At 32.5% G+C, this 144,179-nt stretch overlaps 2 protein-coding genes across 2 annotated transcripts; one reads left to right on the top strand and one right to left on the bottom strand.

Annotated features, from left to right (window-relative positions):
* Positions 1 to 55,283: 55,283 nt before the first annotated feature.
* LOC127712181 (universal stress protein in QAH/OAS sulfhydrylase 3'region-like) lies at positions 55,284 to 90,246 on the top strand. Its single transcript, XM_052218485.1, has 4 exons — positions 55,284 to 55,472; positions 82,246 to 82,326; positions 82,975 to 83,081; positions 88,330 to 90,246. Exons 1-4 carry the CDS (start codon positions 55,385 to 55,387, stop codon positions 88,612 to 88,614), a joined length of 561 nt encoding a protein of 186 aa, XP_052074445.1. The 5' UTR covers positions 55,284 to 55,384; the 3' UTR covers positions 88,615 to 90,246.
* LOC127712163 (beta-1,3-glucan-binding protein-like) lies at positions 89,646 to 142,362 on the bottom strand. Its single transcript, XM_052218456.1, has 11 exons — positions 141,378 to 142,362; positions 132,653 to 132,691; positions 130,008 to 130,108; positions 106,432 to 106,506; positions 106,139 to 106,199; positions 102,364 to 102,534; positions 101,562 to 101,639; positions 100,513 to 100,630; positions 95,280 to 95,351; positions 94,317 to 94,464; positions 89,646 to 90,309 (listed from the first exon to the last, which is right to left on the bottom strand). Exons 1-11 carry the CDS (start codon positions 141,898 to 141,900, stop codon positions 90,076 to 90,078), a joined length of 1,620 nt encoding a protein of 539 aa, XP_052074416.1. The 5' UTR covers positions 141,901 to 142,362; the 3' UTR covers positions 89,646 to 90,075.
* Between the last annotated feature and the right edge of the window lie 1,817 nt (positions 142,363 to 144,179).

Raw genomic sequence — 144,179 nt, 5'->3', positions numbered from 1 at the left:
ATGATGAAAAGGGCAGTCCGAGACCAGAAAATGATAAAAGTAAGTCTGAAACAGTTAAGATTTGTGATAAAGTGTGTCTGGAAGGAAGAATCACAAGAAAGCCAACCTGACCAGAGAAAGTTCTGGCTCCAAGAAAAAGAGAAGTTACTTGAACTGTTGAAAGAGTCATCAAACAAGCAAGAAATAGAGGGGAAAATCCACAGTCCAGATTTATTCAGTGATAAAAAATCCGAAAATAAAAGTGAAACTGAGCAGAAAGAACATTCAGAGGATTCAGAGTCTGAGTCGCAGGTGACCAGTGAAAATCAAAAGAAAAAGAGACAGAGAGAAAGAGACAGTACGCTTCAAGATAAGGCTTTACAGGTCGAAGGATTAAAATACAGAAAATATATCAAGACCGTTACCAGATATGTTGAAAACAACAGAGAGGTTGAACAGACAGTATTGGAGGAATTTCTTTCTTATGATTAAACTTTGATCTGTTATTGCAGGCAGCAAAAGCAGTAATAAATATTCTTATTTCGTGTTGAGTTTTGTATAAGTCCGTCGGATGGGGACGTTAAATCCGAGGTCCCATGTGCAGGGAAATGTCACGCTCTGTGCATGTAAAAGAACCCTCATGTAAGCCATAAGTGCTTCTTGTCGAGGCAAAATTACTTCAGAACCTATTTTTAGCTATTTTCGTTTACAGTGGCAATCGCATTATTCAAGTTTTGGAGAAGCTAAAAACTAATCATTTATAAAAAAAAAACAGTAAGCAGTTGCTTTGAGTTGATACAAATAGAAAAAAAAGTATGTTAGTCATGCGAGGACGCATGAAATCGGAGGCGTGGGTAGTGTGACAGAAATGCAGTAAAGCATAAGACAATATTTGTAATTCAATGTTTAATTGTAATCCATGATAAATTACCCGTTTGAACAATGCCTTAACGAAAACTACATGGAAAATCATCCTTTTATCCTTGGTTGCTATGAAACTCGTTGTTGTTAGGGTGCTCTCCTTGAGGTCCGCGCTCTTGGTATATAAAGACACCGATACATTGTGCGAGTTTGTCATTTGTATTTGGCTGTTGATGAGGAAAGCATCGATAAATTATATACAAATTAACTCAAAGATCTTTTAGAAGAATTTGGAGCTGAAAAGTAAGTTGATAAACCACTAGGATTAAGTTGAAAACTTGTGGTTTGAAGCAAGCGGTCTAGAAGTCTTTACGATTGTTGCAAGCTACCGGGTTGTTCTGAAACTGTAATTTCCCACGGGAATGGTCGCAGTCCCTCGAACAGGTAGTTTGTAAAAGTCTGGTGACTTCGGTGCTTCGGAGACTAGGTGTCTCAGAAACTAGGTGTCTGGGAGACTAGGTGTCTCAGAACTAGGTGTTTTAGGAACCTATGGTTTTGAAGCTTGTCCTCTTATAGTTTTTGAAAGGTTATAATTGTTGAGCAAATCGGTTGGGACCTCGGAGTCAGTGAAAGGATTAAGGATAAATTGAGGTAATAGTTTTTAGACTACTTTTTGATACAAAGTTAATTGTGTAAATATTGTTGTTTCTTTATTAAGTTTAAAGGTTGGTCTCGTAGTTTTAAGTAAAGCCTCCAAGTTGTAGTTAGATTTTGAGTTAATTAAAAGATTGATATTGGAGTATCTCAGATTCTGTGAAAACGGATACGAACAGATAGTTTATAAGCCAAACACGTTACATAACGTTAACAGAGTTCTAAATTTTTAACTTGCTCTGGCAAGGTTGCATCGCAGATCACAAGTCCCAATCGGTAAGCTAAATTAAATAATAAGAATTGAGTCTGGGTTTCAATGCAAATTGAATATGCGTTACATCCTAAATACAAAGCTCGATTAAGAAATTTTGTAAGTTAACATTCAGTGTTTTGCTTTTTTAATTAAAGAGTGTTTGAGTGTTGCTGGCTTAGGGCATACGATACAGTTACAGGGGAAATAACATTTGACAATGCTAACGTAAAATGATATTTTTCGCGACTTCAAACTGCGACATATCGGGGAAAGATACAATTTTCGAATGATTTTAATCATGAGCATGAAAACGAGTACAAGGACCCCTGTTTATTTTAAATGTCTTTTGACTTGATACTTATGAAGATTATTTAATAATTATCCAATTTTTATGAAGAAATCATCGATGAATTTTTTTTAAATTAGATAAATATACAACAAAAAATGACGTTTTTTTTTAAATCATAAAAATTTAAGAATTATTTTCAAAGAATTGTTAAACAATTTAAGAAAATTCTTTTGTAAAAGAAGATATACCGAATCTTTTTCTTAGAATCAGCATGTTTTTTTCTTTTGAAACAAAAAAGTTAAGTATGCCTGTCCAAAGGATAGAAATGTCCAGAAAACCGACATTTTAAGTAAATGTCTAAAATTTTGACTACATTTATCTCTAAATTTAGCACATGGAGGTATACTTTTTATCACATATTTAAATTGACTAGGTGAAAAATAGCTTGTATGCAAAAGTTAGTAAAAAAATCACCGTGGGATCAAAACTGTATCGTATGCCCGTAACGTCCAGTGGCGATTATGTCATGCATAGTTCAGGTCGAGAATAGATTAACGATTAATACAATAGGTAGGTTGACCAGGATGAAGGGTGGTAAATTTTGACTGTCACTGGAAAATGAAGGCACGATTAGCGCAAATGACATGCGCCGGTCCATATTTCAGAAAACAAATGAAGTTAAAATCCAATTACAAGTGGGAATATTGGATTCAAGTTTAGAACTTAAATATAGTTTTTCGTAACACTAGTTTACATACACATGTATTTCATTTAACATCCAAAACACTACTTCATTTGTTTCTTTCTTTTTCGAATTGGAGAAAGACACTTAAAATAAAAGTCCCCCCATATCTAATCTAGAAAAATTAAGAAATATTCCATGTTTACACTGATGTAGGAGTACGAACTCCATAATTTATACAGATGTTTTCATCTTTTTGTCATTTGACCGAAAACATTGTCTTTGTTCCGAAATCTAATATTTTCTGTTTTTCTTTTCTTCGTAAAACAGAGTCGCCTATTTCACAAAACAACTTTATCCGTAATTCGATCTTCCTTAAGATTAAACAATATCATATACAATTAAAAATAAACCTATCCTACTAAACACTAGAATTTGAAGTGTTGCAAGTTTACAAGTAATTCTATGCGAGAAGATGACAATTATACATAGTATCAATTATATCATAAAACTAACTAAATTGTGTCAAACTGGGGATGGTTTTGTGGTTGTAAAAGAATAGTTGATAAACTATCAAAATTACATCAAATTTGTGAATTTAGTGTAAACAATATTTTATTATGAAATTGAATACATCTTATATGATATAAATTCGCATTGTGGCAAATAGGATTCAAGAACAAGCAACAAGTGTTTATATATTAATCTGTCTCCTTGTTGAATTGGATACAAAAATCAATCAAAACTTCATGCTCTTTTACATAATGTAAATAGTTGAAAATGTCAAATGAGTTTCATGATGAACTGAAAAAAAGAAAAATGCAACTAGTAAGATGAAATGCTTACAGGTATATTGTGTGAATTATTAGTTTCTAAACATTTTAGATTTAATAATGAACCTTTACACTATAAGAAATAAGCTCATGTTTTCTTCATTTGAAATCAGATTTGAACCGTTTAATAGTAATTAAGATGTCCTAAAATTACTAATTATGATTTTCCAAATATATTTATAAGGGAGAGGTCGTTGAATTTGATTTTTTAAGTTCATAATATTGAATTTCTGATTTGATCGATATAAATACAATCACTATATTAGTAGACGACCTCTGTAGCATTTTCATTAAATCTGATGAGACAACTTTTGAAACAAATAAAGTCAAAGTATAAAATAGTAAAATTGCGACTAAAATTAAAGATAAATCATGGTTTCACCACTGGGTTTATCCCATGTCGGATGTTGACTGCAGGGTAGTTGGAAAAGAATATATGAAAGAAAAAAGAAAACATAGGCAAAGAGTTCACATGAGAGATGTGCGAACATGAAAAATACTGAAAATTTTTATAGAAATATCTTCGATTAACATTTCAAATTATGTGATTATTTTTAAAAATCTTATTTTCCTTCTGTTGAAAATGAGGAAGATTTACAAAATCGTGTGTAAAATGAGGTCATATAATTAACAGCAATATATAAACATGACGAAGCAACTATGCTGGATCAATAATATACAAACATGTAGAAATAACAAAATATGATATTTAAATATGTGTTTCAACATTTTATCTTTATTCATGCACTTATGAAGAAGAAAACAAAACTTTACGACAAAAGAGATTATTTCAGCTTCCCAATTGTGAACTTTTCATTTCTATGTAGCAACATTCCAGCAGTGCCTGCATATGGAGTATATATCCCCCAGTTGATACAATATTCCAGGGCTTGCGTTTCATATCATGACTCTTTTCTTTGATAGGGGGTTTCTGCTCACAAGGAAGCTATTAAACCAAGAGTTCCCAGTGGTGTAGTTGAAATCATCCTTTCGAAAATTTTATGGACGCCATCACGAGTTGATTGACCGTTAAGGAATACCTTTTTCACAGATGACGAAGAATATGTTCCAACCGTCGTAACCACAATCCCATCCGCCTTTTCCCCGAATGTGACCTACCGAATTAGACTTATCACCGAGTTTGTACTTACATGAGCAACACGACAGGTGCCACATGTGGAACAGGATCTGCTTACCCTTCCGGAGCACCTGAGATCACCCCTGGTATTTGGTGGGGCTCGTGTTGCCCAGTCTTTAGTTTTTTATGTTGTGTTTTGTATACTGTTGGTTGTCTTTTGGTGTTTATCTTTTTTAGCCATAGCGTTGTCAGATTATTTTCGACTTGTTAGTTTGAATGTCCCTTTAGTATCTTTCGTCTCTCTTTAAGGAAAATCAAAATGAATGGTAATAAAATGCCACTATCGATACTTTATCATGTTAATTACAAACAAAATCTAGTAAAATACATAAAATTTCGTGATATTTTAATGAGAAATCAGTTATGGCTTTACAACATGAATAATACATTAAGTGCTTAAATCAATAAGATCATTTCACTATGTGAAAAAAAGAAAGTCATTAAAACTTGGTGGAATTTAACATTCAAGTGACACTCTATATAATATGCAATATATACGAAGAACAATACTACATATTTCCTCAGAATCAAAATGTCTTTCAAGGTATATATTGTTGTTGAAGGGAGAAAAAAGTAATTTTACATCTTTTTTTGTAAAATTGTGCATCGAAGGACATCAATAACATATATTAATTCATTTGTATCTGAAAGAGTTTAGACAATAAATAGCAATACTTCAAATACAATTTGGTTTTGATTAAGAATATCCTTCTTATTCACACAAAATTTCATTACATGTATTTGATCACACAATTTTGCCAATATTGTTATAACGTTGTGAAATTTGGTATTACTTGAATCCCTTTACGACAAGATTAAAAAAATACTGATTTGTCCATTGATGAAATTTATAAAAGACTTAAAGGTGAAGCTTTGCATGTGAAATTATGTAAATTTGTTTTGGGGTGTGGGAAAAGAGTTCTAATTTTGCCTCATTGTCAGAGGTTGGCTGATTACCCACACATTTTAATGTTGTCAATGCAATGCTTAAATATTGGCACCGCTTAGAAAATCTAGATAATCAATTTCCTATTTTAAAAGATGCCTATTTAACTTCCATAAGGTTGTACGAAAAACGAAGAACCTTCTTGGTATGGCTCAGTGAATATACAGAAAAAAATAATTTTTGACTACCAAATTGACTTAAAGTCAATGAAAACAAATAGTTGTAAGAAGACATGTAAAAAATTAACGAAAACTCATTATATTATTCTTTGGCAAAAGCAAAAAACATCATTATCAGATGTTAAACTGAATATACTTCAAGTTTAAACAAAACTTTGGATTTGAAAATTATTTGACTATTATAAAAGATTTTGAAAAGGCATTTGACCCAATTTCTTGGAGTTTTATTAAAAGCGTATTGGACTTTTTTAATTTCGGACCATCTATTAAACATTGGATCACTACTTTTTATACTAAAATTCAATCTGCAGTAACTCAAAATTGCCATCTCTCAGATTTTTTTGAGATTCAGAGAGGCTGTCGACAAGGGGATCCCCTGTCACCATATATATTTTTACTGTGTGCAGAGATACTTGGTATACTTGTACGAAATAATGAAAAAATTAAAGGAATCACTATAGATGACTCAGAGTATCTCATTTCACAATATGCAGATGATACTTCTCTTATACTTGATGGATCGCCAGAATCTTTGGATGCATCTCTCCGTACTCTAGATAAATATGCAGATTTATCAGGTTTTAATATAAACTTAGACAAGACCAAGGTTGTTTGGATTGGAAAGAAAATGTTAAGCCAAGAAACTATGTGTGTTAAGTGGTGATTGGAGTGGGGTTCCAGCAGATTTACACTTCTTGGGATAAATTTCTCAGTGGATCTTAATGAAATTGAAAATTTAAAATATGACCCCCGGATGAAAGAAATCGAAAATATTATAAAAACTTGGACAAACCAAATACTCTCCCCAATTGGAAAAATAACAGTGATAAAAACACTTATAATATCAAAATCAAACCATTTATTCTTGTCCAAATAGTACAAAGCTTAAACATTTTACTGACAAAATATTTTCCTTTATCTGGGATAACAAACCAGATAAAGTTAAAAGAGACACTTTATCCAAACCACACAGTTCAGGAGGTCTAAAATTGCTAAATATTGAAAACTACATAAAAGGTTTAAAATTAACCTGGATAAGAAGAATTAATAGAAATAATTCAAAACTTGTGAAACTATTCCTCTTTTCAGAAAATTTGAATTTTTTGGAAATGCAATTTCTTGGCCCCTATAAAAAGCTGAAAGTCCATTTTGGAAAGAAGTATTTGATGCTTGGCAAGATCTTCAAAATATACAAAATAACTCCCAAATTAACACATGCCACATATGGAAGAATGATGAAATAAAGATTGGTAACCAATAGTTTTATATAAAGATTGGACTAAAAAAGGGGTTTGGCTGATTAATGACTTGTTAGATGAATGTGGAAATTTCATGACTTTTGATAACTTTAAAAATGTATACAATATCAAAACTAATTTCCTTACATACATATCAAGGCCAAATTTCTGCAATAAAAAAGTATTTAAAAGAATATAATATATGTCCCAATGACTTAGTGAGAGAAAACGGTCAAGTTTTGCCCTCAGTTATAAAAGTTTTTTTTAAATCCCAGAGAGGTTCAAAAGACATGTATAATATTTTAAATAGAAAAAAGTCAAATCCTAAACAAAAATGTGAACAAAAATGGTCCTTAATTCTCAATACAAACTACAATTGGAAAAATATCCATATATTGCCCTTTTATATTACCAAGAATTCAAAATTGCAGTGGTTTCAATACAGAATAATACATCGAATTTTAGGCACGAATGAACTTCTCTTTAAAATAAAAATTGAAGATACAACAAAGTGTAGTTTTGGTTGCGGAGGGGTCGAAACAATAGAACATATATTCTAGACTTGTCCGTATATATCAAAACTATGGGAAGACCTTAACTCCTGGATATTTGAGAAGATAGAAATAAAACTAACTTTAAATATTGATTTGGTTTTATTTGGTCTTCTAACAAAAACCGATAAAAATGACATAAGAAACTTAATAATTCTGTTAACAAAATTCTACATTTATAAAAGCAAATTATCATTGGAACAAACCAATATGATAGCACTAAAAAGTTATTTACAAGAAAACTTATTAATAGAAAAAAATATATTTTATAAAAATAAAATACTCAGTAGGGCAGAGAACTGCTGGAACCCCTGGACTCCTTTATTGTCATAAAAACAAAGATAAACAACAGACACCATATATATTGTATGTATTCTCTATCCAAGCAGCCTTTGTCTTGCAATCATATTCTGCAATGTACCAAACTATTTCAGCTGTGTCTATTTAATATGTTGTATATCTTCTGTTTATATATTATAATTATTGTGCATAAAATGTGTATAACTTACTATAATGTTCATGTGCAAAATAAAAAAAAAATCGTTATAAAAAAAAAAAAGATTTTGGGCAAAGGAGAATGTTCACCCGATTCAGAATATCAGCTCATAGACTTCAAATAGAGTTAGGAAGATATCAAGGTATTATCAGGCAAAATAGATTATATATTCATTGCTAATCTGGCGAGGTAGAAGATGAGAACCATTTTTTACTGACTTGTACAAAGTATAAAATTGAGCATTGTAATCTCATGAATGCTATCAGTTTACAATTCCCTAATTTTACCCAATTACAAAATCCTGAAAAATTTATTTGGATGCTGAGTAATTAAGATAATGAAATTTTATGTAAAATTTGCTGCCTTATAGCCAAACATGAACATCCTAATTAGGGAGCATTTGGACATCACTTGCACCTGCTACTGCTATGCTAGAATGTTGAATATATATATATTCAAGAGTCTATCCTAAATTTAGGTAAATTATATGGCCTTCCAAATACCGTTTCGATCCCTAACATCACTGAAGAGACATTAATTGTCGAAATCCGGATATGGTGTATAAAAAATTTTGCACCTCATGTTTGTGGTAAACCATCTTTTCCACAAGTTTATTGTTTTCTGTTTGGTATTAAATTAATATTAAGATCCATTTTGTACTGGTGATCAATTTATTTGGCAATCGCCAATGGCAGTCAGCAGGGTTTAAGAACATCCGTTGTTCGACCTGTTAGTCAAATGCGTTTTGTTAAAATATACTTTTTCACTATTTTGGTCTTTTGGAAAATGTTGTTTGTGCTGTATTTAGACCCCTCTACCTAGAAATTTGTTTTACATGCACACGTATAAAAATTGCGGTTTTTATCCAACGCAATCATAGGTTTGAACGTTGTTTTCAATTTAGACTTGTTTATATATATATATATACATAATAGAATAGCATCCTGTAATTATACTGAAGAGATGAGTAGATGATCATTCCTGGACACTTAAAAATACTTTGTGTATTGTGTTAGATGACCTTGTTTAATTCCTACGAGAAGGTAACACCCGAAACGAAAGCTGATTTTTATCACCTATAGTTAGAGTAGGGCATAAGGCGTCTGCGCAATGCTGGGCGGTGTTGTCGTAGAAGTGAGAAGTGAAAAGAACAGGTTCCAGTCCCGCTTGGGGAGGAAGTAAAGAATAAGATCTCTAACATTGTTAGGTTGATTTTCTAGGCACTTTATAAATATTCTAACGCCTGGTATTTCTTAATCATAAGAAATCCGATGGACAAGGTATAATTTGCAGTTGTCACTACACATAGGCAGACATATATATATATATAAGAAAATTAATAAAAGATGATAACGGTTTCAATTCATCACTTTTACTAGCGCTTTTATATATATATATATATTATAAGTACGTCTGAACCAGTGACAACTCTACGACAGATGTTATCCAGTGATGGTGATACAAGGCTGAAAACACATTCTGTATACTAGTATATAATTCGTCTGAATAACAGCCCAACAATGTTAGATCTGTTTGTTCGTCCCTGACCGGGATTCGAACTCATGCTACTGAGATATCGTGGCACCAAATCGCCTTGCACTATGCCCGTCGCGCTAGACCACTCGACCACCTAGGCTCGACAAAAATCAAGCTTTCGGTGGCAGGGTGTTACCTTTCCTCGTCAGTATTTATCTAGCGTCGTATATATTATATATATACAAGTGTGGACACAGATGAATGTGGATAGTATGTTTGGATGTTTGACAGTGTTTTATATGACAAAAGGAGATCTATGTTTTTCCTATATGGTGTTATTAACTGTGTTGCACGATGACAACCAACCTGAGCATTAGGAGTGTTGTTTATTTAATATTTAGATTTTATGTTCAAGACAGGCATGGATGAGACACTAATTGCATTAAATACCTAATGATTATGATAGAATATTTTCCACATCTTTGATTTTGGATACATTTTGTAACTAGGAGAGCAACACATAATAGATTAATTTTTTCATGTGATTTCTTTTTAAATGGGAGATGATATCTGAGAACATGATATCAGGAGGCTGTAATTCAGTGGTTGTCGTTTGTCTATGTGTTACATAATATTTGTTTTTCGTTTATTTTGTATACATAAATAACATAAATGACTATGCATTATGGGCTTTGATCATTGTTTAAGGCTGTATGGTGACCTGTAGTTGTTAATTTCTGTGTCATTTTGGTCTGTTGTGGAGAATTGTCTCATTGGCAATCATACCACATCTTTTTTATATGTATTTGCTCACTATTTGTATGGTTCTATTTATATTACTTTGTGGTGGATTGTCAGTATCATTAGTAAAATATTTTGTTAAAATGTCGAAATTGTTTCTCAGATTAGAAGACATTTATTGGTTTTTAGTAATGACAATGCCTGACATGATGCTTGGAAATAGATGAGCTAGAAAGTAAACTTATGTGTTGTTTCTTATCAATTCTTTGATAACATCTCCTCCAAAGCTGGCCGAAGCAAAAAAAAGTTTTGACCAATATGAAAATGATATCAACAAAAAAACCTTTGTGAGCATGCTTCAAAGACTCATAACTGCTCCAAAAGTAATCTGATAGAATTTCAAGCATCATGAAGCATGTCAAGTGGGTATTATGAAAATCTACTTAATATGTCTAAATATCAAAAGAGTTATAGTATTCAATATGAAAAAGGTATTGCAAAATTATTCTCTTTTCAATTTTTGTTGTTATATGGATACAAATATAAGTGATACCAATACAGTATTTGTTGTGGTATGAAAGTGTAGTAATTAACATTTACTGTAACAATGTTAATTCACACAAATTAAGAAATAAACAAATGAATGAAAAATGTTGAACATGTACAATGAAATATAGTTTTAGAAATCAATTAGGCCAGATAGGCCTTATAAATTTTGGTCTTTTTTTTTAATACTGAATGACCATTTACACTCAGGACCGAGTCATCAGTAGGCAGTACAGATGTATTAAAACAACCTAGCATCATATTGCTAGTAGTGAGTGTAGCATTGTTGGGTAAATTTGTTCTTTTTTTTAAATTTGGTTAATGGACAAAAAATGTTTGGTTCGAATCATAACAAAATGCTTTTATCTCCTTATTACTTTCATTGTACATAGAATGGATACTACCCTGACAAATCCTTGTACATAAGAGTTGTCTGTCAAATCTTTATTTCACAAAGAATGAATTGCATAACAATGAACTGAGCTCAAAGCAAAGCACTTTAATAATACACTTAGACAAAGAGCTCAATCTAGTGATATACTCTGTACTACAGGTCCTTCATGAACATCCTATCCACCAAAACCATATCTCACAAACATGCCATACTACATGGTTGGATCAGAAGTCCAGAAAAAGACATGAATTTTATTATCGTATTTTAAATTATATATACACAGGTTAAAACTTTCACAAATTTGTGGTGAAATCATTCAGTATCTAGCAACTATCAATCTCTTCATGTACAAATTGATATAGGTTGATTGCCTCTCTGTCGAAATAAGAACATACCTCCACCTAATTTTAGTCAACTGATGAAGAAACATTCAAAACTATAAAATGTTATCTAAGACTTGTCAGTGTCTTTTTACCATCACCACTGAATCAATAATATAAGTATACATATATACATGTTAGACTAAAATTAAAGTACATATACAATACAAAACTGAAATTCGGTCTTTACTACATCTTCATTCCCCAAGTCGTGTTCAAATCTGACTTCATGATAAAATAAGATTCCATAACTACAACCAATGAAATACCACTCTAATAGACCAGCATTGAAATCCCAGTTTTCTATATAAACAATATATTCCAAATAATTCAAATGCATGTATATGTAATAATATAAATTCTCCAAAGTTCACTATATTTTTCCTTTTTTTGTCTTTTGTTCGCGACTGTATATTGACCTCTACATGTCTTTCAAATACATCCAGTTTGGTTTGGGTTGATGTTTGATTGTTGTACATGTTATATATCGACGTGAGATTTGTTTATATAAATAACAACTATTTCCTTAAATTCAAATAAAATAGATGCAAGAAATTATAGGCAACCATATGCATGTAAATTAAAAAAAGTATTTGCATTTGTTCTGTTGATTGATAGTGGTACATATATATGTATGAGGACTGGGTGAAAATCACTTATATATAGTTCTGATCAACAGTTTCATGGTAAACATATGGTAAATAAGTAGTAGTTTGTTTGAAGTTTGCAGCATATTCAACTTTGAACATCTTTTTCAGGTCTGCAATCCATATAAAAATCTGTATATACATGTATGTGGTATAATTGCCAATGAGACAACTTTCCACAGAGGTTTAAATAACAAAGTAATTATAGGCAGCCATACAGCCTTAAAAAATGAGAAGAAACATTCCAGACATGTTAAGTATGCAACAATTAAATTAGGTAAAGTAATGGCCTGATTTACAACTTATAAACAACAGGTTTGGACCCCCCCCCCCAAAAAAAAAAAAAATATGTTCTAATGAAGATAAAAAGATGAAGCCTTTTTAACTTATAAAGGGGGATCTGGACAGGACTCATTACATTCGGAACAACTTTTCTAAATGATGGATACATATAAAAATTTAAATATGTAATATGATTGACAATGAGACAATCCACAGAGGTTCAAATGACAAAGCAATAAAAGGCAACCATACAGCCTTCAAAAATGAGAAAAACTGTCCTGACCTGAAAAGTATGCATCAATACAATTGAGAAGAGTTAAGGCCTGATTCACTATTCCACTAATAAACAGGTTGGGAACTCCCCCCACCCCCTCAAATAAAAAATAAGGGGGAGGGAAATGTAGCCTTTTTAACTTATAATAGGGGGGATTCATTACCATAGAAAATTTTTTTTCTGAAAGATGATTCCACTTATTTTCAATAAATAATAAATATTGATTACTATCTCAGGCATCTGGGTACAGACTCAACATTAATTCTATACATATATAATATATTCCAAAATATGGACAAACCTACATCAAATATTCTACTTGAATGACTTTAGTGGATGAGATAAAGTTACAAAGTCGCAGTGGTTATATACTCCAATGGCAGTCTTTCCTGCTAAAATGTCATGTGTAGAATGTGATATACCATTTTTGGGTCTATATACTGTCCTTTATATTTATTAGGTCATTTTGACACAGCAAAATATATAGAAAATGTTAACTATGATCTGGAAATTGAGTTCTTTTTCGCAAAATAAACCCACTAAAACTAAACTTTGAATGCAAAAGACCCCTAAATGGCTAACAGATATTGCTATAAAGAATAGTCCATGATGATTCTTGTTATTAAAGAGTTCATGAAATGTACACCGATTCTGTCAGTTGAATGGACTAGAATGAGATAAGTTATATAAACATAAAGGTGTTTTCAACAGTTGTGGTGTAAATTAAATCAGTTTTATTTTATGGTTGGCATATTTAAGTATATATGTAGATCATTGGCTTTTCAACACATTGATATTTTACAATATCGATTATCTATTTATTGTTATATTGTTGGTATTTTTCACCTTCCTAAAACAGTTTTAACGCAACATGAATGCAAGCTTGATAGATCTTGATAGGGTGTCCTCACATATTTTGACGTTGCTGAAAAATTTTGGTTGACATATGTATCCTCTTCTCATCGTTTTTTGTGCTATTAAGAATGCATACTGTCGTCACAATTTCCATTGAAAAGGCATGCATAGTACAAATTCATATGACGTACGAAAACATATGATCTGACCATATACATGTACATGTATGTATAGGTTATTAGCTTTTCTACACATATTAGTCAGTAAGCCGCAATGAACCTATTATGGCGAGTGAGCGCAGCTAATGAGCTAAAATGAATCAAATTGTGTCCTCAGTGGGGGATATTTTAAGGGATCTATATGAAGAAAACCTGATCATCTGTTTATCGTTCTATTTCTGGCTTTTTCACCTCCCTAACTAAGTTATTAGCATATGTAATAAATGGAACATAGAAGTAAACATGGAGAAGAGAAAAGTTGTTGTTTTTCAAACTGGATGGAGGCCTGTTGTAAACCATTTTCATTTCAACAATATTGAATTAGAAATTGGAAACTATGTTATATACCTCTGTGTGTTACTTCAATATAATGAAAACTTTTCGCAAACTCAAAAACGTTTTTATCAACTAGGATTAAGAGCGATGTCTACTTAAAACAGAGGTGGCTGATACCAAAGGGATATGGAAACTCGTTCTTCGATGACAAAGTGACAACGCCTTGGATAAAAAACGAAAACGATCAGAAGATAAACAACAGTATACAAAATACAACATATGTGTTTGACAACTGATCAACAGATATTTTATTTGAAAGGATGGTTAGGTTTTGGGTTTTCATTGTGCTGGTGACAAAGAGCTAAAACATTATCGTTTTTGTAAGAATGAAATTATAAATTCTTCTAAATTCAGGTCCATGAGCCTCACAAATTGTCAAAAAGTAAACTATCATATCATTACAACATACATCTCTGCTGTAGGCTTCCTCTGAACAGTTGAAGGCTCCTACTATGCATTGTCTGCATTAACTTAACAAAACACCGGTCATATATCGTCTAATCTCTTCCTCCGTTAAGTGTTAAACAGTAGCTTATAACTTAGTCTAGCTCCTTTACTACTATCAAAACAATATTCATCAACCTTTATAAGGATATGAAAATACGACATGACAGTTACAGTATTTTCCTTATGTTTAAGACTATTGACCACAATGCAAAGAGATAGAGACATGTCATGATAAGTGATAGGATAAAACACTTTGAAAAAATCCTTACAGCTAAATAGACCGCATTTTCATGTCAAAAGTGTAAAAATAAAGAGATTGGGAGATAGACATGTGTCGCCGACTTTATCTCTAATGATACGCGCTCGTATGGTGTTCTTTCTTTAAAGTAATGATGTTTTTTTTTTAAATCTAATTTATATTTTATCGATAAAAGTTCTTTCTTTGATGTGCCTCTATCCCAATGTATGGTGCCCATTAGACATTGAATACAAATATTTTCTATAAATCCATTTCAATAGCTTAATATTATATCAACTTGAATGAAATTACCTGTTGATTCTTCACCTAGAGAGAAAAAAAGACAACATATTCCTACAGCTGTCAGACATCCAACAACGAGAGCAGCAGAAATAAACAGTCGCCTACCATACCGTCTTAGAAATGTATGAATTCGACCCCGTCTTGGTCGGTCCTCTTTATCTCCCATTATCGCAACGGTTATACACCTCAAAGAAATTCTTGTCCTTTTATAAGATATCCTACATGTATTACAACAATTAAATGAAGTGTCAAATGCTTTATAACCTTTCGACTCAAGAGTATGGTAAATTTCAAGGACCATAATATCTTAACAGTTAAGTGTCTGTCTAGAAACGTTTAGTGTCGGGATTTCCCTTAGATGATTGACAGAAAATGTTTTTAAAGATGACTATAACTGAAATGGTATTTTGGGCTCTCACCGGTGACTTTGATATGCACAGCATACATGTAAATTAAAGGGTTGTTCATTTACTTTTGGTTTTGTCAATTGAGTGTTGGAACTTTGAGTCATGAATTAATGCAACATATCCTTTCCTTTCCATGCCATGGTTGTCCAACTTCAATTAACCTCAGATTAGGCATTTTCTGGTTCCAAATCATTTATACATTTTTTTTCATTTTAAACTTTTTTTTCAACTTTTTCTTAGTTCTTCTACACATGTCTTGATGACGTTCTGCATACAACTGTCTGTTTGTTTAACTTGTTAATATTATAAATACTTCATTTTCATTTATATGTTTTGGAGTTTAGTGTGACGTCCATTTTCATTGAACTAGTACACATTTTTGCTTAGGGGCCAGCTGAAGCCCGCCTCCGGATGCGGGATTTTCTCGCTGTGTTGAAGACCCATTGATGGCCTTCGGCTGTTGTCTGCTCTTTGGTCGGGTTGTTGTCTCTTTGACACATTCCCATTTCTATTCTCAATTTTATTCAGTAGTTGTGTATGGAATTTATTTACTACTTCCACAAATGGCAGTTTTACTTCTTTGCGGGCATCTAAACAGATTTCTAAATAATAACATGTTCAATTTAATGCGGATTTAAAGGGAAATATCTTTCAGAGGTTGGGTAAACGTGATAACGTGCCGGTAAGCTTTTGTGTCTGTTAATTATAAGACTTGGTAAGCACTCAAAAGTCAGTAGAAAATTATTTGATTGGTTAACTTTCGATTCTTCATTTTTTTTTTTTTAGAATCTTGTTTAGATTTCATACATTATTCTGTAAACTTGTAAAATTGATTTTCTGTCAATCAACATTTGTTAATACTTTTTTGATTTTGAAACTATATTATGGAATAACTGTGACAGAAATGCAGTAAAGCATAAGACAATATTTGTAATTCAATGTTTAATTGTAATCCATGATAAATTACTCGTTTGAACAATGCCTTAACGAAAACTACATGGAAAATCATCCTTTTATTCTTGGTTGCTATGACACTCGTTGTTGCTAGGGTGCTCTCCTTGAGGTCCGCGCTCTTGGTATATAAAGACACCGATACATTGTGCGAGTTTGTCATTTGTATTTGGCTGTTGATGAGGAAAGCATCGATAAATTATATACAAATTAACTCAAAGATCTTTTAGAAGAATTTGGAGCTGAAAAGTAAGTTGATAAACCACTAGGATTAAGTTGAAAGCTTGTGGTTTGAAGCAAGCGGTCTAGAAGTCTTTACGATTGTTGCAAGCTACCGGGTTGTTCTGAAACTGTAATTTCCCACGGGAATGGTCGCAGTCCCTCGAACAGGTAGTTTGTAAAAGTCTGGTGACTTCGGTGCTTCGGAGACTAGGTGTCTCAGAAACTAGGTGTCTCGGAGACTAGGTGTCTCAGAACTAGGTGTTTTTGAAGCTTGTCCTCTTATAGTTTTTGAAAGGTTATAATTGTTGATCAAATCGGTTGGGACCTCGGAGTCAGTGAAAGGATTAAGGATAAATTGAGGTAATAGTTTTTAGACTATTTTTTGATACAAAGTTAATTGTGTAAATATTGTTGTTTCTTTATTAAGTTTAAAGGTTGGTCTCGTAGTTTTTAGTAAAGCCTCCAAGTTGTAGTTAGATTTTGAGTTAATTAAAAGATTGATATTGGAGTATCTCAGATTCTGTGAAAACGGATACGAACAGATAGTTTATAAGCCAAACACGTTACAAAATTGGTTAGCAGCGGTGGGATCTGAGAGACTTCAGTATTATATGTAATTACATTGTTTGATTGTGAGTTCATTTTCTATTTGTCCTTGCAAGAAGCAATACATTGTTTTGTAAATACATTGATTGTCAAGTTGTGTAATAAAATATTTTTGAAAAACTTGTTTAATTTATTCTTCAAAATATGTCGCGAACATACAGAGAAGATGATATGTTGTATGACCCTGATAGTTATGAAACAAGAAAATTGACAAGGGAGATAGATAGATTGAACAGGGAAATAGGGCGCATACGAATTAAAAGTTTTGAAAATGCCCCAGACTTTGCTCAGTCAACTCCCATCAGTCAAACAACACATCCAAGACAATCTGACTCTGGAATTGCTACTGCCAGAATTCCGAACCCTGACTTTGGTACAGGCAGCAACATATTCCAAAGTACAAACATTGGGATAGGGGCTAAGTCAAAAGTTATGCCAAAGCCTGCAATACCCGATAAACATATCCCAGCTTCAGTAAAATTAACACCAGAGATGAGAACTTATTCAGACTCTGTTCTTGAGACAAACTTTGTAACTGAAAGGCGAAACAAAAATTTGCCAAAACCACAAGACAAATTAGGTACATATAGGGGAGACAACAAAAACAAAAATATCATAAAGCCCGCTACGTTTGACGGACAAGGCTCATGGATAGATTACAAGTCTCATTTCGATGCCTGTTCAAGTATTAATGGTTGGACAGATGCAGAAAAGGGTTTGTATTTGGCAGTCTCATTGAGAGGACAAGCTCAGGGGGTACTAGGAAATTTACCTACAGATAAAAGACAAACTTTTAAGGAACTTGTGAGGTCTCTCGAAGAGAGATTTTCGCCTGCCAATCAAACGGAATTGTACCGAACACAACTACGGGAGCGTCGTCAAAAAGCTTCGGAAAGCCTTCCTGAATTAGGTCAGGACATAAGACGCTTGGCAAACCTTTCATATCCGACTGCCTCGAATGACGTAAGAGAAACTCTCGCTAAAGAGCAATTTATCGACGGACTCATGAGTGTGGACATGAGACTTAGAATTAAACAAGCTAGACCTGCTGACCTGAATGACGCGGTTCGGCACGCCGTTGAACTAGAAGCTTTAAATAAGGCTGAAATAAAGCGAGAGGAGGGGAAAGGTTATTTAAGAGCTACAAATACAGATGCGGACATCAGTGACACTAGCGACAAAACAGTAGAGCTACTTAAAAACATGCAGACAGCTTTGACTGATCTGCAACAAGAAGTAAAAGCCTTGCAACAAACTCAGGGAAAAAGGTGGTTTCCTTTTAAAGGGAATTCACAATTCCAGAATCGCAAGAAACGTGGATGTTTCAATTGTGGGAAATTTGGACATTTCAAGAAAGATTGTCCCGAAAGTAGTGTAAAGAGAGCACATTCGAACACCCCATTTTGAAGGTCAGATAGGCTGCTATCGAGTATCAGTAGCAAGAACTGTACAACTGCCTCCTCGTAGTGAAGTTTTGGTAACTGGAACTATCAGAGGACCAGTTCTACCAGACCAACAAGTTGGTATTGTTGAACCAACACAAGAGTTTGTAGACACAAATAAGGGTCTTTTAGGTAGAATATTGGTAAAAAATCAAGAGAAAGTTCCACTCAGGTTTATGAATTTGTCTGATGAAACTCAAACAATTCATGAAGGTACAATAGTGGGGCAGTTGAGTCCGGTCGAGGAGATATTAGTATCAGAACCCAGTGAAACAATAATTGATCGCTCATTACCCGCACATATGCATCAATTGTATAAAGACACAGTTGAAAATATGTCGGAGGATAAAAACAAGCTAGTTAAAAATTTTCTTTCGAAATATTCAGATGTGTTTTCAGAATCAAATTCTGACTTAGGCCGGACAACTGTTGTTAAACACAGCATTAAAACACATGAAAACATGCCACATAAAGAACCCCCAAGACCGTATCCCTTTTCATTTACAGCCTGAGGTTGATAAAACAATTGATGACATGTTAGAAAAGGGCATCATTGAGCATTCAAGCAGCCCTTGGGCTTTAGGGGTAGTTTTAGTAAGAAAGAAAGATGGTTCTACGCGTTTTTGTGTGGACTATCGCATGCTCAACAGCTCGACAGTTAAGGACGCATATCCTCTACCTAGAATTGATGATTCCCTGGAGCAGCTCTCAGGTGCAAAGTTGTTTTCAACGCTAGACCTTTGTTCTGGATACTGGCAGGTAGAGGTTGAAGCTTCAGATCGGTTCAAAACTGCATTTGCAACAAGAAAAGGGTTGTTTCAGTTCAGAGTACTCCCCTTTGGATTATGTAACGCACCAGCCACTTTTGAACGGTTGATGGAGACGGTATTAGCAGGGTTACAATGGGAGTTATGCTTGATATACCTAGACGATATAATTGTTTTTGCAAAAAGCTTTGAAGACATGTTGAAAAATTTAGCTACCGTTTTCGACAGATTGAGATCTGCCAAGTTGAAACTTAAACCCCGAAAATGTACTTTGTTTGCTACAGAGGTAGAATACTTAGGCCATATTATTTCCAAAGATGGGGTTGCTACAGATAAAAAAAAACTTGAAATTGTTCAAAACTGGCCAACGCCATCAAATGTTACTGATGTTAGATCATTTTTAGGATTCTGTAGTTACTACAGACGATTTGTAGAAGGTTTTGCAGCTATTGCTTAACCTTTACACAAACTTACAGAGAAAAATAAAGAGTACGATTGGTCGCATGAATGCAATGAAGCTTTCTTAAAACTTAAAATGTGTCTGACCACAGCGCCTGTCCTTGCTCATCCCGATTTTACAAAACCGTTCATACTTGACACAGATGCCAGTGGAACCGCAATTGGTGCTGTACTTTCGCAGATTCAAGACAATACCGAAAAAGTCATTGCCTATGCTAGCAGAAGTTTGACGAAATCAGAGCGCAAGTACTGCGTTACAAGAAAAGAACTTCTTGCAGTGGTTCACTTCTCCAAATATTACAAAAACTATCTGTACGGTAAAAAGTTCAAAATTCGTACAGACCACAGTTCGCTTCGCTGGCTTCTAAATTTCAAAAATCCTGAAGGACAGATGGCGAGGTGGTTGGAGTTGTTGTTTTCTTACGACATGGAAATTGAACATCGGCCGGGTGCCAAGCACAAGAATGCTGACTTTTTAAGTCGGCTGCCATGCAAACAATGCAATCATTGTAATATAGAGAAAGAAACAGCGGTTGGTTATTCACAGAACATTCAAACTAAAAATAGCAATGAATCGAACCAAGTCAGTGTTGTTACCGAGCTCCAAGAAGCTCAGAATGCTGATAGAAATATAAGTAAGGTCAAAGAATGGCTAGAAAAAGGTGAAAGACCATCAAGGGGAAGAGGTTTGTGGCAGCTATTTTATGCGAAGTCTTTGGAGTCAGTTCAACAAACTCTGTATCGAGAATGAACTGGTATGTAGGACTTGGGAAATTGGAAGTACAAATATCACATATTGTCAGGCTGTTGTACCTTTATGTGAAAGACGAAAAATTCTCGAATATTGTCATGATGTCCGAACATCGGGACATTTGGGAGTCATAAAAACGTTAAGTAAGATAAGACAGAGATTTTATTGGCCTGGGCTACAAGATGATGTACGGAGATATGTTGCAGGCTGTGACAAATGTACCAGACGTAAACGGCCTTTGCAAAAGAAACGTGCTCCCATGCAGGTAGTTCAGGCAGGGGTTCCCATGGAGAGAATTGCAACTGACATTCTGGGTGAACTTTCTGAAACAGAAAATAATAACAAATACATAGTAGTTATATCAGACTACTTTACTAAGTGGACAGAGGCATTTCCTATGCCAAATATGGAGGCACGAACTGTTGCAAAGATACTTGTTGAAGAAGTTGTGGCTCGATTTGGAATACCATATACGATTCATTCAGATCAAGGAGCACAGTATGAGAGCAAGTTGTTTTCGGAGATGTGTAACCTCTTAGAAATTGACAAAACAAGAACTACTCCATACCATCCTAAATCAGATGGTATGGTAGAGAGATTCAACCAAACACTAGAAGTTATGCTCAGCTCGTACGTTCAGGAGCATCATAGAGATTGGGATGTGCATTTGCCATATGTAATGATGGCTTATCGAGCCGCTGAGCATGAAACAACGGGTACAACTCCGAACTTACTCATGCTTGGTCGTGAGACAACAATGCCCCTTGACTTAATTTATTGCATGCCTACGAGTGTGAAACCAGTTCCTACTAATCAGTGGGTATGGGAACGCAAGAGCGCATAGAAGATGCTCACACATTTGTAAGGGCATATATGAAACAAGCAATACTAAGACAGAAAACATATCATGACAAGAAATTGTCCTGGCGAAAATTTGAAAAGGGGGATGAAGTATATATATTTTTCCCACAGAAAAAGATAGGGTGTTCCCCTAAGCTAACATCATTTTGGAGGGGCCCTTTTAAAATTTTGAGGAAAATGTCTGATGTGTTATATGAGGTTAATTGTGGCAGGAGTGGCAAGCCACAAGTTATCCATTGTGATAGGATTAAGGAAAAACAATCACAAATATTAAGAGAGGAAGACGTTGATTTAATTGTTAATGAACCAGTCATAGAAAACGAGAATGAATCATATACTGATGAGTTTACTGATGTTTCTTCAAGAGACAACATTCGCCCAAGACGCGAAGTAAGGCGTCCCGAGCGATACCAGGACTTTATTTGTGAATTTAGATAAAATAAAGTTGTATTCTACAGTATGTTGTATATATTTGAATGAAAACAAAAAAAAAATGTTTCGAAGAGGATCGAGAAATATAATGTATATCTAAATGTTTTGTAGGTGATGGTAAAAACAAAGGTCACACCAAGGCTGACAAAGGAAGTGAAGTTAATTATGAAAGAAACTTGTCCATTATGCAAGAAGGAGTACAGCGACAGTAATAAGCTGAAAAATCATGTATTAACATGTGCACAGGACAAGAGCAGATTGACCTGCTACCAGTGCAACCAAATGTTCAAGAAGGCGGCATATTATACACGTCATATGAAAAGGTATCACCAGCACGAAGATTTTAAAATAGTTGAGGTACCTCACGATAAAAAGGAGGAAAAGAAAGAACCGGACGTTCCATTAAAGGACAAAGATGACAATTCAGATGAGTCAGATTCATTTTCCGATGACAGTGAATCCTCCTCAGATAGTGGAAAAGAGTTTTCCGATCCCGGGGAGTTAAAAAACCTGATGGGAGACATCTCATGTGGAGAAAGCTTCGATGATGAAAAGGACAGTCCGAGACCAGAAAATGATAAAAGTAAGTCTGAAACAGTTAAGATTTGTGATAAAGTGTGTCTGGAAGGAAGAATCACAAGAAAGCCAACCTGACCAGAGAAAGTTCTGGCTCCAAGAAAAAGAGAAGTTACTTGAACTGTTGAAAGAGTCATCAAACAAGCAAGAAATAGAGGGGAAAATCCACAGTCCAGATTTATTCAGTGATAAAAAATCCGAAAATAAAAGTGAAACTGAGCAGAAAGAACATTCAGAGGATTCAGAGTCTGAGTCGCAGGTGACCAGTGAAAATCAAAAGAAAAAGAGACAGAGAGAAAGAGACAGTACGCTTCAAGATAAGGCTTTACAGGTCGAAGGATTAAAATACAGAAAATATATCAAGACCGTTACCAGATATGTTGAAAACAACAGAGAGGTTGAACAGACAGTATTGGAGGAATTTCTTTCTTATGATTAAACTTTGATCTGTTATTGCAGGCAGCAAAAACAGTAATAAATATTCTTATTTCGTGTTGAGTTTTGTATAAGTCCGTCGGATGGGGACGTTAAATCCGAGGTCCCATGTGCAGGGAAATGTCACGCTCTGTGCATGTAAAAGAACCCTCATGTAAGCCATAAGTGCTTCTTGTCGAGGCAAAATTACTTCAGAACCTATTTTTAGCTATTTTCGTTTACAGTGGCAATCGCATTATTCAAGTTTTGGAGAAGCTAAAAACTAATCATTTATAAAAAAAACAGTAAGCAGTTGCTTTGAGTTGATACAAATAGAAAAAAAAGTATGTTAGTCATGCGAGGACGCATGAAATCGGAGGCGTGGGTAGTGTGACAGAAATGCAGTAAAGCATAAGACAATATTTGTAATTCAATGTTTAATTGTAATCCATGATAAATTACCCGTTTGAACAATGCCTTAACGAAAACTACATGGAAAATCATCCTTTTATCCTTGGTTGCTATGAAACTCGTTGTTGCTAGGGTGCTCTCCTTGAGGTCCGCGCTCTTGGTATATAAAGACACCGATACATTGTGCGAGTTTGTCATTTGTATTTGGCTGTTGATGAGGAAAGCATCGATAAATTATATACAAATTAACTCAAAGATCTTTTAGAAGAATTTGGAGCTGAAAAGTAAGTTGATAAACCACTAGGATTAAGTTGAAAACTTGTGGTTTGAAGCAAGCGGTCTAGAAGTCTTTACGATTGTTGCAAGCTACCGGGTTGTTCTGAAACTGTAATTTCCCACGGGAATGGTCGCAGTCCCTCGAACAGGTAGTTTGTAAAAGTCTGGTGACTTCGGTGCTTCGGAGACTAGGTGTCTCAGAAACTAGGTGTCTCGGAGACTAGGTGTCTCAGAACTAGGTGTTTTAGGAACCTATGGTTTTGAAGCTTGTCCTCTTATAGTTTTTGAAAGGTTATAATTGTTGATCAAATCGGTTGGGACCTCGGAGTCAGTGAAAGGATTAAGGATAAATTGAGGTAATAGTTTTTAGACTACTTTTTGATACAAAGTTAATTGTGTAAATATTGTTGTTTCTTTATTAAGTTTAAAGGTTGGTCTCGTAGTTTTTAGTAAAGCCTCCAAGTTGTAGTTAGATTTTGAGTTAATTAAAAGATTGATATTGGAGTATCTCAGATTCTGTGAAAACGGATACGAACAGATAGTTTATAAGCCAAACACGTTACATAACGTTAACAGAGTTCTAAATTTTTAACTTGCTCTGGCAAGGTTGCATCGCAGATCACAAGTCCCAATCGGTAAGCTAAATTAAATACTAAGAATTGAGTCTGGGTTTCAATGCAAATTGAATATGCGTTACATCCTAAATACAAAGCTCGATTAAGAAATTTTGTAAGTTAACATTCAGTGTTTTGCTTTTTTAATTAAAGAGTGTTTGAGTGTTGCTGGCTTGGGGCATACGATACAGTTACAGGGGAAATAACATTTGACAATGCTAACGTAAAATGATATTTTTCGCGACTTCAAACTGCGACATATCGGGGAAAGATACATTTTTCGAATGATTTTAATCATGAGCATGAAAACGAGTACAAGGACCCCTGTTTTTTTTAAATGTCTTTTGACTTGATACTTATGAAGATTATTTAATAATTATCCAATTTTTATGAAGAAATCATCGATGAATTTTTTTTAAATTAGATAAATATACAACAAAAAATGACGTTTTTTTTTAAATCAGGAAAATTTAAGAATTATTTTCAAAGAATTGTTAAACAATTTAAGAAAATTCTTTTGTAAAAGAAGATATACCGAATCTTTTTCTTAGAATCAGCATGTTTTTTTCTTTTGAAACAAAAAAGTTAAGTATGCCTGTCCAAAGGATAGAAATGTCCAGAAAACCGACATTTTAAGTAAATGTCTAAAATTTTGACTACATTTATCTCTAAATTTAGCACATGGAGGTATACTTTTTATCACATATTTAAATTGACTAGGTGAAAAATAGCTTGTATGCAAAAGTTAGTAAAAAAATCACCGTGGGATCAAAACTGTATCGTATGCCCGTAACGTCCAGTGGCGATTATGTCATGCATAGTTCAGGTCGAGAATAGATTAACGATTAATACAATAGGTAGGTTGACCAGGATGAAGGGTGGTAAATTTTGACTGTCACTGGAAAATGAAGGCACGATTAGCGCAAATGACATGCGCCGGTCCATATTTCAGAAAACAAATGAAGTTAAAATCCAATTACAAGTGGGAATATTGGATTCAAGTTTAGAACTTAAATATAGTTTTTCGTAACACTAGTTTACATACACATGTATTTCATTTAACATCCAAAACACTACTTCATTTGTTTCTTTCTTTTTCGAATTGGAGATAGACACTTAAAATAAAAGTCCCCCATATCTAATCTAGAAAAATTAAGAAATATTCCATGTTTACACTGATGTAGGAGTACGAACTCCATAATTTATACAGATGTTTTCATCTTTTTGTCATTTGACCGAAAACATTGTCTTTGTTCCGAAATCTAATATTTTCTGTTTTTCTTTTCTTCGTAAAACAGAGTCGCCTATTTCACAAAACAACTTTATCCGTAATTCGATCTTCCTTAAGATTAAACAATATCATATACAATTAAAAATAAACCTATCCTACTAAACACTAGAATTTGAAGTGTTGCAAGTTTACAAGTAATTCTATGCGAGAAGATGACAATTATACATAGTATCAATTATATCATAAAACTAACTAAATTGTGTCAAACTGGGGATGGTTTTGTGGTTGTAAAAGAATAGTTGATAAACTATCAAAATTACATCAAATTTGTGAATTTAGTGTAAACAATATTTTATTATGAAATTGAATACATCTTATATGATATAAATTCGCATTGTGGCAAATAGGATTCAAGAACAAGCAACAAGTGTTTATATATTAATCTGTCTCCTTGTTGAATTGGATACAAAAATCAATCAAAACTTCATGCTCTTTTACATAATGTAAATAGTTGAAAATGTCAAATGAGTTTCATGATGAACTGAAAAAAAGAAAAATGCAACTAGTAAGATGAAATGCTTACAGGTATATTGTGTGAATTATTAGTTTCTAAACATTTTAGATTTAATAATGAACCTTTACACTATAAGAAATAAGCTCATGTTTTCTTCATTTGAAATCAGATTTGAACCGTTTAATAGTAATTAAGATGTCCTAAAATTACTAATTATGATTTTCCAAATATATTTATAAGGGAGAGGTCGTTGAATTTGATTTTTTAAGTTCATAATATTGAATTTCTGATTTGATCGATATAAATACAATCACTATATTAGTAGACGACCTCTGTAGCATTTTCATTAAATCTGATGAGACAACTTTTGAAACAAATAAAGTCAAAGTATAAAATAGTAAAATTGCGACTAAAATTAAAGATAAATCATGGTTTCACCACTGGGTTTATCCCATGTCGGATGTTGACTGCAGGGTAGTTGGAAAAGAATATATGAAAGAAAAAAGAAAACATAGGCAAAGAGTTCACATGAGAGATGTGCGAACATGAAAAATACTGAAAATTTTTATAGAAATATCTTCGATTAACATTTCAAATTATGTGATTATTTTTAAAAATCTTATTTTCCTTCTGTTGAAAATGAGGAAGATTTACAAAATCGTGTGTAAAATGAGGTCATATAATTAACAGCAATATATAAACATGACGAAGCAACTATGCTGGATCAATAATATACAAACATGTAGAAATAACAAAATATGATATTTAAATATGTGTTTCAACATTTTATCTTTATTCATGCACTTATGAAGAAGAATACAAAACTTTACGACAAAAGAGATTATTTCAGCTTCCCAATTGTGAACTTTTCATTTCTATGTAGCAACATTCCAGCAGTGCCTGCATATGGAGTATATATCCCCCAGTTGATACAATATTCCAGGGCTTGCGTTTCATATCATGACTCTTTTCTTTGATAGGGGGTTTCTGCTCACAAGGAAGCTATTAAACCAAGAGTTCCCAGTGGTGTAGTTGAAATCATCCTTTCGAAAATTTTATGGACGCCATCACGAGTTGATTGACCGTTAAGGAATACCTTTTTCACAGATGACGAAGAATATGTTCCAACCGTCGTAACCACAATCCCATCCGCCTTTTCCCCGAATGTGACCTACCGAATTAGACTTATCACCGAGTTTGTACTTACATGAGCAACACGACAGGTGCCACATGTGGAACAGGATCTGCTTACCCTTCCGGAGCACCTGAGATCACCCCCGGTATTTGGTGGGGCTCGTGTTGCCCAGTCTTTAGTTTTTTATGTTGTGTTTTGTATACTGTTGGTTGTCTTTTGGTGTTTATCTTTTTTAGCCATAGCGTTGTCAGATTATTTTCGACTTGTTAGTTTGAATGTCCCTTTAGTATCTTTCGTCTCTCTTTAAGGAAAATCAAAATGAATGGTAATAAAATGCCACTATCGATACTTTATCATGTTAATTACAAACAAAATCTAGTAAAATACATAAAATTTCGTGATATTTTAATGAGAAATCAGTTATGGCTTTACAACATGAATAATACATTAAGTGCTTAAATCAATAAGATCATTTCACTATGTGAAAAAAAGAAAGTCATTAAAACTTGGTGGAATTTAACATTAAAGTGACACTCTATATAATATGCAATATATACGAAGAACAATACTACATATTTCCTCAGAATCAAAATGTCTTTTAAGGTATATATTGTTGTTGAAGGGAGAAAAAAGTAATTTTACATCTTTTTTTGTAAAATTGTGCATCGAAGGACATCAATAACATATATTAATTCATTTGTATCTGAAAGAGTTTAGACAATAAATAGCAATACTTCAAATACAATTTGGTTTTGATTAAGAATATCCTTCTTATTCACACAAAATTTCATTACATGTATTTGATCACACAATTTTGCCAATATTGTTATAACGTTGTGAAATTTGGTATTACTTGAATCCCTTTACGACAAGATTAAAAAAATACTGATTTGTCCATTGATGAAATTTATAAAAGACTTAAAGGTGATGCTTTGCATGTGAAATTATGTAAATTTGTTTTGGGGTGTGGGAAAAGAGTTCTAATTTTGCCTCATTGTCAGAGGTTGGCTGATTACCCACACATTTTAATGTTGTCAATGCAATGCTTAAATATTGGCACCGCTTAGAAAATCTAGATAATCAATTTCCTATTTTAAAAGATGCCTATTTAACTTCCATAAGGTTGTACGAAAAACGAAGAACCTTCTTGGTATGGCTCAGTGAATATACAGAAAAAAAATAATTTTTGACTACCAAATTGACTTAAAGTCAATGAAAACAAATAGTTGTAAGAAGACATGTAAAAAATTAACGAAAACTCATTATATTATTCTTTGGCAAAAGCAAAAAACATCATTATCAGATGTTAAACTGTGAATATACTTCAAGTTTAAACAAAACTTTGGATTTGAAAATTATTTGACTATTATAAAAGATTTTGAAAAGGCATTTGACCCAATTTCTTGGAGTTTTATTAAAAGCGTATTGGACTTTTTTAATTTCTGACCATCTATTAAACATTGGATCACTACTTTTTATACTAAAATTCAATCTGCAGTAACTCAAAATTGCCATCTCTCAGATTTTTTTGAGATTCAGAGAGGCTGTCGACAAGGGGATCCCCTGTCACCATATATATTTTTACTGTGTGCAGAGATACTTGGTATACTTGTACGAAATAATGAAAAAATTAAAGGAATCACTATAGATGACTCAGAGTATCTCATTTCACAATATGCAGATGATACTTCTCTTATACTTGATGGATCGCCAGAATCTTTGGATGCATCTCTCCGTACTCTAGATAAATATGCAGATTTATCAGGTTTTAATATAAACTTAGACAAGACCAAGGTTGTTTGGATTGGAAAGAAAATGTTAAGCCAAGAAACTATGTGTGTTAAGTGGGGATTGGAGTGGGGTTCCAGCAGATTTACACTTCTTGGGATAAATTTCTCAGTGGATCTTAATGAAATTGAAAATTTAAAATATGACCCCCGGATGAAAGAAATCGAAAATATTATAAAAACTTGGACAAACCAAATACTCTCCCCAATTGGAAAAATAACAGTGATAAAAACACTTATAATATCAAAATCAAACCATTTATTCTTGTCCATACCTAGTCCAAATAGTACAAAGCTTAAACATTTTACTGACAAAATATTTTCCTTTATCTGGGATAACAAACCAGATAAAGTTAAAAGAGACACTTTATCCAAACCACACAGTTCAGGAGGTCTAAAATTGCTAAATATTGAAAACTACATAAAAGGTTTAAAATTAACCTGGATAAGAAGAATTAATAGAAATAATTCAAAACTTGTGAAACTATTCCTCTTTTCAGAAAATTTGAATTTTTTGGAAATGCAATTTCTTGGCCCCTATAAAAAGCTGAAAGTCCATTTTGGAAAGAAGTATTTGATGCTTGGCAAGATCTTCAAAATATACAAAATAACTCCCAAATTAACACATGCCATATATGGAAGAATGATGAAATAAAGATTGGTAACCAATAGTTTTATATAAAGATTGGACTAAAAAAGGGGTTTGGCTGATTAATGACTTGTTAGATGAATGTGGAAATTTCATGACTTTTGATAACTTTAAAAATGTATACAATATCAAAACTAATTTCCTTACATACATATCAAGGCCAAATTTCTGCAATAAAAAAGTATTTAAAAGAATATAATATATGTCCCAATGACTTAGTGAAAGAAAACGGTCAAGTTTTGCCCTCAGTTATAAAAGTTTTTTTTAAATCCCAGAGAGGTTCAAAAGACATGTATAATATTTTAAATAGAAAAAAGTCAAATCCTAAACAAAAATGTGAACAAAAATGGTCCTTAATTCTCGATACAAACTACAATTGGAAAAATATCCATATATTGCCCTTTTATATTACCAAGAATTCAAAATTGCAGTGGTTTCAATACAGAATAATACATCGAATTTTAGGCACGAATGAACTTCTCTTTAAAATAAAAATTGAAGATACAACAAAGTGTAGTTTTGGTTGCGGAGGGGTCGAAACAATAGAACATATATTCTAGACTTGTCCGTATATATCAAAACTATGGGAAGACCTTAACTCCTGGATATTTGAGAAGATAGAAATAAAACTAACTTTAAATATTGATTTGGTTTTATTTGGTCTTCTAACAAAAACCGATAAAAATGACATAAGAAACTTAATAATTCTGTTAACAAAATTCTACATTTATAAAAGCAAATTATCATTGGAACAAACCAATATGATAGCACTAAAAAGTTATTTACAAGAAAACTTATTAATAGAAAAAAATATATTTTATAAAAATAAAATACTCAGTAGGGCAGAGAACTGCTGGAACCCCTGGACTCCTTTATTGTCATAAAAACAAAGATAAACAACAGACACCATATATATTGTATGTATTCTCTATCCAAGCAGCCTTTGTCTTGCAATCATATTCTGCAATGTACCAAACTATTTCAGCTGTGTCTATTTAATATGTTGTATATCTTCTGTTTATATATTATAATTATTGTGCATAAAATGTGTATAACTTACTATAATGTTCATGTGCAAAATAAAAAAAAAATCGTTATAAAAAAAAAAAAGATTTTGGGCAAAGGAGAATGTTCACCCGATTCAGAATATCAGCTCATAGACTTCAAATAGAGTTAGGAAGATATCAAGGTATTATCAGGCAAAATAGATTATATATTCATTGCTAATCTGGCGAGGTAGAAGATGAGAACCATTTTTTACTGACTTGTACAAAGTATAAAATTGAGCATTGTAATCTCATGAATGCTATCAGTTTACAATTCCCTAATTTTACCCAATTACAAAATCCTGAAAAATTTATTTGGATGCTGAGTAATTAAGATAATGAAATTTTATGTAAAGTTTGCTGCCTTATAGCCAAACATGAACATCCTAATTAGGGAGCATTTGGACATCACTTGCACCTGCTACTGCTATGCTAGAATGTTGAATATATATATATTCAAGAGTCTATCCTAAATTTAGGTAAATTATATGGCCTTCCAAATACCGTTTCGATCCCTAACATCACTGAAGAGACATTAATTGTCGAAATCCGGATATGGTGTATAAAAAATTTTGCACCTCATGTTTGTGGTAAACCATCTTTTCCACAAGTTTATTGTTTTCTGTTTGGTATTAAATTAATATTAAGATCCATTTTGTACTGGTGATCAATTTATTTGGCAATCGCCAATGGCAGTCAGCAGGGTTTAAGAACATCCGTTGTTCGACCTGTTAGTCAAATGCGTTTTGTTAAAATATACTTTTTCACTATTTTGGTCTTTTGGAAAATGTTGTTTGTGCTGTATTTAGACCCCTCTACCTAGAAATTTGTTTTACATGCACACGTATAAAAATTGCGGTTTTTATCCAACGCAATCATAGGTTTGAACGTTGTTTTCAATTTAGACTTGTTTATATATATATATATACATAATAGAATAGCATCCTGTAATTATACTGAAGAGATGAGTAGATGATCATTCCTGGACACTTAAAAATACTTTGTGTATTGTGTTAGATGACCTTGTTTAATTCCTACGAGAAGGTAACACCCGAAACGAAAGCTGATTTTTATCACCTATAGTTAGAGTAGGGCATAAGGCGTCTGCGCAATGCTGGGCGGTGTTGTCGTAGAAGTGAGAAGTGAAAAGAACAGGTTCCAGTCCCGCTTGGGGAGGAAGTAAAGAATAAGATCTCTAACATTGTTAGGTTGATTTTCTAGGCACTTTATAAATATTCTAACGCCTGGTATTTCTTAATCATAAGAAATCCGATGGACAAGGTATAATTTGCAGTTGTCACTACACATAGGCAGACATATATATATATAAGACAATTAATAAAAGATGATAACGGTTTCAATTCATCACTTTTACTAGCGCTTTTATATATATATATATATTATAAGTACGTCTGAACCAGTGACAACTCTACGACAGATGTTATCCAGTGATGGTGATACAAGGCTGAAAACACATTCTGTATACTAGTATATAATTCGTCTGAATAACAGCCCAACAATGTTAGATCTGTTTGTTCGTCCCTGACCGGGATTCGAACTCATGCTACTGAGATATCGTGGCACCAAATCGCCTTGCACTATGCCCGTCGCGCTAGACCACTCGACCACCTAGGCTCGACAAAAATCAAGCTTTCGGTGGCAGGGTGTTACCTTTCCTCGTCAGTATTTATCTAGCGTCGTATATATTATATATATACAAGTGTGGACACAGATGAATGTGGATAGTATGTTTGGATGTTTGACAGTGTTTTATATGACAAAAGGAGATCTATGTTTTTCCTATATGGTGTTTTTAACTGTGTTGCACGATGACAACCAACCTGAGCATTAGGAGTGTTGTTTATTTAATATTTAGATTTTATGTTCAAGACAGGCATGGATGAGACACTAATTGCATTAAATACCTAATGATTATGATAGAATATTTTCCACATCTTTGATTTTGGATACATTTTGTAACTAGGAGAGCAACACATAATAGATTAATTTTTTCATGTGATTTCTTTTTAAATGGGAGATGATATCTGAGAACATGATATCAGGAGGCTGTAATTCAGTGGTTGTCGTTTGTCTATGTGTTACATAATATTTGTTTTTCGTTTATTTTGTATACATAAATAACATAAATGACTATGCATTATGGGCTTTGATCATTGTTTAAGGCTGTATGATGACCTGTAGTTGTTAATTTCTGTGTCATTTTGGTCTGTTGTGGAGAATTGTCTCATTGGCAATCATACCACATCTTTTTTATATGTATTTGCTCACTATTTGTATGGTTCTATTTATATTACTTTGTGGTGGATTGTCAGTATCATTAGTAAAATATTTTGTTAAAATGTCGAAATTGTTTCTCAGATTAGAAGACATTTATTGGTTTTTAGTAATGACAATGCCTGACATGATGCTTGGAAATAGATGAGCTAGAAAGTAAACTTATGTGTTGTTTCTTATCAATTCTTTGATAACATCTCCTCCAAAGCTGGCCGAAGCAAAAAAAAGTTTTGACCAATATGAAAATGATATCAACAAAAAAACCTTTGTGAGCATGCTTCAAAGACTCATAACTGCTCCAAAAGTAATCTGATAGAATTTCAAGCATCATGAAGCATGTCAAGTGGGTATTATGAAAATCTACTTAATATGTCTAAATATCAAAAAAGTTATAGTATTCAATATGAAAAAGGTATTGCAAAATTATTCTCTTTTCAATTTTTGTTGTTATATGGATACAAATATAAGTGATACCAATACAGTATTTGTTGTGGTATGAAAGTGTAGTAATTAACATTTACTGTAACAATGTTAATTCACACAAATTAAGAAATAAACAAATGAATGAAAAATGTTGAACATGTACAATGAAATATAGTTTTAGAAATCAATTAGGCCAGATAGGCCTTATAAATTTTGGTCTTTTTTTTTAATACTGAATGACCATTTACACTCAGGACCGAGTCATCAGTAGGCAGTACAGATGTATTAAAACAACCTAGCATCATATTGCTAGTAGCGAGTGTAGCATTGTTGGGTAAATTTGTTCTTTTTTTTAAATTTGGTTAATGGACAAAAAATGTTTGGTTCGAATCATAACAAAATGCTTTTATCTCCTTATTACTTTCATTGTACATAGAATGGATACTACCCTGACAAATCCTTGTACATAAGAGTTGTCTGTCAAATCTTTATTTCACAAAGAATGAATTGCATAACAATGAACTGAGCTCAAAGCAAAGCACTTTAATAATACACTTAGACAAAGAGCTCAATCCAGTGATATACTCTGTACTACAGGTCCTTCATGAACATCCTATCCACCAAAACCATATCTCACAAACATGCCATACTACATGGCTGGATCAGAAGTCCAGAAAAAGACATGAATTTTATTATCGTATTTTAAATTATATATACACAGGTTAAAACTTTCACAAATTTGTGGTGAAATCATTCAGTATCTAGCAACTATCAATCTCTTCATGTACAAATTGATATAGGTTGATTGCCTCTCTGTCGAAATAAGAACATACCTCCACCTAATTTTAGTCAACTGATGAAGAAACATTCAAAACTATAAAATGTTATCTAAGACTTGTCAGTGTCTTTTTACCATCACCACTGAATCAATAATATAAGTATACATATATACATGTTAGACTAAAATTAAAGTACATATACAATACAAAACTGAAATTCGGTCTTTACTACATCTTCATTCCCCAAGTCGTGTTCAAATCTGACTTCATGATAAAATAAGATTCCATAACTACAACCAATGAAATACCACTCTAATAGACCAGCATTGAAATCCCAGTTTTCTATATAAACAATATATTCCAAATAATTCAAATGCATGTATATGTAATAATATAAATTCTCCAAAGTTCACTATATTTTTCCTTTTTTTGTCTTTTGTTCGAGACTGTATATTGACCTCTACATGTCTTTCAAATACATCCAGTTTGGTTTGGGTTGATGTTTGATTGTTGTACATGTTATATATCGACGTGAGATTTGTTTATATAAATAACAACTATTTCCTTAAATTCAAATAAAATAGATGCAAGAAATTATAGGCAACCATATGCATGTAAATTAAAAAAAGTATTTGCATTTGTTCTGTTGATTGATAGTGGTACATATATATGTATGAGGACTGGGTGAAAATCACTTATATATAGTTCTGATCAACAGTTTCATGGTAAACATATGGTAAATAAGTAGTAGCTTGTTTGAAGTTTGCAGCATATTCAACTTTGAACATCTTTTTCAGGTCTGCAATCCATATAAAAATCTGTATATACATGTATGTGGTATAATTGCCAATGAGACAACTTTCCACAGAGGTTTAAATAACAAAGTAATTATAGGCAGCCATACAGCCTTAAAAAATGAGAAAAAACATTCCAGACATGTTAAGTATGCAACAATTAAATTAGGTAAAGTAATGGCCTGATTTACAACTTATAAACAACAGGTTTGGACCCCCCCCCCCCCCCAAAAAAAAATATGTTCTAATGAAGATAAAAAGATGAAGCCTTTTTAACTTATAAAGGGGGATCTGGACAGGACTCATTACATTCGGAACAACTTTTCTAAATGATGGATACATATAAAAATTTAAATATGTAATATGATTGACAATGAGACAATCCACAGAGGTTCAAATGACAAAGCAATAAAAGGCAACCATACAGCCTTCAAAAATGAGAAAAACTGTCCTGACCTGAAAAGTATGCATCAATACAATTGAGAAGAGTTAAGGCCTGATTCACTATTCCACTAATAAACAGGTTGGGAACTCCCCCCACCCCCTCAAATAAAAAATAAGGGGGAGGGAAATGTAGCCTTTTTAACTTATAATAGGGGGGATTCATTACCATAGAAAAAAAATTTTTCTGAAAGATGATTCCACTTATTTTTAATAAATAATAAATATTGATTACTATCTCAGGCATCTGGGTACAGACTCAACATTAATTCTATACATATATAATATATTCCAAAATATGGACAAACCTACATCAAATATTCTACTTGAATGACTTTAGTGGATGAGATAAAGTTACAAAGTCGCAGTGGTTATATACTCCAATGGCAGTCTTTCCTGCTAAAATGTCATGTGTAGAATGTGATATACCATTTTTGGGTCTATATACTGTCCTTTATATTTATTAGGTCATTTTGACACAGCAAAATATATAGAAAATGTTAACTATGATCTGGAAATTGAGTTCTTTTTCGCAAAATAAACCCACTAAAACTAAACTTTGAATGCAAAAGACCCCTAAATGGCTAACAGATATTGCTATAAAGAATAGTCCATGATGATTCTTGTTATTAAAGAGTTCATGAAATGTACACCGATTCTGTCAGTTGAATGGACTAGAATGAGATAAGTTATATAAACATAAAGGTGTTTTCAACAGTTGTGGTGTAAATTAAATCAGTTTTATTTTATGGTTGGCATATTTAAGTATATATGTAGATCATTGGCTTTTCAACACATTGATATTTTACAATATCGATTATCTATTTATTGTTATATTGTTGGTATTTTTCACCTTCCTAAAACAGTTTTAACGCAACATGAATGCAAGCTTGATAGATCTTGATAGGGTGTCCTCACATATTTTGACGTTGCTGAAAAATTTTGGTTGACATATGTATCCTCTTCTCATCGTTTTTTGTGCTATTAAGAATGCATACTGTCGTCACAATTTCCATTGAAAAGGCATGCATAGTACAAATTCATATGACGTACGAAAACATATGATCTGACCATATACATGTACATGTATGTATAGGTTATCAGCTTTTCTACACATATTAGTCAGTAAGCCGCAATGAACCTATTATGGCGAGTGAGCGCAGCTAATGAGCTAAAATGAATCAAATTGTGTCCTCAGTGGGGGATATTTTAAGGGATCTATATGAAGAAAACCTGATCATCTGTTTATCGTTCTATTTCTGGCTTTTTCACCTCCCTAACTTGGCCTAAGACAGTTTTTACAGACGAAAGCAAGCTTGATAACTACTCCTCACACACATGTATAGATTATCGGCTTTTCTACACGAGTCATGAATATCGTAAAATGTTACTGTTAACCAGTGAGCAGGCCCGCAATGAACCTTTTTAGCAAGTGAGCCCAGCTAATGAGCTAATATGAATCAAATTGTGTACTCAGTCACAGTTGGTGATATTTTAAGGTATCTACACAAAGAAAACCTGCTTTTATAAATCTCAGTGGCGGATCCACAACTTTTCATAAAAAGGGGGGGGGGGGGGGGGTGGCCGCTGACTGACCTAAGGGTTGCCCACTCCTGTCATGCTTCCCCAGTGGCGGATCCGGGGGTAGGGTTCCGAGGGTTGGAACACCCCTTCTTTTGGACGATCAATGCATTTGAATGGGGACACATAGTTGGAACACACCCCACCCACCCTTTGTCCTGAGTTTGGAACGTCCGAACCACCCTTTTATAAAATGGCTGGATCCGCCCCTGCTTCCCTATAAAATCAACCAAATTTTCCCCACCCCCTGGATCCGTCTATGTAACTGTTTATCGTTCTGCGTAATACTGGCTTTTTCACCTCCCTTACTTGGCCCTAGTCAGTTGCTTATCTGTTTATCGTTCTGTCACTGGCTTTTTTTAGACTAGAGACTTCATGTGTACAAACCTGACGTCAAACTCGTGTACTATATAGGAGAAGAGACAAATATTTTCACATTAAATCCTGTAACATTACATCTAAAGATAATTATTATAATCCAAAGTAAATTATATTACGATGTCAATGGACTAAATTCCCGCGCAAATGTCATCACTGGGATACTGACTGGGATAAACCAATACGAATGTTAGGTTTATGTATCATTCACATTCCGATCAATTTACTCAGTTAAATAATGTGTTAACTATTTTTGTATTGGTTTTGAATTTAGTTAATCTATCAGAAAAAAGGATTTATTTCTCGCAGACAGCCCTCAATACTATACACCAACTCGACACTGAAGCTAAAAACCCTAAAACATAATAGTATATGGAATCGTCCAAACGGATTACCTAATATTGATATAGGTGAAATATGTAGATTCAGAATTGTGTACACAGAAATAAGATCAGAAATAAAGCCCTATGTTAGGTGAAAACAATAACACAACTGTATAAAATCATTGTTTATTAAATTTGCTTGCATAAGAACTATGAAATTAAAATTTATAACGATTACGTTTACCTGTCAACCCCTTTTCTCCATTGCATCAAGGCTTCCGTTGCTTTACATCGAGGCCACAGTAGTTCGACCAATCGGGGAATGTTTATTTGGGGCATGTGACCTATTGAACTGCAGGTTTTATAATATTTTAATCGAAATTGTAGAAAAATGAAATGTTGTTAGTACATACAAAACAGAAAATGATGAATACTTTTAGTAAAAGATAATTTGGATCCGGGTTCTGTGTATTCGCATCATTTGTACAACTCTCCTTACTGATGCCATTTTTTGGAATTTCTGTGACCTAAATGGTTCGCGAAAATTATATTTTATTATATAGTATAGTAATAATGTCTATAGATACTAGTCAACGATCTTTCTCACGAGAGCGCAGGATCGTTACAAGTAACGATACATGTACACAATAAATAAATTATATAAGCGCCTAAAAAGTGTACAAAACAACACCAATATTAAAAAAAAAGGAAACATTAAATGTAATTATCTTAGATGCTCATTTAAAAATAACAAGATTAGAGTTGGCAGGAAATGGCCACAGCATTTATAAACAGATATTATATATGTACTATTATATGAAATGCAATTTGTGATATGAACTAAAATTCACTGATAGAAATGCATATTTGTCTTTGAAAATGTTATATGATGATCGCCGAATATGTTCGAGGTGGCAGACCATATATGAAAAGGGAAAGTTCAAGATAAGCTATTAACCCTGGAAATCAGAGGCTAATGCTATCATACGATTTAAATAAGTCTATAAACTGCAAATATATTATCTAAGCGCAGCGAAATCTGCCATAAATCAAGCGACTAACCCTGGATATCAGAAGTTAGCGCTACCAACGATAAATACAAAACTTCAACTAATTATACATGTTTAAATGTTATAAAATCCCTTATAAATCACATCCAAGTTATCCATTCAATTTCTGTATATGTCCACTCCTTGTCCAGGATTCATCTATTTTTCCTGGAATGACAGTCTCGGCATTAGCACTTTTGTACAGCTTTCAACATGGAGTGATAATTTAATCTATGAGGACAATACAAATCTGAAATAAACAAACAAAACCAAACAGCAGTATCTTCCGTAGGAATTGCATTCTAACAAATTAAGGGAGGGTGGGCGGGTTTGATGAAGATATTTTCTGTGGCTAAAAAAGCGTCTGTTTTTTCCCAAATGTCGACGTCAAAAAGAGGATTATGGGTAAATCAATCACTTGCGAAGATCGACAATCCAACTAAAAACCAAATATTATTAACTGACGAAGTAGTATAACGGACACGGTGGCATTAGCACAACCGATAACTGATTTAAAATTTAAATTTAGATTTTTAAATCCTATTATCTTAGATTCTCATTAAAAAATAACAAGATAAGAGTTGGCAGGAAATGGCCACAGCATTTATTAACAGATATGATATATGTACTATTATATGAAATGCAATTTGTGATATGAACTAAAATTCACTGATAGAAATGCATATGTGTCTTTGAAAATGTTATATGATGATCGCCGAATATGTTCGAGTTGGCAGACCATATATGAAAAGGGAAAGTTCAAGATAAGCTATTAACCCTGGAAATCAGAGGCTAATGCTATCATACGTTTTAAAAAATCTGTAAACTGCAAATATGTTATCTTAGCGCAGCGAAATCTGCCATAAGGACGGTGCTGCGACAATTTTAGCCTTCAGTTAAAATTTTCGTAAAACTGTCAACCGCCAATAAAATTGGGGGAGCTGCGCGTAGCTGTGCCATTTCAAGCAAAATTTGATTGAAAAATTCTGATAAATGAACAAAGTATAAATGGTTAAGTAACAAGCAATTATTTACATTATTTATAAAACAGCCTCAATAACGCTGATGTTTCATTTAAACTATTCACAAAGATCATAATATGAGCAGTTATAATATTTACAACGAGTCAACTGTAAAAATTGAAAGTGTAGAATAGTCGTCTGGAAAAGTAATGCCACCCGTCTTACTAGAAATAATTGTTTCTAGGGCTCCCTGGATTATGTTCAGAAAAATTTCATTTCCTATCTTTGTTAAATGCACCCCCATCTTCTGCTATGAACTCATGTGTAGCTTTTATGTCAGGATCTCGAATGTAACAGCCTCCATGCTTTGTCATGTGGACACCAATGGAGCTGTTTAACCGACGCCTGCACGTGTTCATACAATTCCCATTGTTTGAATACCGCCACTGCAATCTTGGCAATACTTGAGACCAAATTAAAGTCGTTTCAGGCATTTTATTTGATAACCATGACATAAATTTAACAAGCTGGTAATGTAAGTAACCTAGTTTGATATTACCTATATCATTTCCCCCAATGTGCACTATAATATAGCTGGGAGGATCTTCAAATCTCAGCATTATTCTAATGCGACTCTTCATCTTAGAGAGAGTTAGTCCACCGGTACCCTGCCACCAAATATTCACTCCCAACCTATTCAAAGCCAAATTAGCTCCTCCCGGGCGTTGCCTTGCTTCCACAAACACATTCTTAATAATTGACGACCCAACAATCCAAACCCTTATAGGAGAATCTGAAACTAACAGCAATATACATAAACAATTAAACAGGAATTCGTATGTAACGCAAATATGCACCCGATTTCCAACGACCTAAACTTTTAATCTTTTCGTCGGATAATCCTTCAATGGCACAAGCTGTAGCCATACCTATTCTGAATAAGCGAGACGACCAACGAGAATGCTCAATACCTAAAGCATGTAGTGACTTTTTGAGTATTGCAGAAAATTGGTATTTAGTCAAAGGTTTACCGCCAAAATGACAAAATAGCGGTCCACCTTACTACAGGTCTATCTCGCAAATAGCAAGGCAATAAAACCACTGGACAAATACATTTGTCTAATTGCTCCGGAATGTGTATAGTTAACCCTCTACCAAACTGCTCGATTTTAGATGAAACCAAATGAATTTCTAAATATTTTTTGTAAATTTTGACATCATTCATGTTTAAAGCATGATTTGAAGAACATGTATTGCTCATATTTTGATCTGTCAACTCCCCAACCCTAAAAACACCATGAAAGGCCAAGGAAAAAAACGCCCTGAATAGCCAAGACTCGTATGCAGAACTGCAGATACAAGATAATATTGACAAAATACGACGCAATAACTCTCTTGAAATAGGCAGCCTAGTGTCCATCTGAGGCGATCTTGAACGCTTAACACCATCGATCATTTTCCTTACGATAAACTTTTGAGTATAGTCTTCATAATCATTTAGCTTGTTGTAGAAACTTAGGCCTGATGTGTACGATTTAATTGTTCAATGAGCGAACCTCGATTTATACATATATGCAATAAAGGCAACAATGCCATGCAAGGACGCAGGCCATTCATTTGCAAGACCGATATCTTTCCTGAAACTGTTAAACAAATTTAAAGCCCTGGTATACAACTTTGCTGTACTAGGAGCTACCGAATTGTTTATTAGAAAGACTACTTCAGTTTCGAAATGACCATATGAAACTCCACAGGAATATCTGATGGAGTTTGATATGCTTCCGGGGCCAATGTACGGAAACGAATCACCTGAAAACGAGACAAAGAATCTGCAATTGCATTACATGCGCCTGGAATATGCACGCTCGTACCTGAATATTTTTACTCATTAATAACAATACTAGAGGACGAATTAACTTCATTACGTACTTCGATTTTGATGTTCGCTTGTTAATGATCAAAACTAGTGCTTGGTTATCTATTCTTAATAAAATTTTATTGTTGCCAATGGCACACATAAATCCTTACAAGCTTGCATAAAAGTCTCCATTAACACCTCACAATTATAATTTGACTCGCGTCTAGCAAATACAAAATCATTTAAATAATGATCCAATGTGTCCAGACCAGAATTTGACTGAACAGCCAGTGTAAAAAGGTTGAAAATCGTTCAAAAAGATGACATGAGCTACTTAATCCTAAGGGTAAGCATTTATTTATGTAAAACTTATCCTGAAATTTGATACCCATAAGATCAAAATCTTCAGGATTTATGATTAAAAGCCTGAATGCTTGGCGAATATCGATTTTTCCGATTTTCGCAAGCTTTCCGAGAGCAGAAATCTTATTCAAAACATTGTCAAATGAAGAGTACTTCACACTACAATAATCTTCGGATATAAAATCATTAATACTACCACCATCAGGATAAGACAAATGGGATATGAGACGCCAACCATTATCTGGTTTCTGAACAAGCCCAATTGGAGAAATTCGCAGTGTCGATATAGGTTTGTTTGAAAATGGACCCAAAATCCTACCAAGTCTGACCTCGTCCTGCAACTATGTTAATGTTTCGGACTTGTAAATTTCTGCAGACGCCAATTTTTTTGCGGTAGTTAAAATACGTGGACCTTTATATTTTAACCTAAATCCAAAAGTAAACCCCTCAAGCAGGAGCTTGGCATCCACCCTATTTGCATAATCCCCAAGATACTTTTTTAATTCAATTGTGTTTATTGGAGTCCACCCTTTATTCCATAGGTGACGTATCAGTTTGGACTCTGAAAGTAATACATTCTAAATTCTATACAAAATTAACAATGTGAACAATGTCATAAAAATTTAACTTGATATCTCTTTAAGATACAAACAAAAAAATTTGTCACAACTGTAATTGCATTCTGCTAAAGAATCACTTCATATATTGACCTGTATACGATTTCGTATTGATGGGATACTGCACCGAGTTGCTGCCACGTGCCTGAAATCTCGGTCTAAACAGAGGCCTAGGTTGCTGAAATCTTTCATTTCCGCCTGCTCTATTATGAAAAACGTTTTATCTGGGGCACTGAATAAGTGGGTGCTGATCAAAACATCTTAAACAAGAATGAGTATAAGAACATGATTGATTCACGCATTTACCGTGGTAATTGCATGCGTAACATTTAAAGCGCCCCGTGCTTATTGGCGCATTACTAATAGCAGACGGAGGATACATATAGAGCAGCCATAGTTCAGGGTCAACAACAGCCCAAGAACCAGCTGGATCCTGCGACATTCTGAGGTGAAATTGTTCATCGTACGATTTCCATCCTAGTGCGCACCGCTTAGCGCCTAGCCGAATACTATGCATGTACTTGAGTAATTCTTGAAAAACATGCGGTTGTGAAGTACAATATATACTAATATACACTAAAAATGCATCTGTCCAGTTACCTAAGGTGTCTTTGTTTTGCTGTCGTGGTTGTATTAAAAGTTCTCTCTGTGAAATAACGACTTTCTGTTTATCCCCAGCAGAGGCTTGTGAATTAACTAATAGTAAGGCCAGGTCAATATATTCTCCTGCAATTATTTTTTGTCGCAAGCTTACAGTGATATTTCTTACCAGGTCATCACTGGCCTTACTGCACGGAGATGGGGTTTGAAAAACTGGAAAATTACCTGATTGCGTAATGGGTTCAGTAGAACTACAAGTAGCGGTTGTGGTGACCGGAGCCATAGACATAACCTCTAAACTGAGTGAAGTGGTTGCTACTGGACTCTCTGTAGATATGTTCACACCCGCATCTCCATCAATTTTTAGACGCAAAACAGTTCTCTTAGTCGCTGGAGCAACATTGTCGCCTCTTCCCTTAGGCGCCACCCTCTTCCTACCAGATGCCCTAAGCATTTTAAACTGAAAAAGACAGGCTATGATAAATTATGTAAATATATATATGATCATATATGATTTAAAACAATGCAAAAGAAACACAAAAAATTTGCTGATTCTGTTGTGGCCGATCGAGTCTCAAAGCACGAGAAAAAAAAATAAAAATAAGATTTGCCATCCACCTTTAACCTGGGACTATTATACTAACACAAATACAAATACAAATACAATCAGTGTAATAATATCAACATCACGGTCGTTAGAACGACACTTTACCTGCGCTATTTATCCATATTGTTTTGACAGTGACAGCGTGCCTTGATCTTATAATTTCGGTAATTTGTTTTTTTATTTTATAGTTATTCGAAATGATAATCCTTAATATAAACATGATTACTATAATGATAAAAGCTATCTCGATCTTTGACAGTTGTTATTAATCACCAAATCCTGTCTTAAGTGTGAAAAATGACACATAAAGATTGCAATTTTCAGGATGAAAATAGCGTGGGGACGATGTGGAAAAAAGTATATGATTCATAAAATTTCTTATAACTGTTGATTGAAAAGAGATACGCAAGTTCAGTTTGTTGTAAAATCATATTTATAGGTTATAGTTTGGATTTGCCTATTTTTATTGTCACTTTTTAAAATAAAAAGTGGAATATAAATCTCTTTCTCGTTACAACCGGAACCCATATGCACGGCTCAAATAAATTATACTGTTCCTATAAAATTACCTACTCCTTTTTATATGTACAATATTTTTATTATAAACAGGGTTAGTTTTGCTAAGTAATGGTCTTCTGGTGGCATTAGCATATGACTTCGTGAAAATATGTACACTAGGTTCCATAATTAGAACTATAAAAGTAGGCCCGTTCACAGCCATATTGAATTTTTGGTGTAAACACGAAGTTCACAACAATGTGGCTATATCTTTATGAGACCCGGGTAACTTTTGTAATATGAATTAATTATGAACTGAAATTGTAAACATTGTTTTTATTGCACACTTATTGTTTTTGTCAGGATTAATTATGATCTGTTAACCTTTGACACGTTGTTTTCTTAGCGGTCAAGTAACGCGCCGGCATTTCGACTATATCTTGTTTATTTTCAACACTAATATATTGAATACTTCGTAAACAATATATATATTTTGCATTTAACTAATTAATTTAATAATTATTTTTTTATTTCAAATCCACCAATTTTAACAGTATTATATATATGCTGACTTGTTTGTCGAAATCTATTGTTTACATTCATGTACCGAATGCTCATTTACTACGTGACACGATAAGCTGTCAATCAAAACAAAAAATCAATAATCCGCTATCGGGGCAATGAAATCTCAACAGATCGATCAGTTTCCAGTCCCGTTAGTATAATAGTCCCAGCTTATACAAACAATATTTTTGCATTTTGTATTCAATAATCTAGTGTTGGTGTTTCTTTGTGTGAATAAATGGAGATATGGGATATACAATAAGATAGCAACATGCAACTAATGATATCAAAACCACATGTATCTAGAAAATCGTGACTAATGCATTATGGACTAGTATCTTTGTACTTCTAATTTGTAGTTTTAGTAAACGTTGGTCCCCTGGATTGGAAAGATATTTATAGAATAACTAATCGAAGAATTCAAATAGAGAAAAATATTCAACGAGTGACCGAACAACACATTAATTCACGAATGCGCGTAGCGCATGAGTTAATTATCAGTGTTGTTCGGTCACGAGTTGAATATTTTTCGATATTTGAATTCTTTGATTAGTTATTCTTTTTATTACATTGGCAAATGGCTTTTTTTAATGAAATTAATGTAGAAAATGTAAGGAACTATATCTTTTTTCTACGCATTCACAATTTGTTTTGATCCGACGTTATCGACGTCTTGACAACGCCTATTGTTGTATGACGTCAGAGAGTGAAATAACCACGTTTATTTCACATGTGAAATTATCGGTTTTTATTTGACTGGGAAATCAATGTAATTCAATGCTACCAATGTAATAAATAAGTATATTTAGTATAGCAAGAATTAAATCTATCACGCTCACAACAATAGCCATATTTTAACTATCGTAGTAACATATTTCAGTTTCCTAGTACATATTTGTTTAAGTCGTTAAACTTCTTTTGTTTCTGGAGAAAACTCAAACCATAATGAAATAAGGAGATGTGGTATAGTTGCCAACGAAACAACTTTCCACCAAAGACCAAATGACGTACATGTTTGTTTACTAACATTGCTTCATTTCAGATCTCCAAATCACCATTTCACTATACATGCTATAGCAATGAACTGCATATTCAATGATATTTGTATTGTCACCACATTCCTTATAAAATAGCACCATAACATATATATATATATATTGTTTTAACCGTGCCCGTTCGACAGTCAAATCCGTACTGGGTATAAATAGGTTTTAGACGGCTAATTTCTTAGGACTGCAGTCTTTTAAATTGTGTACCTGCTTATACTAAAGTTGCTGCGCATATCGTCAGGTTTATATTTTGTAAATGACAGGTTGCTGGATTTGGCATTTTGATAATATAAAAAGGCACGCATAATACAGACTCCGGCTTACATCTCCTACATGTACAATTTCAAACTGGCACTTTTGCGCAGAGTTTTTTACATATATAGAGGGTGCATATGTAAGCGTAATTTCATTCCACCGTGTATTTATTCCGGGTACCTTTTTTCACTAGAGAATATTGGATGTAAATAGCTTGAAAGCGTCGATCTTGATATCGTTGTTTTGTTTATATTGACCGGTTTATTGTTTACATACATTTATGGGTTGGAATTAGAATAATTTTCAAGGAACCAGTGTAATTGATCTGAATCAATCTATCCGGCGTTTTATGATATATAGATATTGACAAAGAAGACATGATTTTAAGTCGATTAAAACGCAAATGCACTGTAAAACTTCGGCAATGCAGTATATGATTATTACAATTAGTGACAATTCAAATCTTAAAGATTTTATGGATTTGCATAGAAAAATCATTTAAATCTAATTTGTAAATAAAACGTTATTGTGTTATCATGTGTTCAAATCAAAATAAGTACCCAAACACTTCATGAATGTATGGATCCGAAACACTCGTGTAATGAATCCCGGTTCAAAATAACTATTGCAATTAATCCTCGTACAAAATCACTAGTGTAATCATTCCTGGTTCAAAATCAATGTAATCATTCCTGGTTCAAAATCAGTGTAATCATTTCTGGTACAAAAGCACTAGTGTAATCATTCCTGGTTCAGAAACACTTGTGTGAACATTGAATTTCCTTCGATGAAAAACACGAGTTTACTTTGTCAATTTTATACATAAATCAACTATGCAAGTTTAAATTAGATCAAATACCCCCCAAAAATACCAAGCCCCATTTGTTATATATTTCCCCTTCAAAAAATTTGTCGTCAACGTTTACATTGACTGACGTTTTCTTATGAAAATTACAAGAACAAAAATGGTGACCTAAGTTTTTATTGCATACAATGACATATGCTAATGTAACTCGATTCAAAATACAAGTGTGCCAAAAAAATTTAAATATCGGGATCGAGATATGCCATTCGGTGTCGTGTTACCGTAACGAGTTTTAAGCGTTGAAAATCTTTATCGATACATTGAATTCGTTTCGTCTACGTTATAGCGTAGAAACGTCACGTTCCGTAATATAGCGTTACTGATGTAAACAAGATCTCCACAGCTCCGACTGCAAGGGATTTCCTCCTGTTAAAATGAGTTTCCATATAGTGTATAAGCATTTCAGGTATGTAACTTGTTTATTTTATCAAGTTTTACCATTTGTTATACATTTTTCGTACTTGAGCGCTCTGGTATTGTCTATATCGTCCCCGGGTAATCTACCCGGGAGCTTGCACCATTGAAAGTAATGGAGGGCGAGCTGGACTCAGTGACAACAAAAAAAAATAAAAATTGAAAATAAGTCACTGAGGCCAGGGCTCGGCTATCTTAACAATTTGATGCATCTTTTGTATTTATCCAAAATAATGTTAAATCTAAATAAAGAAACTTGTGCTAGATATAAACTAATTCATAATGTCGAAAATCGAAAACAAAATTTAGAAATAATTAGATTTAGAAATAAACTATTTCTCTCAGAACGCAGACAAAGCCTGACCATACCATGCCGTCTGCAGAGAATTTGAATTTCGCCCTGACGCTTCGACAATTGTAACCATCGAGTCAAAATAAACGATAATCAAATCCCTGATAAAGATTATGTGAAACACTTTAAAAAGAATTAAAGTTTTTAACAACTTATGTGTCAGATTGATGTAGATTTGATGAAGATATTTTCTGTGGCTAAAAAAGCGTCTGTTTTTCCCAAATGTCAACGTCAAAAGGAAGATTATGGGTAAATCAATCAATTTCGAAGATCGATAATCCAACTAAAAACCAAATATTATTAACTGACGAAGTAGTATAACGGACACGGTGGCATGAGCACAACCGATAACTGATTTAAAAATTTAGATTTTTAAATCCTTTCATCTATAAATATTTCAGATAACAGATATCCTTTATCAGTATGATTATGATGTAAAATGAATCATATCAATCTGTTCTGATATAACTATAACGATCTTTAAATTTATACAATTAAAACCGAACAAAACAACTCTTGTACCATTCTAAAATTTCAAAAATGACGTAGGTTAGGTATTTACAACAGAGACTGCATAGATATGCTTCTAACAAAAATAGTAATGTGCGATATGAACTGGTACATTTCTAAAGTTTCAGTATTATACCAGCGCAAATCGATCAGTGCTGTTCATTGGTTCGTCACCTGTGAAATTTTAGAAATGTACCAGTTCATATTACTCCTTCGTCTTGCTTTTCTGGATAAGAAACAAGGTGGACCTCTGTTAGCGAACTAAATAATGTTTTTGTTGACACTCTGACATAGCAGTAAAATCAAAGAAATAAAACTTTTAAAGAACTAAACTAATTTATAAAAAAAAATAATGATAATTATAATAACAAGTTTTATGTTCTGATATTTTATATGAGTATATGTATGATATATATTCTATGATAATCTCATCCGCTTTATGTGAATTTTAATTTTATCTCCATTTATATGTTTATGTGTTATGAATGATAATGTATTTTGTATTATTGTCATTATGTCCCGTCAGGGGCCTTTAATTGGAAAACAGAGAACTTTGAACTTTGAACTTTATACATTTTAGATAGATGCTCATAATACGCCCCAATCTGTTAAAATAGTTTTGAACCATCTACATTGATCTCTAGATTAGAAGTTTCTATAATTTGAACAACTTAATGTTCGGAAATACCCTGAAGTGTTGTGAAATAAATTCAGAGAGAATTGGCTCTTCCTCTTTTCTTTTTTTACGGACAAATGTTTATTATATGAAGTTTATTACATTATAAGGTCAATAAAAATATTGTCGTTTTATGTGTCTTTTCAACTAACCATTTACTACAAACCAGGATCCTAGTACAAATCGTGATTAGATATTGGCATTCTGATTTGTACTAAATTTTAATTAGTATAAATCAGAATTACTATTACTAGTGTAGATATTTGAATTCCAATTTGTATTATGAAGATTCTGGGTCCTACTGAATTCCAATTTGCACAGTGACTGTAACATATACATGTGTATATTGATTTCTCAATAGTTATGATTTTATTTTTCTTGTGATGAAGAAAAAAATGATCTTTTCTAAAATAGGAGCCTTAGGATTTTATATAAGTTAGAATTTTCAGACAAACGCCGGAGATCAAAGAGGCTTTTTTTTTCTTTTTTTGTGTAGCTTGCTTTTTTCTTCGGAAAATGCCTGAACCAAGTCAGGAATATACCAGATGTTTCCATTCGTTCCGTTGTATAATAGAGGCGAGCGTTTAAATTTGGCAGCTTGTATAGACTTCCCCCTTTTTGAATTTACCTTGGAGTTCGGTATTTTGTTAATACTTTTGAGCTAGGAAGTTACCTAAAATCATTCTAAAGGTAAATTAATATGTATATTTTCATTTTTTAATCGTGAAACGCTTGGTTTCCTGGAAAGTTTTTGCCTCATCAAATCAAATGGCTACATAAGTACTATCAATTATTTATCCCTGCTTTAAGCAAATAAGACATCGAGATATCAATAGTTATGTTAGCCAAGGGGAAAGGTTCCATATTTCCTCGGTTGTTAAGTTGTTTTAAATACAAAAAATTGCGTAAATTCTCATGGTAAGCACATTAGTTCGTATTTCATCCTTCGAGAAAATAGAAATATATGGTACTGATACTTCAAATAAGCATTTGTTCTCTTTCTGCATACACAAGCTGTAAGTTGGATAACTAAAGATAAATTATTTGATATCATGTTCATTATTGATCAGTCTCGTTCTCAATGTGACTGAAATATTTCCCACTGGGCGTTATAAGTAAACAAATAATGAATCAGTCAATTATGAGGAAGATAATTCTTATATAAGTATAATTGTTTGAAAATTACGTGCACGTTTGTGTCAGTTATTAAAACAGTTTTTGAATATTACCGTATACCCCAAGCTCCTAAGACGGGTATTATACAGTTTTTGAGTATTACCGTATACCCCAAGCTCCTAAGACGGGTATTATACAGTGATAGAGTATTCGTCCTTCCGTCCACCATTTGTATCCGTTACTGCTTATGATTCGCTTATCATAATTTTGTGAAACTTTCACAGAATCTTGCATGCATGTTTTGATTTTGCAACTCCTATTTTAGTTTTTCATCATACCAATTTTGGGGATTCGACTTTGCATGACATGGAATTTGTCATATCCGCACACTTCAGTACACATTTGAACCGCTTCTCCTCCTCAATTCATAATCAGAATTTAATGAAACTGTCCATTGAAGGCCTCACTGTGACTTTAAGATGAAGAACAGCAATAAAAGCGCTGTTCTTTTGCTTTTTGTGTGTTTTTTTATGTGCAAGTATTGATTTTGTGTCATGGATGGATACCCCATATCCTTTGTTTTTTCTATTATGAATCTTAACCATATAATTCCGTTGTGCACTTGGGGTTTCTCTTAGCAAATCACGGATTTTGTCGTTGCTTTATCTTTGGGTAAGCATCGTGAATTCCCAACTCCTCCTAAACCCCTTATAATTCATTGAAACGTTCTCAGACTCTTAAACAAAAGAATGCCATTGTACAACTGCTATTTTGTTTTCAAATTCGAATTATTTTTGTTAATTTCCCAAGCAAAACTTTTGGACTTTGTGGGGCGGGAGTTTCATTATGTGAGATTTGTTCGTAGTACCTCTAGTAAACTGGTTTACAGCAAAGAGAAAACACCGAAATTCTAAAGCAATAGAAAAAAGATAATAAGCACCTGTTAATCACAGGCTGTAGCTGCGGAACCGTAGCTCTTGAGTAATTATGATAAAATTTGACAATTTGCGGACCATAGATGAAAATATCATAAGGACCTAAGAGTTACGGTTCCGCAGCTACTCAGGCTGATGATAGAGAAGGAGTTGGGGAGGTTGCTAGTTAAGCAAACAAGAATATCAATAAGTAAGAATGTAACAGCGATGTTTATTCACTCTTTTTATTATCAAATCATGGATTTTTGTAAAATTCAATATTTAGTCGATAAATGTTTTTGAGAACTAAGGAAAAGCTTTTTCAGGCTGTTTGAATACTGAAAGAGAGAAAAATTAAGGCTTATCGGAATTTCAGTTTGTTTATCTAAACTCAACAATTATAAGTATTTTAATTTGACCACATTCAAAAAATGAAGTTTAAACAATAAATCATTCCAAGGATAACTGGACCGTCAACAAATAACTCTGTCTGTCCAAACACACAGTTTGAAATAGAATCATGTGCAAAACAGTGTAGCCGAGACCATTGATTAGCGCGCTAAAATATCCCATTGACTGGGTCAGATTAGGTGAACGTTCGTCTGTAACGCCCACAACTCACGACGTATTTATTATAAAAATTTAAACTGTGGGGTTGCCAAAGGGTCTCAGTATATATACGAACTACAGTGCACAGTATAATATATACATATTTTATTTGCGATCATAAAATGTACGAAGTCGTCCATTACTATGTAAATTGGGTCAATTAAAAAAAAACTGAATATGTTTCTGTTGCCAAGGGTTTTTCACAAGTATAGTAGTTAGCAGAAAAGATCATCAAACTATACATTGTATACTGAACTGCGGCCAAGCTTAGCGAAAGGTCGTGCAACATAATCAGTCAAACAAACTTTATTAGATTAACTCGTTAAGGAACGATCGTTTTCATTGGTCATTTCAAACCTTCAACCTCACACCTGCGAAAATAGAACACGCGTACTATGAAGCTGAATGGACTGATCAGTATTCACGTAGCCGGTCAAGGTCGTTAAAAACTTCCATCGTCGTATTCACATACATGATTGTGTTCTTGATTATCCCATGGCAATTCTAGCTTTTATACATGTGCATGTAAAATTTTAAACTTTAATCTTAACAGTCACGTCGAAATATTTAATTCAACTGTCTCCTCTCAATTGGTTCTGGATTAAGGGAGCTACCACTTTATTTTGATTGGGGGTGGGGGACTTGGATGAAACATTTTGTCCTGCATTTTTTTTAGTTGTTATCTCTGTCCTGTCTTTCTATTTTTCAGTCTGTTAGGTCCTGACTATATTTATTAGTTTATCCTGATTTTTTTACATAAATCGTCACCCTGCCTTTTTTTTTGTCAAGTTGCTCACCCTGCCTTATCTTTTATTCAATGGACTTGATGAATTAACGTTGTACTTGAAATGAAACCGTACTTAACTACAAAAATAACCAAATTACATACTAAAGATATTGCTCGACTTTTATAGTAAATGGGTTTGTGTTATAAACTGTCATGTTCATTATTCATATTCTTTCATAAGTTTTAGGATAGTGTGATTTTTTTTTCTGATTTAGTTTACTTAATTTTGAAAAAAAAATCCCGAAATTCTAAGTAAATTCAGAACATGTAACCAGCCATGCTTTGTTTAGAGAAAAAATGGAGATGGCAAACCATGACACAGTGGAAGGAAATGTACTTTATAAACTCCAGCGATATACTTTCTTAATTTATAATAACTGTTTTGCTGTCCTCGGTTGAAAATTATATATTGTAAATATTTAAATAGTTGCATAGAAAACAATCAGTTTTAAACAGTGTGGTTATTCACTAAATGTATTGATAAAAGGTGACTCCATTTTTGTACATACTTTTACAGTAGTCATCCTTAATTTCTTAATATTTCGTTTATAAGTTTATCATACATGTATGATTTTGTATTTCATTTTAATACGCACGCATGCCACACGTTACTTTGGCGGATAGTTCAACAATGTTATGCAAAGCTCTATTCTTACGGTATGAAATTAAACTAAAGATAAATTTTCAACCAATTACAATCGAAAACAGTACATTTATATAGTTCCTTATAAACTACGACATTTCTCACAAGTATTTATTTATTTTTTAGTTCGACACATGCAAAAATAAAATCTTCGCCGATGAAACATTTCAAACCTTTTTACACCAACATGCCTTCACTGAATTCATTTGAATTTCGTGGTGACCATGATAGTACATTGCATAGTACATCTATATTCACGTGCACACATGATACGATCTTTCGGGGACAATTTGCTCGTTTATGACACGTCATTTCTGAATGACCAAACGCTTACCTACTTTATTTTCGTTTTATAGCATGAAAACAATAAAAGAGGAATGTGCAACCCATCATAAATTTGAAATGGATCAGTATTATGAGATCCTTATTATAAGTAATTACGACATTGTCAGGATAATAACCTAGCGTCAATATGAAAGAAATTAAAGTGGTTCATACATGCATCCGTATAAAAGCGGCACATGTGTTTTATTTTATCCTTATATTTTTCATAGTGCGGTACAAGTGCTGCATGCATAAAGAATATTACTTAACACAAATTATTAGTATAATATTTCGACCCCACTATTTGAAATTCACAAAATACTTATATAATTATTTGGACCCAAAATCATTGTTTTTTACGTTCGTAGTAACGTAGTACATTCCATTGTCGGTCACCTGTGTCAATTCACGTGCACACTACAATTGTTGTTGTACTTAAATCTTTCGGCCAATCAAATGAGACGTTACAAGTTGTTTGTATGTGATACGCCAGAATGTTATCAATGAATTATCAATCGCTAAACTTGACTGTACATATTCAAAAACGTAAATGCAAATTTCACAAGGCTTGATCCAAATAGCCTTTTTACTGTCTAATAACTTGCAAGTTCGAAAAAGAAAGGAAAGAAGTATATTTTGTCTATATGTTTTGTGTTTGCACACTTTTTAAAGTTGATCATGCATTCGTTCTAAAATAAAATTTTGACCAGATAAAAGTTAAAAGTTGACATAATTGGACAACCGCAATTGTTAAATCGCTTTGACGTCCGAAAAAAATATAATAATCAACACATCCATTGTAACTTTTAAAGCCAGTTAAATCCTTTTTTGTTGAAAGAACGTCCGATATCATAAAAATTCATTATCAAAACATAACAAAAACACAAGTAAAGAACGTTTAAGTATTCAATATAAATCAAAACACAAAGGTTATTCCTGATTAGTTTTTCGAATTATTTTATTTAGGCTTTGAGACCCTTTGGTGACCCCACAGTTTAAATGTCTATAATAAATACGTCGTGAGTTGTGGGCGTTACAGACGAACGTTCACCTAATCTGACCCAGTCAATGGGATATTTTAGCGCGCCAATCAATGGTCTCGGCTACACTGTTTTGCACATGATTCTACCAATATGCAACTTTCAGACAGATATTCCATCAAGTTTTATTTCACTTGGAACACCTGTTAAAAGACGACCAATTTGATTTTTCGGGGTGAGGGAGTTGCAAGAGGATTATTTTGCTGTCGGAATATCTATTTCCAGCTATGGCTAGTACAGCTTATTTTTTCAGTACACATTCATTCCCTCCATTTTCTTGGGCAGAATATTTCCCGTTCTTAACAGGCCTGAATATTCATTTTCACACCCATTCCCTAACCACCCCTCCCCAAAAGAGGATTAAATTGTCGTCTCCTTAAAGAGACAATAAAACTTCTATTGATCTTAATCGGATAATTAATTTCCAATGGTATATGTACATGTCTATTATCAGGATCAGCCTTTATTTCCTATTTTTTGCTTTTGAAAAAATTCTTTTTAAATGCATGCTTTAAAATCCTTTAATCAAATTTTTCTTTTATTTGAGTAAAACATTGTAAAATGCATACAAAATGATACATTAAAGCGTGAAGAAAAAATGTGCAAATAGAATAAAGTCTACAGATTCAGAGATTATGAAAACAAGAAAATTAGGTCAAAAACTTATCTGCCATGTTCATTCATTACTTTAATTGATTATTATACACAATTACTTTATTTTAACAAACATTAAATCAGTAATTAATTAAGTCTTTCCATCTTTCAAAAACATCAGAATTATCATAATATCAGACAGTTAATTGTCTGCAGCCTAAGTGCAGGTGTGGATTAACTAGCTGAATAGTAAACAAACGATGAAATTACAGGGAAGTGACTTGACGTAGGATAGCATTTGTCTGTTGTTATTCGCTATGGCAATGATGGATAGTTTAGCCGTTGAGAGAAGAATTGTTGTGATTGCTGTGGACGATAGCGACCATTCGGAGTTTGCATTTAACTGTGAGTAAGATCATTTATATAGATGCACTATACTACTATAAGATAAACGGACAAGTAGTTGGTAGTTTATAATGAAAAATCTTTTACTTATACCTTTAGGACAAGGTGTATTGTGGTACAAATATTGTTATTATACATATATTGTAACATTAATTCTTTTATTTCAAAGGACTTAAAAGACAATAAACAAATAGTAAAACTATATTTAAATAAATAAATCTTCGTTAAAACTTCGTCTAATGAAAAAAACACAAACGTTATTTTACGTACTTTTTCGGGTACTAATGAACAAGAGTTTGAAAACAAGTTACTTCTTCATTAATTAGCTGATTTTTTAGATATATTGGTAGTGTCGTTAAATGTTTAACAAAGATGACATTACTTAACATACTAGCATTTTACTGCAGTTTTCGTCTCTTAACAAAATGTTAAGACTATGTCGTAAGTCTACAATTTATAAAAGATTATGTATTTTTACAGTGTAAAAGGGTATGTACGTCGAGCAGTCATTTTACCTGTGCTTCTTTATGAAATACGATTGATAATTCAAAAAAATGTCACAAGATTTACATAGCATCATTTTCATTCATCTGCAGCAATTGTAGTTTTTGACAATCAAACCACTCTTAAGACATGATCTAAACGAGAAACTATTCTCCCATTCACTAAACAGCATTCATATATCAATTACTATGGAAAAACAAAGCAATTAAAGGTTTCTTTTCTATGTAGTTACCCGTCCCTTCATTTAGTTAGTTTCTATGTTTTTTTAAACATCTTAACCACTGAAAACAACAGTATAGAATGACTCATTTATAATATGTATATAATTTTTTTTCAAAGTCATCTATAAGAAAAAGGATGCGGGGTCCATCCAGTTCACAATATCAGTATGTGCACAGCAAAAACACACTCTATCACTGACTTTAAATTGAATGGATATATTGTGTGTATGCTTTGCTTAAATGTTTTATTAGTCACTAATTTTATAACTTTTTCATTACTTTTTATTGTATTATAGGGCCAGCTGTCCTCAGTGTTTTTTAAGTGATAAGAGCAAATTCTAATTTTCTTTGGTCGCTTGAATAAGGACTCTTAATTTGAGATAAGGGTTTTATGTTACATCTGTTTTGTAGAAAATAATATTCTCGTTTATTATTCGTGAAGCTGTGAACTGTCTTTCTGAATTTATAAATAATAAAGAAAAGTGCTCTTCCTTAAAAATCGCTTTTGTTAACTCTTTAATAAATAAATCTTCATAAACAGTAATCGTCAGTTTGAAAACAATATTTGTCCTGCGTTTTAAAAAGAATAAGAAGATTAAGATTCTATGGATTTAAATTAAACCGTCATATTTGGTTTATCGGAGACATGCTACATATGGTATGGTATTGATCTTTAAAATTTTAATGCATGATTCTTCCAGTGGATTCTTCGCAAAACTTTTGTTCCAGTCGTACACTATGGAAATTATTTTTACAAAAAAAATGTGTCGTGCGCGAAGAAATTATGTGGCATACATTTATTTATGTTACCCATTGTTGCAAACCGTAGTTGTGTTATTTTCCTTTCGGGTGTTTTTTTTTTAATTTTTTTTTGTAGTTTTATTGTAAATCATGTAGATACTTCTAAGTAGACAAATTAAGCTTGGATTTATACAGACAGTCAAGTTTTAAACAATATACACACAATGCTTCGAAGCAATACTTACACTAGATGTACGATGTTATTTTTGTACTGTGTTATCTTTGGCACTAAGAGAGATAGCATTAATCATATTGCGCTATAACTGTCTTCGAAATTTGTGAACGTTTTATCAGTTTTTACAGAAGATAGCATGATATGGCTACAAATTATCATATTTTGTCGTTAATTTTCCACGACCTGACAGACTTTCATTTTTATTTCAATTAATACATTATTCAAAAGCTGCAGTCAGGGCGTATACATATAATATATATATATATATATATATATGCAATTATGAATAACGCTTTTTTTTCCACAATTGTGTATATTATCTTTATCAATGAATGATAGCATTGAATGACCTGTTACTCTTGTTAAGAGGAGCCGTCGTCATCTGTAACACAGATCTTATCGATCAATTAAATCATGATGGTGTTCGTAAAACAATCTTTTAGTCTTAGATACATGATTTTTTATTAGTTGTTTTTGGCTTTGAACTAGCGGTCAGTAACTGCGAGTACTCTCAGATCTGTACTTTGTATCTTTTTCGTTGTGAGGGATATGTAAATTCCCTGCCACTCCCGGTCTGTGTTTTTGTTAATTGTTTTTCTGCTTTGTATCGAACTGATGAGTTAAGCCCTTTTCAACTGATTTTTATACGACCGCAAAAAAATTTTTGTGGTCGTATAGTGGTATGACGTTGGCGTCGTCGTCGTCGTCGTCGTCGTCGTCGTCTGGCGTCGTCCGGCGTCGTCGTCGTCGTCCGAAGACACATTGGTTTTCGCACTCTAACTTTAGTTTAAGTGAATGGATCTCTATGAAATTTTACCACAAGGTTCAATACCACAAAAGGAAGGTTGGGATTGATTTTGGGGGTTATGGTACCAACAGTAAAGGAATAAGGGGTCAAAAAGGGGCCAAAAATAAGCATTTTTGTAACTTCCAGACATAACTTGTGTGTTAGTGTATGGATCTCTCTGACATTGTACCACAAGGTTCCATATCACAAAAGGAATGCTGGGATTGATTTTGGGGGTAATTGCCTCAAAATTTTAGGAATTAGGGGCCAAAAAAGGGGCAAAAAACAAGCATTTTTCTAGTTTCATGACAATAACTTGTGTGTAAGTGTATGGATCTTTCTGAAATTGTACTACAAGGTTCCATCTCACAAAGGGAAAGCTGGAATTGAGTTTGGGGGTAATTGCCGAAACGTTTAGGAATTGGGGGCCAAAAAGGGGCCAAAAATAAGCATTTTTCTAGTTTCCAGACAATAACTTGTGTTCAAGTGTATGGATCTCTCTGAAATTGTACTGCAAGGTACCATACCACAAAGGGAAGGCTGGGATTGATGATGGGGGTAATTGCCTCAATATTTTAGGAATTAGGGGCCAAAAAGGGGCAAAAAACAAGCATTTTTCTAGTTTCAGGAAATAACTTGTGTGTAAGTGTATGGATCTTTCTGAAATTGTACTACAAGGTTCCATATCACAAAGGAAAAGCTGGGTTTGAGTTTGGGGGTAATTGCCCTAAACGTTTAGGAATTTGGGGCCAAAAAGGGGCCAAAAAACACATTTTTCTAGTTTCCTGACAATAACTTGTGTTCAAGTGTATGGATCTCTCTGAAATTGTACTGCAAGGTACCATACCACAAAGGGAAGGCTGGGATTGAGTTTGGGGGTGATGAATCATAAGGGGGTTCAACAAATTCGGGAGGGGGGGGGGATTTTTTTTCTTTCCTTTTTATACGACCGCAAAAAATTTTTGCGGTCGTATATTGGTATGACGTTGGCGTCGTCGTCGTTGTCGTCGTCGTCGTCGTCCGAAGACACATTGGTTTTCGCACTCTAACTTTAGTTTAAGTGAATGGATCTTGATGAAATTTTACCATAAGGTTCAATACCACAAAAGGAAGGTTGGGATTGATTTTGGGGGTTATGGTACCAACAGTTAAGGAATTAGGGGCCAAAAATAAGCATTTTTGTATATTCCAGACATAACTTGTGTGTTAGTGTATGGATCTCTCTGACATTGTACCACAAGGTTCCATATCACACAGGGAATGCTGGGATTGATTTTGGGGGTAATTGCCTCAAAATATTAGGAATTAGGGGCCAAAAAAGGGGCAAAAAACAAGCATTTTTCTAGTTTCATGACAATAACTTATGTGTAAGTGTATGGATCTTTCTGAAATTGTACTACAAGGTTCCATATCACAAAGGGAAAGCTGGAATTGAGTTTGGGGGTAATTGCCCAAACATTTAGGAATAAGGGGCCAAAAAGGGGCCAAAAATAAGCATTTTTCTAGTTTCCAGACAATAACTTGTGTTCAAGTGTATGGATCTCTCTGAAATTGTACCACAAGGTTCCATATCACACAGGGAATGCTGGGATTGATTTTGGGGGTAATTGCCTCTAAATATTAGGAATTAGGGGCCACAAAAGGGGCAAAAAACAAGCATTTTTCTAGTTTCATGATAATAACTTGTGTGTAAGTGTATGGATCTTTATGAAATTGTACTACAAGGTTCCATATCACAAAGGGAAAGCTGGAATTGAGTTTGGGGGTAATTGCCAAAAACGTTTAGGAATAAGGGGCCAAAAAGGGGCCAAAAATAAGCATTTTTCTAGTTTCCAGACAATTACTTGTGTTCAAGTGTATGGATCTCTCTGAAATTGTACTGCAAGGTACCATACCACAAAGGGAAGGCTGGGATTGAGTTTGGGGTGATGAATCATAAGGGGGTTCAAAAAATTGGGGGGGGGATTTTTTTTTTTTTTTCTTTTAAAATTTTCCACATTAAGTTGGTTATTTCTGTTTTATATTTAAAAGCAAATAATAATGATATGGTAGGAGATACACACCAAACAGGATGTGTAAATTATTATATAATAAGTATTGTGCAATAGCAAGAAATTTTCAATTGCACAGTATTGCACAATAGCAAGAAATCTTCAATTGCACAGTATTGCGCAATAGCAAGAAATCTTCAATTGCACAGTATTGTGCAATAGCAAGAAATATCCAATAGCACAATATTGCGCAATAGCAAGAAATTGTCAATTGTACAGTATTGCGCAATAGCAAGAAATATTCAATTGCACAGTATTGTGCAAAAGAAGATACTTCGTATAAATTGCTTATTTCTTGACCAATTTCAATGGGGTTTTATTCTTGAATTCTTGGGGTTCTTTAATATGCCGATTCTAACTGTGTATTAAGTTTTTGGATTTTGGGCCCCGTTTTTAAATTGATCCACATTGAGGTCCAAAGGGTCCAAAATTAAACTTTGTTTGATTTCATCAAAAATTGAATTATTGGGGTTCTTTGATATGCCGAATCTAACCGTGTATTTAGATTCTTAATTTTTGGTTCCGTTTTCAAATTGGTCTACATTAAGGTCCAAAGGGTCCAAAATTAAACTTAGTTTGATTTTAACAAAAATTGAATTCTTAGGGTTCTTTGATATGCTGAATCTAAACATGTATTTAGATTTTTGATTATGGGCCCAGTTTTCAAGTTGGTCCAAATCGGGGCCCAAAATTAAACTTTGTTTGATTTCAACAAAAATTGAATATATGGGATTCTTTGATATGCTGAATCTAACCATGTATTTAGATTTTTGATTTTTGGGCCCCATTATCAACTTTGTCCACATTGAGGTCAAAAGGGTCCAAAATTAAACTTTGTTTGATTTCATCAAAAATTGAATTCTTGGGGTTCTTTGATATGCTGAATCTAACCATGTATTTAGATTTTGGATATTGGACCATAATAGGTGAATGTCAAATTTAAAATTTTTAAGTTCTTAGACCACATTCATTCTGTGTCAGAAACCTATGCTGTGTCAAATATTTAATCACAATCCGAATTCAGAGCTGTATCAAGCTTGAATGTTGTGTCCATACTTGCCCCAACTGTTCAGGGTTCGACCTCTGCGGTCGTATCAAGCTGCGCCCTGCGGAGCATTTTATTATCGTTTGTTATTATATTGTACTGTTACACCACTGTCCCAGGTTAGGGGAGGGTTTGGCGCCAGCAAACATGTTTAACCCCGCCACATTCTATATGTGCTTGTCCTAAGGCAGGAGACTGTAATTGAGTGGTCGTCGTTTTTTGCTGTTTCTCATATATGTTTTTCGATATTGTTTTGCATAGTATGTTCTTGTGTTGTGCCGTTACACCACTGTCCCAGGCTAAGGGAGGGTTGGGGCCTTCAATCATGTTTTACTCCGCCATATTCTTTATGTGCCTGTCCCAAGTCAGGAGCCTGTAGTTCAGTGATTGTCGTTGGTTCATATCTGTCATATTTGTTTTTCGTAAATTATTTTTTATACTTAGTAAATCGGTCCTTTAGTTTTCTCAACTGAAATGTTTCACATTTTTCATGTCGGGAACTTTTATAGTGGACTATACGGTATGGGTTTTTCTCATTGTTGAAGGCCAAACGGTTGCCTATTTTTGCTTATATCTACATTATTTGAACTTTGGTGGATAGTTGTCTCATTGACAATCATACCACAGCTCCTTATTTTCATATTAGAGATATCTACATCTTTACCATTTAGAACCTGGTTCAATATCTTTCTTGTTAGCAGCAACCCTTAATCAAGAAAATAAATAAAGAAAACGTAAGCCCTAGTGTATCGTTTCAACTGGGAGATATATACTCCAGATGCAGATGCAGCTGGAATTTTGCTACACATAAATGGAAAGTTCACAATGGAAAATCATCGCTTTCGCCGCAAAATTAAGTTATCAACCGACGTCACAGTCAAATTTTAGATGTAAATTAATATATGAAACAAACTTAACCGCATCTGTGGTATTCATTTTTTCAAGTTCACTAAGAGAGATGCGTTCAACTTAGTCACAAAACTTTGAAATGGATTATTTAGTGAAAGGAAATCATCTACATCAGAATATGAAGTGAAAGGTTCACAGTGGTTGCCAACATCTTGTTTAAAATTTCGTTTACATTTACGTCTATTCTAGTGCCCTGAATTATCTGTTAACACGTGTTTAAGCTACATGCCTTAATTATTTACAATTTTCTCTCAATTTATTATACAGTGTTCACTTTATAAAATTTCGTGAAATCATCAAGTTTTGTAAAATATTTAATCGATGACACCCACACAGTGGGAAATCTGGTATTACCACCCCTTTAAACGCCATAAACTTGATCTGTTCAGTGTTTATTTCGTTTTAGGCAAGGACGCTTTTAGTTATAAATTTACAAGAAAACGTTCTGGTAAATAGTAACAATAAAAATTATATGAAATAAAAACAAAATTTCCATTTATTGATATCATTTCCCTCCTAAAAAAGTAAACGACGAGTAAAGCAGGTTATAGGATCTCTGTATAAAATTGGTTTAAAATGTTGCTATACGAATAAATTGCTGGAGTACCAACTTCACTTTATGATTCTACTGACTGTATGCTTCAATGTACACGCCAATTATCCGTATATGTAATACACATTGTATGCAGGTAGATCATAGAAGGTAGGGAAAAAATTCCATATAAATCGATTTATTTGCTGCAAAGATTAACAATTTTGAAATTAAGTTAATTAGCAAATTCATCGGACCATATCCCGATGTAAACATTGAATGTGAAAAGATCGAGAAGACCACATTGACATGTTCATATAAACTCATCATCGATACAAGGATTCAAATTTTGTACGCCAGACGCGCGTTTCGTCTACAAAAGACTCATCAGTGACGCTCAAATCAAAAAAGTTAAAAAGTCCTAATAAAATACGACGTTGAAGAGCATTGAGAGAAATTGAGACGACCTTTTCTTTAAATTGTATAAAAAAAAAAAAATGAAAATCTTTAAACGGATAACATTTATAAAATATTTATCTTTAATTTTTGAATCTGCTCAGACATGACTTTTAAATTGTTATATTCACGTAAAGACACTATTTCTATATTGAAAGGTCAAGTGACAAAAGCAGATCGGTGTACTCGAAAACTTAGATATGAAGAATAGGTATATTTTGGGAAAGTGTAACATGCTAAGGACTATGTGGAACACTCCGAAAATTGGTGATCTGAAATATCTTCAGATTTTGTATGTTTATGATTTTTTTCCAATGTGAATATGCCGCCAAAATTTACATTATTTTAAATTTCAATTTCACATACCTCTAATGCAATTATCTCGATAGATCATGAACAAAAAACATTGTATGCATGTACATTTCTAATAATACAGTTCACCAAATAATAAAAATGTACGATTGTTGTTTAGAAATAACTGTTGATCAGTATCGTCACCGGCATTGTTTTACTAGTACTATTGATTTTCTCTAACTTTGTATAAGAAGATTGACTTTTCTATTAGTCTTTGTCAACGATTTTGCCACTGCACAACACATTTCTAATTAGTATTATATGATTTTGACATCATTTCAAGTTGCACTTATGTAATTATCAACATTTAGTGTTTAAGCTTAGGACAATTTCCTGTGTTACTATCCTGGGCAACGACCATTCATTTGCTGTGATGTTTCTCAGAAAAAACATTTTTTTCGACTTCAAGAAATGACAAACTTTTTCAATATAATACAGGAACAAGATATTTTTTGTTTGGAAAGTCAATATGTATTGTTTTATTATTATTCTCTAATATTTTGGTACGTCTGACGTGTGCTTCGTTTACATAAGACTCATCAGTGGCGCTCGAAAGGCCAAATCAAAGACGCAGTTGAAGAACACAGAAGTATTAACAGTCTTACATCCAAACCCTTCAGAGTGAAAATTTCATATCTTCTCTCAATTATAAAATGGTTAATTTAAGCTGTAAATCTGTCATCTGATGCTGATAAAGTGACAGGTAATATACTTAACAAACAGATGTTTAAAACAAAAAACTGAGTTGAGATGATAATACACAATGTGTCCAGTTTCTGATATTACCATTCCAGGACAGGAACAATGAAATTAACTAAAATTTTGATTATTTTAACATTTCTTTAACTAATCATGGAAATTAAATATTAAAAAGTATGAAGGAAAGTTTGTGATGTTATATTTCCCTACACATTAAAAAAAATTGAAATTTTTATTTGTCTTCCTATAATTTTTAATTTGTATTACATGTTTACATTTGTAATTAACTAAATATTCACATTTGTATTTACTATTAATTCATTCATGTAACAATTACCACCAATTATCAAGGAAACTAAACATGTGGTATTCATCAACTAAAAAACTTATAATTGGAGTGACAAATTTATTTGAAATTTTTATGTTTTCTAAGTGGTGTTGGTGATAAGCTGATTTTCCATCCAACATCATTTTGATGCAAATTCTTGGGCATAGTTGTAGGTCTGTTTAGTTATGGTTCACTTTCGCTCCAAAATCTGTGGGCCTATTTTCGTTAGTGTTCAGCTGTTCAGCTAGTAAACTGCATTGCGTGAACCGTTTCTATCAATATTAAAAACGTTCACACCATTATCTTTAATCAGAAGGTTTGGCCAGATATTATAGGAATAATTTACATTTATATTCTTTTTAGTATTTTTATCTCCTGAGTGCTTTAATCTGATCGTATGTTTATCTCATTTCAGAAGATCAGATAGACTGATGATTTAGTTTAATCATTCACCTTTAGAAAACTACCAGATAACTTGGCATTAACACATCATTTTTTACTTTTTTTGATTTTTTTATCTTGTTAGTAGGAACATCTATACAGAAATTTTATAAGCGAATTGATCTAACGAAAAAGACTTCTATATAACTGAAAATTAATGTAAATATTTGATTGGTATTTTAAGTTCTGCATGCATTGTCTACATATTATTAATTCTGTTTTAATCTGGTGAGTGGTAGAGGTGCGTCTATAATTGTGCCATTAATAATTTTATATGTACATTTAAGTATTTGCACCAAACAAATTAAACTCCATACAAAAATTCTCACCGTAAAAAATTAGTGTATGAATGTATGAATTGTAATGATACCGTTAACCCTCGTTTTTCCTTTTTATTGTTAGGCTGCTGTCACATTGACGGTAAATCGAACATTATTTTATTCATGTCATAATAATAAATAACGTTTTGCTTGAACTTGTGTACTTCAAGCCACCTCCTAGTGGTAATTAGTCTAATATCTTATAAGAGTAAAAGAAAAGTAGACTGTTGTCTAGACTTTGTGTGTCTGAAAGCTTTATACTTGTAGACAATATTCTATTGTTGACAAGGTGATTACCTTGAGATATCTTTTTCGTTGGATTGCTGTCTCATTGACATTTATCCCACATTTTCTTTTATTTGTAGCACAAAATAGTGTACCCCATAAAATGTTGTCCTCCACACAACATTTCATACAAAATATTGTCCACAGGTACAGACAATATTTTCTATTATTATATGACTATAAAAATTTTCTTTTCTCATCAGCTAAAAATGTCAGGAATCTTCTTTGATAAAACGTTATATTCACCGCGGGAAATATCACGCGAGGTTTTTATAAGATTTGGAACAACTAACGTGTACCTATAAATAGTTTTTTCAAAGACAACGTCAATAAGATAGCCTTATTACGTCATGCACATTCTCATTATTCTTTTTTTCGATGTTATTTTTTTTTTAATAAATCTTTTTGAATATTTCAACTTATAAAAGTTTAGCAACTGTAAAGCAGTATAAAAGGAGCCGTTAAATATCACTTATTTCACTTTTATACTAAATATTATATACTATATGCTTTACAGTTGCTTCACTTTTATAAGTTGGAATATTCAATAAAATTTATTATTTCATTATACAATTATTGACTTTTGATATCAGTTGATACAATGATTATTCAACCTCATAGATAAGATAATCACCCTCGGCCGATGCCCTCGGTGAATATCGTATCTCTGTTTTTGATAAATCATTACATCAACCTCATCAAAAGTCAATAATTGTATAATGAAATAAAGTCCAGAACAATATTTCGTTATGAAAAAGTGTCCTTCTCTGTGAAATTTTGTCAAGTTCTTCGGGACAATATTTCACTGTAAAATACTGTCCCTGACAATACTTCCTACTCAAAGTATGTCTTATCTGAGGAATCCTACGTCATGAAATTGTGAGAATGATTCTGGAATATTTGAAATATTGTTTTTGAAAAGTACGTGTATAACCATGAAATGCGGCATCATATTATTATCATCCTCAGTACACACGCATGAAGTTTGCACTTTTCTAAATTATGACAGAAAATATTTTGTAAGGCAAGTATTTTATATACTAGTACATGTATCAAACTATATTAAGGTAATTTCAAATTTGCATTCATATATGAAGGGTCAAACATGTTACCGTAGTATACTGTTTGAATATTAATGAATAAAGTACTGACAATCACATATAATATATATAAAAATAAGGAGATGTTTGTTTTTTTCAATGAAATAAAACCTTTAAATATTGTCATTGTCCAAAATATTCATTTGTATAACCTACCTCTAACGAGACAAAATCTCATTATTATTAATCTATGAAATATTGTCTAAAAAAGACCAAATTTAATATGGAATTTTGTCGTTCCTTGGACATAGATGGGGACAACATTTAATGTACATAATCATGAGATATTGTTTTGGGGACAATATTTTGCTTTACATATTCACAGTATTTGCATTATCATGATCATTGAAACATTTGTTGTAAGTTATTTATGAGCACCATAAAAGGATACTTTTTTAATCGTTGATTTTTGAATTTTCGAGTGCAGCTCGAAAGATCTGTTTATTATTTGATTGCATAACCATATTAATTAAATAGAAAAGTAATCAATATCTAATAAACAAATTAAAGCAATGTATTAAAGTACTTACAAAAACAGAAATATCATTGAGTTCATATTAGTCTTTGTATATCATATATAATATGAATAATTTATGATCATTATGACAGTTTCAATTAATCAAATTAGACAATTATATTCCGGTATTTAATTGTTTCTTGGAATTCTACGAAACCACTTCTATCTTGCAAAAATGAAAACACTTTAAATCTTGTACGGATGTATCTACGCTAATGTTTGTTTTTAGTTTAAACATATTTTATTTGTTCAAGTACAAATTGGATAAGACACAAGTCAAACAGACTTATGAAGTCTTCTCCATTCAACATTTATAGCAATATAATACAAAATATATGTATGAGCATGCATGTATAGAATGGTATATCTATTTAATATATATATATATATATATATATATATGGATTTATGTCAAATGTTTGTGTCGTTAATGGGCTAAGTTTTTTTTAATTTCATTTCTGAAAAGGAAACTCTATACAAAAAATTATTAGAAAGGGGAAGATTTTTTGTTTCTTGTAGTAATTATTTTCCTTTTTTGGACGTTTATGTTCATTTGGTCCCTTCTAAAGGTGTGTATATTTCCCAACTCGTTCGCTATGCCTGTATCTTTTGTAGCGTTTTAGATATTAAATAATGTATTCAGTGTATGTATTATTGGTCAATCATTATAGGTAAGGGATTTCGTTACCATACAATACTTAATTTGTTAACTGTTACTAACTTCTTTCATAGATACAAAGGTTTGGTTTGAAAGTTTGACTATTGCTGTAGAAACCGTATTAGTAACGTGTTATCATGGCACATCCTAATTTGTACGGTAATGTTGTCTACAGAGCCGGTAAATTTAGACACAACCCATGTAAACTTATTGATCGTTTGAAAAAAAAACTTATTCTTCAATTCAACGGTTTATAGTAAGATCTTTTAATATTGTCTTTAACGGTGTTTTTGATAAATTACACCATTACTAAAGAGTAAATATGTACAGTACAATGAACACTTACGGTTCTATATCCTGTCAATATTTATATTTTGGAATTGCACAAGGCTTAGGGATTGCTTTTCTCAGAATGTTTATAATGTCTTTACACTGAAGAAGTTCTATGTGTACTAATTGATATTTTAGTCTGGGAAAACATATACATGCTTTATTTATTAGTTGAAATTAGCTCTGAACTAGCTTTCAGTAACTGAATGTTCTTAGATCGGTATTTTGTGGGTTTTTTGTATCGTTTTGTTAGAGTTTTCTTTCTTTTTGTGCTCCGATCTGATGAGTCAAGTCCTTTCCAAATGATTTTTGGCATTTTGTTCATACTTTCTGTGAGGGTTGAGCGCTTACAAACATGTTTACCTGCTACATTATTTTCGTGCCTGTTATAAATCAAGAGCCTGTAATTCAGTGGTTGTTATTAGTTGTTGTCTGTCGTTTTTATTTTTATTTTATTTTTTTTTAGATTAAATCAGGCCGTAAGTTTACTATTTTGAATTATTCACAATTTGTTATGTCTGAATTTTTTATTAGCTTAGTATTCGGTGTGGGTTTTAAGCATTGTTGAAGTTCGTACGGTGACCTATATCTGTTAACATCCTCGTCCTTTGGTCTCTGGTAGATAGTTGTTATATTGACAATCATAGCACATCTCCGTATTTTCATATATAAGCAAAATGTTTTCACAAAGACTGAATGGTAATTATTGACGTTTGCAGTAGCTTTTGTTTCGGTATAGGTGTCAAATTAAATAGTACCCTTTGAATGTAAATTTTCAACTGAAATTTATGTGCATGTAACCGTGATACAACTTGACTATAACTACAACTTGACAGTTTGGGTTTTCTATTTATCCCCAGAGATTTCTGTTTGGCATTTCCCCGTAGCTTGACCTGGCATTTGTAAATTTTCAGTTTATATATCTTGAAACTTATGTGCCATTCACTCTGACAGAATTTACCTTAGACTGGTTTAGGTGTTTTGCTATTCACGTTAGGGAGGAGTGAAGGGAATGTCTTCGTTTCGAGTGTGCATGGTGAAGGTTATACGTGATGCCGATGTCGGGCGCCATAAATTTTCTTCCCTTAAGTATTTCTTGGAATATTTTGGGTAATAAAGTAAGCAACGGTTAAAATAAGTGAGTGTTATGAAATCAAATAATTTCGATTCTTTTCATGTTATAGATAAACTAACATGCAAACAGATTACAGGTTAATCTTGTTTTATTTCAAAAATTACAGTTATAAGCAATTAACGGCATAATGTATTTTATGGAGTGGAGTGTTGGAGTGGAGTGTTGGAGTGAACGTTTGGAGTGAAATTTTTGGAGTGAGATTTTGGAGTGAAATTTTTGGAGTGAGATTTTAGAGTGAAATTTTGTGTCAAATATTTAATTGCAATCCAAATTCAGACCTGTATCAAGCGCAAATATTGTGTCCATTTTTGCCCCAACTGTTCAGGGTTGGACCTCTGCGGTCGTATCCAGCTGTGCTCGGCGAAGCAATTTATTAGTTATTGCCCTTGTACCTTTGATAGATAAAATACATGTATGTGCAATGCGAGGGACATTGGAACTATGTTCTTTTATTTTTATGACGCTCAACGAAAAATGTTATGGTATGACTGATCCTTTTCAAATATACAAAATAAAAGGTCAGATCAATTATGGGGGTCCAAGTCCCTACCGGTCCGAATTTGGGGGCCACAAAGAAGGACAAATATAAAGTTTCTAAAAAGAAATGTTGATATATTCATTCGAAAGGTTTTGACTTGTTAGATCCAAAAAATGATAATATTAGGGATCCCAGCCCTGCCATGTAAAAAATGTGGGTCTAAAAAAGACTGAAGTATGTCCAGCACATTACTAAGTTAAGCACAATACTGCGTCCACACTTGCTCAACATAACTTGTTCAACTTTACATTCTTCCGATACTGCGGTTCTATCATGCAGTGCCCGCAGTAGCCCCTGAGTTAAAGTATAACTTGACTTCGAAAATTAAGAAATGGTTTCTAGAAAAAAAAGCATAGAAAGTCGCCACATGATTTACTTTTAAAAAGGTATGACTTCAATTCATACTTCAGCCTTAAGTCGAATTGTCAAAAAACTCTAAGAACATGCAGAGCACATACCTTCACTTATACCAAGATTCGAAATGCAGCATGTTATTGTACACGACGAAATTAAAGACCAATTGAATGAAGGACACAAAGAAATGCTGGATCAGTACAGCATTAAATACTGACATTTTTTACAATCCTTTTATGTGTGTAGACAAACATTGATAGCAAACAAATTTTAACATCCTATCATAGTTTTTCTTTTAGGTGCTACATCAAAAGTTAAATGTAGGATTAAAAAGAAATTGGAACCTGACCCAAGCAACTACAAAAAAGTTAATCGCCAGAGCGCTGATTTATAAATAAATGTAATAGGTGATTGGAAGGCACTTTATTTTGCATAAAACTAGCAATGATAGGTCCACAGATTTGTTTGTGCCGAATGTTACAATTTCATGCAATTGAAAAAAATCTGCCAGGAACCCCCCAACCCCATTATTGTATCCGAAATTGAAATTTTGATGTAAATCCTTAATAGTAAAATGTCTTGATATATTTCCTCAATGAAAATCTCGAACATAAGATTGTAATTGCAGTTCTTCTATTATTCTTGTGTTCTATTTTACTTCAAAATTTCACTCCAAAATCTCACTCCAAAAATTTCACTCCAAAATCTTACTCCAAAATTTTCACTCCAAAATCTCACTCCAAAAATTTCACTCCAAAAGTTCACTCCAATACTCCACTCCAACACTCCACTCCATAATATACATTATGCCGCAATTAACATATGAAAAGGAAGTTCTGGTTAACTTAGAATCTGAGATACACGTGCAACTACTTAATAAAAGCTGTTTTACACGCAAAACAAATAGTTGGAAATTAAACAAATAAGATGAATTGGCAGTAATACATATACTAAAAACGTTTTTGATGAATCGCGAATATTTGTTCTCATATTCTCTTTACACTTGTATGACGGTTTCAATCACATTAAATACAAATTTCTCCATTTTACCTCCCAGGATAAACTTCAGATTCATTTTAAGCTGTCTCTAAAACATATTTGTCGAAAAAATTTCCCATAGTTAATTGGTCTAAGTTTACAGGTTGACATATGGTTACAGGTATAATTATACACCAGACTCAAGCTGGCAGCCACTTTTAGCAGCCAATCAAGATAGCAGCCACTTTTTTCCAGCAGCCAATTTTGATGATATGTCTAAAAACCAAAAAACGATATAAGACTCAAACGTTCCAAAAATCTCAAAATCTTAGTTAAATATAATTTAACAGCGGAATTCGACAATTTCACAGCTTGTGGTGATTCTCAAAAGATTTCAGTCCGTTTTAAATACCAATAATGATAGCAGCCACTTATTTTCGGAGGACACTGTTTGTTTAATAAAAAATTGTACAATTTAAAAAAAAAAATTTCGTTCTTTTTCTCGTTTTTTTGATTCCTTATGATTGAGAGGTACAGAAACAATGTAGGAATAGAAAATAAAAAAAATCAAAGAACAACTAATATTGTTTATAATGGATTTTAGTAAGATACGAGAAATCGTGATATATAGATTCCATGAACTGAATAAAAAAGATGCAATGTAAGAGAGAAAAATTACATACAAGCTGTCCATACACTCGGCATCCTCAAACATCCAGTATTTCAATTGACACCATTTTCAATATCAATTTCTGTATATATAAAATGAAAACAATTCGATATACATGTAATGTTAATCTTTTTTTGAATGTGAACAAGTATTTTCTATAAAAATCCTACGTGGACTATTTTATACGGCATGCGACATTACTTATTTATTAATCTAAAACTGAAATTTTCCTTATCAAATTTGCCATTACAAATAATTGACATATAATTAAAACTGTGGTGGCCAGACGGGCCATAAAAATATTTAAGTAGCCTGGGTCAATACCGTTGAAATGAGCTAGGTCTGGTTCGGAACTTTGCCGTAGGGATATGCCGAGGAGTACCGAATGTGTTGTTTGTATTGAAAATACGTTATGGGACAACTTTGAACCGCTGTGGTGGCCAGACGGGCACGGATCCCAGAAAAATATTTAAGTGGCGAATAGCCTGTGTCAATACCTTTGAATTGAGCTAGGTCTGGTTCGGAACTTTGCCGTAGGGATATGCCGAGGAGTACCGAATATGTGGTTTGTATGGAAAATACGTAGTGGGACAACTTTGAACCACTTAAATATTTTTAAAAAGAACGAAAAAAAGGTTTTAAATTGTACAATTTTTAATTAAACAAACAGTGTCCTCCGGAAAAAAGTGGCTGCTATCATTATTGGTATTTAAAACAGACTGAAATCTTTTGAGAATCACCGCAAGCTGTGAAATTGTCGAATTCCGCTGTTAAATTATATTTAACTAAGATTTTGAGATTTTTGGAACGTTTGAGTCTTATATTGTTTTTTAGCCCACCTGGCCTAAAAGGCCAAGTGAGCTTTTCTCATCACTTGGCGTCCGTCGTCCGTCGTCGTCCGTCGTCGTCGTTAACTTTTACAAAAATCTTCTCCTCTGAAACTACTGGACCAAATTCAACCAAACTTGGCCACAATCATTATTGGGGTATCTTGTTTCAAAAATGTGTCCGATGACCCGGCACGCTAAACAATATTGCCGCCATGGCTAAAAATAGAACATAGGGGTAAAATGTAGATTTTGGCTTATATCTCTGAAACCAAAGCATTTAGAGCCAATCTGACATGATATGACATTGTTCATCAGGTCAAGATCTATCTGCCCTGAAATTTTCAGACAAATCGGACAACCCGTTGTTGGGTTGCTGCCCCTGAATTGGTAATTTTAAGAAAATTTTGCAGTTTTTGGTTATTATCTTCACTATAATTAAATATAGAAATAAACTGTAAACAGCAGTAATGTACAGCAAAGTAAGATCTTCAAATAAGTCAACATAACCAAAGTGGTCAATTGACCTTTAAGGAGTTATTGCCCTTTATAGTAAATTTTTAACAATTTTTTGTAAATATTTGTAATCTTTTACAAAAATCTTCTCCTCTGAAACTACTGAGACAAATTTAACCAAACTTGGCCACAATCGTCATTAGGATACTTTTAAAAATGTGTCCGATGACCCCGCCTACCAACCAACATGGCCCGCATGGCTAAAAATAGAATATAGGGTAAAATGCAAGTTTTGTCTATTAATTTTTGAACCGTTATAAATACTGAAAATCTGAAAGGAGCAAAAATGTTCAGAATAATGAGCTCTACCAATTGTCCATATACGTCAAAACTGTTAGACAAATTTTTATAGGAGTTATTGCCCATAAATGACAAATTTTACCATTTTTTTTTTTCATTTTTGCCTATTATCATGAAAACTATGATATTTAAAGAGAAACATTTTTTTTCCGTTATGCTTTATATGATTTAAATTACAATAAATAAATAAACACTTTTAATCACAAAAATGATCAGCAAGGCAAGATCTATTCAAAAGTCAAATTTTGCCGATATAGTTAGTAGACTGTCACTCTTCATAGGAGTGATTGTCCTTAATTGAGGATTTGTTTACCCTCTTTTGTGTTTTGAGCAAAAACTAAAGAAGATAGAGAGAAACTAAACAGACTAAAAGATCAGTAATACAAGATCAACAAAATAGAGATTTTTGTCATGAAGTCTATTCTCGTCTACAATGTTGGAGAGTGTCCTTTGTTTGATATGCACATAGACCAATTTGAGCGAAACAGGCTCTTTAGAGCCTCTAGTTTGGTTTTTAAATATATCATCAAAATTGGCTGCTGGAAAAAAGTGGCTGCTATCTTGATTGGCTGCTAAAAGTGGCTGCCAGCTTGCGTCTGGTGTATAATTATTGTTGTTGAACGTTCGCTGACCTCTTGACTATTTGTCCTTTTGACTTTTCATGTTAATGGGTTGCTGTCTCGCTGATCTATAACACACATTTCGTTTACTCACATTTAGAATAATTATTTTCCATCAAAATTCCATTTACTAAAAAATATTTTGCGTGTCACAAGAAATTCCTAAATCAAATTCAATTACAAAAACAAATATTCTGTTCAGAAGGTGTCGAAGTTATTTCTGTTTCATGTCAGCTTTAGAGAATCTGTGGACATACTCCTGATGTTTGTGTTGGTTATATAAAGTTGACTTTGTACAGGATATTGATTTTATGTCAGAAAAAATAAAACTAACGATGGAAGGATTTAAATCAACTCCTTCGTATCGCTTTTAATGATTTTATGAATTTCCATTGGGAAATGTTGACTGTGATGTGAAAATGTAAACATAATTGGGAGAATTTAGTCTGGGAAAACTATGATTTATTTATTTGCTGTTATTGGCTTTAAACTACATTCAGTAACCGCGAGTACTCTTATATCGTTGCTTTGTGTCTATTGTTTTTATGTTAGTTAGATATTTTGTGCTTCATTTTTGCACTACGGGATGATTCTAGAAAGCGCCATAAACTGTGTTTGATGTGATGAATCTTTATTTTAAGTGATAAAAACTACACTTTGTTGTAGACTGTCTATTTAATATTTAATATTACAATAAATGTACAGAAATAAGATAATTGGTCATTGTACCATTCTATGAAACATATAATATGATGACTTTTTTATCTGACCACAGAAACAATCATATTTTCACCTGAATAAATGTAGCAAATAGAAAAACCCTACCATATAAAATGTAATAATGTTTCTATTGACATATATTTAACAATAACATCAAGAAATAGCTTTTCTAAAAAGCTAGCCGTCTCATAGCTGATGAAATTTGAAAATATTGTTCCATGCAGAATAGCATTGTATAGTGAATTACAAAAAATAAACGGCAAATACTAATTTTGAGATTTTCCAATTTCTTTTTGGGGGGAATCACATGCACTTGTCTCGGTTTTTTTCCATGTATACCTTCATATAACATTAAGGTATATATGACATTTTTTTTCAGAGACAAATATCTGTGGGGGAATGTATAAATACCGAAAAAAGGGAGATAATTACTCAATCATCTGCGTTTGTATCTTTTTATCGATTATTTTGGGGGTTTTTTTCAAAAAGATATGTTATTCATTTACTTCTTCCTAGATCAGTTGTTTATTTCTTTGTGTTAGAAAAGTATGGCCACCTCCGCCTGTATCTGTTTCATTCATAGTAGGTCTCGATAAGTGTATAGAGTGTAAAACGTAGTAAAATTTAAACATTTAAGAACACAAAAATATTGTTCAAAAAATTTCTCACATCTTTTGAAAATGATCCTTAAAACTTATATTGAACAATCTTTTATCTGTCTTTTGTCATTCAAAACTAATTAAAACGAGAAGTGTCGAGATCTAGAAAAACTTAGCTTGAGCATTGACTCAATAAAGTTAATGTACTGGTCCCTGGTCACGAAAGTCCCGATTAATCAACTCATCAACGTTTAAAGGCAATAGGAAAAGGAGTAAGTTGGACATAGTATGTGTATACGTGATTTTAAATTACTCTAGAAAACTTCCATTTTCAATTAATCCAACGCCAATGTTCAGTATTTTCGTCATTTAAATGTATATATGTATAAAGTGACAGAATAGTCAACATGATGACGGTGGTCACTATCCGGTAGAAGAAGAAGTATATTTATTTTCTTTCTCTTTTTCGTATATCATGTTTAGTATAAATAGTCAGTAAATCTCAAAAACAAGTATATGACGTTTGTTGTTGACTCTGTTCATTGTTTTCAGTTATATATAATATTAATTCATTTTTTGCCATAATTTGTTTTAACATTTATTCACAACTATTCTATATCTAGCTAGACTTGGGAGGGTTAAAAGCTAAAAAAAAATATTGTAATGATACAATATGTCCATTGTAGAAGACTTTATAACTTGTAAGAGGCATTCACTGTTTGAACTTTAGAAGTAAGCAGTTTTGTGTGTCGAGTAATTGGGTGGCTGTCTTAATTATTTATGTATACTTCACATCTCCTTTAAATCATACATAGAAATTAAAATATGTTAACATGCACAAACAATTGTTTTTATAAGTCTGAGAGTCGTTTATTCTTCTTATTATTTCCCCCTCGTCTTATGTTTTTCACATTCTGTTATCTTGCCACGGTAAGATAGCTAGGCATCATCTAGCCCAGCACAAACCCTCCTCTAAATTATCCCCGCATTAATCAATATTATTCGAAAATAGATGATTTGGTTATATCCGTTTTTCAATTTAATTGTTACCTTCGGATTATCTTACTAAGTATCAATATGTATGACCGAGGAAAATGCATGTGCGGTGTGTCCTACTAGGCTTTCGTATTCATTTCAACTAAAATTACTCTAATCATTCATAACAATGAGCGACTGAATAAAATGTGGAATGATCACATGTGCGTTTTTATACATTACAAAATTGCAGTAGTTTCGGCTATATATAGAATAATGTTCCTGTGTACCGATATGCATGATTGATCACAATGCAACTTTAATAACTAAAATAAAGAGTTCAAACCCGACACTCTACGGGATTGAAGGATAGTTACTAGGTTTCGAATTGCTCCAACCAAACTACAGACTTTTACTATGATCGGGTCAGTAATATCTTGCAATCAGGTAGTAAGAAAGCATTCAGTCCGACGACTGTACATCGTTCAACTTAAAAGAGCGTCTCCGAGGAGACTAACGAGGAGACGGTAATAATCGCAGAACTTCTCCAGTGATAATACAAACAAATTATGAATACATATCACGGTCGTGGGAGACATTGCTGTCAGGATATATTGACACTAGCACAGTTTAACCGTAAAATATAAAAAAAGTTATATAATCAAGACTAAAGTTAAATGGTAAGAAAGGAAATTTTAAATGATTACATTTATTGTACAGTTATGTATTCAGTTTTACTTCCGGATGATTAGCATTTGCTTGTTAAGTTATGAATATATGCAAAACCGTACAACTGATCCTTTTCATTTAGTATACGATCATGAAACGCGGTTGTCATACAGAACAATGGAGGGATTTTTGCAATTTTCTTTTCATTTTTCACTTCTTGAATGAAAAAAAGTGTTAATTGTTTCAGCTTAATGAATATTGTCAAAATAACTCAACATTAATAATGATAAAGTTAATTTTTCCTATGTTTTATATTGTTTATTTCGCCTGTTTTTAACAGAACGTTTATTTTATCCTCAATGACACTTTAATATGACAATAAAACTGATAATACTAAAGATAAATAATCTCAAATTATAAAGATGCTTTTTTCAATTTTTTAAAATAAGAGCAGTTATGTTTTGGGAATGAACTTTTACAAGGTAACCTTGATGATATCAATACATCATGAACCGGCCGTTAATACAATGGTACATGATTTATCCTTTATCTCCGTATGCATTATAATTAAAACAGGAACGGACAGGGAATTACAAAGATTTTCGCCCTATAGAATATGAAGGGCGAAAACGCGAAATGGCCTTAACCGTTCACCATAGGTTTTACTATTACTTGATGACATTTTGTCTTTTCATTATATGGATTTGACACTACTTAATGATGTTTTGATATAACTCAATATGTTTTTTTTATATTACTCAATATGGTTTCGTAATGACTTGATGGGTTTGTCATTACTAAATATGATTTCAACATTGTTTAATGTGGTTGTGTCATCAGGCAATGTGGTTTTAACATTACTTGATGTGAATGTGGGTTAACGTTTCATTGCATGATGTGGTTTTGTTATTAAGTAATGCTGATTTGTCTATTCTTTATATGGCTTTAACATTACATAATGATGTTTCAAAATTTGACGATTTTGCACTACATGATGTGCTCATTCCAGTATTAGATGTGGTTTTGTCATTCTTTGATGTGGTTATCACATCACTGGATGAGGTAAAACCACGTGACCATTTTTGAAAAATATTTTCTATTTTCAAACCGATTTCGACGTCGTTTGTTTTATGTGCCTCGGATGAGTGTGGCTATCCATCGTTTAAAATAAAGTTCGAGTCACTTTTCATGTAAAATTTCGAGTCATGCTTCGAGTTCGAGTAAGAATTCAAGCCATAATTAGATTTAAAGTTCGACGTAGAGTTGAGTTTCGAGTTACAATTCGAGTTACAGCACATAGACTTGATTGTGTAGGTAAAGGTAGTATCTTTGGTTTGCTTGCTTGCTAGCTGAACCATGAAATCATTATTAGCTAAGTTACTACCTTCCTTTGGGCGGAGTCAATAGCAGAGAACCAATCAAAAGTAGGGACAGTGTATAAACATACTAGTGAAACAAGTTTTACAAGTCAGTTTAAAAATAGGTTTTTAATCTAAATTTAAAATCTAGTTATAAATTAACAGAGTGGGGCCCTTTATAGCTTGCTGTTCGGTGTGAGCCAAGGCTCCGTGTTGAAGACCGTACTTTGACCTATAATGGTTTACTTTTATAAATTTTGACTTAGATGGAGAGTTGTCTCATTGGCAATCATACCACATCTTCTTATATCTATTAATTGATTGAAATGATATTGACAAATCAAACACACCTAAACATGCTTGTGAATTAGCTTATAATTGATACAAGATCTTAAATTTAGCCTCGGAATGAAAATCTATTTTTAAACTGACATGATAAAACAGGTTTCACAGTGTTTATACATGTACACTGTCCCTACTTTTGATTAGTTCTCTGTTTAACTATTGACTCCACCCAAAGGAAGGTGGTACCTTAGCTAATAATGATTTCATGGTTCAGCTAGCCAGCAATCAAACCAAAGATACTACATTTACCTACACACTCAAGTCTAGTTGCTGTAATTTGAGTCACATTTAAAGGTAGAGTTTGTTGTTTATGCAGTATAGATTTTATTGTAGCTAAAGTTATATTTCACATATAAGTATTCATTGGGGAAGGATCAGTACTCAAAAGGAAAACTAGTTTAGTAACCCTGCAACATGTAAATATGGATGTCGCGTTAGGCTTCAGAATTTCGACTTCAGCCATGATGTTAGTTTATCGTTGATAATGAATAACGAGTTATCCTGTAAATATTGAACTTATTTGAACTACTAAGCTAGAAGTTAAAGCACTGACCTGATCTAAAACGCACATTTTTAAATATTACGTTGACAAATTTAAGAAATTATTAAGAAAACTAGGGTTTAAATTCTAGCAGGCAAAGTTGACAGATGAAGGTACCATTTTTTCTGCAATAAACTGTTGTTGTCCGTTTCTTTAAAAAAAGTATATAGTTTTTAGTGACTTCTGGGTAAGACTAATAATGTTACTAAAATGATAATATAATAGATGTCATCACGGGATAAGATAATTAAATACTGTCTTTGGGCTCATTTATAATAATTACGCAATGACAAATGATATTACTTTCTTTGTGGTACGTGTGTTGAAATATCATCTGACATGCAAGCTTCATATGAAAGATTTACATCCAATACATTACACCTGTTTGTAAGAGCCAAGCAGTTAACCTAATTTGTAGTCGAAGTAGTCAACATTTCTGTGATATGAATTATCATTGAAATGGTCATTATTATAAATTAGCGGTTTACAAAACTTTGAATTTGTCGAAATACTAAGTATTTTCTACCCCAGGAATAGATTACCTTAGCTGCATTTGGCAAAACTTCTAGGAATTTTGGGCCCTCAGTGCACTTGAACGTCGTACTTTATTTTGGCCATTTTAACTTTCTTCATTTGAGCGTCACTGATAAGTCTTTTGTAGACGAAATGCGCGTCTGGCGTACAAAATTTCAATCCTGGTATCTATGATGAGTTTATATAGGATATAGGAAGATGTGGTATGAGTGCCAATGAGACAACTCTCCATCCAAGTTACAATTTATAAAAGTCAACCATTACAGGTCAAGGTACGGCCTTCAACACGGAGCATTGGCTAACACCGAACAGCAAGCTATAAAGGGCCCCCAAAAATTACAAGTGTAAAACCATTCAAACGGAAAAACCAACGATCTAATCTATATAAAAACGAGAAACGAGAAACACGTATGAACTACATAAACAGACGACAACTACTGTAATCAGATTCCTGACTTAGGACAGGTGCAAACATTTGCAGCGGGATTAAATGTTTTAATGGTACCAAACCTTCTCCCTTTTCTGAAACAATAGTATAACATCACAACATAGAAAAACACACTATAAAATATCAATTGGAAGGCTTAACTCAATCAAAAAACGTAAATTAACCCACAATGAACGAATAAATTTGACCTGTGACACCTGAATGCAAATACACAGTTAATAAAAAATTACAAGGACATATTTAGAAATGTGAAATGTAGCGGTGTAAATTTTGAAACTTTGTAGAAGAAATTCAATATATATATATATTTCTAATATTTCGACTCTTCAAAATTCAAGAGTCTATCCCAAATTGAGGTAAATTATATGGCCTTCCAAATACCGGTTCGATCCCTAACATCACTGAAGAGACATTAATTGTCGAAATCCGGATATGGTGTACTAATTTTTGCACCTTTTGTTTGCGGTATACTATCTTTTCCGCAAGTTTATTGTTTTCTGTTTGGTATTAAATTTATAAATTTTAAAAGATCCATTTTGTAACATCTTGTGATCCGTTTATTTGGCAATCGCCAATGGCAGTCAGCAGGGTTTAAGAACATCTGTTGTTCGACCTGTTAGTCAAATGCGTTTTGTTAAAATATACTTTTTCACTTTTTTGGTCTTTTGGAAAATGTTGTTTGTGCTGTATTTAGACCCCCTCTATCAAGAAATTTGTTTTGCATGCACACGTATAAAAATTGCGGTTTTTATCCAACGCAATCATAGGTTTGAACGTTGTTTTCAATTTAGACTTGTTTATATATATATATATATATATATATATCTATATGATAATCAATTGGTTTATTAATTAGATACAAGATCATCTATTAGTTCAAACTTTAGGGACCTTATTGGTTATTATTTTTGTATTTTTCGTATTTTTGAGGAAGGTAAAGGTATGCTGCAGGTATGTTTATTACGGAAGTAATTTATAAAGCTATTATTACATGCATATCAAAGATAAATGTAGGACGATTCAATTCCTCATTTTTTGGGGTATGAAATGAAGTTGCTCCAAGATTGGCATGACACATTGTGCTTTATATGCATTAATACGATCTTACAAAGCGAGTAAGTATTGCAATGTATTACTATAAAGCAATACTATAAGCGACATAATAATAGTACTTCAGAATCCAAATTCAACAGCTTCTATATTCCGAAAATCTAACGTTATACAGTAAAACAAATTTGTCAATCGAAGTTAAATTATTGTATAAATTTTGAAATATGTTGACACATTCAGTTCGAATTTCGAGCAATTTCTATGAAATGATATGGATACATACCATAATTTTGGAAATCATAACTTTTAAATAGATAATAAACCAGCAAAAAATAGAGAACATCAAATGTACTAAAATAAAGGCGTATTCTAAAATTAAATATTCCACATGTACAAGCTGTTTTTTTTTCTTCAAAAATCGCTACAAACATGGTAACAATTTAAAGTTGACTCTCATAGTACTGATATGGTACAAGTACAGACACTTTCGAATGAAAGTGGTGGGTTTCACCAAGTTTTACAGCAAAAATGGTCCAAATGGTAACCTTCACTATTCTCATTACTCCCATTAAAAGCAGTTAATACGGATGTATTTGCCATGCACATCGATCATATAACCAAAATTATTTCAACAGTTGGTCCCTTCTCCTTTGAATAAATTCATAACATGCATAATGGAGAGGAAAGAATCTGGTGTATTCACTCATGACATAAAATCTCTACACGCAATTGACTCAAATCAAAATAGCAGCACTTATATTGCTGTTCTGCATCTGAAAAAATCACGATGAGACCTTCAACACTAAGCAAAAGGTCACAGCTCACTGTAAGTACGGCCCCTAGCACTGGTTTAAGGGAAATTGTTTGTCGAACATTTTTATATTGAAGGAGACAGCTGAAGGATAATATCAACAACTTATGAGTTTGAATGTCCCTTTGGTATCTTTCGCCTCTCTCTTATATCGGACAGAGTTATCATCTACGTCTATTATTCTAATATGTTCAAATTTATATCTAAAAAGAATATCCCTCAATCCAACTACTTCAGTAATTTATAGCAATGTTATTCCGTTTCTTTTACAGTTTATTTAACAGAGATTAAGAAAAATGGAGACATCCTTATACTGGTGTATGTTCCTGAATATCATAAAGTAGTGCAAGCTCGTAAGTTTAACCGAAACGTTCTATTTCTAAAAGACTTTACAAACGAATAAGATGCACACAGTAGATATATATAATATACACGAAACAAACGATTCATCCTATTTATATTTTTGTGTGTTTTGTTCAACATATACGAATAAAAAGTATGCGCCAACGAGACAGCAACCAAACAACATAACAAAATAAAAGACATATGTCAATTAAGTGGATATATTTTTTCTACGAATTCCTTGTCTACCTTCACAAAAGAAGGACGCGAATACAAGGAGGCAAACTTATGCAAAGAACCTGAGTTGATTTTGAATTTATTTGCTTACAAACAGTATTTATGTACTAAATCCTACGGTATTATATTCATACTTTTCAACTAAAATTAAATGCTGTATAATAGCATTCAATTTAGATTGGTAGTTAACATGTACAAAAATGGCTCTGTTTGAGGTCTTTATTCACTTATAATTTCCGTCTTTAAAATGTTATGTATGTGAATTAGAACCTATCAATTAGATCTTACAAACTCAAAATGATTGTTAAAACAGGTTACTTCTTAATCATTTTAGTACTAAGCTCTTATTGTTTGTCTTGATTCATATTGATTCGGTTCAGTTAAAATTAAAAAAAAGCAAATTTACATGTTATTTTTTCTAGCTGTTTTACTCACAGATCCAGGTACTGTTTCTCAGCTAATAAAAGAAGAAGAACAACATACCTGTAAACTGGTCAAACGATACTCTGATAGAATGCAAGCCGTTGGTGTAAGTCTTATATATACTACCAAGTAACAAGCTAAATATATATTCATGAATACAGCAGAGTCAATCTTTACTTTCTCTTCATTTCAATAAAAATTAATGTTCACAGCGAAATATTTTTGACATCGGATATATAATTAAACAATATAAAGATAAGGATATGTTTACGATTGGCAATGAGACAACTATCGACCAAAGGACGAGGATGTAAATAACTTAAGTTTACGTACGACTTTCTAAAATGACGAGGATGTAAACAACTTTAGGTTACGTACGACTTTCTACAATGACGAGGATGTAAACAACTTTAGGTTACGTACGACTTTCTACAATGACGAGGATGTTAATAACTTTGGGTTACGTACGGCTTTCTACAATGACGAGGATGTAAACAACTTTAAGTTACGTACGACTTTCTACAATAACGAGGATGTAAACAACTTTAGGTTACGTACGACTTTCTACAATGACGAGGATGTAAATAATTTTAGGTTACGTACGACTTTCTACAATGACGAGGATGTAAATAACTTAAGGTTACGTACGACTTTCTACAATGACGAGGATGTAAACAACTTTAGGTTACGTACGGCTTTCTACAATGACGAGGATGTAAACAACTTAAGGTTACGTACGACTTTCTACAATGACGAGGATGTAAATAACTTTGGGTTACGTACGGCTTTCTACAATGACGAGGATGTAAACAACTTAAGGTTACGTACGGCTTTCTACAATGACGAGGATGTAAATAACTTTATGTTACGTACGGCTTTCTACAATGACGAGGATGTAAATAACTTTAGGTTACGTACGGCTTTCTTCAATGACGAGGATGTAAATAAATTTAGGTTACGTACGGCTTTCTACAATGACGAGGATGTAAATAACTTTAGGTTAAGTACGGATTTCCACAATGAGAAAAATCCGTACCGTATAGGTAGTCATAAAAGGCCCTAGTATGTCAAAATGTGAAACAATTAAAAAAATAAAAACCAACGGCCTGAATTATGCCAAAAACAATAAACTTATGGTCAGATCATATGAATTCGTACTATGCATGCTTTTTCAATGGAAATTGTGACGTCACGATGCATTCTTAATAGCACGAGAACCCATGAGACGAGGATATATCAAATGACGACAACCACTGAATTACAGGCTCCTGGGGTGAGACAAGCCAAAGTATGTCTATAAAACACATTTGGCGTGTAAAAGTAACATTATTTGGCATTTTTATAATTTAACTGCATGTTTTAACCGCTTCTGTTATTCGGGATGTTATTATTATTTTGAAACTGATTTACACGTAGATGGATTCAATATTGTTTGTGCTATTTTTGTATATATAATAATTTCATCTGAAATCTGGGATAACCATTGCAGAGCGGTACATGTTGAAAATGTGTATCCTTCACACATCGTAGAATTGCGCCTGCGTTGTGTCAAAGGTACTAGACCTGCCAACAATGGTCTATGAAAATATAGCTTCTATTACTCGAGTGATGTCTCGTTGTCTTCATCAAGGGTTGTACCACAGTACAGAATACGAAAAAAGATAAAAGCATATCGTATACATTAATACGCGATCCGATAAGTATAATATTTGTTGTTTGGTTATTTCAGTTGTTGAGTTGATAGTTGGGAAATAAGTCAACTCGCGATGTTGGGTATGAACAGTGCCAGTAAATGGGTATTCACAAACATGTCCAATTGTTATTTGATGTAGGTAGGAATTGTTTTTATACAATGCCCATGTAACAGTTGAATCAATAGTGGGACTGTTTTACAACTGTTAATAAACAATGCATGTACACAATACTACAATACAATCGGAATTGATGCCTTAAAATTTGCGACGATGCCAAATCAATTACAGTTACAAAAATGTTGCTTAAGAATTTCTCATACCGGTTTCAGTTTGTCAACATAGATGTACTTGCCAAATGTAACTAATACATTCATATTTTCATATTACAATATAATGTTACAAATAAACCGTACAAGAAGGACATTTTCAGCTTATTTTATCAGGCCGTGTCCATTATTCCGTCTGGCGTCATATATTTTCTTTATGATTTTCCTCTGAAACGATTTAGTCAATCGGAAACGAACTTGAATATCTTTAGGATGATCAGTTCAAATTTTGTTATCGTTAAGGTCGTCTATATTTCAATATGACCACCGTTACTTTAAAGCCGAAAATAAGATGAATCGTGCCAAATTATTTTTCTATGACTTTTCCTGAAAATTTTTAGTTCAGTATCTAGAAATAGCTGTGTCAAATGTGATTTGAAATATTAAAGATAACATGTGAGGATGGTCTTGTCGACTACTTTTGAATTATCTACAGTATAAGGGGCAAACGATAATTTTCCGATCCTGTTTATTTTTATAATTTTTTTTTGGAGGGGGGGGGGGGGTAGCGATGATATTTTAAAAATATATACAAATTACATGAGATAATGAATTCATAGTTCAATTCATTTTAGCAGTAGTATACAGAAATATCACTTAGACCAGGAGTTTCTGCAAAATCACTCCCTAGATGAGTTCCTAAGAGATTTACATAACTTTTGCAGCTCTGACAGATGACATAAATGCCATATTGTAGCTTTCTTTTTTAAAGATTATTATTAATGAATGCATGTTCTCCTTCTGGTGTATTGAAAAGCTCTCGATGTTATATAGCCTTTTGAGCTGAAGCAGCGTAAAACAAACAACAATCAATCAATCAATCAATCAATCAATCAATCAATCATTCAATCATCAATTAATCCTTTTTTTAATTTCTGAACCATCTTGACCTTTTTCGTATGTAGGAAAAACACTAAGCAATGGCATAGTTTAACATACCCCTTAACTCAAAGGTTATTAAGATGAGATTTTTTATCATAATATTAAAATGCCCACAGGACAGTGGTATTGACTAAAACAGCGATAATGACTGAGCCGTAGGCGAGGTCATTATCGCTGTCGCAGTCAATACCACTTTCCTACGGGCTGTCCATGCATCACGATCATGACCAGTTCTTCAACTATTATATAATTAACAACTATCAATAACTATTATGTTTATTTCATTGAGGAACCATGTTTTTAAAAATTCTCATAAAATTCAAATTGTTCATAGCAAACTCGAATTATTGTACGATTTCTATAGGAAAGAGTGAAGACCAGTCATAGTGATAACTATAAGTCACTGCCATTCATTTAAGTGCAGTTTTGCAGTATATGAATACAAAATAAAGTTTTCTATAATTTTATAATTCTTGTTGCTGAGTAGTTTGTCTCTATCAGCATCGGAAAGTACGGCAAAACGATCATTTGAGTTGTCTATAGCAGTCGTGCCTTCCAGTTCAGCCATGTTCCAAACGTCTGAATCGCGATTGCGTTTTATTAAAGGGACATCACTCTAAACAGAGAAACCACGCCCCACTGGTCAGTAACATGTAAAAGTCCGTTTACGACCAGTTTTCTGCTCCGTTTTTTTTTCTGTTAAAGACCGATGGAATTTTTTTTTAAAGAATAAAGAATGTCATATGGGCCCTTGTTATCCAATAAGAGAAGCTAATTCTTAACCGATATGAAATAATCTTCAGATACATTGTCTCAAGTAGCACCACGTTCATAAATAAAAAAAAAACAGGGTGAAATGATCAAACACAACGTTCAATAAGCAGGAAATTGATATGATGTATCTGTTTGAACTAACAGCAGTTACAGAAGTTAAGCATATGGTATACCTATAATGTTTGATTAACAATATAACTTGATTTCAATCTAAAGTAATCCTATAAACATCAATAACAAAAAACATAAGTTCATTACTGTTTGTTATTAAAATAAGAAGCTACTTCATTTAATATAATCTTGTATGTATTTAAATCAGGAGAATACAAAGTCATCAAAGTACGGAAAATTTCACATGCTGTTATCCTTTAAGTAATCAATTGAGCTAATCAGTACAAGCTTTAATCTTCTACAAAAACTATGTACATTACGGTAATTCCTTGACGTATATGTAAAGTAAACGCGTTTTGCTGCCGTAAATATTCTTTGAACCTCTTATTACTCTGAAATAAATGCCAACTTACGTTCGAGAAATGTTTTATAGCAATATGCAATATTCCCAACATCAGATAACATTTTGTTCTTGACTTTACCACTCAATATTGAAGACTGGAAGATATGCATACGGAATAAATGGTGTGTATGTCTAATGAAAGTTTCAAATCAATTACACGAGTGTAAGAAATTCCGCATATTTGCCTATTTAAAAGTGTGATATACCCGTAGGGTTGACTAGGTATAGACATATGGTCAACCTGGACTTCTTCTTCTCGGCAGTAAAACCCATTTGGCAGAATGGCGTGTATGAATAATAAGTCATGTCTCGTCAGTATAGGTACATTAAAGGGTTAGGGTAAGGGGTTAAAAGCTATGGATTGTGTAAGGAGAGTGTCGCACGTAAATGACAATCTTAATAACTCTAAAAGAGATTCGGTTGTGGCCTGTTTCTAAACAAAATGTCTACCTTATGTTATACACAAATTTCCTATGACAGGGACAGACAGAGGAGCATGATTACTGTAAAGCAAACAGATTATTCAAGGATATATGCAGCTAAAATTGAAATGATCTCTACAAAACTTTGACGGTCGCATTCCATTTAAACAGGAAACCCTTTCCAAGTTAAACACCTAAATTCACTTTCGGGTAGTTTGGTTTTAAAAGCTTTATTTTGAAAATGTTCCCTGTAAGAATTATATCTTCTAATAAGAACTTTGGATTTCTGTTTGAGGTTTCTATTAAAATGGTTGCCCTATTTTGTGTTTTCAATGATTTCCACATTAATTTTTTTTTGACAAAACCAAGCTTTTCACTTGCATACATCAATGAAATGATGATATATTTGTAATATAACGTAACCAATGAGCTATAAACAAGGATATTTAAATAGGACAATTATTCTCTGTGGACCATATCAAGAGTTTGGATTGGTGCATTTACCCAGGTATGCAAAATAGATACACTACCAAAAGTAATACCAACAGAAAGCAGTCAGTTCAGAGGAGGATTACATTTTATCGAGTAAAGTATAATTGAGTGTATTTAAGGAAGTTATATCCGCACTTTAATTTAAAAGACTTACAGTTGAAGTTTCAACTGACTTCTGGTATTGTATTGTATTAAAACTCAATTATTTACCTAGTTGCTTTCAAATTTTGAGATTTATACATTTTTTTAGTTGACTGGCAAGATGAAACAGATGAGTGGAAAGCCAGGAGAGGCAATTATAGAAGCTGCCATTGAAGAAAACGCGGACATGATCGTGGTAGGGACACGTGGTCTAGGTAAAGTTAAACGTACATTCCTTGGAAGTGTTAGTGACTATTGTGTACACCATTCTCCTGTTCCAGTTCTTGTGTGTAAAAGAGACCACCATAAGCATGATAAACATCATAAACAGCACAAGAATGATGATCACGCAGATGATGAACAGCGCGATGATAAAATTGATGATATACATTGACAGAATTGACATATTCTAATATCATACAAACATCTAATCCGCAATATAGACGAGCATGTTCATGTGTAGTTTAGTATATATTGCGTATCTTGTTTACTCTTACAAAAGTTATGCCCCATATTAACAAGTAAAGTTATGAATGAAAAATATACATATATCTAAAGTAACAATGTGTCATATTTTTCATTGAGACAATGTTATAATTTCACATATATAGTTAACATGCTCAAATAAATGCAATTCATTTTGTCTTCACACAAGGCGTAATTACAATATGGTATGTTTCCCAATGTCAACTAATATAAATCAGGCTAGACACTTTTAAAATTAAATCCTTATGAAAACGTGAAGTAAAGTGCCTTTAGAACTGCGCAATTATGGAACATAGATAGTATGTTGAAAGACCTAGAAATTTTCATCATGTGCAATTTTTGCACTTAGAGGACAATAACAACGTGTTTCCTCACATTTTCACCAACAAACCAATAAAGAAGTAAAATTCAACAAAAATCCAACGGGGAAAACATTAGGATTTAATATCCTTTTCTCATAAAAGTAGAAATGTCTTTTGTTTAAGACTATGCAAAGAAATAAATTTATTTTTGAGGATCGTTAAGGATCTAAATTTACGGGCTGTAAACAACATCATCGTAAATCTAGGATGTGATATCCCGTTTGTAATGAGTTTTCTAAAGGTACATACAACCAAACATCAAAACCAAATCTACAGCATCTATGAAATAATATTTTAAGCGTTTTAAGTAGTTTCTGTTAACGAAATCCCTGACTTAATATTAGCTAGTGATACATAAATGACGTCAACTGAAATCTATAAAGTCACTACAGACACCAGTATATCAAACGCGTTGTGATATATAAACACCGAAGGATGGGACCAAAGAAAATCCGCTGTCCAAAAAACGAAAATTTACATTAGGAAACAAAAAAATCGTAAATTTTTGTATAGAGTTTCCCTTGTGAACATTTACACACATGGTTTAAAACACAGTAAACAAAACAAAACAATCGAATTTTCTTATAACCTTTATATATAGTACACACAAAGTAAGGTATAATAATATATGATATAGCCTAGAAGGTTGCATTCAAATAGAAACAAAAGTTATTTACATTTACCTTACCTAAAGTGCATAAAACCCCACTTTGCCTAAAGTAGTATTTCTTAAATGTTTCTACACTAACCACACACACGACATATTTACTACACCTTTAATATTTGTCAATAAAATCTTTTTTAAGTACCCGTGACAGAAAGGAAATCAGTAAATAATAGTTATACTAGTATGCCTACATACAATGCATTTACATCATATTTACATGGAGGTTTCATTTTATATAATCTGATATAGTTGTAAGGCCTTGTATTTATAATTATTATAATAAAAAGAGCTATCTATATATAGTACGTTTTCTTACAAGATTAAATTCAAATGTTACCATTTAAGGTTTAAGCTTCCAAACTTTAATATAGTTAATGTTCATGGCAGTGCCTTCATCACCATCATCATCATCTTGATTATGATTCCATGTTGAATACCAAAAATCTCTTGCACTCCAGAAATCTCTTGTTGCAAAGTCTGATCGATCCTGCCAGGGCTTTGGATACGGATAGTTCAACCACTCGTCCTTAAAATGTGGATATCCACCCACACCCACGTCTAACACCAAGTAAAACTAAATGGAAATGAAATAACATATAATATAAGGAGCTCCTAAATAAGATTCCAACATCTGAATTCTGAATATGTTACATTTTCTGCATGACATTTATGCATTTTGTTTGCCATTTATTACAGCATTGATAAAAAACACTTACGAAAACAATATGCATAAATGTCATGCAGAAAATGTAATATTCAGCAGTAAGTTTGACACCGGGAGACGACAAAAACCGATCATAAGGTCAGATGAATCAGAGTGGACAAATTTATCCTCATGCATATAGTTGACAATTAAGGCAGATCAGAATCAGAGACCAGAAATATGCAAAAATAAAACCTTCCAAAAAGGTTTGATCCTTGAAATTATGAAATTTTAACTCCATAAAAATAAATTCTTTCCTACACTCAGTAACTACCTTAGCAAAAAACTGATATATTACCCCCTAGTCAGGCGGTGATGTAAAGGTATTGTAAAAAAAACGGATATCGTTTCTTTTTATGAAGTATACAGTTATAAGACAAAGGAAATCATATGAAATTAAGGAATTATAGCTCATAAACGTTTTTATCAGGTTTTGGGTTTACAAATATTTTGGAACCGAGCATCAATGAAGAGAAATGGTTGTCATTGGAGTACTAAAATATGTAACGTTTAATCTTATTCAAAGTCCAGGATCGAGGTTTTTGTTATAGACTCAAATACTGATGTTATTGTCTTATTGTTTTTAATGTTGATAAACACTTCATAATTTTGAACGAAATATTATTATGTCATCCTATTCACACACGCAGGAAGAATGTAACAGTAATTCGTACAAAATTATCAGATGCAGAAAGTTTTTTCTTACACTATAATCGCGTCTGAAGAATTTATCTTTAGTCTTCTACATTTAATACCGGAAATTTGAAATCTCATCATTTAGAAATAAACAATACAAACTCATGGCACATAAATTGGAACGGTAGTATTTCCTGGGCTATAGGGATAATGATAGCCTTTTGGAATTTTCATCACTTTATAACTCTGTCCCAGAACCTACATACACAGTTAACTGAAGTACTTTCATTATGATATTCAGAAATAAATGTAAATATGTATGATGACCGGTTTTTTTTCTGCAGTCTTTATAAATCTAATACCACTACTGTTTTGCAGCCTTTCATCATGCAGTGAATACAAAATTCAAAAAGAATTCTCAAAAGTTCATTTTCACCTGCATGTAAAATTATTTCATATTTTTCTACACCTGATTCATCCCTCGGCTTGGAAAAAATATGCTCAGTAGATGCTGTATTTTTTGTCCAATCACAAGTTTTTCAGATATATTGACCTAAGTAGAGTACACAAAATATCAACCTAGTTCCCGGAAGGTAAATACTACCCTAAGGCTTCTATCTAAACAGATTGACTTAAAAAGCAGCTAAGAGACAACTCTTTAGTGGAAGGAAAACCTTAGAATATTAAAATGTTTACATGTTTTTATGAACTGAAAATTAGGATATGTTTTCTTAAGGAAACCTACTAAGACGCTAAACGTAGAAAGCGGGATGTATTTTCATTTGAACGTATTAATATATATATATATTTATAACAGATTTGAATGCCATTGAGACAAATTCTATTCACTGAAAAAGCACAAATTTTCTTGTTAAAACACAACGATCGACAAATTATTTATGTTTTGGAGATTGTCTGTATTTCAAAAAGGTTCTTGTTGTGCGCGACTGTTACGCGACTTACTATTGTTCTCACATTAAGTTCAATTTATAAAAAAAACCTTCTTTAAGACAACTAGAAAACCTTAAGTATAATCTTGAATTTCCAATATAATACATTGTTTTTCTATTACTCAATCTTCTTCACAGTGAGCATTTGGAAAATTGGATGATTTAACCTACTAACTTAATGATTTCAATTTTTCTCTTGTCAACTTATTAATATTTTCGATATGCTATATAACACAAGTCTATCAATCGGCTTTTACGTATCGCATCATTTGGGTTGATGGTATACTCTGTGTAATAACTCATCAAGGTTTTGAAGAAAAACAACTTTATACCTTAAAAAGTCATACGATCGCCATCATCAATTGCAAGATCTATACTGTGTCGTGGGAATACTTGATTAATCACTTGTCCATGTTCATAGTTTTTTTATTGACTTTTTTAAGTTCTGGCAAGAAACGTTAAGTGTGTAGTAATTTAAACATTACAATGTATATAGAACCTTCAAAGTGTACATAAGTTATGTTGGAAAAAATATAGTCATTCCTTGGACCGGCATTCAAATCATTGCTGAAGTGGTGCGCGTTTGGCTATCCGGGGTGAATAAATACGCAGCGACTTTCGGTTGGAATGTTGATTTTAATACTGATGTAGAAAGGGGGGTCGCGTTAAAGAACCCTTGAAACAACTCTTTAAGGTGTCCGTAGTTGGCTTTTTAAAAGGCAAAATTGCTATCCTCTACCGACATGCCTTCATTTTCCAATGCAGTCAAAATTGATAATTTTTTTTCTCATCTTGAATAGAAATGAAATATTTGCACCTGGGCGTTTAACAAAACAAAAAAATCAATCAATCAACCAATCAACCAAAGCGTAAATGGTATGAATAAAATATAAATTATAATTGATTTCCATCAAAAATTGATACGGCTTAGCTGGTCTCGTGATCTCCTAGAGTGCGGTTTCGACCCCCCAGTCGGGTTAACCCAAAGAATTCAAAATTAGTATTTGCTAATCCTCCGATAAGCACGCTATATTTAAGAGTAAAAGCTAAGACTGGACGGCTCGAAGTAAGAATGATATCGTCGTGTGAATCTTATAATGATGGATTTCCCATTTGATAATAGTGGTAAAAATTTTGATTTAAGTTTAAAAGCTCAATATCACAAATATTTATCCGAGACATAATAGGAATCCAATATTCGTTCATGAAAAGTAACTCTTTGTTCAATTGTTTTTTAATAGATAAGCAACGTAGATAAATAAAGCGTCCCCTTTTTTGGAGAAAGAACATTTCACTACAAACAATGTAGTTTTATAAATTTATCTCTATATTTCCATTGGAGATAGACCATGGATTTTTTAACTTTGTAATATCCCCAATTCTTGAACCGCCGGATTTGCTTAGAATTGCTCATAGATTGAGTTCAACCATCCAAACCATTTAATCAAAGTACTACTAAGTTAATTTTTATAACAATTATTTAACGGCAAAAATAATTGAGAAATAATGGAGATACAACACTATAAAAATATTTTTCTCTGAACTAACTAGATGAATAAACCATTAACATGCAATGGAAGTGTGGAGATAGAACAGTGTAGTTTTGACAAAAACTCGTAGAGTGTAGAAATATCGTATTATAGTTGTACAAGGAGTTAAAACATTGCACTTGGATCTCAAATATATTGCTATCTCCATTTTTATCAAAAGTGGACATATGATACTATAAGATTCACACGACGATATGTCTGGTAGAGTGACATGTCTTCATGCGGACTGTTACCTTGTGAACTAGCACGTTGAAAATCTGACTCAGCGTGTCGGTCTAGTACAAAGCAGGGTTCATATTCATATCACATAAGAATGATCTCGTCCTGCATAAGCATGTAGTTTGGCACGTTAAACAACCATCCATCATTGTAATCATAAACATCAAATATTGATAATTTGAAATTACGTAAAGCTATTAAAGATGTCATCAGGAAAGATAAGGTGGTATAAAAAGATATGAAAAATATTTATGGAGTATAAAAGAAGAACAGGTAATACAATCCCAGGTAGAGAAACGCACGTTTGTTGTGCAATTATAAGTCTGGTATCTTTGATGAGTTTTTACAAAAACTGATAACTGAATAATCACATATATTCCTTTTCTTCAATATTAGAAAAAAACATAATTTTGGCATCATTCAATATGATTGTAAGACAAGAAAATGTCAAGGATCAAACTAATTTTAGTAAAAAAAGGGACATTTTGACAACCATGGAATTGATGCATATTTATACTTGTACCTCTTGGTCGAACGGTGCCATTTTCGTGCCACCACATGTTTTTTGCCACGGGTTTGTCAATCCATATGTTTTGTTGAATTCTCCAATTCCCCAAAAACCTCTATCACTTGGTTGGACTTTTAAAATCTCTTCACCATCTACCTCAAACCTTAAAAATTAAGCAAATCACAAAGTTCTAAATATATAGCTTCACAACTGTTTATCGGTATCATTTACCAAGTCGACAAAGCAATATCAGCTATCAGTGTCATCTTTATAAAAATATGAAGATGTGGTATGCTTGCCATTGAGACAACTATTTAAATGAAGTGGATGTAGCAATTATAGGCAACCGTGCGTACTTTAACAATGAGAAAAACCCATACCGTATGTCGGCTATAAAAGGCTCCGACATGAAAAATGCGAAACACTTCAAACGAGATAACCAAGTTTTTTTCTTGTTCTCTTTTACTCGAAGAATCGCATAATTGATTTTTTACAACACAACAGTTAACTTCAAAGAATTTTAGTCGGATATATTTCAAGTTTCCCGAATACATTTTAAAACCAATTTTGTTTAACTTGTATAAAATATCCTTTAATATAAATTAAGGAAAACATTGGATACTTTCTGATTTTTAAATTTAGTGTATTAAATACCACAAAACCATTCTAAAGACATAGATAACTTGTATGTATAAATCATTATCAGATACGTTTGGGACTGAAACTTTGGCAGAAAATAAAAATACAAATCATTTAAGGTTATAAATACAAATAAGATCTAAAAAAAAACTAAGAACCATATTTGATCAATTTTGCTTAAGGGAATTTCAACCTTAATTTAACGCAACATAGTTAACTAAATGTTTATAGACACACTAGAGTTTATTTTGCAAATTCGTTTGTGTTTTTTTTAATAATACAGATGTATATACTGAATATTATTTCTTTGTTCAAGATATAGTCATAACGTTCTGATACCTGATGTCCTGCTCGTTCCACTCCACTGCAAATTTATGAAATCTGTCAGCAAATGTTTCTGATGTTAAGAATCTACAAATCAAATACCATTTTTTATCTTAAAAATAGCCCATCATCATTATTACTAGTATTCTAAGCTTTCTTTTTTTACTTGTTGTGTTAATTCGATGGAAAAGAAGTAATTTTGTGTAATAATTCATGGGGCAAAATCCTATACAAACTTTACAAACGCAAAGCCAAAAAGCACAACGCTGTTATTGCTGTTTTTCATCTCAAAGCCATAAAGAAATTTTAACAAAGAACAAAATCTCGCACCTCAGTGTATATTGGAACACACTCCCAGTCCACAGTACCAGTTTGGTATGGAAAGCCAACGGGGTCGAAATTCTTAATTCGTAAATAGTCAATTTGTAACTTGTATCTTTGTAATTTCAAAATTCTTAATTCGTAAATTATCAATTTGTAAATCTTTGTAATTTCAATATTCTTAATTCGTTAATTGTCAATTTGTAACTTGTAACTGTGAGATTTCAAAATTCTGTATTGGTAAATTGTCAATATGTATATTGATGCTTTGTAACATGTGGCGTTTTGTTCGAGAACGGAAACTATATAAAAATGCAACCCGAATAGTTTAGTCCCTCCACGTAATCGATCTCTCCTATCTGCGAGGTTAATGAAGTAGTCGTAGATCAGCGGAATATAACCACTGAATTATTCGGGTAAATAGATATATTACTTTTATAAATTTTGACTTGGATTGAGGGTTGTCTCATTGGCACTCATACCACATCTTTTTATATCTATATGAGGAGATGTGGTAATAAACCGTATGATTGCTAATGAGACAACTATCCACCAAAGTTCTAATAAAGCCGATGTAAGCAATTATAGGCAACGTACGGCATTCAACAATATGAAAAACCTATACCATATAGTCGGCTATAAAAGGCTACATCATTACTGGAAAACCCAGGTAATAAACGGTGTCTATTAATCCTAAAATGTTATTATCGGACCATTTTATTCTGACTGAGGGTGAAGGGCTGACAGATATATATATATATATATTATTATCATACCTCCTATAGATTTATACAGATATGATTGGTTAAAGGACTACACGTGGTGACTATGTATATTTGAGATAGGGTGTCCTAAAAAAAATGGTTAGCAATCATACATGGTTAATTACCATATGGGGTTAGTAAGGAGTTACTTCCCTTTCAAAACAAAAATGATGCCACAACCCTTCATAAAAACAACACGGTGTTGAGGAAAAATCTGAAAGGATTCAACAGACGAAGAAATTGATGATGAAAGGTTGAAATAAGTTCATAAAACATAATTAAAGCTAACAAGTTGTTATTGTTGGCATAACGTGGTTACTTTCCTTTCAAAACAAAAATAGAAATCTGAAAGGATTCAACAGACGAAGTAATTACAATACATGAAATAAAAGATTGAAATTAATTCATAAAACAAATTTATAGCTTAAAAGTAGCTATTGTTGGCATTTGTTTTCTGTAAACACAAATGGAAGTAGGATCTTAATACTAAGTATTGAAGACTTGATCACTTTGATAGGCCGCTAGTCAAAATACAACATGTGAACATAGTCGGTACGATAAGTTCGTTACACGGTGTGCTAGTGACCTAATACGATATATATGGGGTCAGTAAATTCCATATGGGGATTCGAGCTTCGCTCTCACCCCATATGGAATTTACTGACCCCATATATATCGTATTAGGTCGCTAACACATTATGTAACTAATACTGTACATGCCGACAAAACTTTTCTGGTCAAGAAGCTTAAGAATTGCCGTTTCCTGATTTTTCGTTCTATAAAAATTTACAATACAAAAAGACCAAATATTCTCATTTCCTCCCTCTCAACTCTTGCTTAATGCGCTGTACTCCCGATACCCACCGCCGTGCCACCCCTCCTTAGCCTGACGACCTGATTCAATAAAATACTTCGTCGATCGGGTTGATTCACGATGTTAATCAATAACGTTTTTATTATATAAGCTAAATTTTCGAAATTTGAATTTCATACGAAATAAAAAAATAAAAATAATTTGCAATAAATTCGTAACAATATAAATATTTCCCGCCCGATGATATGTCAAGAAATGACGCCATCCCATGATGCATCATTTTAAAATCCAATTGACGAAACCATGTTGTTGTATTCCGCCTGGCTACCCCCTCCGCACAGTTTGCCACCATTTTACTCTCCAAAATGATCTCTGACAGACCCCCTGCCAAACCCCAAATCATGCACAAAGATTTTCATGGAGAAATAAAATTAGGGTAAACAGATTGGAGATAATTGCTTCTGTCATGCAAATGGCGAGATCTTCTCTCTGACAAGTCAAAGGGATAGGGTGTCACTTTGGTTAAAAGTGGGTACAGGTGTGCAATAAAAAAGAAACAGTTTCATAGTTTTACGATCATGGTCATTGACAAAATATCCAGAGGGGACACCTCCTAGTATATGTCGATCCAGTACGATGATCATTCTAGATCTGTATCTGTATCTGTAGGAATACGTGGTGGATACAACTACTGGCTTTAATACAATGGTATAGAGAGCGCCGTCGAATTATTGACGGTGCACGAGAGCAGTTTCTGAACTTCGCTATCAACGCTCGATGTGCGCACTACAGTGTCTTCAAGGTGGTTCCACTCGATTACTGTTTTTACGAAAAATGAGTGAGAATATTGTGGTATTTTGCTATTTGAAATCTCAGAACACTTTATGAAGTTCTTAACCTGTTTTTCCACAATATTTATTGACTGAAAATTGTCAAGTCATTAGATAATTAAATTCTTTCCAAAAATTTTAACATTGAAATTATGATACTAAGGAATATTAGGTGTCAACCCATTTCTCCCATCATATATTTAGTCCAAAATTTGCGACCCAGAAAAATATTAGTATGAATTTTCCAGCTCATGCAGTCTTATATTTCATGTATTTAGTATAATTTTGACCCGGTCAAATATTAAGAAATTTCCTGCCAAGTGACAGTAATATATTTGCGAAGTTGATAAGGGAGCCCATTTCAGCGACACATCTGTATTTACCTTAATACAGGAAGTGACACAACCCCTTCCAGGTATGGAGAACACTACAGTAGACATACATGTTTATTCGATGTCACCTCTATATATAACCGAGTCCCTGGTATATATGCCATATCAAACAAAAAATTTATTTATCTATTTATTTTCTTTTATATGTATGTGCTGTACCTAACTGATTTAAATTACCTAGGTATATACTCAATATGGAGGTGCTCCTACTTACACGAGGCATATACGCCAAAGAAGAAACCGAGCGCAATCTGTCGTCATAATGATCGTTAGCATAATACAACGATGACATTTAACAAATCGACATTTAACGAATCGACATGTTACAAGTTACAAAACATCAATATACAAATTGACAATTTACCAATAAAGAATTTTGAAATCACACAGTTACAAGTTACAAATTGACAATTTACGAATTAAGAATTTTCAAATTACAAAGATACGTACAAGTTACAAATTGACAATTTACGAATTAAGAATTTTGAAATTTCACAGTTTAGTTACAAGTTACAAATTATCAATTTACAAATTAAGAATTCTAAAATTACACAGTTACAAGTTACAAATTGACATTTTACGAATTAAGAATTTTGACCCCGTTGGCTTTCCATAGTTTGGACGTATTATTTTTGTAGAAACGCTATAACTGTGGATTTAAATACACCGATGTAAGATTACATCAACAGATCATAAACAATAGCGTGCAAAGGAATCATAACTAAAACTGTCATAATTTGTCAAAAAATCGGAATGTTAAATACTGAATCGATACAAACATTACGACAACCGCGGGTCAAATCAAGATGTATGTTAAATAATCTGGTAGGATGTGAATAGAGCAACTAATTCGATATACTGCATATCGATTTCGATAAACATGCAAATTAAAAGAGAGAAGTTTTCTTAAGAATGACTACGACATACAAATTTTACGGACGCCATCACGAGTTGGCTGACTGTTTTAGCACATACTTACAACTTCTCGTCCAATCAAATTGCTTTAATTTGCCTTTTAAGTTTCATAGTACATACCTTTTCCGTGTACTAAGTAACTATGCGCGAATGACCACAAGGATAAAAGAGGGACGAAAGATACCAGAGGGACAGTCAAGATACCATTGTATCGTAATCAAGATATTAAAAACAAAAATTGCCACAAGCTATTTTTGAATAAAATGTTGTGTCCTAAAATTAAAAAAAGTGGTTGGAAGTAGTTTTCACATTGATTTTTATATATCCTGCTATTAAAATTTTTGGTTCTAAAAATATTTTTGACAATTGAAAGTTTCTATTATTTAGACGAAGAATAAAAATTAATAAAAAAGTTGCATCGAGCATTACTGAAGAGACAACAATTGGCGAAATGCGCATTTGGTGCAGCAAATTTGTACTGTTTAATGTTATAATGGTGAAAAAACTAATGGATTTAGTAGCATCTTTTGATTTCAAATTTTGTGTATCTGTATTCAAAAACAATGCAAAAATACTTCGCAGCGCTATTGCCGCAACATTTCATTGAACCATCCTTGTACAAGTGACAAATGAGCCTTGATATTAATCTTTTTATCATTTGTGTGTCAGTTGCCACAAGTTTTGTAGTTATCGCAATAAACACCGTTTAGTTGTATATGTCGATGTTAGAAAAGTTCGCTAAACAACCCAGCCAAAGTAGCCTTCCTTCTGGGAAAATTAATACTTAGATGTTGTAATTTACACACATTTGGTATTTTTGTTGTTGTAGAACTTACATAGTATTGAATGTAAAAAACATACAAACAAATTAACTAAACAAACTGAAACCATAAGGTCTCGGAAGTAATAAAATTCAAGCAGCTTATTTGAAAAAAAAAAATCCCAATCCAACTACATGCAATAAGAAATGCAACTTTAATCACAAACTCAAGGCTTGCCAACAATGATGATACGTTTTGTCAAGAGGCATGATTGCGTTTTTTTTAATGCAGGACTAGCAGTAAAAGCAAATTTGATATCAAACCATAATTTTACAACTAATGAGTGACATACAATTACCGAATCACACGTTGTTTGTCAAAACAATGTCCCAGCAATAAGGTATAAATCAGCGAGAAATGAAACTCATGTAAATAATCCGTTTATACTTACTTATCTGCTTGAGCCTTTGCTACTCCATCGTACTGTTTGCTTGGTCCATAGTGAAGAGAACTGCTCATACTATTTATACCTATGTTTTTACCTCTCTTGTCCGTGTAATTTGTATTACCTATTTATCAATTGAAAAGATAAGTACTTGATTGCAAATAGCAAGACAAAACCAACATAAAAGAGATTAAAAAGATTGAAATACACACTGAAAGTTAAAAAATATGAATTACACAGTTACACACTAAAAAATAAGAATTACACAGTTACACACTAAAATAAAAATTATACACCAACATCAAATAATGAAAAACACTCTGAGAATTAGGTCTCGATGTATAATTGATTACATATAGACAGTAAATAAGCTAAAAGCGTTCTTGACCTCTAGGGTACAAAGGTTCAAATTGGTCGCTCACAATTACCCTTATGTACCTTTGGGTCTACATTTAACCTCAGATTATTATCATAACCCATCTTTATTATGCTAATTAGCTATTTGCGTATGAAATGTTCGCACAAAACTCAGTGTATTATTTTTTATGGTCAGTGTGTTTTTTTTTTCATTTTTTTAATCTCAAAGTGTAATTTTTTATTCTTGCTGTATATTTTTTGAACTTTTTAAATTTCAGTGTGTTTTGATTGAACTAATAATGAAATTTGTCATTCTAACTAAGTGTGATTTGGGTTTTCTTTTTTATCTCAGTATGTTACTTTTTCGAAATATATTTTCAACATAATTTTGTGCCATAGAAGAGAGGTGAAAGATATCATAGGGATATTCAAACTTATAAGTCAAAAGCAAATTGACAACGCCATGGCTAAAAACGAAAAACGAAAAAAACATTATGCATAACACTTCATAGAAAACTAAAGCCTTAGCAAAATAACCCCACCAAACCCAATGTAATCGAAATCTGCGGGTAACAAATATACAGAAAAAAAAATAACAAATTAAAATATAAAAATGTTAACCTTCAGTTTATGTTTTAAGTACATATTTTGCATGATACTATATGTTTAGTAGCAATGAAATTTGGCTCGATTCTTACCTCTTGTTTCAACAATATCAATTTCTCCTGACGTTGGCCAATCTCCATAAGTATTCGATAAGGGTAACAATTTAATACCTATTTAGAGATGATAAAGTATGCTTTTTATCAAGAAAGGAATAACATAAATGTGGCAAATAGAAAAATAAACATAGAATAAAGCATGGTATTTCTACCTTTGATATTCGAAAGTTGAAATTTACGATTCACCTTTTGAAATAATTTGATTATGAATTTTCAAACCCTACTGTTTACTTTCTTTGGAAATATTCAAAAATAATGTTTCCCTTCTAAAACTAACCTTTTCACCTGATGATCTACATATGTAACTATTATGTGCAATGATTTATCAGTCGAGTGTGACTGTTTGTACCTATGGTTTTAAAGCTGTCTTTTGTTTACTTAGGAATGTTTACTGCTCAATTTCAAAATGAAAAGAGCTCTACTAGTTTTTATAATTATTTCAATAGAAATGGTCGAATAAATAGGTCCAATGGCAATGGTATAGCTATTCCTGGATGCACAATATAAACATATGGTATAAATGATTTTTGCAAAATTACTAGGAGTTTTTGAATTGGAACCAATACCTTTTTAAAATTTATACATTGTTAGATTATTGGTTGTGGTAAAATTTGATCATTCACCCAAAAACTTACTTTTTGGTCAATTGTGACAATTCAGTGTGATTTATACTTGTTGATATTTGTTTTAGATGTATTTTGAATTACCAATTTAAAAAGTAGGAAATATAACACATTTTCTAGGAGACCAAAAAGGAAATATCTCATGTAGTACCCACCAGCAAATATCCAATCTCCTTTTGGCATTTTGGCCTCAACTTCAACTCTTCCATATTTCATTGTAAATCCATTTTTGCTCTTCAAACGTGCAGATCTAATTGGATTTATTGGATGTAAAGTAGATCCCTTTCTTCGGCAACCATAGTATGCATTTGTGGTGCATCCTTCAGCTTTAAATGTCAAATTAGCGAAAAAGCTGTTAAAACGGATGAATTCAAGTATTCTGCATTTAAGCAAATATTAAAATGTGCACTCATTTAAACACCAACTTCAGCGTTGGCCAGACAATTTCCAACAAAAGTATGTACAAAATATGTTACTTCCTTAAGAAATTATTCGAACTATTTGAAGCTTACGGTCACAAGCATTCCTTCTTTAGCATTATAAAAAAAGAATTTTCATGTAGAAGCAAGGATGAACACAGACAAGACAATCATATTTTTGCGTTTTTCTAGCACTGGATCGACACCGCTGCTGTTGGACTGTAGGTCCCAATGGTGTCATCAGTAGTCACTGACATGATTTATATAACACACGTTTTCGTTGATTGATTTAGAAAATATTAAGAAACTAAGTTTCCACCTCTAAGGCAAAGTTGACCTTAGATGAAATTGGCTATAACTTTTAGGTCACTTATTAGTCATATACACGTGTTTGGGTACGTACTTAGACATCTTTGAATTTCAAATGGTTGGGTTCTTTTAGCATTCCTGATGAAGTAAATTAATAAAAGCGCTTCGTACACACGAGATTCATCAAGTTTTATTTTCGATTGAACTTTTTGATAACTTACGAATACGACTTGGCCGTTTTAAACTATGTATAATCAATGCCCAACACAACAAAACAGTCAATTTCGCTTGGACATAAAACGCACGTACAAGCATTTGATTTCGCGTTTGGTTTGTGTAAATAGTTTTTTTTTAAATAAGACAGGTTAATTTAGATTTCAGCGTTCCTGATGAATGTAAATCAGAATAAGTGCTTCGGACTCACGACATTTATAGATATCAAAACAGTTGAACAGCTAAATGACTAAATGGGCATAAAATAATAGCCAAAGCCATCTTATGTCAACTTTGCGTGAGAGAGTTGGAACCATAGTTTCTTAATCCTTTCTTAATTTATTAACGGATAATTTTAGAAAGGTGTGATTTAAATCATGACATTAACAAACATTGACTTTTGAGCTAATAAAACCCTCGGGGGTTATAGTCATACAGCATAGGCACCGACCCAGAGCTATCAAAAAAGAAAATACTACTTTATACATTTGATGCGTCCGAAGCGCTTTTCTTAATTTACCTTCATCAGGAACCCTTAAAGCCAAAAATTAAAAGCAAAGGCTGTATAAATACCGAAACACTTAAGGTGTCATTTTCATTTTCCTGCACTGGGTCGGAATCATCAGCTCAGTAGTATGTGCTTCGGTACTGAAATAATTTATAACCAACTTTTCTAAAGTTTCCCGTTGATAAATTCGGAACTTTTTAGGAAACTTAGGTTCAAACTCTTCAGGCAAAGTTACCCTTAGATGAATATCGCTATTGTTTATGTCCTTTTTCATATAGGTCCTAACGTTTCTACGTATTTTTAAATCACTGGCCTTCAAATGTTTAGGTTTTAGCTTTCCTGATGGAGGTAAAACAGGAAAGCGCTTCGGACGCATGCAATTCATAAATTGTTATTTTTATTTACTAGTACTGGGTCGATACCACTACTGGTGGACTGTTAGTTCTCGATGTTATTATCAGATCAGTAGTCAGTGCTTTGGTATTGATATAATTTATAACCTTCGTTTGTAAAAATTTCCGTTGATGAATTGAAAAATTATCATGAAACTAAGTCCCAACTTCCTCAGGCAAAATTGACCTATAAGGAATTTGGCTATTCTTTTAAGTCCTTTTGGTCATATACCTTTTTGAGATAATTGAACGTTTGCATTGAATTTTACCAGGTAATCACTGGTAATGGGATGTGAAGAGATCGTTAAAAATATCAAATATATATATAAATATATAACCATTCAGTGGCAACAACTCAACGATTTACCTATTGTAACACGATTTATAAGGCAATGTAACTGTTAGCTTAGTGCATAAGAGTTTACCCGTGGTTTTATATAGGGAGTTCGTACTTCTCAATCTTTGTTTTTTCAAACATGCTTTATGTTCAGTTTCTTCTATACATTTTTTTCTTTTGCCATAGCATGTCTGTCCTTCCTCTGATTCGTTTTCATTGATCTTTAAGTATTTTCCTATATAATAGTGCACATGACTTAAATTGATAAACAGAGAATCATTTCGCAAACGGGAAAAATTTTGCCTAATTTCAGAGAAATCATAGTGCTCTCTATCTATCTATCTCTTTCTTTCTCAAACACGTATACGTGACGTATCTAGTATATATATATATAATTCGTCTCAAATTTATCCCAACAATGTTAGATCTTCACGTTTGCGTAAGCAAATTTTTGTTCTTCCCTCAGCGGAATTCGAACCCTTGCGTCTGTGACATCGTGGGAACACCGCTTGCATTGTGTCCAGCGCCAAAGAACACTCGACCACCTAGGCTACATAAAAATATAGCTTTCGGTGGTTGATGTGATGCCTGTCCTTGTCGGCTTTAAAGGTGGGAGGTTTGGCTAGCCATAAAAAACCAGGTTCAACCCACCATTTGTTTCTTAAAAATGTCCTGTACCAAGTCAGGAAAATGGCAATTGTTATCGTATAGTTTGTTTCTATGTGTGTTGCATTGTCGTTTGTTGTTTGTTCACTTCAGTGTTTCTGTTGTTTCGTTGTCCAAATGTACTATATTGTATTGTTTATTTGCGTTAGCCCAAAAGCGTTGCTTAAAAGTGGCGTTAAAACACCAAAAAATCATAATCAAATTTATTTGCGTAATTCTCTGTCCGTAATGTTGTACTGTATTCATGTCATGTAATGGTGTCATTTTAGTGTTATATTTAACATTGCCATAAAAGTGCGAGGTTTGGTTAGCCACACAACCATGTTCAACCCACCATTTATTTTCTTAAAATGTCCTGTACCAAGTCAGGAAAATGCCATTGTTATATTATAGTTCGTTTCTGTGTGTGTAACATTTTAATGTTGTGTTTCTGTTGTGTCGTAGTTCTCCTCTTATATTTGATGTGTTTCCCTCAGTTTTAGTTTGTAACCCGGATTTGTTTTTTTCTCAATCGATTTATGAATTTCGAACAGCGGTATACTACTGTTGCCTTTATTTATCTAGGGTTATAACACAGTACATTATGTATAGTGGCAAGAAGATGGTGTATCTTTTATATCAGCTCTTTTGTCTGTCGTAAAGAATGATAATGTTAATTACCATGCCGCCACATCAAATTTTAAAAACATGTGACAACTTTATGACAGAAATTCTTCATCGGATAACACTTGGTTATACAGGGCTAACACCATATATATATATAATTCGTCTCAAATTTAGCCCAATAGTTATTCTTCCCTCAGCGGGATTCGAACCATATATAGTAAAAACATTGACACTGACGAAGGATATTTGTCCTGCCGAAATATTTGCAAACACGATTTTATAACATCTTTTTCGTATATTACCATCCTATATTAGTACGCGCAAATCTTAAGACTTTTGTCATTGATTTCCTTGTCTGCGCAGTATCGCCTATTTAGACGATCTGGAACATAAACACCTTTATAAAAAAAACAGTAAATACAATTATCAATAATATATAGATATATATACTCGCCCAAATTAAATTTGGCATGGTCTTACCCCATAAGTCCAGAACTCCTGTCGTTAAAAATTCCTCGCCATACTTTTCTGTTGTTAAGGTCTGTTTCAGTAAATCAAAGTAAAAGAAAACTCTATGAAATTGATCTACTTCAAACGAATATTGACGCAAAATGAAAATATAACTAGTTACCGAAATGAGACATGCTTCCGAGAAATTATTTTGTTTAGAAATGCATTAACTAGTTTTAGATATATACAATATCTTTATATTTATCTTTATACTCTTTCATCTAATATTCAATTTCTGTTCCCACACTCAATCCCTCACTTACCGGTTTAATGTACAACTTTCCTTGCTTAACATATGAGTTGGATCGGTCACTATTGTAGTACTCGAATTCTGAATTCTGAAAAATGGAAATTTGTTCAAGTATATTTCTCCCTTCAATACGAAGATTAAGCCACTTAAGGTTTCAAGACGTCTTTTTATGTTGTAATGTTACACTACTGTCTCAGGTTAGGGTGAAGGTTGGCGCCTGTTAAAAAGTTAAAACCCGCTGCATTTTTAAGCACCTGTCCTAAGTCAGGAGCCTGTTGTTCAGTGGTTGTCGTTTGTTGGTGTGGTCCATATGTGTTTCTCGTTTCTCGTTTTTTATATAGATTAGACCGTTGGTTTTCCTGTTTGAATTGTCTTACACTAGTCATTTTGGGGCACTTAATAGCTTGCTGTTCGGTGTGAGCCAAGGCTCCGTGTTGAAGGCCGTACTTTGACTTATAATTGTTATACATTGTTACTTGGATGGAGAGTTGTCTCATTGGCACTCATACCACATCTTCTTATTTATATAAATCAATACGTAGACTATTTAGGATTGTATAAAGTCTGTTTAACAAAAAGAAGGTTGTTGTCATCAAATCAATATGTCACTATTTTAAGTTAAATTTATGTCGATATAGCATTGTATCAATTTAATAAACATGACCTCCTAACAGGTTTAAGTAAACGAGAGCAAATTTCTCATACTTTACTATAAACCCGTTACCAGTTAGTGGCGATGAAAAGCCATAACTGTTATCAATGTTGGTTAGTATAGTCAATAAAAGCACTAACAATACTTCAAAAACATTTAATGAAATGTTGATTCATTTACAATTTAGATATTACCGTTAAGTCTTAAACAATAAGCACATTTACACAACAAAAAAGAGGCTGCGAAATAGGTTTGGATAAATTGTACAATATTACATCTCTTAGAAGAAAAAGTCACGAGAATGTTATCTTCTACAGCATTTAGTAGGGGAGGGGGTCTATTTTTTCTTTAAACTATATTCACACTAATTTTCCATACTGATTGCAAGCGATAATAGTTGAAGACTATATAATACTTTTGAAATATTTCCGCTTTTTCATATCCCCTTTTGCTTTCTATGTCCAATTCTGCAATTTGAAGCATTCATAGCTATTTTGTTTGTTTCAACAAAGAGTAGTCATTTCATGTCAAAACTTTACCTTATCCTTTCTAGTTCTGAAATATTAAACAGACCTTTATTTGCATGTAAGACCGCGCTTGTTCCCGAAAATTTGTTACTGCTGTTTTGAGAAACAGGTAAAGTGTGCCCTTCTATTTAAATTATTTTCTTTTTTCACTATTCAAAAGAAACTTTCAACACGGGTCCTGCAATAGTGATCCAAAGTCCTTAAGCTTTCGTTTGATTTAAAAATTATACAAACACGTTACTTGTTTGCAAGTTACAGTTATGTGTAGGACTTATTTTGTTTACAATATGTATTAATTTCTTGTTTGTTCTTTCTTACAGGGTCCGAACTAGTGGTTCTATATCTATAACAGAACCAACCTCTGCTTTAATAAATTTCATTCTACGATATATTCGTGCAAGAAAAAAACACATTAAGCTTTCGTTCAAATACTATTTTACTGAATTCAAGCTCAAATTGGACTAGTTGTAACATATACGTTATACAAAGAAAACTGCATGTGGATATTGATAGTGACCAATATGATACGTTTTCCATTATAACCAGTTCTAATTTGTTAATGTCTACTAACATAACAATGTTCTTTCCTACTTGTATTTTTTTATCAGAGATTATTCTTTGAATAAAAATATAGTAGTCCAAACATAAGATTTAGTCGATAACTTTGTTTCTCCTTTTTTTTCTGAAAATTGGGAAAAGGGTATTTTTTGTAACAGCTATTATATAACACTTTTTACTACTTATAGTTGAGAGCATTTCTTTTGTTGTACTGTTACAGTCCCAGGTAAGGTGAAGGTTTTGGGAGCAGTTCCGCTGGGTCTCAGAAACAACATTATATTGCTCGATCTTAGAAACAACGTTACATTGCTGGTTATTCCAAGTACTCCCAAAACCTCTTTCTAAGTTATTAGCATCAATGTTATCAGCAACCAAAGCCGAGCTTCAGAGTTATAATGTAACTACCTGAATCAAATATGGATGAAAAAAAAAATTCTAAAGATCTGTTAGAGTACACACATTCTAAGTTTCGTTTCTCCTCAGTGGGAAATTTAGTGTCAACATATTAACTCCCCTGTAAACACTGAAAACTTTATCATTTCATTGTTTGTTCTGTTTTAGAAAGGCCGCTTTTAATTATAAATTCACAAGAATGCCAATTATCCGTATATCTATGCAGCTAGATCAGAAAAATGCAGAGGAAAAGTTCAAAAGGATATACAGCAAAGATGAAAATAAGTTACTAAGCTGATTCAAACAGATGTTTATCCTGATGTAACGGATAATCTACTTTGTAAAAATATTTATCTTAATTTTTCAAACCTGCACAGACACAACTTTTAAATTGTTATATTCAAGAGAAGACTGTATTTCTAAATGAAAAGTTGACGTGAAAAGAGCAGACCGTTGTATTCGAAAACTTAGATGTACAAAAAAGTATAATGTTGGGAAATTGTAACATGCTAAGGACTATGTGGAACACTTCGAAATTGGTGACATGAAATATCTTGATGACCTGAAAGATTTTGCATGTTTTTTTTCCATTTTTTTTTTTTTTTTTTTTTTTTTGTAGCAAAGATTAATATATTTCAAATTTCAGTTTCACAAGCTTCTAATGTAATTATCTCGATAAATAATGAGCATAAGACATCGTATTTTTTATTTATATTTCGAATAACACAATTCACAGTTTAACAAATCATTTCTTTAAAATGAATAGTGTTGTTTAGACATAGCTTATAATTACATGTAGTATCGTCACCGGCATTGTTTCAATATTGATTTTCTCGACTTTTTCATGAGAAGAGAGACTTTTATATTGTTCTCGAGTCATCGATTTCGCCACTGCACTTACAATAGTATAAATATATTTCACTTTTCTACCCTTTACACGAGTATTCCCCTTTCCAACCCAAAAGACAAATTGAAAGAATTAGTCCTGCTTTGTTTCCTAAAAAACGAATGACCAACGTAGATACAAATATCTTGTCTTAGGTAGGGATGAATCATACTTTGTAAAAAAAACCAATCTGATTCAAACAAAAAAATATCAAAACTGATTTTATCAAAATGCTTGATTTCTTAAAAGACAACATGTTTGTTACATTCGGTGAACGTGTTTTGAAATATACAATTGGCATTTCCTTGGGAATCAACTGTGTTCCTCTTCTTACCGTCTTTTTCCTTTAATCATATGAAACAGACTTCATACAAGGTCTTCTAATAGAGAAAGATAAAAGGCTAGCATTATTTCTTAAGTTTACGTTCCGCTAAATAGATGATGTCCACTCATTGAACAGTTCAAGGTTTTGTGACTCTGTTAACCGCATTTATCCCATCGAATTTGAACTAAAGGATAAAACAGATACAGTTAAGTGTGTCTCGTACCTTGACTTACATCTATAAATTGACAATAAGGGTCGGTTGAGAACAAAACTTTACGGCAAAAGTGATGATTTCAGCTGATAAAACCAAAAGTTCCAAGTGGGGAATATTTTACGGATGCGATCACAAGTTAGTTGACCGTTATGGATTATATGTTTCACAGATGACGACGGATATGTTCCAATTGTTGTAACTACAATCCTGTCGTCCCTTCCTCGAATGTGATCTATTGAATTAGACTTGTTACCAGGTTTTTACTTACACGATCAACTTGACGAGTGCCACATATAGAGTAGAATCTGCTTACTCTTCCGGAGCACCTGAGATCACCTCCGCTTTTGAAACATAAGTGTTTAGTTTTCTATGTTGTGTTTTGTTGACTGTTTTTATCTTTTTGTCATGAATAAAGGTAACAGTAGTATACTGCTGTTCGAAATTCATAAATCGATTGAGAAAAAAACAAATCCGGGCTACAAACTAAAACTGAGGGAAACACATCAAATATAAGAGAACTACGACACAACAGAAACACAACATTAAAATGTAACACACACAGAAACGAACTATAATATAACAATGGCCATTTTCCTGACTTGGTACAGGACATTTTAAGAAAAAAATGGTGGGTTGAACCTGGTTTTGTGGCAATGTTAAATATAACATTAAAATGACAACATTACATGACAGGACTACAATACAAATAAATGGGAGAACATATAGGACAGAGAAACATACGAATAATAGCTACGAAAAGGTACCAGGTTTAAAATTTAATACACAAGACGCGCGTTTCGTCCACACAAGACTAACCAGTGACGCTCAGATCAAAAAAGTACGAAAGCCAAAACAAGTACAAAGTTGAAGAGCATTGAGGACCAAAAGTTCCAAAAAGTTGTGCCAAATACGGCTTAGGTTATATGTCTGGGATAAGCAAATCCATAGTATTTAGAATAATTCATACTTTTGTATACAGTAAATTTATAAAAATGACTATATAATGGATAAACATGATAACACCGAACTGGTGACTAACTACAGAATAAAAACGGATACATAAAACAACATAAATCAGCACATAAAAATTCACAGCCGAGTTAGCCAAAGAGATCAACGCTAAAAAAAGGTGACTTTGAATTTCTGAAATTTCCCAAAAATAGGATAGAATTAGGATAGAATTCAAGATTTGGTTTATAATACTCATATAACATTTATCAATAACAATGAAAATTACAATACTAATTAATATCAAATGTGGTAGTAATAAGATAATTAATAGTATTATCTAGCTATGTCGGTGTTTCTTCTAAATCAAACTGTAAACCAAATATATCGTATAAATTTCGTTGACCCATGACATGACATGACATTGTCAGTTTGTTTTTATCTTTTTGCCATGACATTGTCAGTTTGTATTTATCTTTTTGCCATGACATTGTCAGTTTGTTTTTGACTTTGGAGTTTGATAATCTTTGTGGTATCTTCCACTTCTTTATATATAAGCGTAGGAACAATTTTTTTTTCAAATTTGTACTATTTTCTGGTATGTTCTTTCTGACTGGGTCCGTATTAGTAGTCCTATACCTTTCAGATGTTTTAATGAGCATGGTTTCTCATTTGTGGATACAGATCTTCTTTCGTTTAAAACGGACATAATAATGGTAGAATTAAAGCATCCAAAATAAATCCGATTGATTTGAATAACCAATATGTTTCATAAAAACTTGCAAGGATAAAAGTTGATGATTGTGCACAAATTGAAACCAAAATTTCGTGGAAGTAGAATCCGCAAAACTGTTTAAAACTGTAGAAACGTTCTACATGTATATAATTACCAATTTAATATAATTTATGGTTTTACATGTCATTCGTTCAACCAGAAATTACGTTTGACAGAGGTTATCGAATATAAAAAGTTCGGGTTACAAAAGCACATTATAGAGTACCCTAGATTGAGAAATATTTTATTCACATTTGATCCGTCTAAGTAGATTGGCGAATGAGACACCAGGTCCGAGTACACAGTTATTTCGTAGTGCATTTCTTTTAGACAATAAATGAAAATTAAAAAAATCCCACCTGCGCTTTCCCAATAATATTTTTACAGTGTGTTGTACTACTTTTGGGACAAATTATATCAAAATTATAGAAAACTTCATCGGCTCTAACTCAAAATATGGACAATTTCATGTTAAGGGGGTCTTCAAATCTTTTGACAGCTTCCGAAGTGCTAATTTTTAACCTTTTTCAGCTGGACCAAATCACTACTTAACTTTAAAATTCATGACCCAAATTTTTTTACAGTGTCATTTCACCCCCCTACTTACTATTTGAGTCATAAAACATGGAGAAATAAATTTTGAAGGGGTATAAAAAAAATCGACAAGTAACACACTGTCCACACTAGGGACTATATTCGTGGACAACGAAAATCAAAGGACGATAACTGTGTACCCGGACCTAATAGGGTAGAAAAAGTTGACCAATCTTAATGAAACTTGGTATGACCAAAGCTTATTAAATTATAAGACTGCTTACAAAGTTTCATGGCAATAGGATTTATATTATAGACAATATGACTAATTCTATATTCAACTTTGCGTGTTAAATTTAGACGTTAAAATTGAAAATTTTCAACTATCAACATTTGGGGCTTAAAAAATTAAAATATTGCCAAAAAATACTTTTGAAATGCCTTAATATATAATATATTATGTATTAAAAGCAATAGAGTACTCATTTGATTTATCAGACTTATCATAATTATTAAAAAGTCAAATTTATATGAGCCTGTGGCTAAAAATGGAGGTTTTCCAATGAAGGGGGGCCTTACATGAAGATGTAATATTTTCCAGCAATTTTAAATTTGTAAAGCTTTTTGGTTATAAATAATCCTTACATATGTATTTAATGTACTTTAAATGGAAAGAAAACTTACAAATAACATATCACATTAGTTTAAAAGGGTCTTAGGCCAAGTAAGACTGAAAATAATTTAGGGTCAATTTAGGCCGCATCACATATTTACATTTAAAAATGCATATTGAAGCTATAGGAAATAAAAATTTGTGTCTTTTCTATCATTTCTACACTCAGGTGACATGATACAATAAATCTGAGCACAAAAAGACTCTTGCATTCAACTTTTTTTGCAGACAGTATGGTCTGACACAAAGATTTTTCACTTTTTAGTGAAAAACATGCATGCAATTTTAGTCTCAACAGGCTTATATTTGAACCACTTGCTATCCTACAGAAGAAAAGAAAGATATTATGTGACATAAAACAGGTACAAAAGACATTGTTAAGTGCTTTTTATACAAATTTAGTGAGGTCTTTATACTGGACTTCAACTTTTATGTTCCAAGCTCCTCACATTTAACTTGATCCAAACAGGGCGTTAGACGAGGATCATATATACAACACATTTTGCACATATTGTCCGAGATAATCTTCTTTTCTGTAGATTCAGAGTTCACAAATGAGTAATACAACTGGATTGAAGCATAGAAACACAAATATTGACACATAAAAACCTGTCAGATAGAAAGTCAGAATGCCACTTATGCATCAAAATTGAAAAAGCTATGAAATGCTTATTTTGACCATAAAATGCCAAAATTGGTCATTTTTGCAGAAATTCTATCAAATAAAAGTTTAAATCCTTTAGTTTTATGCTATTTGATAAATTGACACCATCAAATCATTCAGGGAAGTTGCCAAAGTACAGATTCTATATTTCCTGATTTCACCTCTTAGGTCCGAGTACACAGTTATTTCGTAGTGCATTTCTTTTAGACAATAAATGAAAATTAAAAAAATCCCACCTGCGCTTTCCCAATAATATTTTTACAGTGTGTTGTACTACTTTTGGGACAAATTATATCAAAATTATAGAAAACTTCATCGGCTCTAACTCAAAATATGGACAATTTCATGTTAAGGGGGTCTTCAAATCTTTTGACAGCTTCCGAAGTGCTAATTTTTAACCTTTTTCAGCTGGACCAAATCACTACTTAACTTTAAAATTCATGACCCAAATTTTTTTACAGTGTCATTTCACCCCCCTACTTACTATTTGAGTCATAAAACATGGAGAAATAAATTTTGAAGGGGTATAAAAAAAATCGACAAGTAACACACTGTCCACACTAGGGACTATATTCGTGGACAACGAAAATCAAAGGACGATAACTGTGTACCCGGACCTAATAGGGTAGAAAAAGTTGACCAATCTTAATGAAACTTGGTATGACCAAAGCTTATTAAATTATAAGACTGCTTACAAAGTTTCATGGCAATAGGATTTATATTATAGACAATATGACTAATTCTATATTCAACTTTGCGTGTTAAATTTAGACGTTAAAATTGAAAATTTTCAACTATCAACATTTGGGGCTTAAAAAATTAAAATATTGCCAAAAAATACTTTTGAAATGCCTTAATATATAATATATTATGTATTAAAAGCAATAGAGTACTCATTTGATTTATCAGACTTATCATAATTATTAAAAAGTCAAATTTATATGAGCCTGTGGCTAAAAATGGAGGTTTTCCAATGAAGGGGGGCCTTACATGAAGATGTAATATTTTCCAGCAATTTTAAATTTGTAAAGCTTTTTGGTTATAAATAATCCTTACATATGTATTTAATGTACTTTAAATGGAAAGAAAACTTACAAATAACATATCACATTAGTTTAAAAGGGTCTTAGGCCAAGTAAGACTGAAAATAATTTAGGGTCAATTTAGGCCGCATCACATATTTACATTTAAAAATGCATATTGAAGCTATAGGAAATAAAAATTTGTGTCTTTTCTATCATTTCTACACTCAGGTGACATGATACAATAAATCTGAGCACAAAAAGACTCTTGCATTCAACTTTTTTTGCAGACAGTATGGTCTGACACAAAGATTTTTCACTTTTTAGTGAAAAACATGCATGCAATTTTAGTCTCAACAGGCTTATATTTGAACCACTTGCTATCCTACAGAAGAAAAGAAAGATATTATGTGACATAAAACAGGTACAAAAGACATTGTTAAGTGCTTTTTATACAAATTTAGTGAGGTCTTTATACTGGACTTCAACTTTTATGTTCCAAGCTCCTCACATTTAACTTGATCCAAACAGGGCGTTAGACGAGGATCATATATACAACACATTTTGCACATATTGTCCGAGATAATCTTCTTTTCTGTAGATTCAGAGTTCACAAATGAGTAATACAACTGGATTGAAGCATAGAAACACAAATATTGACACATAAAAACCTGTCAGATAGAAAGTCAGAATGCCACTTATGCATCAAAATTGAAAAAGCTATGAAATGCTTATTTTGACCATAAAATGCCAAAATTGGTCATTTTTGCAGAAATTCTATCAAATAAAAGTTTAAATCCTTTAGTTTTATGCTATTTGATAAATTGACACCATCAAATCATTCAGGGAAGTTGCCAAAGTACAGATTCTATATTTCCTGATTTCACCTCTTAGGTCCGAGTACACAGTTATTTCGTAGTGCATTTCTTTTAGACAATAAATGAAAATTAAAAAAATCCCACCTGCGCTTTCCCAATAATATTTTTACAGTGTGTTGTACTACTTTTGGGACAAATTATATCAAAATTATAGAAAACTTCATCGGCTCTAACTCAAAATATGGACAATTTCATGTTAAGGGGGTCTTCAAATCTTTTGACAGCTTCCGAAGTGCTAATTTTTAACCTTTTTCAGCTGGACCAAATCACTACTTAACTTTAAAATTCATGACCCAAATTTTTTTACAGTGTCATTTCACCCCCCTACTTACTATTTGAGTCATAAAACATGGAGAAATAAATTTTGAAGGGGTATAAAAAAAATCGACAAGTAACACACTGTCCACACTAGGGACTATATTCGTGGACAACGAAAATCAAAGGACGATAACTGTGTACCCGGACCTAATAGGGTAGAAAAAGTTGACCAATCTTAATGAAACTTGGTATGACCAAAGCTTATTAAATTATAAGACTGCTTACAAAGTTTCATGGCAATAGGATTTATATTATAGACAATATGACTAATTCTATATTCAACTTTGCGTGTTAAATTTAGACGTTAAAATTGAAAATTTTCAACTATCAACATTTGGGGCTTAAAAAATTAAAATATTGCCAAAAAATACTTTTGAAATGCCTTAATATATAATATATTATGTATTAAAAGCAATAGAGTACTCATTTGATTTATCAGACTTATCATAATTATTAAAAAGTCAAATTTATATGAGCCTGTGGCTAAAAATGGAGGTTTTCCAATGAAGGGGGGCCTTACATGAAGATGTAATATTTTCCAGCAATTTTAAATTTGTAAAGCTTTTTGGTTATAAATAATCCTTACATATGTATTTAATGTACTTTAAATGGAAAGAAAACTTACAAATAACATATCACATTAGTTTAAAAGGGTCTTAGGCCAAGTAAGACTGAAAATAATTTAGGGTCAATTTAGGCCGCATCACATATTTACATTTAAAAATGCATATTGAAGCTATAGGAAATAAAAATTTGTGTCTTTTCTATCATTTCTACACTCAGGTGACATGATACAATAAATCTGAGCACAAAAAGACTCTTGCATTCAACTTTTTTTGCAGACAGTATGGTCTGACACAAAGATTTTTCACTTTTTAGTGAAAAACATGCATGCAATTTTAGTCTCAACAGGCTTATATTTGAACCACTTGCTATCCTACAGAAGAAAAGAAAGATATTATGTGACATAAAACAGGTACAAAAGACATTGTTAAGTGCTTTTTATACAAATTTAGTGAGGTCTTTATACTGGACTTCAACTTTTATGTTCCAAGCTCCTCACATTTAACTTGATCCAAACAGGGCGTTAGACGAGGATCATATATACAACACATTTTGCACATATTGTCCGAGATAATCTTCTTTTCTGTAGATTCAGAGTTCACAAATGAGTAATACAACTGGATTGAAGCATAGAAACACAAATATTGACACATAAAAACCTGTCAGATAGAAAGTCAGAATGCCACTTATGCATCAAAATTGAAAAAGCTATGAAATGCTTATTTTGACCATAAAATGCCAAAATTGGTCATTTTTGCAGAAATTCTATCAAATAAAAGTTTAAATCCTTTAGTTTTATGCTATTTGATAAATTGACACCATCAAATCATTCAGGGAAGTTGCCAAAGTACAGATTCTATATTTCCTGATTTCACCTCTTAGGTCCGAGTACACAGTTATTTCGTAGTGCATTTCTTTTAGACAATAAATGAAAATTAAAAAAATCCCACCTGCGCTTTCCCAATAATATTTTTACAGTGTGTTGTACTACTTTTGGGACAAATTATATCAAAATTATAGAAAACTTCATCGGCTCTAACTCAAAATATGGACAATTTCATGTTAAGGGGGTCTTCAAATCTTTTGACAGCTTCCGAAGTGCTAATTTTTAACCTTTTTCAGCTGGACCAAATCACTACTTAACTTTAAAATTCATGACCCAAATTTTTTTACAGTGTCATTTCACCCCCCTACTTACTATTTGAGTCATAAAACATGGAGAAATAAATTTTGAAGGGGTATAAAAAAAATCGACAAGTAACACACTGTCCACACTAGGGACTATATTCGTGGACAACGAAAATCAAAGGACGATAACTGTGTACCCGGACCTAATAGGGTAGAAAAAGTTGACCAATCTTAATGAAACTTGGTATGACCAAAGCTTATTAAATTATAAGACTGCTTACAAAGTTTCATGGCAATAGGATTTATATTATAGACAATATGACTAATTCTATATTCAACTTTGCGTGTTAAATTTAGACGTTAAAATTGAAAATTTTCAACTATCAACATTTGGGGCTTAAAAAATTAAAATATTGCCAAAAAATACTTTTGAAATGCCTTAATATATAATATATTATGTATTAAAAGCAATAGAGTACTCATTTGATTTATCAGACTTATCATAATTATTAAAAAGTCAAATTTATATGAGCCTGTGGCTAAAAATGGAGGTTTTCCAATGAAGGGGGGCCTTACATGAAGATGTAATATTTTCCAGCAATTTTAAATTTGTAAAGCTTTTTGGTTATAAATAATCCTTACATATGTATTTAATGTACTTTAAATGGAAAGAAAACTTACAAATAACATATCACATTAGTTTAAAAGGGTCTTAGGCCAAGTAAGACTGAAAATAATTTAGGGTCAATTTAGGCCGCATCACATATTTACATTTAAAAATGCATATTGAAGCTATAGGAAATAAAAATTTGTGTCTTTTCTATCATTTCTACACTCAGGTGACATGATACAATAAATCTGAGCACAAAAAGACTCTTGCATTCAACTTTTTTTGCAGACAGTATGGTCTGACACAAAGATTTTTCACTTTTTAGTGAAAAACATGCATGCAATTTTAGTCTCAACAGGCTTATATTTGAACCACTTGCTATCCTACAGAAGAAAAGAAAGATATTATGTGACATAAAACAGGTACAAAAGACATTGTTAAGTGCTTTTTATACAAATTTAGTGAGGTCTTTATACTGGACTTCAACTTTTATGTTCCAAGCTCCTCACATTTAACTTGATCCAAACAGGGCGTTAGACGAGGATCATATATACAACACATTTTGCACATATTGTCCGAGATAATCTTCTTTTCTGTAGATTCAGAGTTCACAAATGAGTAATACAACTGGATTGAAGCATAGAAACACAAATATTGACACATAAAAACCTGTCAGATAGAAAGTCAGAATGCCACTTATGCATCAAAATTGAAAAAGCTATGAAATGCTTATTTTGACCATAAAATGCCAAAATTGGTCATTTTTGCAGAAATTCTATCAAATAAAAGTTTAAATCCTTTAGTTTTATGCTATTTGATAAATTGACACCATCAAATCATTCAGGGAAGTTGCCAAAGTACAGATTCTATATTTCCTGATTTCACCTCTTAGGTCCGAGTACACAGTTATTTCGTAGTGCATTTCTTTTAGACAATAAATGAAAATTAAAAAAATCCCACCTGCGCTTTCCCAATAATATTTTTACAGTGTGTTGTACTACTTTTGGGACAAATTATATCAAAATTATAGAAAACTTCATCGGCTCTAACTCAAAATATGGACAATTTCATGTTAAGGGGGTCTTCAAATCTTTTGACAGCTTCCGAAGTGCTAATTTTTAACCTTTTTCAGCTGGACCAAATCACTACTTAACTTTAAAATTCATGACCCAAATTTTTTTACAGTGTCATTTCACCCCCCTACTTACTATTTGAGTCATAAAACATGGAGAAATAAATTTTGAAGGGGTATAAAAAAAATCGACAAGTAACACACTGTCCACACTAGGGACTATATTCGTGGACAACGAAAATCAAAGGACGATAACTGTGTACCCGGACCTAATAGGGTAGAAAAAGTTGACCAATCTTAATGAAACTTGGTATGACCAAAGCTTATTAAATTATAAGACTGCTTACAAAGTTTCATGGCAATAGGATTTATATTATAGACAATATGACTAATTCTATATTCAACTTTGCGTGTTAAATTTAGACGTTAAAATTGAAAATTTTCAACTATCAACATTTGGGGCTTAAAAAATTAAAATATTGCCAAAAAATACTTTTGAAATGCCTTAATATATAATATATTATGTATTAAAAGCAATAGAGTACTCATTTGATTTATCAGACTTATCATAATTATTAAAAAGTCAAATTTATATGAGCCTGTGGCTAAAAATGGAGGTTTTCCAATGAAGGGGGGCCTTACATGAAGATGTAATATTTTCCAGCAATTTTAAATTTGTAAAGCTTTTTGGTTATAAATAATCCTTACATATGTATTTAATGTACTTTAAATGGAAAGAAAACTTACAAATAACATATCACATTAGTTTAAAAGGGTCTTAGGCCAAGTAAGACTGAAAATAATTTAGGGTCAATTTAGGCCGCATCACATATTTACATTTAAAAATGCATATTGAAGCTATAGGAAATAAAAATTTGTGTCTTTTCTATCATTTCTACACTCAGGTGACATGATACAATAAATCTGAGCACAAAAAGACTCTTGCATTCAACTTTTTTTGCAGACAGTATGGTCTGACACAAAGATTTTTCACTTTTTAGTGAAAAACATGCATGCAATTTTAGTCTCAACAGGCTTATATTTGAACCACTTGCTATCCTACAGAAGAAAAGAAAGATATTATGTGACATAAAACAGGTACAAAAGACATTGTTAAGTGCTTTTTATACAAATTTAGTGAGGTCTTTATACTGGACTTCAACTTTTATGTTCCAAGCTCCTCACATTTAACTTGATCCAAACAGGGCGTTAGACGAGGATCATATATACAACACATTTTGCACATATTGTCCGAGATAATCTTCTTTTCTGTAGATTCAGAGTTCACAAATGAGTAATACAACTGGATTGAAGCATAGAAACACAAATATTGACACATAAAAACCTGTCAGATAGAAAGTCAGAATGCCACTTATGCATCAAAATTGAAAAAGCTATGAAATGCTTATTTTGACCATAAAATGCCAAAATTGGTCATTTTTGCAGAAATTCTATCAAATAAAAGTTTAAATCCTTTAGTTTTATGCTATTTGATAAATTGACACCATCAAATCATTCAGGGAAGTTGCCAAAGTACAGATTCTATATTTCCTGATTTCACCTCTTAGGTCCGAGTACACAGTTATTTCGTAGTGCATTTCTTTTAGACAATAAATGAAAATTAAAAAAATCCCACCTGCGCTTTCCCAATAATATTTTTACAGTGTGTTGTACTACTTTTGGGACAAATTATATCAAAATTATAGAAAACTTCATCGGCTCTAACTCAAAATATGGACAATTTCATGTTAAGGGGGTCTTCAAATCTTTTGACAGCTTCCGAAGTGCTAATTTTTAACCTTTTTCAGCTGGACCAAATCACTACTTAACTTTAAAATTCATGACCCAAATTTTTTTACAGTGTCATTTCACCCCCCTACTTACTATTTGAGTCATAAAACATGGAGAAATAAATTTTGAAGGGGTATAAAAAAAATCGACAAGTAACACACTGTCCACACTAGGGACTATATTCGTGGACAACGAAAATCAAAGGACGATAACTGTGTACCCGGACCTAATAGGGTAGAAAAAGTTGACCAATCTTAATGAAACTTGGTATGACCAAAGCTTATTAAATTATAAGACTGCTTACAAAGTTTCATGGCAATAGGATTTATATTATAGACAATATGACTAATTCTATATTCAACTTTGCGTGTTAAATTTAGACGTTAAAATTGAAAATTTTCAACTATCAACATTTGGGGCTTAAAAAATTAAAATATTGCCAAAAAATACTTTTGAAATGCCTTAATATATAATATATTATGTATTAAAAGCAATAGAGTACTCATTTGATTTATCAGACTTATCATAATTATTAAAAAGTCAAATTTATATGAGCCTGTGGCTAAAAATGGAGGTTTTCCAATGAAGGGGGGCCTTACATGAAGATGTAATATTTTCCAGCAATTTTAAATTTGTAAAGCTTTTTGGTTATAAATAATCCTTACATATGTATTTAATGTACTTTAAATGGAAAGAAAACTTACAAATAACATATCACATTAGTTTAAAAGGGTCTTAGGCCAAGTAAGACTGAAAATAATTTAGGGTCAATTTAGGCCGCATCACATATTTACATTTAAAAATGCATATTGAAGCTATAGGAAATAAAAATTTGTGTCTTTTCTATCATTTCTACACTCAGGTGACATGATACAATAAATCTGAGCACAAAAAGACTCTTGCATTCAACTTTTTTTGCAGACAGTATGGTCTGACACAAAGATTTTTCACTTTTTAGTGAAAAACATGCATGCAATTTTAGTCTCAACAGGCTTATATTTGAACCACTTGCTATCCTACAGAAGAAAAGAAAGATATTATGTGACATAAAACAGGTACAAAAGACATTGTTAAGTGCTTTTTATACAAATTTAGTGAGGTCTTTATACTGGACTTCAACTTTTATGTTCCAAGCTCCTCACATTTAACTTGATCCAAACAGGGCGTTAGACGAGGATCATATATACAACACATTTTGCACATATTGTCCGAGATAATCTTCTTTTCTGTAGATTCAGAGTTCACAAATGAGTAATACAACTGGATTGAAGCATAGAAACACAAATATTGACACATAAAAACCTGTCAGATAGAAAGTCAGAATGCCACTTATGCATCAAAATTGAAAAAGCTATGAAATGCTTATTTTGACCATAAAATGCCAAAATTGGTCATTTTTGCAGAAATTCTATCAAATAAAAGTTTAAATCCTTTAGTTTTATGCTATTTGATAAATTGACACCATCAAATCATTCAGGGAAGTTGCCAAAGTACAGATTCTATATTTCCTGATTTCACCTCTTAGGTCCGAGTACACAGTTATTTCGTAGTGCATTTCTTTTAGACAATAAATGAAAATTAAAAAAATCCCACCTGCGCTTTCCCAATAATATTTTTACAGTGTGTTGTACTACTTTTGGGACAAATTATATCAAAATTATAGAAAACTTCATCGGCTCTAACTCAAAATATGGACAATTTCATGTTAAGGGGGTCTTCAAATCTTTTGACAGCTTCCGAAGTGCTAATTTTTAACCTTTTTCAGCTGGACCAAATCACTACTTAACTTTAAAATTCATGACCCAAATTTTTTTACAGTGTCATTTCACCCCCCTACTTACTATTTGAGTCATAAAACATGGAGAAATAAATTTTGAAGGGGTATAAAAAAAATCGACAAGTAACACACTGTCCACACTAGGGACTATATTCGTGGACAACGAAAATCAAAGGACGATAACTGTGTACCCGGACCTAATAGGGTAGAAAAAGTTGACCAATCTTAATGAAACTTGGTATGACCAAAGCTTATTAAATTATAAGACTGCTTACAAAGTTTCATGGCAATAGGATTTATATTATAGACAATATGACTAATTCTATATTCAACTTTGCGTGTTAAATTTAGACGTTAAAATTGAAAATTTTCAACTATCAACATTTGGGGCTTAAAAAATTAAAATATTGCCAAAAAATACTTTTGAAATGCCTTAATATATAATATATTATGTATTAAAAGCAATAGAGTACTCATTTGATTTATCAGACTTATCATAATTATTAAAAAGTCAAATTTATATGAGCCTGTGGCTAAAAATGGAGGTTTTCCAATGAAGGGGGGCCTTACATGAAGATGTAATATTTTCCAGCAATTTTAAATTTGTAAAGCTTTTTGGTTATAAATAATCCTTACATATGTATTTAATGTACTTTAAATGGAAAGAAAACTTACAAATAACATATCACATTAGTTTAAAAGGGTCTTAGGCCAAGTAAGACTGAAAATAATTTAGGGTCAATTTAGGCCGCATCACATATTTACATTTAAAAATGCATATTGAAGCTATAGGAAATAAAAATTTGTGTCTTTTCTATCATTTCTACACTCAGGTGACATGATACAATAAATCTGAGCACAAAAAGACTCTTGCATTCAACTTTTTTTGCAGACAGTATGGTCTGACACAAAGATTTTTCACTTTTTAGTGAAAAACATGCATGCAATTTTAGTCTCAACAGGCTTATATTTGAACCACTTGCTATCCTACAGAAGAAAAGAAAGATATTATGTGACATAAAACAGGTACAAAAGACATTGTTAAGTGCTTTTTATACAAATTTAGTGAGGTCTTTATACTGGACTTCAACTTTTATGTTCCAAGCTCCTCACATTTAACTTGATCCAAACAGGGCGTTAGACGAGGATCATATATACAACACATTTTGCACATATTGTCCGAGATAATCTTCTTTTCTGTAGATTCAGAGTTCACAAATGAGTAATACAACTGGATTGAAGCATAGAAACACAAATATTGACACATAAAAACCTGTCAGATAGAAAGTCAGAATGCCACTTATGCATCAAAATTGAAAAAGCTATGAAATGCTTATTTTGACCATAAAATGCCAAAATTGGTCATTTTTGCAGAAATTCTATCAAATAAAAGTTTAAATCCTTTAGTTTTATGCTATTTGATAAATTGACACCATCAAATCATTCAGGGAAGTTGCCAAAGTACAGATTCTATATTTCCTGATTTCACCTCTTAGGTCCGAGTACACAGTTATTTCGTAGTGCATTTCTTTTAGACAATAAATGAAAATTAAAAAAATCCCACCTGCGCTTTCCCAATAATATTTTTACAGTGTGTTGTACTACTTTTGGGACAAATTATATCAAAATTATAGAAAACTTCATCGGCTCTAACTCAAAATATGGACAATTTCATGTTAAGGGGGTCTTCAAATCTTTTGACAGCTTCCGAAGTGCTAATTTTTAACCTTTTTCAGCTGGACCAAATCACTACTTAACTTTAAAATTCATGACCCAAATTTTTTTACAGTGTCATTTCACCCCCCTACTTACTATTTGAGTCATAAAACATGGAGAAATAAATTTTGAAGGGGTATAAAAAAAATCGACAAGTAACACACTGTCCACACTAGGGACTATATTCGTGGACAACGAAAATCAAAGGACGATAACTGTGTACCCGGACCTAATAGGGTAGAAAAAGTTGACCAATCTTAATGAAACTTGGTATGACCAAAGCTTATTAAATTATAAGACTGCTTACAAAGTTTCATGGCAATAGGATTTATATTATAGACAATATGACTAATTCTATATTCAACTTTGCGTGTTAAATTTAGACGTTAAAATTGAAAATTTTCAACTATCAACATTTGGGGCTTAAAAAATTAAAATATTGCCAAAAAATACTTTTGAAATGCCTTAATATATAATATATTATGTATTAAAAGCAATAGAGTACTCATTTGATTTATCAGACTTATCATAATTATTAAAAAGTCAAATTTATATGAGCCTGTGGCTAAAAATGGAGGTTTTCCAATGAAGGGGGGCCTTACATGAAGATGTAATATTTTCCAGCAATTTTAAATTTGTAAAGCTTTTTGGTTATAAATAATCCTTACATATGTATTTAATGTACTTTAAATGGAAAGAAAACTTACAAATAACATATCACATTAGTTTAAAAGGGTCTTAGGCCAAGTAAGACTGAAAATAATTTAGGGTCAATTTAGGCCGCATCACATATTTACATTTAAAAATGCATATTGAAGCTATAGGAAATAAAAATTTGTGTCTTTTCTATCATTTCTACACTCAGGTGACATGATACAATAAATCTGAGCACAAAAAGACTCTTGCATTCAACTTTTTTTGCAGACAGTATGGTCTGACACAAAGATTTTTCACTTTTTAGTGAAAAACATGCATGCAATTTTAGTCTCAACAGGCTTATATTTGAACCACTTGCTATCCTACAGAAGAAAAGAAAGATATTATGTGACATAAAACAGGTACAAAAGACATTGTTAAGTGCTTTTTATACAAATTTAGTGAGGTCTTTATACTGGACTTCAACTTTTATGTTCCAAGCTCCTCACATTTAACTTGATCCAAACAGGGCGTTAGACGAGGATCATATATACAACACATTTTGCACATATTGTCCGAGATAATCTTCTTTTCTGTAGATTCAGAGTTCACAAATGAGTAATACAACTGGATTGAAGCATAGAAACACAAATATTGACACATAAAAACCTGTCAGATAGAAAGTCAGAATGCCACTTATGCATCAAAATTGAAAAAGCTATGAAATGCTTATTTTGACCATAAAATGCCAAAATTGGTCATTTTTGCAGAAATTCTATCAAATAAAAGTTTAAATCCTTTAGTTTTATGCTATTTGATAAATTGACACCATCAAATCATTCAGGGAAGTTGCCAAAGTACAGATTCTATATTTCCTGATTTCACCTCTTAGGTCCGAGTACACAGTTATTTCGTAGTGCATTTCTTTTAGACAATAAATGAAAATTAAAAAAATCCCACCTGCGCTTTCCCAATAATATTTTTACAGTGTGTTGTACTACTTTTGGGACAAATTATATCAAAATTATAGAAAACTTCATCGGCTCTAACTCAAAATATGGACAATTTCATGTTAAGGGGGTCTTCAAATCTTTTGACAGCTTCCGAAGTGCTAATTTTTAACCTTTTTCAGCTGGACCAAATCACTACTTAACTTTAAAATTCATGACCCAAATTTTTTTACAGTGTCATTTCACCCCCCTACTTACTATTTGAGTCATAAAACATGGAGAAATAAATTTTGAAGGGGTATAAAAAAAATCGACAAGTAACACACTGTCCACACTAGGGACTATATTCGTGGACAACGAAAATCAAAGGACGATAACTGTGTACCCGGACCTAATAGGGTAGAAAAAGTTGACCAATCTTAATGAAACTTGGTATGACCAAAGCTTATTAAATTATAAGACTGCTTACAAAGTTTCATGGCAATAGGATTTATATTATAGACAATATGACTAATTCTATATTCAACTTTGCGTGTTAAATTTAGACGTTAAAATTGAAAATTTTCAACTATCAACATTTGGGGCTTAAAAAATTAAAATATTGCCAAAAAATACTTTTGAAATGCCTTAATATATAATATATTATGTATTAAAAGCAATAGAGTACTCATTTGATTTATCAGACTTATCATAATTATTAAAAAGTCAAATTTATATGAGCCTGTGGCTAAAAATGGAGGTTTTCCAATGAAGGGGGGCCTTACATGAAGATGTAATATTTTCCAGCAATTTTAAATTTGTAAAGCTTTTTGGTTATAAATAATCCTTACATATGTATTTAATGTACTTTAAATGGAAAGAAAACTTACAAATAACATATCACATTAGTTTAAAAGGGTCTTAGGCCAAGTAAGACTGAAAATAATTTAGGGTCAATTTAGGCCGCATCACATATTTACATTTAAAAATGCATATTGAAGCTATAGGAAATAAAAATTTGTGTCTTTTCTATCATTTCTACACTCAGGTGACATGATACAATAAATCTGAGCACAAAAAGACTCTTGCATTCAACTTTTTTTGCAGACAGTATGGTCTGACACAAAGATTTTTCACTTTTTAGTGAAAAACATGCATGCAATTTTAGTCTCAACAGGCTTATATTTGAACCACTTGCTATCCTACAGAAGAAAAGAAAGATATTATGTGACATAAAACAGGTACAAAAGACATTGTTAAGTGCTTTTTATACAAATTTAGTGAGGTCTTTATACTGGACTTCAACTTTTATGTTCCAAGCTCCTCACATTTAACTTGATCCAAACAGGGCGTTAGACGAGGATCATATATACAACACATTTTGCACATATTGTCCGAGATAATCTTCTTTTCTGTAGATTCAGAGTTCACAAATGAGTAATACAACTGGATTGAAGCATAGAAACACAAATATTGACACATAAAAACCTGTCAGATAGAAAGTCAGAATGCCACTTATGCATCAAAATTGAAAAAGCTATGAAATGCTTATTTTGACCATAAAATGCCAAAATTGGTCATTTTTGCAGAAATTCTATCAAATAAAAGTTTAAATCCTTTAGTTTTATGCTATTTGATAAATTGACACCATCAAATCATTCAGGGAAGTTGCCAAAGTACAGATTCTATATTTCCTGATTTCACCTCTTAGGTACGAGTACACAGTTATTTCGTAGTGCATTTCTTTTAGACAATAAATGAAAATTAAAAAAATCCCACCTGCGCTTTCCCAATAATATTTTTACAGTGTGTTGTACTACTTTTGGGACAAATTATATCAAAATTATAGAAAACTTCATCGGCTCTAACTCAAAATATGGACAATTTCATGTTAAGGGGGTCTTCAAATCTTTTGACAGCTTCCGAAGTGCTAATTTTTAACCTTTTTCAGCTGGACCAAATCACTACTTAACTTTAAAATTCATGACCCAAATTTTTTTACAGTGTCATTTCACCCCCCTACTTACTATTTGAGTCATAAAACATGGAGAAATAAATTTTGAAGGGGTATAAAAAAAATCGACAAGTAACACACTGTCCACACTAGGGACTATATTCGTGGACAACGAAAATCAAAGGACGATAACTGTGTACCCGGACCTAATAGGGTAGAAAAAGTTGACCAATCTTAATGAAACTTGGTATGACCAAAGCTTATTAAATTATAAGACTGCTTACAAAGTTTCATGGCAATAGGATTTATATTATAGACAATATGACTAATTCTATATTCAACTTTGCGTGTTAAATTTAGACGTTAAAATTGAAAATTTTCAACTATCAACATTTGGGGCTTAAAAAATTAAAATATTGCCAAAAAATACTTTTGAAATGCCTTAATATATAATATATTATGTATTAAAAGCAATAGAGTACTCATTTGATTTATCAGACTTATCATAATTATTAAAAAGTCAAATTTATATGAGCCTGTGGCTAAAAATGGAGGTTTTCCAATGAAGGGGGGCCTTACATGAAGATGTAATATTTTCCAGCAATTTTAAATTTGTAAAGCTTTTTGGTTATAAATAATCCTTACATATGTATTTAATGTACTTTAAATGGAAAGAAAACTTACAAATAACATATCACATTAGTTTAAAAGGGTCTTAGGCCAAGTAAGACTGAAAATAATTTAGGGTCAATTTAGGCCGCATCACATATTTACATTTAAAAATGCATATTGAAGCTATAGGAAATAAAAATTTGTGTCTTTTCTATCATTTCTACACTCAGGTGACATGATACAATAAATCTGAGCACAAAAAGACTCTTGCATTCAACTTTTTTTGCAGACAGTATGGTCTGACACAAAGATTTTTCACTTTTTAGTGAAAAACATGCATGCAATTTTAGTCTCAACAGGCTTATATTTGAACCACTTGCTATCCTACAGAAGAAAAGAAAGATATTATGTGACATAAAACAGGTACAAAAGACATTGTTAAGTGCTTTTTATACAAATTTAGTGAGGTCTTTATACTGGACTTCAACTTTTATGTTCCAAGCTCCTCACATTTAACTTGATCCAAACAGGGCGTTAGACGAGGATCATATATACAACACATTTTGCACATATTGTCCGAGATAATCTTCTTTTCTGTAGATTCAGAGTTCACAAATGAGTAATACAACTGGATTGAAGCATAGAAACACAAATATTGACACATAAAAACCTGTCAGATAGAAAGTCAGAATGCCACTTATGCATCAAAATTGAAAAAGCTATGAAATGCTTATTTTGACCATAAAATGCCAAAATTGGTCATTTTTGCAGAAATTCTATCAAATAAAAGTTTAAATCCTTTAGTTTTATGCTATTTGATAAATTGACACCATCAAATCATTCAGGGAAGTTGCCAAAGTACAGATTCTATATTTCCTGATTTCACCTCTTAGGTACGAGTACACAGTTATTTCGTAGTGCATTTCTTTTAGACAATAAATGAAAATTAAAAAAATCCCACCTGCGCTTTCCCAATAATATTTTTACAGTGTGTTGTACTACTTTTGGGACAAATTATATCAAAATTATAGAAAACTTCATCGGCTCTAACTCAAAATATGGACAATTTCATGTTAAGGGGGTCTTCAAATCTTTTGACAGCTTCCGAAGTGCTAATTTTTAACCTTTTTCAGCTGGACCAAATCACTACTTAACTTTAAAATTCATGACCCAAATTTTTTTACAGTGTCATTTCACCCCCCTACTTACTATTTGAGTCATAAAACATGGAGAAATAAATTTTGAAGGGGTATAAAAAAAATCGACAAGTAACACACTGTCCACACTAGGGACTATATTCGTGGACAACGAAAATCAAAGGACGATAACTGTGTACCCGGACCACCACCGGCAATATTGTTTGCATTGTCTTTATTGGCTTTGACAACTCGACCAGTATAGATATACATAAGAAAAGTAAAAACAGAGCTTACATAATCATATCTAGCTGTTATTTCGTGCTCCCATATTCGTTTGTCAAGCGTATCGAATTCTTCATTCAAAACCAAACAAGGATAGCTTTTACATTTATAAACTGAAAAAAAAGAATTACGATACTTTTCATCTTTGAAGAACTTTTACATTTAACAATAACTTTACAACAGACCCGTAAGTTACTAATTACCGATGCAAACAAACTGTCATAAAGCAAAAACAATCATAGCTTGTTTAATTTTGAGTGTTAGTGAGGGTAGTCAAGTCAATAAAAGCACTTCAAAATGTTATATGTTACGTTCTTATGATAAGTATTCACATACAACTGTTAACATGGTTAAGTTTAAGAGAATAAAGAAAATAACGAAAACACCGAATCCAGTAGGTTTGCATTCATTGTACAATATCACATCTGTCTTTAACAAACTATAGCCTCTAAAGATCATGCGTCACTCACCTATGTCTATGTGCACCATATAAAATACAATATATAATCTATCTATCTTTGATAGTTTTAAACAAAAACGCAAAAATGAAATAAGAAATTGTACAACCATCATTTAAGGGCACTAACTCCTATGAAGATTTGACCAACGATTCCAGCAATATCGACATATTTGTAGACCTTGCCTTGTGGATTAGTTTTGCTATTTTTCTCTTTCAACTTTCAAATTTCTCAAATTTCTTTTATAGATTTCAAAATAATAGGCAAAAACGCAAACAAATGGTATAAATCATCATTAAGAGCAATAACTCCAATAAGGAGTCGACAGACAATTTTCGACATATTGACATATTTGTGAATCTTGTCTTGCTGATCATATTTGTCTTTTAAAATTCGTATCTATTTATTAAAAGTTTCAAGACAATTGGCAAAAAACGAAAAAAAAATTATTAAAAAAAAATCGTCATTATAATGAAATTCTATGCGACTGTCATACAAGTGACAGATTTAGCTAGCTATAAAATCAGGTTTAATCCACCATTTTCTACATAAGGAAATGGCTGTACCAAGTCAGAAGTATGACAGTTTTTTTCCATTCGTTTAATGTGTTTGAGCTTTTGATTTTTGGCTTTCCGTTTTGAATTTTACTTGGAGTTTAGTATTTTTGTTATTTTACTTTTTAAGGTCAATAACTCCTATAAGGAGTCGACTAACAAATTCAGCCATGTTGACATATTTGAAGATCTTGCCTTGTTGATAAGTTTTGCTATATAAAGTTTCTTTACATCTATTATAGTTTTCAAGATAATAGGCATAAACACAAAACAAAATGTCATAAATCGTCATTTAGGGCAATAACTCCATTAAGGAGTCGACAGACAATTTCCGATATGCGAATCTTGTCTTGCTGGTTATATTTGTATTTAAAATTTGTATCTAAGTTTTCAAGATAAAAGGCAAAAATGGTAAAACAAAAATCGGCATTTCAAGGGAAATAACTCGTGTACGAAGTCGTCTGATTAGATCTCAACATTCTGAACATTTCTGCCCTTGTCAGATTTTCTCTTTCTATAGAGGTTTTCAAAATAATAGTCAAAACTTGCATTTTACCCCCTATGTTCAATTTTGAGACATATTGGCAGACAAGTGGGGACATCGGACACCTCTGTTAAACTAGATATCCAAATGATGATTGTGGCCAAATTTGGTTAAATTTGGCTCATTAGTTTCAGAGGAGATTTTGTAAAAGTTAACGGACGTCGACGGACGCAAGGTGTTAGAAACGTTCACTCGGCCATGTGAGCTGAAAGATATCAAAATGTTACCTCCGACCTTTTTAAAATATCTCAATGTCTTTCTTCAACTGAAAAATAATGTGTATTATCGTATGCACATAGAATTCTGATACATCTGAACAAAAAATTATATGTCATTTTGAAAATTGTTGTAATAAAAAAATGATAATATACATTTGAGCACTCGAAATCAACTGCGAAGTCATAAAATTCGAGGCAAATGAAGACTGTATACTTTTCTGTCATCAATAAATTCAAAAATGACAGTAATTCATATACCAATTTGCTATACCGAGGGATTTACAGCAAAAGGATGTTGTATTAAGAATGCACTGCGAAGTAAATTCTTCTTATTTTCATTATATTCTACGTTTTGCTGACAAGTTAAGTTTTGTGATAATGATTCCTAATAATGTTGCTACTATTTAAGGCTGATTATGATTCTTAATAGGCTTTCTCTCTTCAAATCGTCAGAATCGGCCGGGTGGTAATTGCTCAAAAATGCATGTGACGAGTTTAAATTGAAAAAAAAAACATTTATCCTTCTACGATTCATTTGACATTTTCGTAGACCAAAGTAATATCATATTTAAGCTTGAACAACACTATTTAGAAATTAACTATTGTTTTCACAGAGAAATTCATGTAAATAAATTTCCTTGCATATTTCGAATGTGCATATTAAAATTTACTTTGAATCAAAATCTTAAAGAAAAGTCAACGAAGGATGTTTTCTTTATCGTATGCCCTTAAATAAAAAGCAATGTTCCAACTTAGTTTTCCTAAATGCAATCGAAATGTCGTAAAATGTACATTTATTGTTTAAGTACATAATGTTTACATTAATTGAATCTCAGCTAGTTTTCAGAAAAATTCATGTGAATTTTATAATTTATGTACTTACTTCTATTGTATCTTGTAAACTCAATTTCAGCTGGAAAACCTAAATTTAAAAATATACATCAAATAATTAGCGGGTCGTTCTCAAAAGGAAAACTCTTTCTTAATATGTTTCTACCTTTTGAATAAGATCGGATAAAAAAAAGTAAAAATTGCAATGAAAACGACCTTTAGAACTTTATGATCTGAAAAATGTAGCGAAAAAGATGTACGAACATGATTCATTCGCCTTATTAATGTTATCCATAGAAAATTACATAACAATATAAGCTATGAAATAATGACAGAAATGGTATTAACTGACCCAAATTAATTTGTTCTGTAAAAACTCGGATCATATTAGCATGGCTCAGGCAAGCGTGAAATACTACAAAAACCCGGGTTTTACTGGGTTAAACGGGTAATACTGGGCAATACTGGGAAATATGAAATACTGGTTTGAATTTTTAAGGGTATTCAGTGATTAAAAACAAATGCAATACTTAAAGACATACTATTTTGACTTATAAGTTAACTTGTTTGAGTTTCTTATTTAAAGTGTATAAGTTTTAGAAACTATTGGTCCAGCAACTCTTACACAAACTTGAACACACATAGACAAATGCAAAAAGTTTTCTCAACTAGATTTATGATTAATCCTCATAAAAAGTTGTCTAAATTGTTCAAACTACATGATAACCGTTCATAAGATATTGTACCATAAAAGAAAAATTCATGGAATTAGAAATTTTTTAGCAACATATGCCAAAGTAATAAGAAAGAGACGCACTAATAATGGACCAAAGGCATTTCATAAGCACTACAATGAACTGTTTTTTTTTCATTGCATCCATCTATGTTTGTATTTTTTTTACAACCTCGTAAATTTTCAAGCCTCTACTATATTAAATTACACAATTATAATTCAACAGCAGTTAGAAGCAGGCATAAATCGTGGCCCAAAAGGACCAAAGGGATTTCTCCGTTTTGATTATCGTATTTCTAATGTTCACACAATTTTATCATACTTAAACTTACATCACTAATCAAGGTTTATTCCCGGATGTCCTACTTTTTGGAATTTTATAGTTTTGGGACCTGGTTTTGAAAGTATCTTATGATTTGAGACATGTCTTACGATGCTCTTAAGACATGTCATAGTCGTAAGATATCTTTTCGAAAGTATCCCAAGTTACGATATGTCATAACTTTTATCGTTAACTTAAGACACCTCGCGACATGACTTATGATGGTCTTATTATTATCATAACAGTTACGATATTTCTTCCACTGTTATAAGTCGGTCAGTGCCATTTACGGCATTTATCTTTGCACATGCATCCTCAAATTCATTCTCTCCTTGAAGCACTATTTGCTGTTGTGTTGCTCAGTAAGCTAAATATTAGATTTATTTTTTTCTCAATTAACATTTTAATCTCCTGCGACGTGATTTTGTTCTGATTATTATTAATTTTCTTGCGGTGTAAAGTCGTTTCGCTAGATGTCGCTTAGATTTTTGCATATCATATCGAACAGTTATTGCAATTTTGAAACTGACCCTGTTTTACCGAACATTTTTTATTGCAAGAGTTATCTCCCAAAACAGTTTAACTTTTTATTGTATCTCCTCCGTAACCAAAAAAGATAACGTATTTTTTTCCTATTTGTTCGTTATATCCTCCAGAATTTTTGACTGATTTTGATCGAAGCTATTCAGTGACATCTTCTAGGAGTTATCTACCTTTACCAATTAAATTTGTCGTTATGTGTTTGTAACTCATAAACCGTGAGCCGTATTAACCTAGAGTCCATTTATTTGAATTCATTGGGTCCTAACTTAGAAAGTGATGTCAAGGTCAAAGGTAAAGGTCATGTTCCAAATTTTTTGCATTCACTTCATGTCGCTTCTACTCCCAAAGAGTTATAGATATCGACAAAAAAATCTAACCAAAATGTTAGTCGCAACATGATGTTACTGGAAAGTTTTTGTCGAAATGGTACGTGACTATTCTTGGGGGTTTAAAGCCACTGAAATGGTAAAATGAACAGATTAACTAATCATAACTTCAAACTTTGCAGCTATCATGATGTAAACATGCATCTGATCTCAATTAATTAACCAAGGTCTACTACCACTGACCCCCCTTTTTCCAACTGATTTTTTTTTTTAAATCCCATTTCTATGAAATGAAAATTGCCTTCAGTCCCGTACATTTTACTGTAAAAATGCCATCCTTCTTATGTACAAACTCCTGTAATAGAAATCCAACCCTGCAAAAATCTGCTCCAATTCATGTATTTTCTGAAATTAATCGATAAACGTTTTGTTAAAATACCACAACAACAGCATTATTTTTGTTTTCGCTGAAGACTCGTGATCAGCGATTAGAAATCAGTTTACCTGTAAAATGAATCAAGAAAATATATGCTCGTTAGCACTATAAATACACGTGCGGTACGCTTGACGACCTGACCTCGATTGAGAAATTAAAATCAATGATATAAAAATCGCTCCCAAGTTCTTTTATATTAGTGAAATCCTACAATCAAATTTCTAAACATGCATTCAAATACAAATCTGTGCTCCGTAAATATATGTACGAAAAATGCCTGTAAAAATAAAATCAATAAGTATCGTGTTACTCTTATTAATACACATGTGGTCTGTTCAACGGTCTCCCCCAAGTCCAGACATATATAGTCGAGTCTCACGTGACTTCACAAACACCACCGAGCGCGCGGGGACCTAGATTTAAAATAAATCATTCCACATTCAAATGTAGAAAGTGAAACTACAAGACAACTACAAGACACAATGAAAGTCAGTTTTCCTACAAATTTAAACAAAATGCACACACAACAAATAAATAAAACAAGACATGAAGTCCGAGGTTGCATAGAAAAGAGAGAAAATTTATAAAAAGAGGATGCTAGGATTAATTTTTATTAGGACATCCAAGGCGTCCGTTTGGCTGTGCGGGATGTATAAATACGCAGCCACGTTCGGTCAGAATATGGACGTTAAGTCCGCTGCCTCGCATAGAAAGAGAGATTACCATGCAAACTTTTGATCAATCAATCAACCAACCAACCAACCAACCAATCAACCAACCAAACAACCAAACAACTACCAACCAACCAATTAATCAATCAATCATGTTTCGGAGGGGAAAGACCGTTTACAATTGTTTTTAAAACAATTGATTTATATTTATTTATATATTCTTTTTCTTGTTTATGTATATATATATAGTAGCTTATAAACGTTTTTGCACGGGCATTTCGTTTAGAGGGTACTTGATGTACCAAATCTTTAAAGTATTCACAATTAAATTACACTCCATACATAATAATACATGAACGCGAAGTTCTAGAATTGTATTATATATATATAACGTAATTGAAACAAATCATCAACCTGGATTGTAATTCCTTTTCATATATAAATTCATGAAAAATAAAATAAATATTCGTAAATGATAAGAATGGCAATAATCATTATTTACAGACTTATTATTTTGATAGCTATATTTATAATTTTTATTCATAATTCAAAATAAAAAGAAAATATGTTCACGTATGACAGTCATAAGATCATCATAGGTATGACTATCTTAGGACAGCTTTGATTTACATTCTATAAAATGATAGTCTTAAGATGTATGGAAAGCCAACGGGATCAAAATTCTTAATTCGTAAATTGTCAATTTGTAACTTGTATCTTTGTAATTTCAATATTCTTAATTCGTAAATTGTCAATTTGTAACTTGTAACTGTGTGATTTCAAAATTCTGTATTGGTAAATTGTCAATTTGTATAGTGATGCTTTGTAACATGTCGATTCGTTAAATGTCGATTTGTTAAATGTCATTATATTGTATTATGCTAACGATCATTATGACGACAGATTACGCTCGGTTTTTTCTTCGGTGTATAAGCCTCCTGTAAGTAGAACCACCTCCATATGGAGTTTATACCTAAGTAATTTAAGTCAATTATGTACAGCAAATGCATCTAAAAGAAAATGAACAGATTTTTTTTTATATGACATGTATACAGGAACCCGGTTTTATTTTGTTTTCTGAAGACGACAGGTGGCGTTTTGTTCGAAAACGGAAACTATTTAAAAATGCAACCCGAATAGTTCAGTCCCTCCACGTAACTGCGAGGTTAATGAAGTAGTCGTAGATCAGCGGAATATAACGACTGAATTATTCGGGTAAATAGATATATTACTTTTATAAATTTTGACTTGGATGGAGGGTTGTCTCATTGGTACTCATACCACATCTTCTTATATCTATATGAGGAGATGTGGTAACAAACCGTATGATTGCTTATGAGACAACTTTCCACCAAAGTTCTAATAAAGCCGATGTAAGCAATTAAAGTTTCCCTCAGTTTTAGTTTGTAACCCGGATTTGTTTTTTCTCAATCGATTTATGAATTTCGAACAGCGGTATACTACTTTTGCCTTTATTTATAGGCAACGTACGGCATTCAACAATGTGAAAAACCCATACCATATAGTCGGCTATAAAAGGCTACATAATTACTGCAAAAACTAGGTAATAAACGGTGTCTATTAATCCTAAAATGTTATTATCGGACCATTTTAATCTGACTGAGGGTGAAGGGCTGACAGATATATATATATAAATATACATGCCGACTAAACTTTTCTAGTCAAAAAGCTTAAGAACTGCCGCTTCCTGTTTTTTCGTTCTATAAAAATTTACATAACAAAAAAGACCAAATATTCTCATTTCCTCCCTCTCAACTCCTGCTTAATGCGCTGTACTCCCGATACCCTCCCCCCCCCCTGCAACCCTCCTTAGCCTGACGACCTGATTCAATCTTATACTTCATCGAGCGGGTTGATTCACGATGTTAATCAATAACGTTTTTATTATATAAGCTAAATTTTCGAAATTTGAAATTCATACGAAATAAAAAAATAAAATTAATTTGCAATGAATTCGTAACAATACAAATATTTCCCGCCCGATGATATGTCAAGAAATGACGCCATCCCATGATACATAATTTTAATATCCAATTGACGAAACCATGTTGTTGTATTCCGCCTGGCTACCCCTCCGCACAGTTTGCCACCATTTTACTTTCCAAAATGATCCCTGACAGACCCTCTGCCAAACCCCAAATCATGCGCAAAGATTTTCATGGAGAAATAAAATTAGGGTAAACAGATTGGAGATAATTGCTTCTGTCATGCAAATGGCGAGATCTTCTCTCTGACAAGTCAAAGGGGTAGGGTGTCACTTTGGTTAAAAGTGGGTATAGGTGTGTAATAAAAAAGAAACAGTTTCATAGTTTTACGATCATGGTCATTGACAAAAATATCCAGAGGGGACACCTCCTAGTATATGTCGATCCAGTACCATGATCATTCTAGATCTGTATCTGTATCTGTAGGAATACGTGGTGGATACAACTACTGGCTTTTATACAATGGTATAGAGAGCGCCGTCGATTTATTGACGGTGCACGAGAGCAGTTTCTGAACTTCGCTATCAGCGCTCGGTGTGCGCACTACAGTGTCTTCAAGGTGGTTCCACTCGATTACTGTTTTTACGAAAAATGAGTTAGAATATTGTGGTATTTTGCTATTTGAAATCTCAGAACACTTTATGTAGTTCTTTACCTGTTTTTCCACAATATTTATTGACTGAAAATTGTTAAATCATTAGATAATTAAATTCTTTCCCAAAATTTTAACATTGAGATTATAATACTAAGGAATAATAGGTGTCAACCCATTTCTCCCATCATACATTTAGTCCAAAATTTGCGACCCAGAAAAATATTAGTATGAATTTTCCAGCTCATGCAGTCGCGAAGTTGATAAGGGAGCCCATTTCAGCGACACATCTGTATTTACCTTAATACAGGAAGTGACACACCCCTTCCAGGTATGGTGAACAGTACTGTAGACATACATGTTTATTCGATGTCACCTCTATATAAAACCTAGTCCCTGGTATATATGCCATATCAAAAAAAAAATTTATTTATCTATTTGTTTTCTTTTATATGTATGTGCTGTACCTAATTGATTTAAATTACCTAGGTATTTACTCCATATGGAGGTGCTTCTACTTACAGGAGGCTTATACGCCAAAGAAGAAACCGAGCGCCATCTGTCGTCATAATGATCATTAGCATAATACAACGATGACATTTAACAAATCGACATTTAACGAATCGACATGTTACAAGTTACAAAACATCAATATACAAATTGAGGATTTACCATTAAAGAATTTTGGAATCACACAGTTACAAGTTACAAATTGACAATTTACGAATTAAGAATTTTGAAATTAAAAAGATACGTACAAGTTACAAATTGACAATTTACGAATTAAGAATTTTGAAATTTCACAGTTACAAGTTACAAATTGACAATTTACGAATTAACTGAGAATTTTGAAGTTACAAAGATACAAGTTGCAAATTGACAATTTACGAATTAAGAATTTTGAAATTACAAAGATACGTACAAGTTACAAATTGACAATTTACGAATTAATTGAGAATTTTGAAGTTACAAAGATACAAGTTGCAAATTGACAATTTACGAATTAAGAATTTTGAAATTACAAAGATACGTACAAGTTGCAAATTGACAATTTACGAATTAAGAATTTTGATATTTCATAGTTACAAGTTACAAATTAACAATTTACAAATTTTAAAAGAATTCTAAAATTACACAGTTACAAGTTACAAATTGACATTTTACGAATTAAGAATTTTGACCCCGTTGGCTTTCTATAAAGATGGTCATACAGTTTGTCCTAACATACATCTAATGACATATTTTAGGATACTTTCGAAAACCATGGGCCTGATTGTCCCACATTTTTTTATTATATCAAATGTTCTTAAATAAACAATGTATTTGTTGTTTGTTTTGTGATATTAAATTAAAATCAATTAGTGCATGAGCATACTATTAGTTGATTTTGATTTTATAAATATTCATATGAATTTTTGAGTAAATCATCAGTTAAAATGCACTTTTGATTAAATAATATAAGTTATGAAAGATATCTAAAATGTATAGTTTATATGTAAAACAATTACGAAGATGAGAGGAGACAACCATTATCCGGAGAATATTTTTTTTCAAAAGAAGAGGTATATGTGGCCTAATGATGTGATCATGTGCTCTAAACATAATTTTATTGAAAACGATGAACGGATGGCTGTTAAAAGTCCCGTGGAAGTTTATTCAGGACGATAACATATTGGTGTTAGATGAATATTAAACCAACTTTGAACTAGATCGACACAATGAACCGGAATTTCAACGTGCTAGTACGCAATATAAGTTTACAGGGAAGTCATGTCACACTAAACAGACACATTATTCTGACTCGGGGCATACTAGTCTTTGCTCTAACTTCTAAATGCTGCATGCTTAGCGTAGATGTAGCAAAAACCAACATTTAAAATTCTTTGTTCTGACACAGCCGGGGGATTGTTTAATTGTTTATCATATTGTTAACTAGTATAAGACAAAATATCTATTAAATTGACATAGCTGTACATCGTTTTGATTTTTGTGTTTATGATTTTTTTTAATTCAAGAATATTTTTATGAATATTATTTTCCCATTTTTGTCACTTGAATTGAGTTAAGCTTGGACAATTGTATGATAAGACTTTTTATATGGAATACGTTTTATATCTTTGCTTCTTGGATATATTTATAATTTGTCTAAATCTTGCAATATGTAATTATTCAAATTATAGCACAAATGTGTCTATATTTTCTTTAATTAACTCTACAATAAACTTATCATAGATACCAGGATTAAAATTGTGTACGCAAGACGCGCGTTTCGTATACAAAATGGCGCTCGAATAAAAAACAAGATCAAAAGGCCAAACTAAGCACGAAGTTGAGGAGCATTGAGGACACAAAGTCTCGGAAGTATGGGTTCCCTTAGAGCGTTTATTTAGCAATATAATTGCATATCAACTACATTTTAGAATTCACTTTTACACTACAATAAAAGTATTTTTTGAAGTTTGGATTCATAAAAATGCAGCTGGAAAATAAACAAGCCTGTAAGTATCCAGAAATGTGCTAAACGTATTATCTTTTGCCTATATGGAGTGGTTAGAGAAAAGGAAAAAATTATTTTATCCTCTGAAAATTTCTCTCAATATTTTTCTGTATAAAATGTATATATTTAGCAATAAATACTATGAAACTACACCATTTTTTAAAATATTTTGAGTAAAATAAGCTTTTAAAAAATCCTATTGTCTAGTATTACCTATTTCTGAGAGTATTGCATAGCCCTGAAAAACTCGGGTTTTCCCATCCGTTTTTTTACCCGCCCGGTGAATACTTTACAAACCCTGCTTTAGACAGAAACAACGACAAAGAGACAAATATGCAATCAACAATTTTTTAGTTATGATATTTAATAGTGTTACAAAAGCGGGGCGAAAGATATCAAAGGGACATACAAAGTTCTTTCGATTAAGACTAAAGATCCGGTAAATAACTGATCTAAACCAACTAAAGGCGCTATTACTAGTCTTAACTAATATATTTCGACGAGATATATAAAAAAAACTTAAGAAAAAACAATTAACAGTATAAACAAGTTATAATATATACTTTTTAGTACGTATAAATGGTTATTTAAGTAATTTGTTTTTCAGTCGAAAACTTAGAATTATGTAAAGCGATTAATAACCTAACCTACCGTTTATCTGTACAATTGCCTCATTAGATGATACATTGGCCACAACATTTCCAGCTTCGCATCTGTAAGTACCTTCATTTTTTTCTGTAACATTGACTAACACAATTTCTGATACATTTTGACCAATTAAGGAGTGATTGTGATACCAATATATCACTAGTTCAGGGTCACCTATAGCTTCACAGGTAAATTTAACTTCTGATCCATATAAAACCTTTTTATCCTCTAATTGCGTGGTTATGTTCGGAGGATTTGAACAGAACACGTTGGAGGCGTTCAGGTTTTGAAGTTTGATAAGGATACCAATTGATGACTTGTAAGAATCTGTAACTGTTATAGACAAGTTTGAAAGCAAGCGTTGAAAAATATTGTCAATTTTCAACGTTATGTCTCTGTTATTATAGGAATTAGGTATGATGTCATCGCTAAAAAGATTATTCAAAATAGCGACTGAATAATTCAGGCAATCCCTAAATCCGATGCATTCACTTTCAAAGAAATATTCTTGAGACAAGTTTTTCATTCCAATTTGCCAGTACTCAAGTACTGACAAGGAATCAGCTTCTTTTAATGTCTCCTGGAATAAATCTTTAGCAAACTTCGTGGTATTTACAAGTTCTTTTAGTAAAGGATCGTTAGGTACACTGGCATTTTTTAAAATCTCATCTAAGTCCTCTGCTGTAAGATTATAGTCCTTCAGTGCATATTCCTTGTTAATGCCGAAGATTTCTACTGTATGGTTTTCTGAAGCTATTTCGTTTTCTATATCAACCAAAGCTTTTCTGGAATCATTGAGATCATTAAGGCTGGAAACAGAATCGTTTGTTATTTCTAACAGTTCATTTGTTGCAATACTGAGAAACGAAAATACTTTTTTGAAAATAACACAATTTTCTTCGAAAAAAATAATGCGATTGTTCAATTTATTTTCCAGACGAATTATGCTCGAGTTTTGTTCGAATCCAGATACATCATTCAAAACAGAATCAGTAACATCTGAATGATTGAAAACATCCCTTTTATGTACTGACTTTATTTCTAAAACATTGTATTCGAAGGATATTGCGCGTTTTTTTTCTTTTGCCTAGTATTTGCTTCAAGGAATTGAAAAGTGAAGATACTGTAGATTTTACCATTCTCCAAAGACTATTGAGTGGGTGCCTAAAATCAAATTCAAATTCAAATGTGTGCCAACCCATACGAAATGCTTGAATATCACAGGAAATACCAAAAACCGGCAGATCACGAGTTGTTAATGTGAACTGAAATCTACAATTTTTCACATCAATGATATTTTGAATACCATACCTAATTATCAGGTCGAAAACATGTAAAGCGGCACCAACAATCAATTTTACACCCTTTAGCGCAAATTTAGCCACCTCCAACCCGCCTTTTAAAGTTTCAAGAGTAAGTTTCGCAATTTCAAGTACACCAACTGCAATTTTTAAAACAACTCTAGATTTGTCCACGACTAATTGAGCCACAGAAACAAGGGCTTTTGCTACATCAAACGCAAGTAATGGCACACGAACAAATAATTTCGCTGCTTCCAGTGCAATGTATGCTGCTACCCGAAAAATGCGACAACCAGCATTTGCTAATTCACACAATGGATTTGGAATTTTAAACATACAGCCTGATTTCCTTACACATGGATATCGCACCCAACCTTTTTTACACATTTTTATGCGTATTCCAGGAACACAAATCTTATTGCATGTCTTAATTTTACAAAGATTGCCTATATTCCGTTGTGCTTTCTTCAGCTTTTCGATAGCCTTGAGAAATGGCCCCTTAGCTCTTTCAAGTTTTTCTTTTGTCTTTTCAAGTGATCTGACAGCTGCATCAAACACATTATTACAATTTTTAACTCTTTCCTGGGCAGATGATAGTTTTTGCTGTGCATTCGTTAATACTATTTTAGCAGATGTAAGAGCATTTTGTGCAGCTTGGAATCTTTCGTTTGCCTTATCGCCAAATTTCTTGGATAGTTGTCGAAGTCCATCAAGATAACTTCCTTGAAAATCGTTGCTATCTGGTGTTGATCCACTATCTATCGATTTTGCAAGTAATCTACCTTTGACAGAATATCGCATATCATACCATTTCCTGCCTGTTTCTGCTGAAATTTCTACCTTTGCTAAGAAGGCATTCCAAATGTTTGCCTCAAAAAATAGGTAAAGGCCATTGTTATTAATTATTATATCTTTGGAGAGTTCAATTCCTAACACTGAAAGATGTGCATGAAAATGAGCTACAAAGTTTGAACTTGATTTGCTGAATGCAATACTTATAAACGAGTTAGATTCTGCAGTTATGAAAAATCCCAACCGTGTTCTAACTGTAAACCCAGCAAGAACTTTAACAGATTCCTCATCGCGCAACAGCTCATACACTTTTTTAAACTTACTACATTGAGCAAAGCCGTTTACAGAATTGATAAATTCAATATCCATTGATGGAAATTTGAAACCTAGAAGTGTTATCGATGTCGAGAATCTTAAACCAAATCCTGTGCGCCTTGACTTGAGGGCATATATTTGATTCCGTAATTTAGTAATCATTAAGTCAATATTTCTACCTATCTGTTTACGATCATGTTCTATCAAATCCGATATATTTCGCGCAATCAGGTTGCTTTCGAATTCTACGGAGTCCTTAATGGCCTGGCCAGTGTATTTTAATTCCTGTACATATATCTTCCACGTTTTTGTTACAAGATTAAGAATCTTCTTTATATCTAAAGACCCTTTCATTTCGTTTAATTTGGATTTAAATATCTGGAGAGTATTTTTGAAG

This window comes from Mytilus californianus, unplaced genomic scaffold (genome assembly GCF_021869535.1).
Source record: "Mytilus californianus isolate M0D057914Y unplaced genomic scaffold, xbMytCali1.0.p SCAF_8, whole genome shotgun sequence".
Taxonomy (NCBI): Eukaryota; Metazoa; Mollusca; class Bivalvia; order Mytilida; family Mytilidae; genus Mytilus; species Mytilus californianus.
Note: the sequence above shows the minus strand (reverse complement) of the source record. Positions and strands in the feature narration are given on the sequence as shown.

Coding starts and splice junctions, on each gene's coding strand:
- LOC127712181 (XM_052218485.1), top strand. CDS start 55,385: ATGGCAATGATGGATAGTTTAGCCGTTGAGAGAAGAATTGTTGTGATT. Junction 55,473..82,245: donor TTCGGAGTTTGCATTTAACT/GTGAGTAAGATC, acceptor TTTCTTTTACAG/TTTATTTAACAGAGATTAAG. Junction 83,082..88,329: donor ATAGAATGCAAGCCGTTGGT/GTAAGTCTTATA, acceptor ACATTTTTTTAG/TTGACTGGCAAGATGAAACA.
- LOC127712163 (XM_052218456.1), bottom strand. CDS start 141,900: ATGAAAAACTTGTCTCAAGAATATTTCTTTGAAAGTGAATGCATCGGA. Junction 130,109..132,652: donor GTTTACAAGATACAATAGAA/GTAAGTACATAA, acceptor CTTTTTTTTCAG/TTTATAAATGTAAAAGCTAT. Junction 101,640..102,363: donor AGGAGATTGGATATTTGCTG/GTGGGTACTACA, acceptor ATCTCTAAATAG/GTATTAAATTGTTACCCTTA.